The 102,302-nt window shown below is 39.2% G+C and overlaps 6 protein-coding genes across 7 annotated transcripts; all 6 read left to right on the forward strand.

Moving 5' to 3' along the window:
- Positions 1-271: 271 nt before the first annotated feature.
- On the forward strand, positions 272-7,115 carry LOC130135073 (vesicle-associated membrane protein 722-like). Of its 2 annotated transcripts, XM_056303328.1 has the most exons (3): positions 274-458; positions 544-624; positions 6,905-7,115. In XM_056303328.1, the coding sequence occupies exons 1-3, from the start codon at positions 441-443 to the stop codon at positions 7,064-7,066; spliced, it is 261 nt and encodes an 86-aa protein (XP_056159303.1). In that variant the 5' UTR covers positions 274-440; the 3' UTR covers positions 7,067-7,115. The 2 variants fall into 2 exon arrangements, with proteins under 2 accessions (XP_056159302.1, XP_056159303.1); XM_056303327.1 differs by having other exon boundaries at positions 272-624.
- Positions 7,116-13,589: 6,474 nt separating this feature from the next.
- LOC115668223 (beta-amyrin synthase 1-like) lies at positions 13,590-22,198 on the forward strand. The gene is made up of 17 exons (XM_056303483.1): positions 13,590-13,888; positions 14,332-14,517; positions 14,908-14,997; positions 15,112-15,309; positions 15,555-15,639; positions 15,915-16,081; positions 16,162-16,329; positions 16,393-16,506; positions 16,658-16,777; positions 16,863-16,985; positions 17,070-17,168; positions 17,311-17,367; positions 17,473-17,663; positions 17,754-17,931; positions 18,306-18,386; positions 18,462-18,545; positions 21,827-22,198. Exons 1-17 carry the CDS (start codon positions 13,688-13,690, stop codon positions 21,950-21,952), a joined length of 2,268 nt encoding a protein of 755 aa, XP_056159458.1. The 5' UTR covers positions 13,590-13,687; the 3' UTR covers positions 21,953-22,198.
- Positions 22,199-31,850: 9,652 nt separating this feature from the next.
- Positions 31,851-36,273, forward strand: LOC115661765 (cytochrome P450 CYP72A219-like). The gene is made up of 5 exons (XM_056303319.1): positions 31,851-32,150; positions 32,612-32,829; positions 33,014-33,249; positions 35,076-35,454; positions 35,824-36,273. The coding sequence occupies exons 1-5, from the start codon at positions 31,868-31,870 to the stop codon at positions 36,271-36,273; spliced, it is 1,566 nt and encodes a 521-aa protein (XP_056159294.1). The 5' UTR covers positions 31,851-31,867.
- Positions 36,274-48,050: 11,777 nt separating this feature from the next.
- On the forward strand, positions 48,051-56,719 carry LOC130135109 (beta-amyrin synthase 1-like). Its single transcript, XM_056303481.1, has 17 exons — positions 48,051-48,525; positions 48,970-49,155; positions 49,546-49,635; positions 49,749-49,946; positions 50,192-50,276; positions 50,552-50,718; positions 50,799-50,987; positions 51,051-51,164; positions 51,316-51,435; positions 51,521-51,643; positions 51,728-51,826; positions 51,969-52,025; positions 52,131-52,321; positions 52,412-52,589; positions 52,964-53,044; positions 53,120-53,203; positions 56,502-56,719. Exons 1-17 carry the CDS (start codon positions 48,325-48,327, stop codon positions 56,625-56,627), a joined length of 2,289 nt encoding a protein of 762 aa, XP_056159456.1. The 5' UTR covers positions 48,051-48,324; the 3' UTR covers positions 56,628-56,719.
- A 16,979-nt stretch (positions 56,720-73,698) lies between these two features.
- Positions 73,699-81,660, forward strand: LOC115666212 (beta-amyrin synthase 1-like). Its single transcript, XM_056303482.1, has 17 exons — positions 73,699-74,122; positions 74,567-74,752; positions 75,143-75,232; positions 75,346-75,543; positions 75,789-75,873; positions 76,149-76,315; positions 76,396-76,584; positions 76,648-76,761; positions 76,913-77,032; positions 77,118-77,240; positions 77,325-77,423; positions 77,566-77,622; positions 77,728-77,918; positions 78,009-78,186; positions 78,562-78,642; positions 80,904-80,987; positions 81,340-81,660. The coding sequence occupies exons 1-17, from the start codon at positions 73,922-73,924 to the stop codon at positions 81,451-81,453; spliced, it is 2,277 nt and encodes a 758-aa protein (XP_056159457.1). The 5' UTR covers positions 73,699-73,921; the 3' UTR covers positions 81,454-81,660.
- Positions 81,661-91,386: 9,726 nt separating this feature from the next.
- Positions 91,387-95,863, forward strand: LOC115668470 (cytochrome P450 CYP72A219-like). The gene is made up of 5 exons (XM_056303512.1): positions 91,387-91,686; positions 92,148-92,365; positions 92,550-92,785; positions 94,594-94,972; positions 95,342-95,863. The coding sequence occupies exons 1-5, from the start codon at positions 91,404-91,406 to the stop codon at positions 95,789-95,791; spliced, it is 1,566 nt and encodes a 521-aa protein (XP_056159487.1). The 5' UTR covers positions 91,387-91,403; the 3' UTR covers positions 95,792-95,863.
- The last annotated feature ends 6,439 nt before the right edge of the window (positions 95,864-102,302 follow it).

The following is a 102,302-nucleotide window of genomic DNA, read 5'->3' on the forward strand; positions in this document are numbered from 1 at the left end:
GTGTGTTGATTGCTTTTTATTTTTTTGTTTGTAAAATGATTTCAATTGGAATAAATCTGGTGAAAAGGGGTACTAACTGCTTCTTTGGTAATTGATCTTAATTAAAAATTTCTTTTGGTAACTTTCTTTTCCCAAGAAATTAGATGGGAGTCAGTATACCTGACATGTTCTTTATTATTGCATGGTGGACTGGTGGAGTAAAAGCTGGGACCGCGGTGGTGCATACCTTGAACAGGTGAGTTGGGTAAACATCGCCTTCTCTTCATAAATTCATATTTATGAATACAACTTATTTGTTCTCCACCACAGAATATGCTGAGCTGAGCTTTGACATAGGCCCAAACTGAAGCAGCATTGTGCAGTATTGCGGGGATCATCCGGAGGAGATCTGCAGACTTGCTAAAGCGAAAGCTCAGGTATCAGAAGTGAAAAGGGTTACGATGGAAGAAATGGAAAAGGTGAGCATGTGTTATGCTCTATCACTAAGTTGGAACTATGAGAAATTGGCGTGTAACATTGGACTTATGTCGCTCTGTCATGGAGGTTCTGGATCGTGGCGAGGAATTCGAGCCTCTAGTTGACAAGAAGGAGAATCTTCCTTCTCCGGTCAGCAATCTGTTACATGTGAGTTCCATCCTGGAGCAATGTTATCTTATCTTATTGAAGAATCCGATTGTTGTGTGTAAGAAGCAGGATCTGGTGTTCAGAAGCTGAATGATTGGTGCATCACGACTGATGATTTAGAGGCAAATCATTAGATTGCAAAACACAATTACATTACAGTTGTATTTTTCTTACATCAGTTTGTTTAGTCATGTTCTCCAGAACCGATCGACCTACTAGTCCAGCCAACTTATTCGGGTCATCCAACAATTATTTAATCGGTAGCCTAGAAGTTTTGCTTATATGTGACCATCAATTCTTCCCCATTCGCTCAATTGAGCAGATTTGGTAACGAAAAACGGACAGTCTGTACGCTTCTTCTAGGTCTTATGCAGATGTTTCATTTTCTGATCACTTCAGCCCAGTTGCTCTATCGAGTGCAATTGTCCAGTGATCTAGTTTAGAGTTTTTAGACCACTAAATAGTTCAGAGGGAAGCTGTTTGACATGAACAACGTTGGGGATCGCCAATTCACTACCATCTGTTCCTATTCCTCTTCTCATTCCTTTTGCCATATTGTTTCTCGCAAGTCAGCGGATTACATGATGCTGTCTCTGCCGATCTGCTTTTGATTCTTTGTTGCTAGGTTTTGCATCAAATTATTCCTTTAAAGCACAAAATAACATTAGGGATATAGACTTTCCTAAGAAAGGTTATTTGAACTTTTTAAAGATTTAAATGTCATTCTACGTTTTAAAATGAGAGTTCCAGCTAAAAACTACTCATCTAATGGTTATAAGTCTACTGCTTTCAATAGTCCGCTTTCCTCTACCCAATCTTCTCATATCAAATGTATGGAAGGATGTGTTAACACAATGATATTTCGAGGAAGAAAATCACGTTCCTCACTTTTCTGTATTTCTTCTTATCAAGTTTACAATGACCTAGAAGCGTATATATATACAAAGAAAAGAAAGAATCTAAAAAAATATATCCTCTAAACTAGCTAACTATAATCCTTGATTCTAGCTAATTACAATCATAAATATATTTTACAGCTCATTCTCACACTCCCCCTCAAGTTGGTGCATAGATGTCGTGAATGCCCAACTTGTCAAGTGAGCTGTAGAAGATCCTGCTTGATACAGCCTTCGTCAGAATATCTGCCAACTGATCTTCAGATCGTACAAATGAAAATCGAATCACTTTGGCGTCCAAGTTTTGCTTGATAAAATGACGGTCCACTTCAACATGTTTGGTACGGTCATGTTGAACTGGATTATGAGAGATATCAATTGCTGCTTTGTTATCACTGAACAACTTCATCTCGGCTTTAGGAGCAAACCCAATCTCTGACATTAACTTCTTAAGCCATAGGAGCTCACACACCCCTTTGGCCATCCCTCTAAATTCAGCCTCTGCACTTGATAATGCTACTACTTTCTGTTTCTTGCTTCTCCAAGTAACTAAGTTTCCTCCCACAAAAGTGAAGTATCCTGAAGTTGATCTTCGGTCATGAACACTCCCGGCCCAGTCCGCGTCAGTAAATCCTTCGATTTCAAGATGACCCCTTTTTAAGAACCTCAAACCGCGTCCTGGAGAAGACTTCAAGTAGCGAAGTATACGCAACACTGCATTCATATGATCTTCACTTGGGGCATGCATAAACTGGCTAACAATACTCACCGCATATGCAATATTAGGACGAGTATGCGACAGATAAATTAGTTTGCCAACTAACCTTTGATATCTTTCTTTATTTGTTGGCACTTGATCTGGATACTCCCCAAGTCTATGGTTCTGAACAATTGGTGTGTCTGCAGGTTTGCAGTCCAACATTCCCACCTCTGCCAATAAATCTAGCACATACTTTCTTTGTGAGAGAAATATTCCCCCTGTCGACCTCGCTACTTCAATCCCTAGGAAGTATTTCAACCCCCCAAGATTTTTCATCTCAAACTCCTCAGAAAGTTTCTCTTGAAGCTTAGATATTTCTATCAAATCATCTCCAGTGATAATCATATCATCAACATAGATAATCAACATTGTAACCTTCCCTTGATGTCGTTTTAGAAACAATGTGTGATCTGAGTCACTTTGGAAATATCCATACCTCTTCATCGCCAAAGTGAACCGGCCAAACCATGCTCGTGGAGACTGCTTCAGACCATACAATGATCTCTCTAACTTACACACCGCCTCAGGCTATGAGGATGAAGAATAACCTGGCAGAACATCCATATAAATCTCTTCTTCGAGATTACCGTGAAGAAATGCATTCTTGACATCATACTGGTGTAGTGGCCAGTCTAAATTAGCAGCAAGAGACAACAAGACCCGAACAGTATTAAGTTTAGCAACCGGAGAAAATGTCTCTTGATAGTCAATTCCGTAAGCTTGCGTATACCCCTTTGCTACTAGTCTTGCCTTGTACCTCTCAATCGATCCATCTGCTTTGTACTTCACAGAAAAGACCCACTTACATCCCACAGTCTTCTTTCCCTTGGGTAAATCTACTAGCTTCCAGGTCTCATTTTTTTTCAATGCAGCCATCTCCTCCTCCATTGCTTGAACCCACTTGGGATCTTTCAGAGCATCCTGTACCCCTTCTGGAATACGAACTGCGGACACGTTCGATATAAATGCCTTTACTGGGCCTGACAACCTTTTGGTTGACACATAATTTGCAATAGGATATGTACATCTCTTCTCTTCAGCATCCGGCGAATATCTATTTGGAGGCTTACCTCGATTGTGTCTAGCAGGTAATTTATATCCCACAGAAGTATTAAGCTCATCAAAGATACAAGAAGGAGTAGGAGAGGTTACCTCAGGAATATTCTCAGGAGTTGAGTCGGGTACTGGAGAAGATGGAAGCTGTTCTTCATGATTTTGCTCCTGTAGAAGTTGGCCACCCTCAGATGATACCTCTTCTACTTCCTCAGACGATACCACCGCCTCAGACGATGTCTTCTCCACACCCCCAGACGATGCCTCTTCCGTCCCCTCAGACGATGCTTTCTCCACCCCTCCAGTATAATACACTACCATGCTCTTCCGCCCCTTCATACGATACTTTCTCCACCCCTCCAGATAATATACTACCAGGAAACTCCCACCAATTCGCCCTTTCTATCTCGTATCTCCCCCGAAAGGAAGAATGGGAACTCGGATAAAAAGATTCAGCTTCCACAAACGAGACATCCATAGTCACATAGGTTCGCGGGTAGAAGGGTCATAGCAACGATATCTCTTCCGGTGTGTACCATACCCCAAGAACAGAGACATCGTAGTGCACAAGGATCAAGTTTCGTTCACGATTCTTTGGGATATGAACAAATGCAACACACCCAAACACCCGAGGAGGGATGGTCGGGATCGAAGGTAAAGGCACATATGTGGACAAAGTCTCGTAGTGGTGTTTGAAAGTTTAACACTTTAGACGGCATCCGATTGAGGAGATGGACAGCTGTAGTCACACTATTGTCCCAAAATCTCTGAGGCACATGACTTTCAATCAACAGAGCTCGAGTTGTCTCAAGGATATGTCTATTCTTTCTCTCGCCACACCATTCGCCGAGGTGTTTGAGAGCAAGATGACTCATGAATCATGCCATGTTGTTGAAAATACTCCTTAAGGTATTCATTCATGTACTCCCCACCATTATCACTTCTTAGAACTTTGATCTCATCCACTAAATTAGGTCTCAGAACATAGTATGAAAATTTCTAAATATCTTGGCTACCTCATTCTTACTTTTCATCAAGAAAAGCCATGTCATTCTAGTACAGTCGTCAACAAATATCACAAACCACCTACAACCCGAAACAACAGTAATAGGAGATGGACCCCAAACATCTGAATGTATCAAAGAGAAAGGAGCTTCACTTTTATTCAAACTTATAGGAAAAGGAACTCTATGACTCTTAGCCAATATACAAGTCTGACATTGCAAATTTAAATCCTTCAAATTCAAAAACAATTCAGAAATAATCGCTTCAAATAACCAAATGACGGATGTCCCAACCGTCGATGCCAAAGCCAAATCTGTTTTTCTCTCACGATGGATGTACTTGCTAGCATGATTTGCACTCCGGAATCGAAGTCATCCATATAATACAGCCCCCTCTCTTAGTACCACGCCCAATTATCTCCTTCGTGAGAATATCCGAAACAAACAAAAGTGGGGATACATTATAACAAAGCACAATTCAAATCTTGAGAACTTGTCCTACCGAAATCAATTTGGTCGATACTGAAGGGACAAGCAAGGTGTTAGGAAGAGAAAAAGCAGGAGAAATCGCAACAACTCCAGCCCCAGTCACCGGATAGGTGTATCCATTAGCATTTGAGATACTGTCACGTCTTGGTTTTGAAGTATGAACAAAGTCATCAGGAGTAAATGTCATGTGATCAGTAGCTCCCGAATCAATAACCCAGTGATTGCAATCAATCTGATTAGAACTAACCAAAGCACTTCCATGGTTACCTCCTGACATCAAATTCTGAGGATCAACGTGAGGTATCAGTGACAGTTGAGGCTCAGCAGTTGCTAAAGAAGCTTTCCCTTTTCCTTCTGTTTGCTTCCGAGCTTTCAACTCTTTCCATCAATCTGGATACCCATGAAGCTTAAAGCACGTCTCCCTGGTATGCTTAGAATTACCACAATTCGAGCAACCTCCCCCCGGAGAAATTTTCTGGCGTAGTGCCGAGCTAGGCTTTCCCCCTTCCTGCGTAACTCCTGGCTTCGCTATTTGCAACAGCTGTTCTTGATTTGTTTTGACATTCGTCCTATTCCCCCGAGATACCATGGCTGCTGAATCATGGACCGTGTCGCTGTTGGTCAGCATTACAGTTTGTCTCATGTCTTCTCGACGGACACGCGCGTAGGCTTCTTCAACAGTAGGAAACGGCTGCATCTGCAAAACATCTGCTCTAACCTTGTTAAGACGGTCGTCCAACCCATCAAGAAATATGTATACCCGATCTTCCTGTATAGCCATATTGTATCTTTCAATATCTTCAGGATACCGCATTGGGTTCGGACGGCGAAAGTCGATTTCTCTCCACAAGCCTTGAAGGTTGTTGTAGTACGCCTCAATTGGTCCTCCTCCTTGTCGCATCCGAGCAACACGCCTCTTCAAGTCATAAACCTGAGAGGCATCCGTTCCGTCAAAGAAAGTCGTTGCAATTGCATCCCAGACAGATTTCCTTGTTGGGAAGCGAATGAAATTGCCAATCAACGCCGAATCCATGGAGTTGATAAGCCATCCTTTCACAGTCGAGTCTTCTGTTTTCCACCTCCGAAAGCCAGGATCTGTAGGCAGTGGCTGAGGAAGGTCTCCATTGATATATCCCAGTTTGTCTTTACCAGTGATGTACATCTCGACAACCTGAGACCATAATCCATAGTTGGCCCCATCCAGTTTAATTGCAATTTGAGATGAAGCCGAATCATTCTGCGGTGTTGGTGATGGAGGAGGAGGGTGCGTCTGGTTCTGAGTGAGAATCTGAGTTAATCTGGCAGTCAGATTCTCCAAAAAAGCTTCCGTGGTCGAATTCCCCCCTTGGTTCTGATGGGGAATCACCGCTCCGGTAGGGTTCTGATCCTCCATGGATCCAAAAACAATCGTGACAAAGATGAAGAAGATCGAGGAGGATGCACGCCGAACAGCGCAATAGAGAAAGCGAGCGAAAAAGAAAAAAAAATTTTGGGGGCGCTGCCCCCGAACCCCCAGCCCGCTCACCGGCGAGCGGGACCACCGTAATCGAGGATTCACGTACAGTACTCACAAAGAGCAAACCCCTTGGCTCTGATACCATGTTAACACAATGATATTTCGAGGAAGAAAACCACGTTCCTCGCTTTTCTGTATTTCTTCTTATCAAGTTTACAATGACCTAGAAGCGTATATATATACAAAGAAAAGAAAGAATCTAAAAAAATATATCCTCTAAACTAGCTAACTATAATCCTTGATTCTAGCTAATTACAATCATAAATATATTTTACAGCTCATTCTCACAGCATGAGCGGAAATTCATGATCAATGTTATTTAAATCTTGAAATTCAATAGGAAAATTGCATGACCTACATAGCTTTATTCGTTTCCATCTTAGTTTAAAAGGTTGATAAGCAACGGAAGGATGTGTCGTAGGGAAAGCATTTTTTGTGAAGTGCTTGAAAGCTCAGATGCGCATGGAATAGATGTATTTGGAGCAAAAACAAAGATTACTGTCCTTTGGTCAATAGAATTAAGGATTTCGGTGTCCGACTGACGTGAATTTTCTACTTGCAGGCTCAAGATTTTAGGCAGCAGGGGAACCAAATGAGAAGGAAGTTATGGCTGCGCAACATGCCAGTAAATCTGATAGTTGTCGGCACGGTTGTAGTTCTCGGCACGGTTGTCGCTCTGATTCTGATCATAGTTTTAAGTATTTGTGGTGGCTTCAAGTGTTAATGGAGTGACACTGCTCTGATATTCTTTAAATCCTCCGTAAGTTTGAAGTTTTCTTTCTATACAATTTAATATCAAATTGTAGGAATAGGGTGCCCAGTCAATGCTTAGCTGGGTATCCGGACGGCCAGGTGTGGGGCCATTACTTGGCCAGGTACCTGACCTTGTTCACCTAGGTCTTCGGGGCTGAGACGATCTATGAAATCTTGCAAAAGAATACTAAAATATAACAAATATAATATTAAATAATCAATAACGTATTTGAGTGGGTCTTGTAATCATCAAAAATTAATTAGGGTCAACAATCATTAAAAACAAGTAGTTAATTCACATCAAAAGGTTAAACATACATTCACGCGAGGATATTTTGAAAAATTATGAGCTAACATCTTCTGCAAAAACCTCAAGATTCCATGACTACATTACATGGTGTGATTTCATCAGAAGTAGATGACGATTTTGTTCATGCTCTAATGGGAATTTGATAAATTAAACCGTATATTTCCCTTCTCGTATTATACTAACAGAGCTCAAAATATCTATGAGATTGGTAAATTGTAGAAGAAATCTGTCTAAATGGATATAAATGTCAAGTCAAATGTACATTATTTAACATAATCTCAAACTCAAGGCGATTGTAGGGAGACCGACTGGACTTTGGAAATTAGGCTGCGACTATGTCTTGGATAATCAGCTTTAGTAAAGATGTTAGCAGTTTGATTTGCGCTTGAGATAGGAGCAAAAGGGCAGTGCTATGTCTGAGATATTGTCTAATGAACGGGTAATGTTTCTTAGTGTACTTTATTTGTGATGGGTTATATCCTAAACAGAATCAGAACAATCACACAGATAATAGAAAAATTGACACACGAGTTTACTCAGGTTCAGTCCAGAATATGGTTACGTCCTGCAAAGGGATTCCACTATGATATTTAGGTTTACAACTTCAACAACTCGTTACAATGATCTCTCATATGAGTACAATATATAGGACTTAAAATGAGCCCAAAGCCCAAACCTATCCGAATCCCTTTGATCCCACAACAAACAGGTCAGCTTAACCCCCGACATTCCGTGCGTAGGGGTCACATGTCGTCGGTTCATACTTCGATTTTCCTAAGCTCACGTAGGCGTGCCTGATATGAGAAACAATGGTCCTCGAAGTATTCGCCAACTCCAACAATTTGTCCATGGAAGACATCATTATGGGCGATCTCTTTAGCACTCTTATTATTGATGATACAAAGTGGCGTCTGCCAATGGTTGACACCATCCCGGGTATTCGACTTGGCATTTGGTTTGGGAGGCATCAAAGCGATCTGTTCATTAATAGAAAGAAGATTGGAAGTACTTGGCTTGAGTAAGATAGTATCCATCGCAGAAAGAAGGAAGACACCTCAAGCCCTAGAAAATAACTCAGCTGGCCCAGATGTTTCATCTCAAATGTTGAGTCAATTGCCGGTTAAAACCCCAATTTGCTGGAATGGTCGTCTCTGGTGATGATCATGCTATCAACATAGAGTAGCAACAAGATGATGCCTCAATCAAGCTTCTGTATGAACAAAGCTGTAGCGCGAGGGCCAAAAAGGAAACCAAACTGTTCAAGAATAGCACTGAATTTAGTCAACCAAGCACATGATGCCTGTTTCAAAGTCATATGAGGCTCGTCAAAGACGACAAATCTTGCCTGGAGGACAATCATATGCCAAAGGGGGTTGCATATAATCTTCTTCTTGCATTGGAAAAAAACATTTTCTCTGTCTAGAGTACGGACATATGTCCAATGGCGAACTCCTATGTGAAACCTTTCGCTATTAAGCAAGCCTTATACTACTCAATAGATTTATCAGAGTGAGTCTCAACTTAATAAACCCATTTGCAATCTACGGTAATCTTTCCGAGCGGAAAATCAGCAAGCCCCACTTGTGAGTCTTTGCCTACACAGTTCCTCAAACATAGCTTTCAGCTGATGAGCTCACGACAAGCCTCACGGCAGGATTGACGTCTATCAGACTGTCGTGCAGGAGGTTCAACATGGGAGGTAGTTGTGACAAGGTGATGTTTGCTGCCTCTCTCTCTCTCTCTCTCTCTCTCGAAACACCCCCAACACGGTCACACGAGAAGAGAGACACACGGAGCCCCCAACATAGTCACAGAGAGAGAGAGAGACACAAGGAGCCTCCAAGAGTCGATGGATTATTAAGCAATGAAATTTATTACCAAAATATTTATTCATGACATGATTTAAAACCACAATATTATACACCTTCTCTACCATTAGAAATCTGAGAATGTACGGAAGCATGGTTTTGATATCAATGATAGTATTTGATTTAATCTGCAAATGTATATAGTACATATTTCGTAGAGGATGGGCAATGGAACAATGTAGGATAACTTCAAGGGATGTAGGCAAGGTTTCATGGGATAAGGATAGTTTGATTAGTTGTTAGAATTGGTGTTACAGTAGTTGGAGGAGATGTTGGTGAAGGAGCTACATGGTATGGAGTTTATTTTCACGCTCCTCACTCTTAATTACATGAATGAGTGCAAGCTCTATTTGTAAAGCAATTCCACCGACATATAGTTTAAAGTTCCTATTTGATCAGATATTGTGCTCTTGTTTGCTTCGTTTCGTGCACAAAACGGTTTGATTAGTTTGTTGAGAATAAAGGAAAAGTCATGTAAATATATGATGCACTAGAAAAGTGGATCCTCATTAATGATACGGTTCCATTTTGGAATTCTTCACTAATAGTCAACATGGTGAAAAATGACAATACAAATGCTATAATTTTCGTACGGCGCTCACTTGAAGGCCATAACGCTTTCTTTGACTACTTGACTGCAACAGCTTTTAAAAAACGTTCACTTGAGTACTAGAACTTTCGATTGATCACTTAAGTGTTATAACTTTTTAAAAATGGTCACCCAAAGCCAAAATTTTGATGTGACATAGCACTTGTGATTAACATTTTGGAAAAATTATGGCACTTAAGTGATCGATTGTAAAGTTATATGGTACTGAAGTGAACGATGTACATAGGTTATAGCATTCACATGATTGAAAAAAAAGTCAGGCACTCAAGTGAGCGCCGTACAAAAATAATGATATTTGTTGTGTTCTTATCCACGCTAGCATTCTCTTCATGGATTGATCTAGTTAACGGGGTTTTGCTCTTTTTATGCCTTCCAAGAGAGTTGTTTCCACATGAAATATCTCTTGCCACCTTCAACCAAAAGACTAAATGATCTTGCCACCTTCAACCAAAAGACTAAATGATCCATCTGATTTTGATTCGAAACAAGAATTATTATTTCTTTAAGGAGTCACTTATATTAAAAAGAGAAAGAGAGTACTTGACTGAATACATTGGTTTTACGAGGGGGCTCGTCTATTGGTCAAACTTACCGCGCAAATAACTTTCAAATCCCATAATAGATTATCAATTGCCTTTAAATTTCACAAGAGGGCCCGTTTAGTTATTAGTAAGTTACCAATGAATAACAATTTTACCACTTTCAAATTCTGCAGTAATTTTAATTGTTTTTAAGATTCAAAAGTAGGCCTATTTATTCGTCAGGCGTTTGGCAACCATTTTGTTCTCGAAAACTGATTCTGCTCAGAAATGATTCTTTTTTATTCCGTGCTTGGGAACAATTTCTAAACATTTGAAGGCGTTTAGTAACTGCCCAAAATTTCTTTTTATTAATAATATTTTGAATTTTTTAATATATATATTTTTTCCTTCCCCTTCCCCTTCCTTGGCCATGGCCAGGTCGTCGGCGCTGGTGGTCGGCCATAGGCCAGGGCCGGCGAGGACGGCGGCGAGGGTTACCCACGCTAGATCCGGCGAGGGCCGCGATGCCCTCGCCGACGGCTGGCAACTGGCCACAGGTCAAGAAGAAGAAGAAGAAGAAGAAGAAGAAGAAGAAGAAGAAGAAGAAAACCATGAAGAAGAAAAAGAAAAAAAAATTATTTTCCATTTCTGATTCTTGTTCCCAGAATCAAGAAGCGACTTTTTTTTGCTTCTTGATTCTATTCCAAAACTGATTCTGGGAACAAATTTTTGCAAATTTGTGCTCGAGAACAAAAAATTTACCAAACGGATTTTGATTCCAAAACTGATTCTGGGAACAAAAGAATAGAAATAGTTACTATTTGGCCGGTTGCCAAACGTGCCCTAAGTTGCCAACGAAATAATCATTTAGAGCCATTGAGTTTGGGAGTATATTGTAAACCATTTTGAAATTTTACAAATAGGCTTGGTTAATCGTTTATAGGTTAGTAGAGAAGAAATAAATTTACCTAGGCTTGCCAAACAGACTAGCATCATGCTTTGACCTGCCTGGAGCTTGACAATTTCTTTTAGGGTGGAGGTTAGGCTACAAAGGGATCGGGCTGGCCTGAGCACGGCATGGCACGGCATGGCTTGGCCTATCACATAAACGGGTCGAGCCATCCCCCGGCTCACCTAGCCCCTTTGGTAAGGGAGAGCATGGTTCCCAAGTAGAATTGGGAGCTGGACCGAACTTGCCATGTGAATCGATTCGGTTCCAAGTTTCGAAGGGAATAACTTTGGTTCTCGGTTCCATATTTTTTGAACCTGCACTATGTGGTACAGTTCCCAGTTCTCACTTGGGAACTGAACCTAACCAAACAAAGAACTAAGGTAACCCTCAAATAGAGCATGACATATACAACATAACATGAGGCTTGAGTGAACGAAAAGAAAATTCCCTCCTCCCGGAGCAACTGCTTGCCTTTCATCATGGTTTTTGGCTCCTCTGAGAGCATGACATTTAGGTTTTATGTTATGTGTTATGGCCTTGCTCAGGGCCTTTGCGGCCCTACCGGCTGAGGGCAAGGCCTTTGTGGCTGCCGCACATAAAAAAAAAACAAAGAAAAAAAGGAAAAAAATTTAATAAATAAAAATTCAAAAAATAATGAAAAATCAATTTTTTTTAAAATAATACAAAAAATCCACGTATGATGATTTGTCGGAAGTGGCACTCAAATGATCGATTTTCCTCCGATGTGGCACTTAAGTAAACAAAAAAAAAAGTTATGGCATTCAAGTGAACTCTGTACGAAAGTTATGACACTTCTGCTGTTTTTACCCCCATAGAGGAGTAAGCAAATGCTGCTCCCAACTACTACGAGAATTGCTTTTGCTTTCCTTATCATAAACTTCCTTAGCGATGGTAACAGTATCTAGTCCCTCCAAACTTTTGCCTAATCTCTTAAATTTAATGTTTAGGGATGGTAATACTATCTAGTCCCCCCGAACTTCTGCCTATTCTCCTAAATTTCATGTTTAGGGATGGTCATACTATCTAGTTCCCCCCAAACTTCTGCCTAATTTCTTAAATTTCTATGTTAAGATGTGCCCGTTCCTTTTATGTTCCTACTATCTATGATTACTTTTACATGTCAATAAAATCCTTTTATTTGCTTTTTGTGATTAATGACAAATAGGAAATATCTATTTTTTTAACATAACCATTTCTAATCTACACAAGTAAAAGACTCACAATCTCTGATAAAATTCAGCTTTAATATACTAATGTTTTAATTAGTATGCCTTTTAAAAAGATCAAATTTCATATAATAAATCTAAAATACTCTTCTTGTAAATTATTTTTAATTTAACTCATCGTTATTTTTATCGTAATAAAAAACAAAATATATCTCATTATTTCACGTTTTATGGAACAAATTGTGAATATGCATCGCGAAATCAGAGATTAACCCTAACGGCGCCAACTTGCTTGGAGCGCCAACTTGCTTGCTGGCCCAATCAATGGCTTGGTTATGAATTGTCCTGGCCTAAAATTAGAGAAGCCCTAATCTATTTTAGAGATTTCTTCACACACCCAAGCAGGCAACGGAAACTTCCAAAAAAGAGAAATCAAAGAGTGTTAGTGATTTCATTGATCTCTAAAGTTTGCTTGATTGCGCATTTTGATTTTTGAGATGTCGTCCCCGTATTGATTTTTGGAGTTTGACAAGTGAGCAATTTAAGTGGTAGGTAACTTGAAATAATGGTTTTACTACTTTCAAGTTCAAGTAGAATATTAGCTGCTTCTTCACCTGTGAAGGATCAATTGCTTTTAAATTGACCAAAACCAGTTAGGAAAGAAGAAATAATCTTTACTAGGGCTTGCCGAACAGGCTACACCGAGCATGACCCCGAGGGTCGTGCCCAAGCACGGATTGCATCATCGCTATTACCACCTTTTTCTATTGCGAGAAGCAAGCTGTAATCACTCATTGAGAATGAATATTTTGTTGAAAAATATTGGTCTAGGGTCGTGTCCAGAATTCTGCTCCCCAAGAGTCCTCCCACCTCAGATTACTTATGGGGGTGTATAAATACCACCAAACTCTCGAAATTACAACACACATTCTACATTCCAACTCCTCCCACCTCTCACATCTTCCTAGACCTAACGCGAAAGAGGTACGTCCAGACTCCATAAAAATGTCTTGCCACCATTGTTAAGTAAATAATCTGTTAGAGAGGATATATATTACTGCGTTGTGCTTTCTTTTTTCCCCTCCAAATAGAAAAATAATACGCGTACGTAAAATAACCTAACTGTGATCGAAGGAAGGGAGAGATGTGGAGGCTAAAGATTGCACAAGGCGGGAATAGTCCGTATATATACAGCACCAACGAATACGTTGGGAGGCAGATATGGGAGTTCGATCCGGACGCGGGAACTCCCGAGGAGCGTGCCGAGGTGGAGCAAGCTCGCCTTCATTTCCACAACAGCCGCTTCAAGGTCAAGCCTAGTGGAGACCTACTATGGCGAATGCAGGTAAAAGATCGATGACACCCACCCAATCACCCAAGTGTTACTTCAATCTCGATTAATACCCACATAGCAAAAATTCTCAGGAATCGACCCATAGTTTCTTGCACGCTGTCCGTTCTTTTTAATAGGGTCAAAACGGATCGAGAAGCGGGTCCGGACCTCCCTCCGATTTGGCCTAGGACACGGACTGTGCTACTAGATTCATTTCTGGAAACTCATAATGATGAGTTTCATAGGGAGGAGTCCCTTTAAACGGATTGAGAATGCTTTTTTGTTTATTTAATAAAAAACTAAGATATATTGTATCGTTTTATTCACAAACTAATAAAAATGATTCGAATGAAGGACTAGACTTTATTCATTAGTGACGCATCATGCCACCCGTTGTGCAGAGAAAAAGAATCTATCGCCAGACCTGCTAAAAGTTTTTCATTGTGCAATTGCAGTTTCTAAGAGAGAAGAACTTCAAACAAACCATTCCTCGCGTAAAGATAGTGGACGAAGAAGAGATAACACATGAGAAGGCATCGGCCACTTTGAGGAGAAGCGTCTATTTCTTTTCAGCCTTGCAAGCCAGTGATGGCCATTGGCCTGCAGAAAATTCTGGCGTTCTCTTCTTTCACCCTCCTTTGGTTAGCTTTCTTTAGTCTTCTCGGTTATTGTTTGCATTGGTTAGTGTAATTCTTTGTTCGAACATGTGGTTTTATCGTTTCCCCCATGTGAAATATAATTATTATTTCTTGAGATGTTATTATCAACTTTGTCGATCGAATTGAGTCAAACCGATATATTCTACTTACTCGATGCAGAGAGCCTAAGTGTTGCAAGAAAGATATTTTGACTACTTCTTACATGATAGGACACTGAATGCAAGCCAAAATAGTATTAGTCAGACAATAACCATACTTTGGTCATGATCATTTTGTTATTCTTTTTTAGAGTAAGGACTGATCATCACCTGATAGTCGTTCTAATCGTATGCAATTCGTGCCCTTGACTTGTTCAGTAAAAACAAAATGCAGGTGATATGTTTGTTTATTACTGGGCACCTCAACATTGTCTTCTCTACAGAACATCGAAAAGAGATCCTTCGATATGTGTATAATCATCAGGTACTTGATTTTTGTCTCTTTTTGCGTAATCCTAACGTAGATTTTGAGAATGGAAAAAGGAAAAAAAATTGTACTTCATCTTCACATTGTTGGTTATTAAATGTTGTATTGCAGAATGAAGATGGCGGGTGGGGCTTACATGTAGAGAGCCACAGCACCATGCTCACTACAGTACTTAACTATATATGCATGCGTATACTTGGAGAAGGTCCTGATGGTGGCGAGAACAATGCTTGTGCCAGAGGGAGAAAGTGGATTCTTGATCGTGGCGGCGCCATAAACATATCCTTCTTGGGAAAGATTTGGCTTTCAGTAAGAAATTTTTTGCTTCTAATGGAAATGAATTATCCTTTAATTACTTACCAAAAAAAAAAATAATCCTTTAATTGATAAATCGCCTTACTAGATGATATTATTATATTACAAGCAGGCACCAAACTGAACCATTGAAAAAAACTCGGAGCCTATATGCTCCCTACAAATTTAAAACAAGTTTAAACAGTATGTTTTCCCACATGCCAAGTGCGACTAACACATTACGTTTTCCTTTGTGGTAGGTACTTGGTATTTATGACTGGTCTGGGACCAAACCTGTGCCTCCTGAGTTACTGATACTTCCCTCATTTCTTCCCATGCATCCAGGTTTGCCAAGACATTTCCCTGTACCATACCAGATCGATTGCTTGAGCTTCCACGCTTATTAATGTATATTCAAATTCGTGAACATATAGAAGAGAAGTTATCGTTTCAATTTTTTCTGGCAAGATGTGCCCTTGTCTCATTGAAGATCTATGCTTTATGAATTCGCTAGGAAGTTTAGATTTTTTTCATCGGAATTTTGTTCATTATATATGGTTGTGTAGATTAGATTTTTTTCTGTGTCTTAGAGTGCTGGTGATTTCCTCTCCAATATGCAGCTAAGTTGTGGTGCTATTTTCGGACCCTTTACATGGCCACATCATATTTGTATGGAAGAAGATTTGTAGCACCAATTACACCTCTCATTCGACAATTGAGAGAGGAACTTCTAACTCAACCCTATGGCAGCATCTCTTGGAAGAAAGCTCGACATCTATGTGCCGAGGCAAGAGCTAGCTTGCACCAAACTATTAATTCACGTGTTAGTAAGATTCTAATATATTTTCTTAATTTATGTTCATATAGGAGGATCTCTACTATTCACATCCTTCAGTGATAGATTTGCTGTGGGAGCCTTTTCTAAATCGTTGGCCACTAAACAAGTTGAGAGAAAAGGCTCTTAAAACGGCAATGAAGCATAATCATTACGAAGATGAGAACAGCCGATACATCACTTTGGGATGTGGGGAAAAGGTAATAAGAACATAGATTTTACATGACCATATCTTTACAAAACTTAATGGCTCTAATTAACAGGTATTAAGTATGCTTGCCTGTTGGGTGGAGGATCCAAATGGTGAATACTTCAAGAAGCATCTCGCTAGGGTTCAAGATTATATATGGGTTGCTGAAGATGGAATGAAGATGCAGGTTGGTTAAATGATTCATTACAATTAAGGGATTTAATGGCATTTTTGGTAGTCAGAACCAGCATCTACCAAATCTATAATGTCTAAAACCCACTGATTATTGGCAAAAAGAAAAAAAGGACTTGAGTTTGATGGTCGCACTCCATATGCAGAGTTTTGGTAGTCAACTATGGGATACAAGCTTGGGAATCCAAGCTTTGCTTGCTAGTAATCTAGCCAACGAAATAGGACTAGTACTCATGAAAGGCCACGACTTCATTAAGAGATCACAGGTTAAATCTTTATCTCAGCTTGCGGGAATCTCCTAGCATTTCCTTTCGTTGCACCAATAGATGTATTTATTGGTTGGCATTGAAGGTCAAGGATGATCCTTCTGGTGACTTCCACAGCATGTATCGTCATATTTCTAAAGGATCGTGGACTTTTTCCGAGCAAGATCATGGTTGGCAATTGTCTGATTGCACCGCAGAAGGTTTGATGGTAAGATTCTTTTGAAGATTGTGAATAGTCTGCAGATCTAACATTGTTCTAGTGCTTAATTTGATCTCCTTTCTGCTTATGCAGTGTTGCTTGCTTTTTTCACAAATGCCACAAGAAATCGTAGGTGAGAAGGTGGAGCCAGAGAGACTATATGACGCGGTCAACATTATACTTTCTCTACAGGTAAGTGCTAACGCTAGGAATCAACTATGCTCGTGTTCCAAAAACCTTAAGATACATAGGCAATACGCACAATATCTTACTTCAAGTCTTAATATGTTTCCACTATTATATCATTACTAATGGATGCATAACTGTTTTGTAGAGTAAAAATGGTGGATTGTCAGCATGGGAGCCTGCAATTTCTGCAAAATGGTTGGAAGTACGTACTTCGACAAATAAGAAGCAGCTTATGATATAAATAAATTGTGGCTCTTATTTCTATTTACACTACTGGAAATTTGAATATTACTTGTGGATGGTGTAGCTCCTCAATCCATTTGAATTTCTCGAGGACATTATCATTGAGCACGAATACGTGGAATGCACTTCATCAGCTATCAAGTCTTTAGTTTTGTTCAAGGAATTTTACCCGGGGCACCGGACAGAAGAGATCCAAGATTGCATAACTAACGCAGTCCGATACCTCGAAAGCGTACAAATGACAGATGGATCATGGTATATGTGTCCATATTCCCTTGTGGTTGATCATCAGTGTAGATAATTCAAAAGCAAGCAGACAAGATGACTCGAGAACTGCATGTGCAGGTATGGAGAGTGGGGAGTTTGTTTTATATATTCCACATGGTTTGCACTCGTGGCACTCGAAGCCGCCGGCAAAAGCTACGAGGATTGTGCCGCCATTCGCAAAGGCGTAGCTTTTCTCCTTCAAATACAATTACCGGATGGTGGCTGGGGGGAGAGCTACCTTTCTTGCCCAAGAAAGGTGATTACTTTTGTAGCACCTGGAAATTGTTTGATCGACTTTAATAACTCCACCGGGAAAACAAGAACCGAAGATGTTTAATAGATCCAAAAGCTCGAAAATACTTGAAGGCTCTTTTATATGGCTTGATTCATCTAAAGGAAAAAAATATGAATAAGACTTATTTGGAATTGCCCGATGAAATGTAAACTAAACGAATATGGTAAATTGGTAAATCCACAAGTATTAGACCTAATAGACTAACATTGCTCTGATAGTAAATTTCTTGTAATAGCAAGAACTTGTGATCTTATTCCTAACACGAATCTGTAAAAGAAATATCAAGCATGATTATATGGTAATATTTTTTACCACTCGTTCTTTGATCGAGGCAGATATACACACCACTTGAAGGAAATAGATCAAACTTGGTTCAAACTGCATGGGCTATGATGGGTCTCGTTCATGCTGGCCAGGTCTGTGCATTCTCTTACAATTTATATATTAATAATTTGTACAACTTTCTTGATCTAAAAAATTCTTCTTATCAGGCAAAAAGGGATCCAATTCCCCTACATCGAGCAGCAAAGCTGATAATTAATTCCCAGATGGAAAATGGCGATTTTCCTCAACAGGTGATATCTCCTCATGATTATATCTCAGTACAAAAGTAACTCAAAGTTTTCAACTGTCACGCCCCGAACCCCATCAAGCTCGCGACATCCCTCTCTCAGGTCGTATTAGTGCGACGTCCCAGGAAACGTCGCCGACCTCTCGATTCCATCAGAGTTCGATCATGGCGGAAACCAATGAAATAAACCCGGACAATAAAATTGGAGAACACCAGGAAGAAATAAATCGCCAAACCACCAAACATAAAACTATACCTGGATATATAAATATACAACATCCAATTCTTTACAACCAAACACTTCCAACTCCCATCAGATTCACATCAACTGATAGTACACACCCGAACGGATTTCCTGATTACACCACCAACTATTCACATCAAGCACTCCCTAATTTAATATCAAACTTATAATACACGCACACCAACTGGCTTCTACGGATCGCGTCCTCGACCTCAAAAGGGATTAGCAGCCAAGGTATATTCTACTCCTGAATGCTCGGTGTGCATCGGGATCCCAAAACGCTGCGGCGGTAGCGGCGGAAGGTTCAAGGCTCGGGCGGGTGCTCTGAAATGGTTTGGTTGAAACAACCATGAGACACTTCTCAATAAGTCACAACCTAAACCCTACCTAAGCTACCACGTATTCCAGACAAGTTCAAACACACAAAGGAGCAACACGAACAAACACTATCCACGCAATCACACTTACCTGGACCCTTGGCATACTCATCCTGCCCGTTAGTTCATAATCACAACATTCAAAACTCGCACGCATTTCAAGCTTCGCGCATCCCAAACCACACACATTTCCATGCCAAAAACACACATCGATCACGCACTATCACATCAATTTCATTTACTTTCCTCGTCGTACCCCACCAGCTCAATCACTTCCTCGGCCCGCGTAAACACGCCTCAGGCCCACACGATCGCGCCCCGAGCATCACACGCCTCGGTCCGATCCCACTTTCTCTTACCATACCACACACCCCGTTCTCAATCACATTCCTCGGCCCGCGTAAATACGCCTTAGGCCCACACGATCGCGCCCTGAGCATCAATCGCCTCGGTCCGATCCCATTCACACGTTCTTTCCTCAGCCTGCACCAAATGCGACAGGCCTACGTGATCGAAACCCTAGCTTATAATGCCTCGGTCCAATCCCGGTCTCACCCGAGCTGATCGTGTCTCGGACCGATTTCATTCTCACTTTCTTTCCTCAGCCTGCGCCAAATGCGACAGGCCTACGTGATCGAAACCCGAGCTTGTAATGCCTCGGTCCGATCCCACAATCATATCACAACTCTCGTCAACACGCCTCCGGGCCTTTTAGTGATCACACGCACATCGCACGCCATAATTTTCACACGTGTGCATACTCAGACATTAAATACGCGCACTCAGAGGCGCTCAAATCAATCAAATCAATTCAGCCACATCACAACATACAACCAACACGCATTTTGCCCTTTTTATGACACCAAAACTACGATATCTCACTCCCAGCCCTTCACAGCACTTTCACGAAATTCCGAGCCGGATCTAATGGCACCAACCACACACCAAACAGCACATCACAGCACTTAAAACAGCAATTTCCAGCCCTCGATCGGCCTCTAAAAATCCACCAAAATCTTCCGATTTCAATCCTAAGGCCCGCCAATCGAATCAACCCCTAAACTACACCAAATCACGTCCAAACGGGTCCGATAATACCCGATATACTAGGCGGGGTTTAGATTGCAACTTACCGGACTCTAGACTAACTCGGCTAGAGCGAAAAGCGGCGGCGATCGGCAGGGACGGCGGCGAGCGGCGGTGCGACTCGGCGGCGTGGATGGCGTGCGGCGGCGGCGGCGGCGGCGGCTTCCCTTGGCCGTGACCCACGGCCACACGAGAGAGAGAGGGAGAGGGAGAAGGACGGCGTGAGGGTGGGAGTACGGCGCGGTGGCGGAACGGCGGCGATCGGACGGGCGGTGACCGGTGGACGGTGGCGCGGCAAGGTTTGGCCAAGGAAGAGAGAGAGCTCTCGGTGGGGGGGGGGGTTGCCGTGAGGTGAGAGAGAGAATTTTGGTCTTTTAAAAAGTCCAAATTTGACCACTTTGGCAAATTACCATCTTGCCCTTCTCTAATCTTTTTAATCAACGGCCGAGATTCGATCTTATCTTGAAATCGACGGCCGAGATCGAATCTTTTCCAAAAATATCCAAGTGCAATTTGGGAATTTCATAAAATTTCAAGGGCAAAATTGTCCAACTCAAAAATTAGTGCAAAATGACCAAAATGCCCTTCCCCTCTAATACTTGCCCTTTATTAACCTCCAAGGGTAAAATGGTCACTTTCCATCCTTCGCCGAAATTTAATTTTTCTGAAGGATCCGGGAAAATCCAAGACTGAACATGCTAATAACAACGTCGTCCAAATGTCCTGTCGTGACTTCCTAAATTTTCCATGCCCAAATTGGTCTCTAATTTAATAACTGAATTTTAAATAACGTAACTTGAGCGTGTCTCGGACTAACGGGCGGCTTTTGGGGAAATTCGCATATTCGATCCGTGACTGATACTAAATCAAGTCACGTGCAAGTTCGTTCGACGACCTCGGTTGTCAATTTAATCGCGAGGATCGATCGGTAGTTCCGACGGGCGCAATCGTTCGGTATAGGTTCTGGATCATTCGTCAACTCACCTCGTGGTCAAACGGAATCACCCGTGATCCACTCGTATGACAATGACGAACCGGCCCATAACTATCCTAAGATCGGCCTACATTGGCTCAAAATGTCACATCGACGATTCTATGGTCGAAAGTCAGTTCACGACCGAATTTCTTTAGTCGCACGAATTTAAATCCCTAATTAGCCCTTCCCTAATGGTTAGTATCCCAGGAATGGCCAGTTCGAGCGAGACCTAGCTACAAGTACGTTCATAAAACCACTCATTTCATAAATCCCAAATGGGTAAATTTCAGGATGTCACATCAACTGACATTTTAAAAATAGTCAGTGATTGTTTTCAAGTGACATTTTCAACTTTCTTGATCTAAAATAGAGTGATTGCTTTTATACATAATTAGTACCACAAACATTTTTTAAAATAGTGAAGATAAGTTTAATGAAACATGTAGAAGATAGGGACAATCTATTGGAGTTTTGAAAGTGAATTAATTTAGTCACACCACAAACTGTCAGTTGGGTTAACTTCGTTACTTCTATATTTTTTTTGGTTGGATACTTCTATATTTATTTACACATCGCTGACGGTGAATAACTTTGCACGACAGGAAATTACCGGAGCTTTCAAGAAGAATTGCATGTTGCACTATCCAAATTATAGGAATATTTTTCTCATATGGGCACTTGCCGAATATTGCAACTTGGTACTTTTGAATCCTCGAAGAACTAAATAAATCTTGTCTTAAACTGTGTCCATCTCATTACAATTGAAGGACACATAAATGTTGATTTCTTGTGCAACCTTGCTTTAAGAATAGACGTGTAACCATGGATACCATATTTCACTTTGTAGTAAGTAAGTGACACTCCAAATCTCACATTAATGGCTGGGAGATGTGGCCCACAAGAGTTCCCACCTTGAATACTCATTTTGACACTTTAGCCGCAATGAGTGTTTCGGGCTCTTGTGCATGTATTGGAGAGAGAGAGAGAGAGAGAGAGAGAGAGAGAGAGGAATTAAATTGTCTGATGCAATGGACATTAGCTTAAGGGCTTCACGCTGTAGAATGCAAAAGCGTGGCTGTCATACCAATTGTTGAGAACAGATTGGTGGTGCTAATACCACTTGCTGAGAAAGATTGCAGACTCAACTGAAGAAAACACGTTTTTTTTTTTATTAGAGGCACTCTACAATATTGATATGGAGAACCTCTTGCACACTAAAACATGGATGCCCGGCACACTCTATAATGGGAGCACTTCTCGACTATTTATAACCTTCAGAAAGAGAATGCTTCACTCCCCCTAGATCACTCTAGAATTTGATGGCTCACCATCCTTAGTTCACTCTAGTTATTTATGTTTCACTCCCATTAGTTCATTCTAGATATTAGTGGTTCATCCCCCTAAAAGCATCTAGAATTTATTAAAGAAGAGAGGAGGTGAATCACTTTCTTCAGTACTCTTCCTCACCGACTACTCTTCTCTCAATGTGGATCTATGCCAAGTTGCCTTTCGGAACTCCTCGGCTACCTTATAAGCTTCATCCTTTAACGTCTAGTATTTCTTCTTGGGTTTGCCCACGTCCAGTGCTAGCTACTAAACTACAAGATAAAGGCCAGTTCGACCTGCGCTTTAGTCTCTTTTTCCTCCATCTGATGACTCAATTCAGCCTTCTTATACTGTAAATCTTCTGCAATTCATGTGGGAAAGCCTTTCCTTCGTAGTTAGTTATGCGGGCAAAGTCCCACATCGGGCAACTTTAGGAGATATTCTGGTGCATATAATCCGTTGGGTTCCCTCTCCTGGCCAGCTAGCTTTTTGGAGATGAGTTCTTCCACCCGTTGTAATCCATCAACATGGTATTAGAGCCAAATTGTTGTGCGCCCGCCTTCTAGCCCTTTATCCGTAGGATTAGCACTTTCCCGTGAATGGGGAGGTTTCCTTTAAAGTTAAATGATAATATCAAATCCATATCATGCAATGACTCTTTTTGTCGGCAAAATAGATCTCAATGAGTCTAGCCCTATTATATCAAAATCCGATGAAAATGTAGATGCAAAGATAGAATGCGTCAGATTTTGGAAAAGACTAAGGTTGCGCGTGACAACGATTCTGTGCTTAAAAATTGATTCTTTTTGATTTCGTGCTCGGGAATAATTTCTAAGAATTTGAAGGCATTTGATAACTATAAAAAATTTCTATTCTTGGAATAAAAAAAAGAATATAAATGCGTTTGATAACTATACAAAATTTCTTTTTATTAATAATATTTTGAATTTTTTAATATTTTTTCTTTCTTTCTTTCCCTTCCCTTCCTTGGCCAACGCCGGTGGCCGGCCACAGGCTAGGGCCAGCGAGGGCATCGTGACCCTCGCCGCCGCCCTCGCCGCCAGCCTCGCTGGATCTCGCCCAGCCAAGGCGAGGCCGATCTCGCCATCGTGGCCCATCTCCCTTGCTTGGGTCGTGACGGCGAGATCGGCCTCGCATGGCTGGGTGAGGCCTCGCCATCGCGGCCGTAAGCCGCCCTCGCCCAGGCAGCGAGGGGGACCCTTGTCGGCCACCAGCGAGGGCAGCAACGCCCTCGCCGGCCTTGGCCTGTGGCCGGCGGTGGCGAGCCAGAAGAAGAAGAAGAACAAACCAAAAAGGAAGAATAACAAATCAAGAAGGAAGAAGAAAACCAAGAAGAATCAGAAATGGAAAAATTGTTCCCAAAATCAAGAAGTTACTTTTTTTTTGCTTCTTGATTCTGTTTCAAAACTGATTCTGAGAACAATTTTTTGCAAATTGTGCCCAGGAACAAAAAATTTAACAAACAGATTTCTGTTCCCAAACTGATTCTGGAAATAAATGAACATAAATTTTCATTATTTGGCAACTTGCCAAACAGGCCCTAAATCAATTGAACACCAGGATGGGCCTCAAGTCCTTGAAAAGATTCACTTAGATGGCCTTAGGGTTTCCAAGGTCAGGCAACTTGAACACCTGGATGGCCCTCATGTCTTCGAAATAGTACTGATAAACAAGTACCCGAATGGCACTCAAGGCTGGGAAAACCTTAACAAACATCTGCATGGCCCTTAGATATTTGAAATGTCTCCGGATGGCCCTCAGGGCTTGGAAAATATTAACAAATATCTAGATGGCCCTCAGATATTCGGAACGTCTTAAAAGGAGAACACCCGGATGGCCCTCTAGGTTCATTAAGATCTTTGACAACGGGCTCCCGGGTGACCCTCAGGGCTATGCAAATTCTTGGGAAAAGAAGCACTAGGATGGCCCTTGAGGCTTTGAAAAGTTAGGTACCCTGATGACCCCCGGGTGCCCGAAATATCTTGGATTGGGGGTCCTCATTTGAGGATAAAGCACCTACCTGGATGGCCCTCAGGTCTCTAAAAGTGAAGCACTCGGAGCTTCGAAATAGGTAGAAGTCGTTTGAAAAGATTCCGGTTTACCGAAGTGTTTATCGGTCAGAAGGAGGGGGCTTTGATCTTCAAAGGGGCGCTTCCTATCAAGCATAGATAGAGCAAACCTACGTATGTTCAAGGGATAAACAATCACAGTCTATCCTAGAACAAGCACACATCTCTAGAAAAAAACTCATTTTCATTCATTAAACTCATCAGTTGGGGGTTTATGCATGATAATTCTACAATGTCGGCATCACCAAATTTCCACAGAAAAGATTCATCATCAAGAAGATCTTCATTCACGATGTGGATCTACTCAAAATGTTAAATGAGAGACTTTCAGTCTCAAAGGACTTTTCACTCACTCTCATTTAGAAGGTTGTTTTGTCTCATCCATTAATGTGGAAAAGAAAAGTAATCACTTGATCTCACCATTATCGTCAAGTCGACAAAGGTCTGAATTTTCTCGTAAGTGACGACCTCTCCAAATTGAGGGGTTTTTTTATTAGGACCGTAATTGGTCAGCAGTTTAGCAAAAGGGATAATTCAATTTGTATGGTTTAGAAAGAAACATTCTTTATTCTTTATCTCCGTCGGGGTTATAAGTTAAGAACCCTGCAAATGGGATAAAAACAATCTTGCCCACACTTCTTCGGTTAAAGCTTTCAACCTTTGAAATTTTTACGTTAATTTAAGTGCTCTAATATGAAGAGATTTCATAAGGGACATACTATAGGGTCGGTTAATGGGTCGAGAAACAAAAGGATTCATTAGGCTCAAGGAAGATTTTCAATGAAGGAGGTTTTGAAGCTGGCGATCGTATCAGCATCAATACCAATCTTCTTCTTTCACTGGGGATTGTATTCTTGTGTAGATGCTTCATCGGCTACGAGAGTCCAACACTAATCCTTCTAAAACTTGTGAAATCACCGCTCCTTACTGGGGATGATTTTCCGCATGCTTGATACAAACACTTTGACTTTCTATTCCCATCAATAGTTAGGCCTCATATCAACATTTTTTTTTCACTCTTCTTTTTTTCTCTCTCTCTTTTCATTTTTTTCCTCTCTTTTTTTCTTTTTTCTTTTTCTTTGATTTGTTTTTTCGTTTTTTTTTTAATTTTCTTGCAGCACGTTCTTTTGCGGAAAACTCTCAAACTCATCAAACCTTCATGTCTCTTGAACAGTTCAACATTTTGGACTCTCGGGTTCTCCATCTTCAACAAATGCTCTGGATCATGTTGTTTTATCGTGGTGACTCATGTGCCTTGCCTTTGTGTGTGGGATGATCACCAACTGGCTTTATAATTGAATTTGCATGCCCAAACGAGTTATGCAATGGATAGAAGTGTGTAAAATAGAGAAAGAAATGCTTTTCATTATCTCGGGAAACTTAAATTCTCTTTTGAGTCCAACTGTAATAAAGACAATCGAAGATTGATTCAAGTGAGAGTAAGAAAATTTTATCCATTTCCCACTATGTAAAGTCACCCTACCTCCATTCTGCCCCGTGTGGAGTATGCCTTGATAGGGTTAAGTTGAAAGAAATTCTTCTAATATTTAGGCTCAAAGGGGTTAAACAATGGTTTACCTGCATTATTTAGGATAGAGAAACGAAATGGCCCCTAGTCATCATGTGCCCCCTTGTCATTGGCAAATTTAATTTTTTTTTATTGCCGAATATAGTCTTGGTCATATTCATCATATGGCTCATACTTTTCCACGAAAGGCACGTAATCTGTAGAGTCTTCATGTGGTCCTCTATCTCTGTCCTTAAGTAATTGCTCATACTTAGACACTCTCGTTGTCAATTGGAATTAATTGTCAACATTTTGGCCTTCGAATTTTTCTCTAAGATTGAATTTTAATCCACTGAAAGCCAAATTTGTGAATTCTTTCTCCAGGAGTGAAGTAAGGTATCTATTCCTAGCCCTCTTGAATTGAGCAACAAACTGATCGATTGATTCATTATCGTATTGATAAATTATAGCCAAATTAGCAATCGATATAGCATGTATTAGTCTATAAAATTGAGAATCGAATTGTCTTTCCATCTCAGCCCAAGTATGGATTGAATTAGGAGATAAATTCGTATACCAAGTAAAGGTAGTTTTTGATAAAGACAAAAGGAACAATCTAAGTCTAAGGAATTCATTTGTTCTTGCCTCTCCACATTGGGCAATAATTGACCAATGTGTTCAATAGTCGATTGGTCATCTTCGCTAGTGAAAACAACGAAGTTAGGAATTTCGAATTTTCTTGCATAAGGTATAGTGTCAACCCAAGATGTGGCTTCCTATATACTAGCTTGACCATTCCTTTATCGACACCTAAATGTTGTAATAGAAGTTCCGCCACTTGATCAGGATTCGCAAGTTGACACATTTTCTGCCTCCTAGGTTTAGGGTAGATAGGTCGATAGACTTTAGATTCCCGCCAGGGTAGATTGGATTTTCAGGCCTTTGTAAAATCCTCACGTACCTGAAGCCTTTTGTTTTTCTTCTCCACACGAGCGTAGCGGCGCGACCCCGACTTCGCCACACCTTCCTCCGCTTGGGTCTCCTCCGACAGCCCACTTTCGACCAAATTGAGTTATGGGTTTTGGAGACCATGCTGGCACGACCACATAGGTCTAAGAATCGGCGAAAACGGCAAAGAAATTGGCTGGAATCGAACAAAATTCCGTCGGTTGCATGAACCCTAACCGGCAACTTCCGCCGCGCAATTAGCCTCTGGCGATCACCCAAATGCCAAATTGTCTTAGGACTTTTGTTGCCCATGGCGGTGCGACTGTACTGGTTCGAAGCTGGGAGGCGGGTCACCGAAATTTGGCCAAAATTGGCAATTTCCCTCTTGGCCCCAAATTGGCTGATTTTCAATTCAATCAAAATCTCACAAAATTCATCAAGAGAGAGATTTAACCATGCTCTGATACCAAATGTTAGAAAAACTAAAGGAGTGAATATCCATTTTGCATGGATGAACAAAACTCATGCATAATAATGATCAAATATGGAAACGTGTAGATTCTTTACTAACCTCCGACCATTCATGAAGTTCGATTGATAACCTGAATCGTCGAGCGTTGAACGGTCAATGAATGGAAATCTCTAGCCAATTGCCCTCTTAACGTCGATGGTGTGTTTTCTGATAACGAAAGGATTTGGCTTAGAAGACCATTTTATGTCCATTCACACCCCTTCACATAACGTCTTCCATCAAGACGTTATCGTGACTTTTGGACGGTCACCACATATCTCGAACGTGGACAATGAACGTTAATGAAATTAACTGAATGTGAGAATAATAAACTAAACATGAGATCACATTATTGATATTATAACACCATGATCTAGAGATTTGGGGTGATGATGCCAATGAGTTCAATCCAGAGAGATTCTCTAGGAAGTCTCAAAACTTTGCTTTGCTTGAAACCAAAGTTGCTTTGACCTTGATTTTGCATAATTTCTCAATGCAGCTATGTCCTCCTTATAAGCATGGCCCTATTCCTTTGATCACTCTTAATCCCCAATATGGAGTCCCCTTGATTTTGACTAGAATCGGATCGAATACTCAGTTCGTATTTGATCAGATTCCATGCTCTTGTTTTCTTTGTTGCGTACATTAAACGAAATGTTTTGTTTGTTGAGAATAAAGGAGAAGTCATGCAAACATACGATGCCTTCTTGACTAAAAGTTCTCACTTAATAATACTGTTTCATTTTGGAATTCTTCACTACTCGAGAGCATGCTCTTCTTGGATGGAACTATTTACTAGGTTTTACGTACTCTTTTGGTGTCTTCTAAAAGAGTTGTTCCCACATGAAATATCGCTTGCCACCTTTGACCAAAAAATGAAGGGTTAATATCATGAAAAACCCTAAACTGATACATCTGTAATAAATTTATTCCAAACTAATTTTTTGACCATCAAAAACCTCAAACTGGTAGACCTGTGATAATTTTACCCAAAACTATTTTTTGACCACAAAAAACCCTACATTGGTACACCCGTGACAATTTTACTCCAAACTAATTTTTGACCACAAAAACCTCAAACTAGTAGACACGTGATAATTTTACCCAAAACTATTTTTTGACCACAAAAACCCTACATTGGTACACTTGTGACAATTTTACTCCAAACTAATTTTTTGACCACAAAAAACCTCAAACTGGTACACCTGTGATAAATTTACCCTCCGTTAGTTTTCGTTAAATTTTACTATCAAATTGGTAAGTTCAATGACATGTGATAGTTGACAGGTGTACCAGTTTGGGGTTTTACCCCTCTGTTTATCACAAGTTTATCAATTTGTGATTTTTCATGATATTAATTCAATTTAATGGACACTAACGGAGAATAAATTTGTCACAAATGTACCAGTTTGGGGTTTTTAGTGGTCAAAAAATTAGTTTGTGATAAAATTATCACAGGTGTACCGGTTTAGGGTTTTTGATGGCCAACAAATTAATTTGGGGTAAAATTATCATAAGTATACCAGTTTGGGGTTTTTGGTAGTCAAAAAAATAGTTCAGGATAAATTTATCACAGGTGTACCGGTTTGAGATTTTTTGTGATCAAAAAAATAATTTGGGGTAAATTTATCACATGTGTATTAGTTTAGAGTTTTTCATGGTATTAACCCAAAAATGAACTATACATCTAATCCTGATTTGAAACCCATACTCCTGAAGTCAGTTATGTTAAAAAGCAAGAGAACACTGCACGCGAGTACTTGTACTTGACTGAGTACAAAAGCAACAAAACCACAAGGAAGAGCACATCCCAAAAACCGCATCTTAGTTGGGAGAAAGTACCAAAAAAAAAATTCTCAAACCTATTATACTAGAACAAATTTAGTTTTACGTGGCACGACCGTCCGTCCTACATGACCGTCCTATGTGGTACGACCGATGCTGACGTAGATAATTTTTAATATTTTTTTTTAAATTGAAAATTTAATTTTTTATTTTATTTTTTGGCCAAAATGAAAGTAAAAAAATAAAGAAAAAAATGTAAAAAATAATAAAGAAAAGAAAAGAAAAGAAAAGAAAAGAAAAGGAAAGAACAAATAAATTATAAAAATTCAAAAATTTATTAAAATATCATTAAAAAATGTCCAAGTTAGTATCGGTCGCCCCACATAGGACAGCCGGCATCCATATCAGCGTTTTTCAGCCAAAATTTGATGGATGGACTCAATTGGCATAGATGTAAAAGGGTTTATGACTAAATTGATCTAATTGAAAATTTTAAGACTGAGTTGGTACCAATGCAATAGGTTAATAACTTTTTTGGTACTTTCCCCTCTTAATTTTGAATATCGAAATAGAACATTTTTTATATGGGAAATTATCAGGATCACAACCAACCTAACACATCTGTTGAGAAAAAAAAAAGATGGTGGTAGTTTAAAGACGAAAAATTTATATAAATGAAAATAAAAATAAAGCTATCTAAAGTTCAAAAGTTATCTATTATTTAATAATTTCAGTGAAGACCTATCTCTATGGAATCTCACTTTGAGCACTAAACTCGCCGATTTGAAGAGATAATAACCTTATTATACCAAGAAACACTAATTCACTAAGTTAATTAAACAATCGACAGACTAAACTTCCAACCATAATTGTCTATTTCTTTCCGAATTCGAATAAGATTAATATAAAGAAAATTTCTCAAAACATCACTCTTTTTTCTCGGAGATTCCACCGACCCGAAACTGTTTTACTGATCCAATGAGATGAAATACAAAAAAGCAGTTAAAGAAGAAATTTATGTTAATGCAGTGGTATTGTCAAAGATCACTATTTTTCCATTAACATGCACGATGCTAAATGATTAGTTACTCGATTGGATTATTTATTGTTTAGTCTATTGCAATGGTTTTTCTAACAATATAGACCCTGCGGACCCATAGAGGGGCAAGCAAGTGCTGCTCCCACTACTACAAGAATCGCTTTTGCTTTCTTTATCATAATATGACCAAAGGCAAATTATTTAAACTTCGTAGGGATGGTCATACTATCCGGTCCCTCCAAACTTCTCGCCTAATTTCTTAAATTTCATGTTTTGGGACTTCTGCCAAATCTCTTCAATTTCATGTTTAGGGATGGTAATACTACCTAGTCCCCCAAACTTCTGCCTAATCTCCTAAATTTCATGTTTAGGGATGGTCATACTATCTAGAACCCCCCCCACCCCCCAACTTCTGCCTAATTTCTTAAATTTCTATGTTAAGATGTGCCTGTTCCTTTTATGTTCCTACTATCTATGATTACTTTTACATGTCAATAAAATCCTTTTATTCGCTTTTTGTGATTAATGACAAATAGGAAATATCTATTTTTTAACATAACCATTTCTAATCTACACAAGTAAAAGACTCATAATCTCTGATAAAATTCAGCTTTAATATACTAATGTTTTAATTAGTATGCCTTTTAAAAAGATCAAATTTCATATAATAAATCTAAAATACTCTTCTTGTAAATTATTTTTAATTTAACTCATTGTTATTTTTAACGTAATAAAAAACAAAATAGTTCTCATTATTTCACATTTTATGGAACAAGTTGTGAATATGCATCGCGAAATCAGAGATTAACCCTAACAGCGCCAACTTGCTTGCTGGCCAATCAATGGCTTGATTGTGACTTGTCCTGGCCTAAAATTAGATAAGCCCTAATCTATTTTAGAGATTTCTTCAGACACCCAAGCAGGCAACGGAAACTTCCAAAAAAGAGAAATCAAAGAGTGTCAGTGATTTCATTGATCTCTAAAGTTTGCTTGATTGCGCATTTTGATTTTTGAGATGTTGTCCCCGTATTGATTTTTGAGGTTTGACAAGTGAGCAATTTAAGTGGTAGGTAACTTGAAATAATGGTTTTACTACTTTCAAGTTCAAGTAGAATATTAGCTACTTCTTCACTTGTGAAGGATCAATTGCTTTTAAATTGACCAAAACCAGTTACGAAAGAAGAAATAATCTTTACTAGGGCTTGCCGAATAGGCTACGCCGAGCATGACCCCGAGGGTCGTGCCCAAGCACGGATTGCATCATCGCTATTACCACCTTTTTGTATTGCGAGAAGCAAGCTGTAATCACTCATTGAGAATGAATATTTTGTTGAAAAATATTGGTCTAGGGTCGTGTCCAGAATTCTGCTCCCCAAGAGTCCTATTTAAATCCTCTCATAGAAAGAAAACAACCGTGTCATATGTTTAACGTAGAATATGGAAATGTCCTTGACTTATTCAATTGTTCTCTCCCTTGTTCTGATCACCTTCTTCACTTGCGCATGGAAATTACTGAGTTTGTTTTGGCTGAAGCCGAAGAAGCTAGAAAAATGTCTTAGACAACAAGGTCTAAATGGAACTGCTTACGGGCTTTTGTTTCAAGATCTGAGAGACATCATCAGAATGACCAAGCAAGCTCAATCTCAACCCATTACTCCTTTCTCCGATGACATCGTGCCTCGCGTTCTCCCTTTCTATCATCACTCCATCAAGAAATACGGTACGCATCCTATCAAAGTTGAGATGCAGTGGAATTTTTCTAGCCAATGGTATAATATTGTTGACTCGACAAACTCGATTTCCTAGTACAAAACAATGTACGATTTCAACTCACTAAAGGTTGTAATTTCCAGCAAAAAACCTGCTAAAGAAAATATATTTCTGGTCTCTTTTCAGCAATTTAATCGAGATATCATCATGAAAGCAAGTTCACTAAATCCTGCTATAGGGCAGATTTTCCAACATTAAGCGTGTTGCTTTTACGGGCAAAGTCACATGACAAATTAATGGCAGCTATGTAGTCAGCGACGGTTCATGCAAATCGATCTGCTAGATGGGTTTTGAGTCGGGTGCTTTCGATGCATCTAGTTTAAGCACCTGACACACAAATGGGTGAAATATGGAATTCGGTAGCCATTTGACGTCTTAATAAATGATTTCTCTAGATATTGGTTATTGCAGGGAAGCTTTGCTTTACATGGTTAGGGCCAGTGCCTGTGCTGAACATCATGGACTCAGACATGTTGAAGGAAATATTTTCACGGGTCAATGATTTTGAAAAGCCACATCCCAAGGCCATTGCAGATATCTTGACATCGGGGCTCCTGAATATTGAGGGGGAGAAATGGGCCAAACATAGAAAGATCATCAACCCGGCTTTTCATTATGAAAGGTTGAAGGTATTACTGCTTGGGGCTAATAATTTCCTGAACAGATGCAACTTCTAATGGAACTTAAAATGATTTATAATCCCATGACATTTCATGGTAACAGAACCTGAAATTCGTGGTCCATGGACATATAACATATAGAAACTACATACATTCAATGCATTTACCATTTTGATTTGTTGAAAAATTACAGCATGTAGTGACAGCATCATGTTCAAGTGGGGAGGAGATGATTAGGATATGGGAGAAGGAAAGTTTGGCTGGTGAAGTGGACGTGTGGCCTCACCTGCAGCATTTGACGGGTGATGTACTCTGTAGAGCTGCTTTTGGTAGTACCTACGACCAAGTCAGGGGCATCGTCCTCCTTCAACAAGAACAATTTGGGCTCGCAAACAAAATTCAGCAGACCGCATTTATCCCTGCGTGGAAGTAAGTTCAGATTTAGCCTATATTTATTTTGCGAAAAATGAATAATTTGAAAAATATTTTTCAAAAAAGGATCGCTTGTATCGCTTGAAATTAACTAATAAATAATATTTCATTATCGATAACAGTTTAGGGTTAATACCATGAAAAACCCTGAACTGGTACACTTGTGACAGATTTACCCCAAACTATTTTTTTGACCATAAAAAACCCCAAACTGGTACATCTGTGACAATTTTACCCTGAACTATTTTTTTGACCACCAAAAACCCCAAACTGGTACACCTGTGACAATTTTACCCCGAACTATTTTTTTGACCACCAAAAACCCCAAACTGGTACACCTGTGACAATTTTACCCCGAACTAATTTTTTAATATTATTTTTTTTATTTTTCGAATTTTTTTAGTTTTTCTTTTCTTTTTCCTTTCCTTTTCTTTTTTTCTTTCCTTCATCTTCATTGGACCAACAATGGATTGTTATATTGTAATTGATACCACAATAACGTGACACGTAACATAAATGCTACATTTTGACCCAAAAAAAAAAAAACATAAACGCTAAATGAAAGACTTTCTTTTATATGCATGCATTTTCATGCCAACCACTTTTTTCTACATTTAAATGTCTTGCGAAAAAAGCATTATATTGTTGTCGTGTCTTTCTTATTTTTGGGTGCAAGTGGATAGCCAAACTGATGGGGTCCAACGTAGGCTTGTTACCTAAGCTTGGAGTATAGCTAATCAACAATTTATATACATCTTGCTTGCCAATTTAATTTAACAGATTAATTTACAAAATTAGTATATTTTATATATAAGATGAGAGATATTATATGTGCATGGCGATTCATAAATCAATATGATCACTTGAAATATATAATAAATAAAACGTGAGACATTTAAATGTAGAAAAAAGTGGTTGTCATGAAAATTCATGCATATAAAAGAAAGTCTTTCATTTAGCGTTTATATTTTTTTTTTGGGTCAAAATGTAGCATTTATGTTTCGTGTCACGTTATTGTTGTATCAATTACAATATAACAATCCATTGTTGGTCCAATAAAGATGAAGGAAAAAAAAAAGAAAAGGAAAGGAAAAAGAAAAGAAAAGAAAAACTAAAAAAATTCGAAAAATAAAAAAAATAATATTAAAAAATTAGTTCGGGGTAAAATTGTCACAGGTGTACCAGTTTGGGATTTTTGGTGGTCAAAAAAATAGTTCGGGGTAAAATTGTCACAGGTGTACCAGTTTGGGGTTTTTGGTGGTCAAAAAAATAGTTCGGGGTAAAATTGTCACAGATGTACCAGTTTGGGGTTTTTTATGGTCAAAAAAATAGTTTGGGGTAAATCTGTCACAAGTGTACCAGTTTAGGGTTTTTCGTGGTATTAACCCAACAGTTTATGGATGAAAATATTTTTCATTTATTTATTTTTTTAAAGTTATTCAGACGATCATTTTTTGGAAAATATTTTTCAAATAATTCGTTTTTCACGAAACAAACGCACCCATATTAATAATTTATTTTGAGATCTTTTAGTTGTTGTAAAAGTATAAATACAAGAGTAACAAACCTCAGTTCGACTTACTCAATCCCTATCCATGGAATCTATGGGGATCACTACAATTTTGACCTATCAAAACAATGTATGGTAAGGCAAATCTTCTATCAAATTCTTATCTCGATTTCTGTCTTCGAACTTCTGAACTTAATACAATGGATGAAAATGATTGAGTGTATTTATCTAGCAAGACCTACAAACTGTAGAAACCATATTAACGTATAAAGCTTTCATCTTGAAGTTGACTTGGATAAAAAAAAAAATGCAGCCTCTTGCCGACCAAACTGCACAAGAGGATGAAAGAAATCGACCGTAAAGTAAAAGGATTGTTGGAAGACGTAGTGACCAAAAGAGAGAAGGCAATGAAGGAAGGAGAAGTAGATGACGATGATCTCTTGGGACTGTTGCTAAAATCAAACATGAAAGAAATTCAAGAATCAGGGCATCAAAAGGGTATGAGCATAGAGGATGTGATTCAAGAGTGCAAAGCGTTCAACATAGCGGCTCAGGCGGCCTCTATTTTGCTTACTTGGACTCTGATTTTGTTGAGCAAGTACCAAAGCTGGCAAGACAGAGCAAGAGAGGAAATTCTGCGAGTTTTCGGCAACAAAAAACCTGATTTTGATGGGTTGAGCCGACTGAAAATTGTAAGGATTCTCGTTGTATTGTAGTACGCTGTATATCTTGATTTCACAACATATATTCCTGAATTTCAAAACTCACGTCTAATAAATAGATTTCTCCAAAAAAAAAATGGACAAACAAAACATTTAAAAGCGAAAAATGCAGGAAATTGTAACTACCTGACCTGAAATCTAGTTATTGTTCTTACCTCTACTAGTGACAGAGGTGAGACCTATGGATCGTACCTTTGCATTCGAAGTAACAATATTGATCACATGAATGATATTCAGTTAGATGAATTAGGTCCACTAGGCAAGGTTTAGATAGTTTTGTTGCTTTCTCAATGTCTTTTTGGACAAAAACAGGCTGACAACAAATTGGTTTATATGCAGGTAAGCATGATACTGAACGAGGTGCTTCGGCTATATCCGCCTGCATTTATGACAGCGAGAACAGTTCACAAGACAACCAAGTTGGGAGATATACAAATACCTCCAGGAGTTCTGCTTTTTTTGCCCATTATCCTGATCCACCAAGATTCAGAGATTTGGGGGGATGATGCCAAAGAGTTCAATCCGGAGAGATTTTCCGAGGGAGTCTCAAAAGCAACCAAGAACAAGCTCTGTTTTTTCCCTTTCAGTTGGGGTCCTAGAACTTGCATTGGCCAAAACTTTGCTTTCCTCGAAGTCAAAGTTGCTCTGACCTTGATTTTGCAGAACTTCTCAGTGCAGCTATCTCCTTCTTACAAGCACGCCCCTATTCCTGTGCTCACTCTTCATCCCCAACATGGAGTCCCCTTGATATTGACTAGAATCGGATCGAACCCCTCAATTCGTATTTGATCAGATATTGTGCTCTTGTTTGCCTCGTTGTGGGCATATTGTTCTGTTTCTTGAGAATAAAGGAAAAGTCAAGTAGACAGATGATGCCTTCTTGACTAGAAAAGTGGTTCCTATGATAGGGTTTCATTTTGGAATTCTTCACAACTCGCGAGCATGCTCTTCTTGGATTGACCTAGTTAACTCACTACAAAAAAACATGATTTTTGCGACGAAAAATTTGGAAAAATCCGTCGCAAATCGAATTTGCGACGAATTTAGCGACGGAAAAAATTCCGTCGCTAATAGGTCGTCGCAAAATTTTGCAACGGAAAATTTCAATTTTCGTCGCAAATTTGCGACGAACAAAAATTCGTCGCAAATTTGCAATGGACAAAAATTCGTTGCAAAATTCGTCGCAAATAATTCGTCGCAAAATAGCCACGAACACTATCCGTCGCAAATAATTCGTCGCAAATTTCGTTGCAAATTTCGTCGCGAAATTCGTCGCGAATTTCGTCGCGAAATTCGTCGCAAAATTCGTCGCAAATTTCGTCGCAAATAATTCGTCGCAAATAATTCGTTGCAAATTTCGACGCCGCCGCCCCTTCAGCCCCTTCGGGCTCTGCGCCCCTTAGGGCTCCGGAGGCCATGGGCGAGGAGGAGTCGCGGGAGGAAGCGCGAGCGCGAGAGGTTTGGGGGTGTGGGGGAGAGGGAAGAAGCAAAAGCGAGAAGGAGAAGGAGAAGACGGAGAGAGAGGGAGAACAGTGAGCGAGAGAGAGAGAAATTGGGGGTAAGGGCGGGGCTTTGGGGCGCACTTTTTTTAATTAAATTTGCGACGAACTTCATATTTCGTCGCAAATTTTAGCGACGAACCTTTTCAGTTCGTCGCTAATTTGCGACGAACCTTATGTTCGTCGCAAATTTTTGCGACGGATTATTTTTTTCCGTCGCAAAAATTTGCGACTGATTTTGTTTCCATCGCAAAGTTTTGCGACGGATTTTGTTTCCGTCGCAAATTTGCGACGGATTATTTTTCCGTCGCAAAGTTTTGCGAAGGATTTTGTTTCCGTCGCAAATTTTTGCGACGGATTTTTTTTTCCGTCGCAAATTTGCGACGGACTTATTTTTCCGTCTCAAATTTGAGACGGACTTATTTTTCCGTCATAAATTTGCGACTGATTTTGGGACAGATTCCAAAAATAAATAGCATTTTCCAAATCTTGCGACGGATTTATTTTCCGTCGCTAATTTGCGACGGAAGTGATCTTCGCGGCACATGGCGCCCATTTTTTCAAATCCGTCGCTAATTTGCAACGGAATTACCGACGGAAATGTTTATACCGACCAATTTTTCGAATCCGTCGCTAATTCCATCGGAACTTTGAGTAGATATGCTTCTTACAATGACACATTACTCATATTTGACGAATTAGTAAATGTCATGATCTAATTCATCTAAGGGTGGCAAGTCTGGTGATGTTTTTTTTTTTTCATTAGAGCAGCGGAGGAATGTCAAACAACTACGGGAGGTTGTTGCGAAATGGGCCGATGTGACTAGCATTACGAGCACTGTGGAGAAACATGACTGATGTGGATGTCGTTGTTACAAACAGACTCGATTGACGATTTCTCAAATAACAATACGGCTCTGATACCAAGTCAAGAATGTGATAAAAAAAATTAAGAGCAATATATATATATATATATATATATATATATATATATATATATATATATATATATCATTGTCAAATGAAGAGTACACGAACCTATTTATCGGTTTTATAGGATGACTATCTAAAAGGGAAAATATTAATTACAATCAATTAAACGAAATATAGGGAATCTTCTAAATATTTCTCTAATGGAATGCATGCCCTCTATTCACTCATCATTCGGATGTAACCCTTTAGAAATAATTCATCTAATTGGTTAGATCAAATTGGTTAGGTCTAGATAAGAATATCTCTTTTATATGATCTCCTATAGATATCCCCATATAGATACATTGACTTTACATTTCATGCATCCACCCAATTCCGATCTATTTGAAAATTGTTATAATTTATTTATCCATATATTTACGCATACATAAGAGCTACGTGCGGAGGAAACCGCCATATTCAACTAAATAGATATCTGCGTTATCTATATCTAAGTCTTGAAAAAAAGAAGAAGATAAGATTTGCACCTATCGAATCTAAAAAAGCTTATTTGGGACGAGAACATTTTAAGAGATTATCTAATATCTTGAGTTTATAATAGATGTTCTTATCTAATTTGAATTTGTAATATCTAATCTCTCTTAGAATTGGACGTGTAGCAAATCGTCCAATCTCTTTTGAATTTGAACTTGTAACAATCATCCAATTCGTCTATATTTTCGTCGCAAAATGGTAAATTTTGTTGCACAAATTAGCGACGGAAAATAAATCCGTCACAAAATTTGTCGCAAATTTGCGACGGAAAATTAGTCGTCACTAATTTGCGACGGAATTAGCGACGAAAATTTTCCGTCGCAAATTTGCGACGAATTTTGCGACGGATTTATTTTCCGTCGCAAATTAGTGACGGAATTTGCGACGGAATTTTTCCGTCGCTAATTTGTGACCAATTTTGCGACGGATTTATTTTCCGTCGCAAATTTGCGACGGAATTTTTCCGTCACTAATTTGTGACGAATTTTGCGACGGAAAATTTTCGTCGCTAATTTGCGACGGAATTAGAAATCCGTCGCAAAGTTTGTCGCAAATTAGCGACGAAAAATTTTCGTCGCAAATTTCCGTCGCAAAATTCATATTTTTTTGTAGTGATGGGCGAGAACCGCTAAGCCCTTGCCGGCCACAGTGAGGGCGGGTGAGGGTCGCGATGCCCTCGCTAGATTTGGCAAGTTGAGGGTGTCATTGCCCTCCCTCGGGCCCTCACTGAGCCCTTGCTCGCGGCCCTCGCCTAGGGGCCGGTGACTCCACTGGCCATGCGAAGAAATAAATAAAAGAAAAGAAAAAAAATCAATAAAAAATATGGACAAATTTTAAAAAATTTTAAAAAATTGTCTACGTTAGCGATTACGGGCTAAAATTAGCCGGAAGGATTACGTTGGAAAATCGTCAAAATGTTTAATTGGAAAATTGTTAAATTTCAAGACTAAATTGGCACAATTGAAATGTTTAGGATTGAATTGACCGCTATACAATATGTTTAAGATTTTTTGGACAATTTTCCCTCTTGAGATATGCCATCATCTTGAAATTATGAAAAATAAGAAATATAGGAAAAATCTAAAAAACCCCTAGACAGCGTGATGCGTGCTTGACCCAAGCCGCCATGGACAAATCCGGATCTAGATACTCGCAAAGAGACTTATGACAATAGGCTCGTTAGTCTTATTTTGCCTTTCTTATTGGCCTTCATTCTTTAATGTAGTTTGCAGTAATAATAGCCATCTTAACTTGTTCCACTTTCTGAGCAATTCTCATTTGTTAATGAATTGGGCAATTCCTTCCCAATTTATGGGACATGGCTGAAAACGCCTTGGTAAAATAATGCAATTTGACAATTAATCGGTTAATTACTTTCCAGAATGAATACAAAAGTAAAGGATATTAGCGTGTGTTGATTGCTTTTTATTTTTTTGTTTGTAAAATGATTTCAATTGGAATAAATCTGGTGAAAAGGGGTACTAACTGCTTCTTTGGTAATTGATCTTAATTAAAAAAAAATTTTGGTAACTTTCTTTTCCCAAGAAATTAGATGGGAGTCAGTATACCTGACATGTTCTTTATTATTGCATGGTGGACTGGTGGAGTAAAAGCTGGGACCGCGGTGGTGCATACCTTGAACAGGTGAGTTGGGTAAACATCGCCTTCTCTTCATAAATTCATATTTATGAATACAACTTATTTGTTCTCCACCACAGAATATGCTGAGCTGAGCTTTGACATAGGCCCAAACTGAAGCAGCATTGTGCAGTATTGCGGGGATCATCCGGAAGAGATCTGCAGACTTGCTAAAGCGAAAGCTCAGGTATCAGAAGTGGAAAGGGTTACGATGGAAGAAATGGAAAAGGAGAGCATGTGTTATGCTCTATCACTAAGTTGGAACTATGAGAAATTGGCGTGTAACATTGGACTTATGTCGCTCTGTCATGGAGGTTCTGGATCGTGGCGAGGAATTCGAGCCTCTAGTTGACAAGAAGGAGAATCTTCCTTCTCCGGTCAGCAATCTGTTACATGTGAGTTCCATCCTGGAGCAATGTTATCTTATCTTATTGAAGAATCCGATTGTTGTGTGTAAGAAGCAGGATCTGGTGTTCAGAAACTGAATGATTGGTGCATCACGACTGATGATTTAGAGGCAAATCATTAGATTGCAAAACACAATTACATTACAGTTGTATTTTTCTTACAGCAGTTTGTTTAGTCATGTTCTCCAGAACCGATCGACCTACTAGTCCAGCCAACTTATTCGGGTCATCCAACAATTATTTAATCGGTAGCCTAGAAGTTTTGCTTATATGTGACCATCAATTCTTCCCCATTCGCTCAATTGAGCAGATTTGGTAACGAAAAACGGACAGTCTGTACGCTTCTTCTAGGTCTTATGCAGATGTTTCATTTTCTGATCACTTCAGCCCAGTTGCTCTATCGAGTGCAATTGTCCAGTGATCTAGTTTAGAGTTTTTAGACCACTAAATAGTTCAGAGGGAAGCTTTTTGACATGAACAACGTTGGGGATTGCCAATTCACTACCATCTGTTCCTATTCCTCTTCTCATTCCTTTTGCCATATTGTTTCTCGCAATTCAGCGGATTACATGCTGCGGTCTCTGCCGATCTGCTTTTGATTCTTTGTTGCTAGGTTTTGCATCAAATTATTCCTTTAAAGCACAAAATAACATTAGGGATATAGACTTTCCTAAGAAAGGTTATTTGAACTTTTTAAAGATTTAAATGTCATTCTACGTTTTAAAATGAGAGTTCCAGCTAAAAACTACTCATCTAATGGTTGTCAGTCTCTACTGCTTTCAATAGTCCGCTTTCCTCTACCCAATCTTCTCATATCAAATGTATGGAAGGATGAGCGGAAATTCATGATCAAGAACTGCATGACCTACATAGCTTTATTCGTTTCCATCTTAGTTTAAAAGGTTGATAAGCAACGGAAGGATGTGTCGTAGGGAAAGCATTTTTTGTGAAGTGCTTGAAAGCTCAGATGCGCATGGAATAGATGTATTTGGAGCAAAAACAAAGATTACCGTCTTTTGGCCAATAGAATTAAGGATTTCGGTGTCCGACTGACGTGAATTTTCTACTTGCAGCCTCAAGATTTTAGGCAGCAGGGGAACCAAATGAGAAGGAAGTTATGGCTGCGCAACATGCCAGTAAATCTGATAGTTGTCGGCACGGTTGTAGTTCTCGGCACGGTTGTCGCTCTGATTCTGATCATAGTTTTAAGTATTTGTGGTGGCTTCAAGTGTTAATGGAGTGACGCTGCTCTGATATTCTTTAAATCCTCCATAAGTTTCAAGTTTTCTTTCTATACAATTTACTATCAAATTGTAGGAATAGGGTGTCCAGTCAATGCTTAGCCGGGTATCCGGACGGCCAGGTGTGGGGCCATTACTTGGCCAGGTACCTGACCTTGTTCACCTAGGTCTTCGGGGCTGAGACGATCTTGAAATCTTGCAAAAGAATACTCAAATATAACAAATATAATATTAAATAATCAATAACGTATTTGAGTGGGTCTTGTAATCATCAAAAATTAATTAGGGTCAACAATCATTAAAATCAAGTAGTTAATTCACATCAAAGGTTTAAACATACATTCACACGAGGATACTTTGAAAAATTATGAGCTAACATCTTCTGCAAAAACCTCAAGACTCCATGACTACATTACACGGTGTGATTTCATTAGAAGTAGATGATGATTTTGTTCATGCTCTAATGGGAATTTGATAAATTAAACCGTATATTTCCCTTCTCGTATTATACTAACAGAGCTCAAAATATCTATGAGATTGGTAAATTGTAGAAGAAATCTGTCTAAATGGATATATATGTCAAGTCAAATGTACATTATTTAACATAATCTCAAACTCAAGGCGATTGCAGGGAGACCGACTGGACTTTGGAAATTAGGCTGCGACTATGTCTTGGATAATCAGCTTTAGTAAAGATGTTAGCAGTTTGATTTGCGCTTGAGATAGGAGCAAAAGGGCAGTGCTATGTCTGAGATATTGTCTAATGAAGGGGTAATGTTTCTTAGTGTACTTTATTTGTGATGGGTTATATCCTAAACAGAATCAGAACAATCACACAGATAATAGAAAAATTGACACACGAGTTTATCCAGGTTCACTCCAGAATAGGGTTACGTCCTGCAAAGGGATTCCATTATGATATTTAGGTTTACAACTTCAACAACTCGTTACAATGATCTCTCATATGAATACAATATATAGGATTTAAAATGGGCCCAAAGCCCAAACCTATCCGAATCCCTTTGATCCCACAACAAACAGGTCAGCTTAACTCCCGACATTCCGTGCGTATGGGTCACATGTCGTCGGTTCATACTTTGATTTTCCTAAGCTCACGTAGGCGTGCCTGATATGAGAAACAATGGTCCTCGAAGTATTCGCCAACTCCAACAATTTGTCCATGGAATATATCATTATGGGCGATCTCTTTAGCACTCTTATTATTGATGATACAAAGTGGCGTCTGCCAATGGTTGACACCATCCCGGGTATTCGACTTGGCATTTGGTTTGGGAGGCATCAAAGCGATCTGTTCATTAATAGAAAGAAGATTGGAAGTACTTGGCTTGAGTAAGATAGTATCCATCGCAGAAAGAAGGAAGACACCTCAAGCCCTAGAAAATAACTCAGCTGGCCCAGATGTTTCATCTCAAATGTTGAGTCAATTGCCGGTTAAAACCCCAATTTGCTGGAATGGTCGTCTCTGGTGATGATCATTCTATCAACATAGAGTAGCAACAAGATGATGCCTCAATCAAGCTTCTGTATGAACAAAGCTGTAGCGCGAGGGCTAAAAAGGAAACCAAACTGTTCAAGAATAGCACTGAATTTAGTCAACCAAGCACATGATGCCTGTTTCAAAGTCATATGAGGCTCGTCAAAGACGACAAATCTTGCCTGGAGGACAATCATATGCCAAAGGGGGTTGCATATAATCTTCTTCTTGCATTGGAAAAAAACATTTTCTCTGTCTAGAGTACGGACAGATGTCCAATGGCGAACTCCTATGTGAAACCTTTCGCTATTAAGCAAGCCTTATACTACTCAATAGATTTATCAGAGTGAGTCTCAACTTAATAAACCCATTTGCAATCTACGGTAATCTTTCCGAGCGGAAAATCAGCAAGCCACTTGTGAGTCTTTGCCTACACAGTTCCTCAAACATAGCTTTCAGCTGATGAGCTCACGACAAGCCTCACGGCAGGATTGACGTCTATCAGACTGTCGTGCAGGAGGTTCAACATGGGAGGTAGTTGTGACAAGGTGATGTTTGCTGCCTCTCTCTCTCTCTCTCTCTCTCTCTCTCTCTCTCTCTCTCTCTCAACACCCCCAACACGGTCACACGAGAAGAGAGACACACGGAGCCCCCAACATAGTCACAGAGAGAGAGACACACAAGGAGCCCCCAAGAGTCGATGGATTATTAAGCAATGAAATTTATTGCCAAAATATTTATTCATGACATGATTTAAAACCAAAATATTATACACCTTCTCTACCATTAGAAATTTGAGAATGTACGGAAGCATGGTTTTGATATCGATGATAGTATTTGATTTAATCTGCAAATGTATATAGTACATATTTCATAGAGGATGGACAATGGAACAATGTAGGATAACTTCAAGGGATGTAGGCAAGGTTTCATGGGATAAGGATAGTTTGATTAGTTGTTAGAATTGGTGTTACGGTAGTTGGAGGAGATGTTGGTGAAGGAGCTACATGATATGGAGTTTATTTTCACGCTCCTCACTCTTAATTACATGAATGAGTGCAAGCTCTATTTGTAAAGCAATTCCACCGAAATATAGTTTAAAGTTCCTATTTGATCAGATTTTGTGCTCTTGTTTGCTTCGTTTCGTGCACAAAACGGTTTGATTAGTTTGTTGAGAATAAAGGAAAAGTCATGTAAATATATGATGCACTAGAAAAGTGGATCCTCATTAATGATACGGTTCCATTTTGGAATTCTTCACTAATAGTCAACATGGCGAAAAATGACAATACAAATGCTATAATTTTCGTATGGCGCTCACTTGAAGGCCATAATGCTTTCTTTGACTACTTGAGTGCAACAGCTTTTAAAAAACGTTCACTTGAGTACTAGAACTTTCGATTGATTAATTAAGTGTTATAACTTTTTAAAAATGGTCACCCAATGCCAAAATTTTGATGTGACATAGCACTTGTGATTAACATTTTGGAAAAATTATGGCACTTAAGTGATCGATTGTAAAGTTATATGGCACTCAAGTGAACGATGTACATAGGTTATAGCATTCATATGATTGAAAAAAAAGTCAGGCACTCAAGTGAGCGCCGTACAAAAATAATGATATTTGTTGTGTTCTTATCCACGCTAGCATTCTCTTCATGGATTGATCTAGTTAACGGGGTTTTGCTCTTTTTATGCCTTCCAAGAGAGTTGTTTCCACATGAAATATCTCTTGCCACCTTCAACCAAAAGACTAAATGATCCATCTGATTTTGATTCGAAACAAGAATTATTATTTCTTTGAGGAGTCACTTATATTAAAAAGAGAAAGAGAGTACTTGACTGAATACATTGGTTTTACGAGGGGGCTCGTCTATTGGTCAAACTTACCGCGCAAATAACTTTCAAATCCCATAATAGATTATCAATTGCCTTTAAATTTCACAAGAGGGCCCGTTTAGTTATTAGTAAGTTACCAATGAATAACAATTTTACCACTTTCAAATTCTGCAGTAATTTTAATTGCTTTTAAGATTCAAAAGTAGGCCTATTTATTCGTCAGTAAGGGTGCGTTTGGTAACCATTTTGTTCTCGAAAACTGATTCTGCTCAGAAATGATTCTTTTTTATTCCGTGCTTGGGAACAATTTCTAAGCATTTGAAGGCATTTAGTAACTGCCCAAAATTTCTTTTTATTAATAATATTTTGAATTTTGTAATATATATATTTTTTCCTTCCCCTTCCCCTTCCTTGGCCATGGCCAGGTCGCCGGCGCTGGTGACCGGCCATAGGCCAGGGCCAGCGAGGACGGCGGCGAGGGTTACCCACGCCAGATCCGGCGAGGGCCGCGATGCCCTCGCCGGTGGCTGGCAACTGGCCACAGGTCAAGAAGAAGAAGAAGAAGAAGAAGAAGAAGAAAACCATGAAGAAGAAAAAGAAAAAAAAATTATTTTCCATTTCTGATTCTTGTTCCCAGAATCAAGAAGCGACTTTTTTTTGCTTCTTGATTCTATTCCAAAACTGATTCTGGGAACAAATTTTTGCAAATTTGTGCTCGAGAACAAAAAATTTACCAAACGAATTTCTGTTCCAAAACTGATTCTGGGAACAAAAGAATAGAAATAGTTACTATTTGGCCGGTTGCCAAACGCGCCCTAAGTTGCCAACGAAATAATCATTTAGAGCCATTGAGTTTGGGAGTATATTGTAAACCATTTTGAAATTTTACAAATGGGCTTGGTTAATCGTTTATAGGTTAGTAGAGAAGAAATAAATTTACCTAGGCTTGCCAAACAGACTAGCATCATGCTTTGACCTGCCTGGAGCTTGAAAATTTCTTTTAGGGTGGAGGTTAGGCTACAAAGGGATCGGGCTGGCCTGAGCACGGCATGGCACGGCATGGCTTGGCCTATCACATAAACGGGTCGAGCCATCCCCCGGCTCACCTAGCCCCTTTGGTAAGGGAGAGCATGGTTCCCAAGTAGAATTGGGAGCTGGACCGAACTTGCCATGTGAATCGATTCGGTTCCAAGTTCTGAAGGGAATAAGTTTGGTTCTCGGTTCCATATTTTTGGAACCTGCACTATGTGGTACAGTTCCCAGTTCTCACTTGGGAACTGAACCTAACCAAACAAAGAACTAAGGTAACCCTCAAATAGAGCATGACATATACAACATAACATGAGGCTTGAGTGAACGAAAAGAAAATTCCCTCCTCCCGGAGCGACTGCTTGGCTTTCATCATGGTTTTTGGCTCCTCTGAGAGCATGACATTTAGGTTTTATGTTATGTGTTATGGCTTTGCTCAGGGCCTTTGCGGCCCCACCGGCTGAGGGCAAGGCCTTTGTGGCCACCGCACATAAAAAAAAAACAAAGAAAAAAAGGAAAAAAATTTAATAAATAAAAATTCAAAAAATAATGAAAAATCAAAATTTTTTTAAAATAATACAAAAAATCCACGTATGATGATTTGTCGGAAGTGTCACTCAAATGATTGATTTTCCTCCGATGTGGCACTTAAGTAAACAAAAAAAAAAGTTATGGCATTCAAGTGAACTCTGTACGAAAGTTATGACACTTCTGCTGTTTTTACCCCCATAGAGGAGTAAGCAAATGCTGCTCTCAACTACTACGAGAATTGCTTTTGCTTTCCTTATCATAAACTTCCTTAGCGATGGTAACAGTATCTAGTCCCTCCAAACTTTTGCCTAATCTCTTAAATTTCATGTTTAGGGATGGTAATACTATCTAGTCCCCCCGAACTTCTGCCTATTCTCCTAAATTTCATGTTTAGGGATGGTCATACTATCTAGTTCCCCCCAAACTTCTGCCTAATTTCTTAAATTTCTATGTTAAGATGTGCCCGTTCCTTTTATGTTCCTACTATCTATGATCACTTTTACATGTCAATAAAATCCTTTTATTCGCTTTTTGTGATTAATGACAAATATGAAATATCTATTTTTTAACATAACCATTTCTAATCTACACAAGTAAAAGACTCACAATCTCTGATAAAATTCAGCTTTAATATACTAATGTTTTAATTAGTATGCCTTTTAAAAAGATCAAATTTCATATAATAAATCTAAAATACTCTTCTTGTAAATTATTTTTAATTTAACTCATCGTTATTTTTATCGTAATAAAAAACAAAATATATCTCATTATTTCACGTTTTATGGAACAAATTGTGAATATGCATCGCGAAATCAGAGATTAACCTAACGGCGCCAACTTGCTTGGAGCGCCAACTTGCTTGCTGGCCCAATCAATGGCTTGGTTATGAATTGTCCTGGCCTAAAATTAGAGAAGCCCTAATCTATTTTAGGGATTTCTTCACACACCCAAGCAGGCAACGGAAACTTCCAAAAAAGAGAAATCAAAGAGTGTTAGTGATTTCATTGATCTCTAAAGTTTGCTTGATTGCGCATTTTGATTTTTGAGATGTCGTCCCCGTATTGATTTTTGAGGTTTGACAAGTGAGCAATTTAAGTGGTAGGTAACTTGAAATAATGGTTTTACTACTTTCAAGTTCAAGTAGAATATTAGCTGCTTCTTCACCTGTGAAGGATCAATTGCTTTTAAATTGACCAAAACCAGTTAGGAAAGAAGAAATAATCTTTACTAGGGCTTGCCGAACAGGCTACACCGAGCATGACCCCGAGGGTCGTGCCCAAGCACGGATTGCATCATCGCTATTACCACCGTTTTCTATTGCGAGAAGCAAGCTGTAATCACTCATTGAGAATGAATATTTTGTTGAAAAATATTGGTCTAGGGTCGTGTCCAGAATTCTGCTCCCCAAGAGTCCTCCCACCTCAGATTACTTATGGGGGTGTATAAATACCACCAAACTCTCGAAATTACAACACACATTCTACGTTCCAACTCCTCCCACCTCTCACATCTTCCTAGACCTAACGCGAAAGAGGTACGTCCAGACTCCATAAAAATGTCTTGCCACCATTGTTAAGTAAATAATCTGTTAGAGAGGATATATATTACTGTGTTGTGCTTTCTTTTTTCCCCTCCAAATAGAAAAATAATACGCGTACGTAAAATAACCTAACTGTGATTGAAGGAAGGGAGAGATGTGGAGGCTAAAGATTGCACAAGGAGGGAATAGTCCGTATATATACAGCACCAACGAATACGTTGGGAGGCAGATATGGGAGTTCGATCCGGACGCGGGAACTCCCGAGGAGCGTGCCGAGGTGGAGCAAGCTCGCCTTCATTTCCACAACAGCCGCTTCAAGGTCAAGCCTAGTGGAGACCTACTATGGCGAATGCAGGTAAAAGATCGATGACACCCACCCAATCACCCAAGTGTTACTTCAATCTCGATTAATACCCACATAGCAAAAATTCTCAGGAATCGACCCATAGTTTCTTGCACGCTGTCCGTTCTTTTTAATAGGGTCAAAACGGATCGAGAAGCGGGTCCGGACCTCCCTCCGATTTGGCCTAGGACACGGACTGTGCTACTAGATTCATTTCTGGAAACTCATAATGATGAGTTTCATAGGGAGGAGTCCCTTTAAACGGATTGAGAATGCTTTTTTGTTTATTTAATAAAAAAACTAAGATATATTGTATCGTTTTATTCACAAACTAATAAAAATGATTCGAATGAAGGACTAGACTTTATTCATTAGTGACGCATCATGCCACCCGTTGTGCAGAGAAAAAGAATCTATCGCCAGACCTGCTAAAAGTTTTTCATTGTGCAATTGCAGTTTCTAAGAGAGAAGAACTTCAAACAAACCATTCCTCGCGTAAAGATAGTGGACGAAGAAGAGATAACACATGAGAAGGCATCGGCCACTTTGAGGAGAAGCGTCTATTTCTTTTCAGCCTTGCAAGCCAGTGATGGCCATTGGCCTGCAGAAAATTCTGGCGTTCTCTTCTTTCACCCTCCTTTGGTTAGCTTTCTTTAGTCTTCTCGGTTATTGTTTGCATTGGTTAGTGTAATTCTTTGTTCGAACATGTGGTTTTATCGTTACCCCCATGTGAAATATAATTATTATTTCTTGAGATGTTATTATCAACTTTGTCGATCGAATTGAGTCAAACCGATATATTCTACTTACTCGATGCAGAGAGCCTAAGTGTTGCAAGAAAGATATTTTGACTACTTCTTACATGATAGGACACTGAATGCAAGCCAAAATAGTATTAGTCAGACAATAACCATACTTTGGTCATGATCATTTTGTTATTCTTTTTTAGAGTAAGGACTGATCATCACCTGATAGTCGTTCTAATCGTATGCAATTCGTGCCCTTGACTTGTTCAGTAAAAACAAAATGCAGGTGATATGTTTGTTTATTACTGGGCACCTCAACATTGTCTTCTCTACAGAACATCGAAAAGAGATCCTTCGATATGTGTATAATCATCAGGTACTTGATTTTTGTCTCTTTTTGCGTAATCCTAACGTAGATTTTGAGAATGGAAAAAGGAAAAAAATTGTACTTCATCTTCACATTGTTGGTTATTAAATGTTGTATTGCAGAATGAAGATGGCGGGTGGGGCTTACATGTAGAGAGCCACAGCACCATGCTCACTACAGTACTTAACTATATATGCATGCGTATACTTGGAGAAGGTCCTGATGGTGGCGAGAACAATGCTTGTGCCAGAGGGAGAAAGTGGATTCTTGATCGTGGCGGCGCCATAAACATATCCTTCTTGGGAAAGATTTGGCTTTCAGTAAGAAATTTTTTGCTTCTAGTGGAAATGAATTATCCTTTAATTACTTACCAAAAAAAAAAATAATCCTTTAATTGATAAATCGCCTTACTAGATGATATTATTATATTACAAGCAGGCACCAAACTGAACCATTGAAAAAAACTCGGAGCCTATATGCTCCCTACAAATTTAAAACAAGTTTAAACAGTATGTTTTCCCACATGCCAAGTGCGACTAACACATTACGTTTTCCTTTATGGTAGGTACTTGGTATTTATGACTGGTCTGGGACCAAACCTGTGCCTCCTGAGTTACTGATACTTCCCTCATTTCTTCCCATGCATCCAGGTTTGCCAAGACATTTCGCTGTACCATACCAGATCGATTGCTTGAGCTTCCACGCTTATTAATGTATATTCAAATTCGTGAACATATAGAAGAGAAGTTATTGTTTCAATTTTTTCTGGCAAGATGTGCCCTTGTCTCATTGAAGATCTATGCTTTATGAATTCGCTAGGAAGTTTAGATTTTTTTCATCGGAATTTTGTTCATTATATATGGTTGTGTAGATTAGATTTTTTTCTGTGTCTTAGAGTGCTGGTGATTTCCTCTCCAATATGCAGCTAAGTTGTGGTGCTATTTTCGGACCCTTTACATGGCCACATCATATTTGTATGGAAGAAGATTTGTAGCACCAATTACACCTCTCATTCGACAATTGAGAGAGGAACTTCTAACTCAACCCTATGGCAGCATCTCTTGGAAGAAAGCTCGACATCTATGTGCCGAGGCAAGAGCTAGCTTGCACCAAACTATTAATTCACGTGTTAGTAAGATTCTAATATATTTTCTTAATTTATGTTCATATAGGAGGATCTCTACTATTCACATCCTTCAGTGATAGATTTGCTGTGGGATGGTTTTTACATACTAACAGAGCCTTTTCTAAACCGTTGGCCACTAAACAAGTTGAGAGAAAAGGCTCTTAAAACGGCAATGAAGCATAACCATTACGAAGATGAGAACAGCCGATACATCACTTTGGGATGTGGGGAAAAGGTAATAAGAACATAGATTTTACATGACCATATCTTTACAAAACTTAATGGCTCTAATTAACAGGTATTAAGTATGCTTGCCTGTTGGGTGGAGGATCCAAATGGTGAATACTTCAAGAAGCATCTCGCTAGGGTTCAAGATTATATATGGGTTGCTGAAGATGGAATGAAGATGCAGGTTGGTTAAATGATTCATTACAATTAAGGGATTTAATGGCATTTTTGGTAGTCAGAACCAGCATCTACCAAATCTATAATGTCTAAAACCCACTGATTATTGGCAAAAAGAAAAAAAGGACTTGAGTTTGATGGTCGCACTCCATATGCAGAGTTTTGGTAGTCAACTATGGGATACAAGCTTGGGAATCCAAGCTTTGCTTGCTAGTAATCTAGCCAACGAAATAGGACTAGTACTCATGAAAGGCCACGACTTCATTAAGAGATCACAGGTTAAATCTTTATCTCAGCTTGCGGGAATCTCCTAGCATTTCCTTTCGTTGCACCAATAGATGTATTTATTGGTTGGCATTGAAGGTCAAGGATGATCCTTCTGGTGACTTCCACAGCATGTATCGTCATATTTCTAAAGGATCGTGGACTTTTTCCGAGCAAGATCATGGTTGGCAATTGTCTGATTGCACCGCAGAAGGTTTGATGGTAAGATTCTTTTGAAGATTGTGAATAGTCTGCAGATCTAACATTGTTCTAGTGCTTAATTTGATCTCCTTTCTGCTTATGCAGTGTTGCTTGCTTTTTTCACAAATGCCACAAGAAATCGTAGGTGAGAAGGTGGAGCCAGAGAGACTATATGACGCGGTCAACATTATACTTTCTCTACAGGTAAGTGCTAACGCTAGGAATCAACTATGCTCGTGTTCCAAAAACCTTAAGATACATAGGCAATACGCACAATATCTTACTTCAAGTCTTAATATGTTTCCACTATTATATCATTACTAATGGATGCATCACTGTTTTGTAGAGTAAAAATGGTGGATTGTCAGCATGGGAGCCTGCAATTTCTGCAAAATGGTTGGAAGTACGTACTTCGACAAATAAGAAGCAGCTTATGATATAAATAAATTGTGGCTCTTATTTCTATTTACACTACTGGAAATTTGAATATTACTTGTGGATGGTGTAGCTCCTCAATCCATTTGAATTTCTCGAGGACATTATCATTGAGCACGAATACGTGGAATGCACTTCATCAGCTATCAAGTCTTTAGTTTTGTTCAAGGAATTGTACCCGGGGCACCGGACAGAAGAGATCCAAGATTGCATAACTAACGCAGTCCGATACCTCGAAAGCGTACAAATGACAGATGGATCATGGTATATGTGTCCATATTCCCTTGTGGTTGATCATCAGTGTAGATAATTCAAAAGCAAGCAGACAAGATGACTCGAGAACTGCATGTGCAGGTATGGAGAGTGGGGAGTTTGTTTTATATATTCCACATGGTTTGCACTCGTGGCACTCGAAGCCGCCGGCAAAAGCTACGAGGATTGTGCCGCTATTCGCAAAGGCGTAGCTTTTCTCCTTCAAATACAATTACCGGATGGTGGCTGGGGGGAGAGCTACCTTTCTTGCCCAAGAAAGGTGATTACTTTTGTAGCACCTGGAAATTGTTTGATCGACTTTAATAACTCCACCGGGAAAACAAGAACCGAAGATGTTTAATAGATCCAAAAGCTCGAAAATACTTGAAGGCTCTTTTATATGGCTTGATTCATCTAAAGGAAAAAAATATGAATAAGACTTATTTGGAATTGCCCGATGAAATGTAAACTAAACGAATATGGTAAATTGGTAAATCCACAAGTATTAGACCTAATAGACTAACATTGCTCTGATAGTAAATTTCTTGTAATTGCAAGAACTTGTGATCTTATTCCTAACACGAATCTGTAAAAGAAATATCAAGCATGATTATATGGTAATATTTTTTACCACTCGTTCTTTGATCGAGGCAGATATACACACCACTTGAAGGAAATAGATCAAACTTGGTTCAAACTGCATGGGCTATGATGGGTCTCGTTCATGCTGGCCAGGTCTGTGCATTCTCTTACAATTTATATATTAATAATTTGTACAACTTTCTTGATCTAAAAAATTCTTCTTATCAGGCAAAAAGGGATCCAATTCCCCTACATCGAGCAGCAAAGCTGATAATTAATTCCCAGATGGAAAATGGCGATTTTCCTCAACAGGTGATATCTCCTCATGATTATATCTCAACACAAAAGTAACTCAAAGTTTTCAACTGTCACGCCCCGAACCCCATCAAGCTCGCGACATCCCTCTCTCAGGTCGTATTAGTGCGACGTCCCAGGAAACGTCGCCGACCTCTCGATTCCATCATAGTTCGATCATGGCGGAAACCAATGAAATAAACCCGAACAATAAAATTGGAGAACACCATGAAGAAATAAATCGCCAAACCACCAAACATAAAATTATACCTGGATATATAAATATACAACATCCAATTCTTTACAACCAAACACTTCCAACACCCATCAGATTCACATCAACTGATAGTACACACCCGAACGGATTTCCTGATTACACCACCAACTATTCACATCAAGCACTTCCTAATTTAATATCAAACTTATAATACACGCACACCAACTGGCTTGTACGGATCGTGTCCTCGACCTCAAAAGGGATCAGCAGCCAAGGTATATTCTACTCCTGAATGCTCGGTGTGCATCGGGATCCCAAAACGCTGCGGCGGTAGCGGCGGAAGGTTCAAGGCTCGGGCGGGTGCTCTGAAATGGTTTGGTTGAAACAACCATGAGACACTTCTCAATAAGTCACAACCTAAATCCTACCTAGGCTACCACGTATTCCAGACAAGTTCAAACACACAAAGGAGCAACACGAACAAACACTATCCACGCAATCACACTTACCTGGACCCTTGGCATACTCATCCTGCCCGTTAGTTCATAATCACAACATTCAAAACTCGCACGCATTTCAAGCTTCGCGCATCCCAAACCACACACATTTCCATGCCAAAAACACACATCGATCACGCACTATCACATCAATTTCATTTACTTTCCTCGTCGTACCCCACCAGCTCAATCACTTCCTCGGCCCGCGTAAACACGCCTCAGGCCCACACGATCGCGCCCCGAGCATCACACGCCTCGGTCCGATCCCACTTTCTCTTACCATACCACACACCCCGTTCTCAATCACATTCCTTGGCCCGCGTAAATACGCCTCAGGCCCACACGATCGCGCCCCGAGCATCAATCGCCTCGGTCCGATCCCATTCACACGTTCTTTCCTCAGCCTGCACCAAATGCGACAGGCCTACGTGATCGAAACCCTAGCTTATAATGCCTCGGTCCGATCCCGGTCTCACCCGAGCTGATCGTGTCTCGGACCGATTTCATTCTCACTTTCTTTCCTTAGCCCGCGCCAAATGCGACAGGCCTACGTGATCGAAACCCGAGCTTATAATGCCTCGGTCCGATCCCACAATCATATCACAACTCTCGTCAACACGCCTCCGGGCCTTTTAGTGATCACACGCACATCGCACGCCATAATTTTCACACGTGTGCATACTCAGACATTAAATACGCGCACTCAGAGGCGCCCAAATCAATCAAATCAATTCAGCCACATCACAACATACAACCAACACGCATTTTGCCCTTTTTCGACACCAAAACTACGATATCTCACTCCCAGCCCTTCACAGCACTTTCACGAAATTCCGAGCCGGATCTAATGGCACCAACCACACACCAAACAGCACATCACAGCACTTAAAACAGCAATTTCCAGCCCTCGATCGGCCTCTAAAAATCCGCCAAAATCTTCCAATTTCAATCCTAAGGCCCGCCAATCGAATCAACCCCTAAACTACACCAAATCATGTCCAAACGGGTCCGATAATACCCGATATACTAGGCGGGGTTTAGATTGCAACTTACCGGACTCTAGACTAACTCGGCTAGAGCGAAAAGCGGCGGCGATCGGCGGGGACGGCTGCGAGCGGCGGGGCAGCTCGGCGGCGTGGACGGCGTGCGGCGGCGGCGGCGGCTTCCCTTGGCCGTGACCCACGGCCACACGAGAGAGAGAGGGAGAGGGAGAAGGACGGCGTGAGGGGGGGGTACGGCGCGGTGGCGGAACGGCGGCGATCGGACGGGCGGTGACCGGCAGACGGCGGCACGGCAAGGTTTGGCCAAGGAAGAGAGAGAGCTCTCGGTGGGGGGGGGTTGCCGTGAGGTGAGAGAGAGGAAATGAGGAGAGAGAGAGAATTTTGGTCTTTTAAAAAGTCCAAATTTGACCACTTTGGCAAATTACCATCTTGCCCTTCTCTAATTTTTTTAATCAACGGCCGAGATTCGATCTTATCTTGAAATCGACGGCCGAGATCGAATCTTTTCCAAAAATATCCGAGGGCAATTTGGGAATTTCATAAAATTTCAAGGGCAAAATTGTCCAACTCAAAAATTAGTGCAAAATGACCAAAATGCCCTTCCCCTCTAATACTTGCCCTTTATTAACCTCCAAGGGTAAAATGGTCACTTTTCATCCTTCGCCGAAATTTAATTTTTCTGAAGGATCCGGGAAAATCCAAGACTGAACATGCTAATAACAACGTCGTCCAAATGTCCTGTCATGACTTCCTAAATTTTCCATGCCCAAATTGGTCTCTAATTTAATAACTGAATTTTAAATAACGTAACTTGAGCGTGTCTCGGACTAACGGACGGCTTTTGGGGAAATTCGCATATTCGATCCGTGACTGATACTAAATCAAGTCACGTGCAAGTTCGTTCGAATCGTGACGACCTCGGTTGTCAATATAATCGCGAGGATCGATCGCTAGTTCCGACGGGCACGATCGTTCGGTATAGGTTCTGGATCATTCGTCAACTCACCTCGTGGTCAAACAGAATCACCCATGATCCACTCGTATGACAATGACGAACCGGCCCATAACTATCCTAAGATCGGCCTACATTGGCTCAAAATGTCACCTCGACGATTCTATGGTCGAAAGTCTGTTCACGACCGAATTTCTTTAGTCGCACGAATTTAAATCCCTAATTAGCCCTTCCCTAACGGTTAGTATCCCAGGAATGGCCAGTTCGAGCGAGACCTAGCTACAAGTACGTTCATAAAACCACTCATTTCATAAATCCCAAATGGGCAAATTTCAGGATGTCACATCAACTGACATTTTAAAAATAGTCAGTGATTGTTTTCAACTGACATTTTCAACTTTCTTGATCTAAAATAGAGTGATTGCTTTTATACATAATTAGTACCACAAACATTTTTTTAAAATAGTGAAGATAAGTTTAATGAAACATGTAGAAGATAGGGACAATCTATTGGAGTTTTGAAAATGAATTAATTTAGTCACACCACAAACTGTCAGTTGGGTTAACTTCGTTACTTCTATATTTTTTTTGGTTGGATACTTCTATATTTATTTACACATTGCTGACGGTGAATAACTTTGCACGACAGGAAATTACCGGAGCTTTCAAGAAGAATTGCATGTTGCACTATCCAAATTATAGGAATATTTTTCTCATATGGGCACTTGCCGAATATTGCAACTTGGTACTTTTGAATCCTCGAAGAACTAAATAAATCTTGTCTTAAACTGTGTCCATCTCATTACAATTGAAGGACACATAAATGTTGAATTCTTGTGCAACTTTGCTTTAAGAATAGACGTGTAACCGTGGATACCATATTTCACTTTGTAGTAAGTAAGTGACGCTCCGAATCTCACATTAATGGCTGGGAGATGTGGCCCACAAGAGTTCCCACCTTGAATACTCATTTTGACACTTCAGCCGCAATGAGTGTTTCCGGCTCTTGTACATGTATTGGAGAGAGAGAGAGAGAGAGAGAGAGAGAGAGAGAGAGAGAGAGAGAGAGAGGAATTAAATTGTCTGATGCAATGGACATTAGCTTAAGGGCTTCACGCTGTAGAATGCAAAAGCGTGGCTGTCATACCAATTGTTGAGAACAGATTAGTGGTCACTTGCTGAGAAAGATTGCAGACTCAACTGAAGAAAACACGCTTTTTTTTTTTTATTAGAGGCACTCTACAATATTGATATTGATAACCTCTTGCACACTAAAACATGGATGCCCGGCACACTCTATAATGGGAGCACTTCTCGACTATTTATAGCCTTCAGAAGAGAATGCTTCACTCCCCCTAGATCACTCTAGAATTTGATGGCTCACCATCCTTAGTTCATTCTAGTTATTTATGTTTCACTCCCATTAGTTCATTCTAGATATTAGTGGTTCATCCCCCTAAAAGCATCTAGAATTTATTAAAGAAGAGAGGAGGTGAATCACTTTCTTCAGTACTCTTCCTCACCGACTACTCTTCTCTCAATGCGGATCTATGCCAAGTTGCCTTTCGCAACTCCTCGGCTACCTTATAAGTTTCGTCCTTTAACGTTGAAGCAGAAAGAAGCGATAACTTGGAAAACCTTTCACGATTCGACTGGAATTCAATTCAATTCAATTCAATTAGATAATATCCTGAATACAAAGCTGGACATCCTTTTATAATGATAGGACTCCTAAAGATATCCGAATTAATGAAGATAACATCAAAGCAAATCAAATCTAATCAAATCAAATCTTATCTAATATAATCAAATCTAATCTGATCTAATAAAATCAAACGAAATATTGATAATTCAAAATTGCCTAAAGTAAAAAAAACTGCCTAATCAGAAAAACTGCCGAGATTTCCGGCGATTGCGGCGATCACATTCTTCAAGATAATCACAGGCTAACTGTTCTACATCAAACGTCTAGTATTTCTTCTTGGGTTTGCCCACGTCCAGTGCTAGCTATTAGAGGTGTCAAAATGGGTCTTAAACCCATATATGACCCATTTAAAAATAGATGGGTCATATATGGGTCACTTTAATTTTAAAGAGTCAACCTTAAATGGGTTTTAAATTTTAAAGCTTAAAGATAAATGGGTCTAAATGAGTTGAGTTTGGAACTCATGTCCAACCCACCTACTAGACCCATCCACACACTTTCTCCCTCCTTACAAAAATGTTTAAAAAAATCGAAATTTAATTTTTTTTTTCTCTTTTTCTTTTGTTTTTTCTTTTTTCTTTTCTCTTCTTTCTTTTTCTTTTTTTTTTTATTTCGGCCGGTGGTCAGCCACGGCGACCGGCCACCGGGTCGAGACCTTGCCGGAGGCCGGCGAAGCTTGAGCTCGCCCGATCCCGGCGACCTCGAGGCTCGCCCGATCCCGGCGACCTCGAGGCTCGCCCGATCTCGGCGAGGCTCCAGCCTCGCCGATCTAGCGAGAGTCGAGCTCGCCGGCCTCGGGCGAGCTCGACCTCGCCGGATCTGGCGAGGCCTCGGTCTCGCCAGATCGACGAGAACGAGCTTCGCCGGCCTCCGGCGAGCTCGTCCTCGCCTGTGGTCGGTCGCCGGCCACGGCGGCCGGCGATCAGCCAAAAATAAAGGAAAAAAATAAAAATAAAAATAAATTAAAAATTCGATTTAAAAAATAAAAAAATATTATATATTTTTTTATTTTCTTGGATAATGACTTTATGGAAAATATTTTCTAGAAATGTCGCATTTTTCGTAAAACAAACAGAACCTCAATTTAAAAAAAAATTATAAAAATTTTTCACTAGCTTTGTATTGCATAAAATGTTTTAGCAGTATAATTTTTAAAAAAAAATCATAAGAAACAAGTATTCCTAGATTAGGTTAAATATAAAAGTGTTTTAGCAATATGGGTCGGGTCGGGTATGGGTCGGGATATTTACACTATGAATAAATGGGTCATAAACGGGTTAATGGGTCAATTTGGGCCGGACCATTTATGACCCGACCCAAACCCGACCCGACCCACCTGTTTAACAGGTCTACTAGCTACTAAACTACAAGATAAAGGTCAGTTCGACCTGCGCTTTAGTCTCTTTTTCCTCCATCTGATGACTCAATTCAGCCTTCTTATACTGTAAATCTTCTGCAATTCATGTGGGCAAGCCTTTCCTTCGCAGTATGTTATGTGGGCAAAGTCCTACATTGGGCAACTAATGAGATATTCTGGTGCATATGGTCCGTTGGGTTCCCTCTTCTGGCAAGTTAGTTATATGGGATGAGTTCTTCCACCCATTGTAATCTATAAATATGTTATTAGAGCCACTACTTGGGCGCCCATCTTCTAGCACTTCTTAGGGTTAGCACTTACCCGTGAATGGGGAGGTTTCCTTTGAAGTTAAATGATATCAAATTCGGATCATGCAATGCAATGGCTCTTTTTGTCGGCATAATAGATATCAATGAGTCTAGCCCTATTATATCAAAATCCGATGAAAATGTAGATGCAAACATAGAATGCGTACGTGTCGTCTCTTACCTAGAGATTCGGGAAAGCATATTTGGACAGGAAATAGTTTCTTCGGAGCCATCAGATTTTGGAAAAGACTAAGGATGCCCATGGCAACGAGCAACGATTCTGTGCTCAGAAATGATTCTTTTTGATTCCGTGCCCGGAAACAATTTTTAAGAATTTGAAGGCATTTAGTAACTGTAAAAAATTTCTATTCTTGAAATAGAAAAAGAACAGAAATGCGTTTGGTAACTACACAAAATTTCTTTTTATTAATAATATTTTGAATTTTTTAATATTTCTTTCTTTCCCTTCCCTTCCTTGGCCATGGCCGGTCGCCAGCGCCGGCGGCCGGCAACAGGCCAGGGCTGGCGAGGGCATCGTGACCCTCGCCACTGCCCTCGCCGCCAGCGTCGCTCGTTGCGACGGCGAGGTCGGTCTTGCCAGATCTAGGCGAGGTCGAGCCTCGCTGGACCTTGCCCAGCCAAGGCGAGGCCGACCACGCCATCGCGGCCCATCTCCCTCGCTTGGGTCGTGATGGCGAGGTCGGCCTCGCCATGGCTGGGTGAGGCCTTGCCGTCACGGTCGCGAGCCGCCCTCACCCAAGCGGTGAGGGGGATCCTTGCCGGCCACCAGCGAGGGCCGCGACGCCCTCGGCGGCCCTGGCCTGTGGTCGGCTGGCGGTAGGCCAGGAAGAAGAAGAAGAACAAACCAAGAAGGAAGAAGAACAAATCAAGAAGGAAGAAGAAAACTAAGAAGAATCAGAAATGGAAAAATTGTTCCCTTTTGCTTCTTGATTCTGTTCCAAAACTGATTCTAGGAATAATTTTTTGCAAATTTATGCTCGGGAACAAAAAATTTAACAAACGGATTTCCGTTCCCAAACTGATTATGGGAACAAAAAATTTTACTGTTTGGCAACTTGCCAAACGGGCCCTAAATCACTCGAACATCTGGATGGGCCTCAGGTCCTTGAAAAGAATCACTTAGATGGCCTTAGGGTTTCCAAGGTCAGGCAACTTGAACACCTGGATGGCCCTCAAGTCTTCGAAATAGTACTGATAAACAAGTACTCGAATTGCACTCAAGGCTGGGAAAACCTTAACAAACATCTGGATGGCCCTTAGTTATTTGAAATGTCTTAAGAAATAAGCATCCGGATGGCCCTCAGGGCTTGGAAAATATTAACAAATATCTAGATGGCCCTCAGATATTCGGAACGTCTTAAAAGGAGAACACCCTGATGGCCCTCTAGGTTCATTAAGATCTTTGACAACGAGCTCCTGGGTGACCCTCAGGGCTATGCAAATTCTTGGGAAAAGAAGCACTAGGATGGGCCTTGAGGCTTTGAAAAGTTAGGTGCCCTGATGAACTCCGGGTGCCCGAAATATCTTGGATTGGGGGTCCTCATTTGAGGATAAAGCACCTACCTGGATGGCCCTCAGGTCTCTAAAAGTGAAGCACTCGGAGCTTCGAAATAGGTAGAAGTCGTTTGAAAAGATTCCGGTTTACCGAAGTGTTTATCGGTCAGAAGGAGGGGCTTTGATCTTCAAAGGGGCGCTTCCTATCAAGCATAGATAGAGCAAACCTACGTATCTTCAAGGGATAAACAATCACAGTCTATCCTAGAACAAGCACACATCTCTAGAAAAAAACTCATTTTCATTCATTAAACTCATCAGTTGGGGGTTTATGCATGATAATTCTACAATGTCAGCATCACCAAATTTCCACAGAAAAGATTCATCATCAAGAAGATCTTCATTCACGATGTGGATCTACTCATAATGTTAAATGAGGATCTACTCAAAATGTTAAATGAGAGACTTTCAGTCTCAAAGGACTTTTCACTCACTTTCATTTAGAAGGTTGTTTTGTCTCATCCATTAATGTGGAAAGGAAAAGTAATCACTTGATCTCACCATTATCGTCAAGTCGACAAAGGTCTGAGTTTTCTCGTAAGTGACGACTTCTCCAAATTGAGGGGTTTTTTTTTATTAGGACCGTAATTGGTCAGCGGTTTAGCAAAAGGGATAATTCAATTTGTATGGTTTAGAAAGAAACATTCTTTATTCTTTATCTCCCTCCGGGTTATAAGTTAAGAACCCTGCAAATGGGATGAAAACAATCTTGCCCACACTTCTTCAGTTAAAGGTTTCAACTTTTGAAATTTTTACGTTAATTTAAGTGCTCTAATATGAAGAGATTGTATAAGGGACATAATATAGGGTCGGTTAATGGGTCGAGAAACGAAAGGATTCATTAGGCTCAAGGAAAATTTTCAATGAAGGAGGTTTTGAAGCTGTTGATCGTATCAGCATCAATACCGATCTTCTTTCACTGGGGATTGTATTCTTGTGTAGATGCTTCATCGGCTACGAGAGTCCAACACTAATCCTTCTAAAACTTGTGAAATCACCGCTCCTTACTGGGGATGATTTTCCGCATGCTTGATACAAACACTTTGACTTTCTATTCCCATCAATAGTTAGGCCTCATATCAACATTTTTTTTTCACTCTTCTTTTTTTTCTCTCTCTCTTTTCAATTTTTTCCTCTCTTTTTTTCGTTTTTCTTTTTCTTTGATTAGTTTTTTCGTTTTTTTTTTAATTTTCTTGCAGCACGTTCTTTTGCCGAAAACTCTCAAACTCATCAAACCTTCATGTCTCTTGAACAGTTCAACATTTTGGACTCTCGGGTTCTCCATCTTCAACAAATGCTCCGGATCATGCTGTTTTATCGTGGTGACTCATGTGCCTTGCCCTAGTGTGTGGGATGATCACCAACTGGCTTTATAATTGAATTTGCATGCCCAAATGGGTTATGCAACGGATAGAAGTGTGTAAAATAGAGAAAGAAATGCTTTTCATTATCTCATGACACTTAAATTCTCTTTTGAGTCCACCTGTAATAAAGACAATCGAAGATTGATTCAAGTGAGAGTAAGAAAATTTTATCCATTTCCACTATGTAAAGTCACCCTACCTCCATTCTGCCCCATGTGGAGTATGTCTTGATAGGGTTAAGTTGAAAGAAGTTCTTCTAATATTCAGGCTCAAAGGGGTTAAACAATGGTTTACCTGCATTATTTAGGATAGAGAAACGAAATGGCCCCTAGTCATCACGTGCCCCCTTGTCATTGGCAAATTTGATTTTTTTTTATTGTCGAATATAGTCTTGGTCATATTCATCATATGGCTCATACTTTTCCACGAAAGGCACGTAATCTGTAGAGTCTTCATGTGGTCCTCTATCTCTGTCCTTAAGTAATTGCTCATACTTAGACACTCTCGTTGTCAATTGGAATAAATTGTCAACATTTTGGCCTTCGAATTTTTCTCTAAGATTGAATTTTAATCCACTGAAAGCCAAATTTGTGAATTCTTTCTCCAGGAGTGAAGTAAGGTATCTATTCCTAGTCCTCTTGAATCGAGCAACAAACTGATCGATTGATTCATTATCGTATTGATAAATTCTAGCCAAATCAGCAATCGATATAGCATGTATTAGTCTATAAAATTGAGAATCGAATTGTCTTTCCATCTCAGCCCAAGTATGGATTGAATTAGGAGATAAATTCGTATACCAAGTAAAGGTAGTTTTTGATAAAGACAAAAGGAACAATCTAAGTCTAAGGAATTCATTTGTTCTTGCCTCTCCACATTGGTCAATTATTGACCATTGTGTTCAATAGTCGATTGGTCATCTTCGCTAGTGAAAACAACGAAGTTAGGAATTTCGAATTTGCTTGGGTAAGGTATAGTGTCAACCCAAGATGTGGCTTCCTATATACTAGCTTGACCATTCCTTTATCGACACCTAAATGTTGTAATAGAAGTTCAGCCACTTGATCAGGATTCGCAAGTTGACACATTTTCTGCCTCCTAGGTTCAGGGTAGATAGGTCGATAGACTTTAGATTCCCGCTAGGGTAGATTGGATTTTTAGGCCTTTGTAAAATCCTCACGTGCTTGAAGCCTTTTGTTTTTCTTCTCCACACGAGCGCAGCGGCGCAACCCCGACTTCGCCGCGCCTTCCTCCGCTTGGGTCTCCTCCGACAGCCCACTTTCGACCAAATTGAGTTGTGGGTTTTGGAGACCATGCTGCCACGACCACATAGGTCTAAGAATCGGCGAAAACGGCAAAGAAATTGGCTGGAATCGAACAAAATTCCGTCGGATGCATGAACCCTAACCGGCAACTTCCGCTACGCAATTAGCCTCCGGCGATCACCCAAATGCCAAATTGACTTAGGACTTTTGTTGCCCATGGCGGTGCGACCGTACTGGTTCGAAGCCGGGAGGTGGGTCGCCGAAATTTGGCCAAAATCGCCAATTTCCCTCTTTGGCCCAAATTGGCTGATTTTCAATTCAATCAAAATCTCACAAAATTCATCAAGAGAGAGATTTAACCATGCTCTGATACCAAATGTTAGAAAAACTAAAGGACTGAATATCCCGATTTTGCATGGATGAACAAAACTCATGCACAATCATGATCAAATACGGAAACGTGTAGATTCTTTACTAACCTCCGACCATTCATGAAGTTCGATTGATAGCCTGAATCGTTGAGCGTTGAATGGTCGATGAATGGAAATCCCTAGCCAATTGCCCTCTTAACGTCAATAGTGTGTTTTCTGATAACGAGAGGATTTGGCTTTGAAGACCATTTTATATCCATTCGTACCCCTTCACATAACGTCTTCCATCAAGACGTTATCGTGACTTTTGGGCAGTCACCACATATCTCGAACGTGGACAATGAACGTTAATGAAATTAACTGAATGTGACAATAATAAACTAAACGTGAGATCACATTATTGATATTATAACACCATGATCTAGAGATTTGAGGTGATGATGCCAATGAGTTCAATCCAGAGAGATTCTCCAGGAAGTCTCAAAACTTTGCTTTGCTTGAAACCAAAGTTGCTTTGACCTTGATTTTGCAGAATTTCTCAGTGCAGCTATGTCCTCCTTATAAGCATGGCCCTATTCCTTTGATCACCCTTAATCCCCAATATGGAGTCCCCTTGACTTTGACTAGAATCGGATCGAATTACTCAGTTCGTATTTGATCAGATTCCGTGCTCTTGTTTTCTTTGTTGCGTACATAAAACGGAATGTTTTGTTTGTTGAGAATAAAGGAGAAGTCATGCAAACATACGATGCCTTCTTGACTAAAAGTTCTCACTTAATAATACTGTTTCATTTTGGAATTCTTCACTACTCGACAGCATGCTCTTCTTGGATGGAACTATTAACTAGGTTTTACGTACTCTTTTGGTGTCTTCTAAAAGAGTTGTTCCCACATGAAATATCGCTTGCCACCTTTGGCCAAAAAATGAAGGATTAATATCATGAAAAACTCTAAACTGATACACCTGTGATAAATTTATTCAAAACTAATTTTTTGACCATCAAAAATCCCAAACTGGTATAACTGTGATAATTTTACCCCGAACTATTTTTTTGACCACAAAAAACCCTACATTGGTACACATGTGACAATTTTACCCCGAACTAATTTTTGATCACAAAAAACCTCAAACGGGTACACTTGAGACAAATTTACCCTCCGTTAATTTTTGTTAAATTTTACTGTCAAATTGGTAAGTTTAATGACATGTGATAGTTGACAGGTATACCAGTTTGGGGTTTTACCCCTCTGTTTGTCACAAGTTTATCAATTTGTGATTTTTTGTGATATTAATTCAATTTAATGGACACTAACGGAGAGTAAATTTGTCACAAATGTACCAGTTTAGGGTTTTTAGTGGTCAAAAAATTAGTTCGTGGTAAAATTATCACAGGTGTACCAGTTTGGGGTTTTTGATGGCCAAAAAATTAGTTTGGGGTAAAATTATTACAAGTGTACCAGTTTGGGGGTTTTTGGTGGTCAAAAAAATAGTTCAGGATAAATTTGTCACATGTGTACCAGTTTGAGGTTTTTTGTGGTCAAAAAAATAATTCGGAATAAATTTATCACAGGTGTAATAGTTTGGAGTTTTTCGTGGTATTAACCTAAAAATGAACTATACATCCGATCCTGATTTGAAACCCGTACTCCTTCTGAAGTCAGTTACGTTAAAAAGCGAGAGAACACTGCACGCAAGTACTTGTACTTGATTGAATACAAAAGCAACAAAACCACAAGGAAGAGCACATCCCAAAAACCACATCTTAGTTGGGAGAAAGTACCAAATTTTTTTTTAAAACCTATTACACTAGTACAAATTTAGTTTTACGTGGCACAACCGTCCGTCCTACGTGACCGTCCTATGTGGTACGACCGATGCTGACGTGGATAATTTTTAATATTTTTTAAAAAAATTGAAAATTTAAATTTTTTTATTTTTTGGCCAAAATGAAAGTAAAAAAATAAAAAAATGTAAAAAATAGTAAAGAAAAGAAAAGAACGAATAAATTATAAAAATTCAAAAAATTATTAAAATATCATTAAAAAATGTCCAAGTTAGTGTCAATCGCCCCACATAGGACAGCCGGCATCCATATCAGCGTTTTTCAACCAAAATTTGAAGGATGGACTCAATTGACATATATATAAAAGGGTTTATGACTAAATTGATCTAATTGAAAAGTTTAAGACTGAATTGGTACCAATGCAATAGGTTAATAACTTTTTTAGTACTTTCCCCTCTTAATTTTGAATATCGAAATAGAACATTTTTTATATGGGAAATTATTAGGATCACAACCAACCTAACACATCTGTTGAGAAAAAGAAAAGATGGTGGTAGTTTTAAGACGAAAAATTTATATAAATGAAAATAAAAATAAAGCTATCTAAAGTTCAAAAGTTATCTATTATATAATAATTTCAATGAAGACCTATCTCTATGGAATCTCACTTTGAGCACTAAACTCGCCGAGTTGAAGAGATAATAACCTTATTATACCAAGAAACACTAATTCACTAAGTTAATTAAACAATCGACAGACTAAACTTCCAACCATAATTGTCTATATCTTTCCGAATTCGAATAAGATTAATATAAAGAAAATTTCTCAAAACATCACTCTTTTTTCTCGGAGATTGCACCGACCCGAAACTGTTTTACTGATCCAATGAGATGAAATACGAAAAAGCGGTTAAAGAAGAAATTTATGTTAATGCAGTGGTATCGTCAAAGACCACTATTTTTCCATTAACATGCACGATGCTAAATGATTAGTTACTCGATTGGATTATTTATTGTTTAGTCTATTGCAATGGTTTTTCTAACAATATAGACCCTGCGGACCCATAGAGGGGCAAGCAAGTGCTGCTCCCACTACTACGAGAATCGCTTTTGCTTTCTTTATCATAATATGACCAAAGGCAAATTATTTAAACTTCTTTAGGGATGGTCATACTATCTGGTCCCTCCAAACTTCTGCCTAATTTCTTAAATTTCATGTTTTGGGACTTCTGCCTAATCTCTTAAATTTCATGTTTAAGGATGGTAATACTAATGGTTGTAAGTCTCTACTGCTTTCAATAGTCCGCTTTCCTCTACCCAATCTTCTCATATCAAATGTATGGAAGGATGAGCGGAAATTCATGATCAATGTTATTCAAATCTTGAAATTCAGTAGGAGAACTGCATGACCTACATAGCTTTATTCGTTTCCATCTTAGTTTAAAAGGTTGATAAGCAACGGAAGGATGTGTCGTAGGGAAAGCATTTTTTGTGAAGTGCTTGAAAGCTCAGATGCGCATGGAATAGATGTATTTGGAGCAAAAACAAAGATTACTGTCTTTTGGCCAATAGAATTAAGGATTTCGGTGTCCGACTGACGTGAATTTTCTACTTGCAGCCTCAAGATTTTAGGCAGCAGGGGAACCAAATGAGAAGGAAGTTATGGCTGCGCAACATGCCAGTAAATCTGATAGTTGTCGGCACGGTTGTAGTTCTCGGCACGGTTGTCGCTCTGATTCTGATCATAGTTTTAAGTATTTGTGGTGGCTTCAAGTGTTAATGGAGTGACGCTGCTCTGATATTCTTTAAATCCTCCATAAGTTTCAAGTTTTCTTTCTATACAATTTACTATCAAATTGTAGGAATAGGGTGTCCAGTCAATGCTTAGCCGGGTATCCGGACGGCCAGGTGTGGGGCCATTACTTGGCCAGGTACCTGACCTTGTTCACCTAGGTCTTCGGGGCTGAGACGATCTTGAAATCTTGCAAAGGAATACTCAAATATAACAAATATAATATTAAATAATCAATAACGTATTTGAGTGGGTCTTGTAATCATCAAAAATTAATCAGGGTCAACAATCATTAAAATCAAGTAGTTAATTCACATCAAAGGTTTAAACATACATTCACACGAGGATACTTTGAAAAATTATGAGCTAACATCTTCTGCAAAAACCTCAAGACTCCATGACTACATTACACGGTGTGATTTCATTAGAAGTAGATGATGATTTTGTTCATGCTCTAATGGGAATTTGATAAATTAAACCGTATATTTCCCTTCTCGTATTATACTAACAGAGCTCAAAATATCTATGAGATTGGTAAATTGTAGAAGAAATCTGTCTAAATGGATATATATATGTCAAGTCAAATGTACATTATTTAACATAATCTCAAACTCAAGGCGATTGTAGGGAGACCGACTGGACTTTGGAAATTAGGCTGCGACTATGTCTTGGATAATCAGCTTTAGTAAAGATGTTAGCAGTTTGATTTGCGCTTGAGATAGGAGCAAAAGGGCAGTGCTATGTCTGAGATATTGTCTAATGAAGGGGTAATGTTTCTTAGTGTACTTTATTTGTGATGGGTTATATCCTAAACAGAATCAGAACAATCACACATATAATAGAAAAATTGACACACGAGTTTACCCAGGTTCACTCCAGAATAGTGTTACGTCCTGCAAAGGGATTCCACTATGATATTTAGGTTTACAACTTCAACAACTCGTTACAATGATCTCTCATACGAGTACAATATATATGACTTAAAATGGGCCCAAAGCCCAAGCCTATTCGAATCCCTTTGATCCCACAACAAACAGGTCAGCTTAACCCCCGACATTCCGTGCGTAGGGGTCACATGTCGTCGGTTCATACTTCGGTTTTCCTAAGCTCACGTAGGCGTGCCTGATATGAGAAACAATGGTCCTCGAAGTATTCGCCAACTCCAACAATTTGTCCATGGAAGACATCATTATGGGCGATCTCTTTAGCACTCTTATTATTGATGATACAAAGTGGCATCTGCCAATGGTTGACACCATCCCGGGTATTCGACTTGGCATTTGGTTTGGGAGGCATCAAAGCGATCTGTTCATTAATAGAAAGAAGATTGGAAGTACTTGGCTTGAGTAAGATAGTATCCATCGCAGAAAGAAGGAAGACACCTCAAGCCCTAGAAAATAACTCAGCTGGCCCAGATGTTTCATCTCAAATGTTGAGTCAATTGCCGGTTAAAACCCCAATTTGCTGGAATGGTCGTCTCTGGTGATGATCATGCTATCAACATAGAGTAGCAACAAGATGATGCCTCAATCAAGCTTCTGTATGAACAAAGCTGTAGCGCGAGGGCTAAAAAGGAAACCAAACTGTTCAAGAATAGCACTGAATTTAGTCAACCAAGCACATGATGCCTGTTTCAAAGTCATATGAGGCTCGTCAAAGACGACAAATCTTGCCTGGAGGACAATCATATGCCAAAGGGGGTTGCATATAATCTTCTTCTTGCATTGGAAAAAAACATTTTCTCTGTCTAGAGTACGGACATATGTCCAATGGCGAACTCCTATGTGAAACCTTTCGCTATTAAGCAAGCCTTATACTACTCAATAGATTTATCAGAGTGAGTCTCAACTTAATAAACCCATTTGCAATCTACGGTAATCTTTCCGAGCGGAAAATCAGCAAGCCCCACTTGTGAGTCTTTGCCTACACAGTTCCTCAAACATAGCTTTCAGCTGATGAGCTCACGACAAGCCTCACGGCAGGATTGACGTCTATCAGAGTGTCGTGCAGGAGGTTCAACATGGGAGGTAGTTGTGACAAGGTGATGTTTGCTGCCTCTCTCTCTCTCTCTCTCTCTCTCTCTCTCTCTCGAAACACCCCCAACACGGTCACACGAGAAGAGAGACACACGGAGCCCCCAACATAGTCACAGAGAGAGAGAGACACAAGGAGCCTCCAAGAGTCGATGGATTATTAAGCAATGAAATTTATTACCAAAATATTTATTCATGACATGATTTAAAACCAAAATATTATACACCTTCTCTACCATTAGAAAGAAGCATGGTTTTGATATCGATGATAGTATTTGATTTAATCTGCAAATGTATATAGTACATATTTCGTAGAGGATGGACAATGGAACAATGTAGGATAACTTCAAGGGATGTAGGCAAGGTTTCATGGGATAAGGATAGTTTGATTAGTTGTTAGAATTGGTGTTACAGTAGTTGGAGGAGATGTTGGTGAAGGAGCTACATGATATGGAGTTTATTTTCACGCTCCTCACACTTAATTACATGAATGAGTGCAAGCTCTATTTGTAAAGCAATTCCACCGACATATAGTTTAAAGTTCCTATTTGATCAGATTTTGTGCTCTTGTTTGCTTCGTTTCGTGCACAAAACGGTTTGATTAGTTTTTGTTGAGAATAAAGGAAAAGTCATGTAAATATATGATGCACTAGAAAAGTGGATCCTCATTAATGATACGGTTCCATTTTGGAATTCTTCACTAATAGTCAACATGGTGAAAAATGACAATACAAATGCTATAATTTTCGTATGGCGCTCACTTGAAGGCCATAAGCTTTCTTTGACTACTTGAGTGCAACAGCTTTTAAAAAACGTTCACTTGAGTACTAGAACTTTCGATTGATCACTTAAGTGTTATAACTTTTTAAAAATGGTCATCCAATGCCAAAATTTTGATGTGACATAGCACTTGTGATTAACATTTTGGAAAAATTATGGCACTTAAGTGATCGATTGTAAAGTTATATGGCACTCAAGTGAACGATGTACATAGGTTATAGCATTCATATGATTGAAAAAAAAGTCAGGCACTCAAGTGAGCGCCGTACAAAAATAATGATATTTGTTGTGTTCTTATCCACGCTAGCATTCTCTTCATGGATTGATCTAGTTAACGGGGTTTTGCTCTTTTTATGCCTTCCAAGAGAGTTGTTTCCACATGAAATATCTCTTGCCACCTTCAACCAAAAGACTAAATGATCCATCTGATTTTGATTCGAAACAAGAATTATTATTTCTTTAAGGAGTCACTTATATTAAAAAGAGAAAGAGAGTACTTGACTGAATACATTGGTTTTATGAGGGGACTCGTCTATTGGTCAAACTTACCGCGCAAATAACTTTCAAATCCCATAATAGATTATCAATTGCCTTTAAATTTCACAAGAGGGCCCGTTTAGTTATTAGTAAGTTACCAATGAATAACAATTTTACCACTTTCAAATTCTGCAGTAATTTTAATTGCTTTTAAGATTCAAAAGTAGGCCTATTTATTCGTCAGTAAGGGTGCGTTTGGCAACCATTTTGTTCTCGGAAACTGATTCTGCTCAGAAATGATTCTTTTTTATTCCGTGCTTGGGAACAATTTCTAAGCATTTGAAGGCGTTTAGTAACTGCCCAAAATTTCTTTTTATTAATAATATTTTGAATTTTTTAATATATATATTTTTTCCTTCCCCTTCCCCTTCCTTGGCCATGGCTAGGTCGCCGGCGCTGGTGACCGGCCATAGGCCAGGGCCGGCGAGGACGGCGGCGAGGGTTACCCACGCCAGATCCGACGAGGGCCGCGATGCCCTCACCGACGGCTGGCAACTGGCCACAGGTCAAGAAGAAGAAGAAGAAGAAGAAGAAGAAGAAAAAGAAAAAAAAATTATTTTCCATTTCTGATTCTTGTTCCCAGAATCAAGAAGCGACTTTTTTTTGCTTCTTGATTCTATTCTAAAACTGATTCTGGGAACAAATTTTTGCAAATTTGTGCTCGAGAACAAAAAATTTACCAAACGGATTTCTGTTCCAAAACTGATTCTGGGAACAAAAGAATAGAAATAGTTACTATTTGGCCGGTTGCCAAACGTGCCCTAAGTTGCCAACGAAATAATCATTTAGAGCCATTGAGTTTGGGAGTATATTGTAAACCATTTTGAAATTTTACAAATGGGCTTGGTTAATCGTTTATAGGTTAGTAGAGAAGAAATAAATTTACCTAGGCTTGCCAAACAGACTAGCATCATGCTTTGACCTGCCTGGAGCTTGACAATTTCTTTTAGGGTGGAGGTTAGGCTACAAAGGGATCGGGCTGGCCTGAGCACGGCATGGCACGGCATGGCTTGGCCTATCACATAAACGGGTCGAGCCATCCCCCGGCTCACCTAGCCCCTTTGGTAAGGGAGAGCATGGTTCCCAAGTAGAATTGGGAGCTGGACCGAACTTGCCATGTGAATCGATTCGGTTCCAAGTTCCGAAGGGAATAAGTTTGGTTCTCGATTCCATATTTTTTGAACCTGCACTATGTGGTACAGTTCCCAGTTCTCACTTGGGAATTGAACCTAACCAAACAAAGAACTAAGGTAACCCTCAAATAGAGCATGACATATACAACATTACATGAGGCTTGAGTGAACGAAAAGAAAATTCCCTCCTCCCGGAGCGACTGCTTGCCTTTCATCATGGTTTTTGGCTCCTCTGAAAGCATGACATTTAGGTTTTATGTTATGTGTTATGGCCTTGCTCAGGGCCTTTGCGGCCCTACTGGCTGAGGGCAAGGCCTTTGTGGCCGCCGCACATAAAAAAAAACAAAGAAAAAAAGGAAAAAAATTTAATAAATAAAAATTCAAAAAATAATGAAAAATCAATTTTTTTTAAAATAATACAAAAAATCCACGTATGATGATTTGTTGGAAGTGGCACTCAAATGATCGATTTTCCTCCGATGTGGCACTTAAGTAAACAAAAAAAAAAGTTATGGCATTGAAGTGAACTCTGTACGAAAGTTATGACACTTCTGCTGTTTTTACCCCCATAGAGGAGTAAGCAAATGCTGCTCCCAACTACTACGAGAATTGCTTTTGCTTTCCTTATCATAAACTTCCTTAGCGATGGTAACAGTATCTAGTCCCTCCAAACTTTTGCCTAATCTCTTAAATTTCATGTTTAGGGATGGTAATACTATCTAGTCCCCCCGAACTTCTGCCTATTCTCCTAAATTTCATGTTTAGGTATGGTCATACTATCTAGTTCCCCCCAAACTTCTACCTAATTTCTTAAATTTCTATGTTAAGATGTGCCCGTTCCTTTTATGTTCCTACTATCTATGATTACTTTTACATGTCAATAAAATCCTTTTATTCGCTTTTTGTGATTAATGACAAATAGGAAATATCTATTTTTTAACATAACCATTTCTAATCTACTCAAGTAAAAGACTCACAATCTCTGATAAAATTCAGCTTTAATATACTAATGTTTTAATTAGTATGCCTTTTAAAAAGATCAAATTTCATATAATAAATCTAAAATACTCTTCTTGTAAATTATTTTTAATTTAACTCATCGTTATTTTTATCGTAATAAAAAACAAAATATATCTCATTATTTCACGTTTTATGGAACAAATTGTGAATATGCATCGCGAAATCAGAGATTAACCCTAACGGTGCCAACTTGCTTGGAGCGCCAACTTGCTTGCTGGCCCAATCAATGGCTTGGTTATGAATTGTCCTGGCCTAAAAATAGAGAAGCCCTAATCTATTTTAGGGATTTCTTCACACACCCAAGCAGGCAACGGAAACTTCCAAAAAAGAGAAATCAAAGAGTGTTAGTGATTTCATTGATCTCTAAAGTTTGCTTGATTGCGCATTTTGATTTTTGAGATGTCGTCCCCGTATTGATTTTTGAAGTTTGACAAGTGAGCAATTTAAGTGGTAGGTAACTTGAAATAATGGTTTTACTCCTTTCAAGTTCAAGTAGAATATTAGCTGCTTCTTCACCTGTGAAGAATCAATTGCTTTTAAATTGACCAAAACCAGTTAGGAAAGAAGAAATAATCTTTACTAGGGCTTGCCGAACAGGCTACACCGAGCATGACCCCGAGGGTCGTGCCCAAGCACGGATTGCATCATCGCTATTACCACCGTTTTCTATTGCGAGAAGCAAGCTGTAATCACTCATTGAGAATGAATATTTTGTTGAAAAATATTGGTCTAGGGTCGTGTCCAGAATTCTGCTCCCCAAGAGTCCTCCCACCTCAGATTACTTATGGGGGTGTATAAATACCACCAAACTCTCGAAATTACAACACACATTCTACGTTCCAACTCCTCCCACCTCTCACATCTTCCTAGACCTAACGCGAAAGAGGTACGTCCAGACTCCATAAAAATGTCTTGCCACCATTGTTAAGTAAATAATCTGTTAGAGAGGATATATATTACTGTGTTGTGCTTTCTTTTTTCCCCTCCAAATAGAAAAATAATACGCGTACGTAAAATAACCTAACTGTGATCGAAGGAAGGGAGAGATGTGGAGGCTAAAGATTGCACAAGGAGGGAATAGTCCGTATCTATACAGCACCAACGAATACGTTGGGAGGCAGATATGGGAGTTCGATCCGGACGCGGGAACTCCCGAGGAGCGTGCCGAGGTGGAGCAAGCTCGCCTTCATTTCCACAACAGCCGCTTCAAGGTCAAGCCTAGTGGAGACCTACTATGGCGAATGCAGGTAAAAGATCGATGACACCCACCCAATCACCCAAGTGTTACTTCAATCTCGATTAATACCCACATAGCAAAAATTCTCAGGAATCGACCCATAGTTTCTTGCACGCTGTCCGTTCTTTTTAATAGGGTCAAAACGGATCGAGAAGCGGGTCCGGACCTCCTTCCGATTTGGCCTAGGACACGGACTGTGCTACTAGATTCATTTCTGGAAACTCATAATGATTAGTTTCATAGGGAGGAGTCCCTTTAAACGGATTGAGAATGCTTTTTTGTTTATTTAATAAAAAAACTAAGATATATTGTATCGTTTTATTCACAAACTAATAAAAATGATTCGAATGAAGGACTAGACTTTATTCATTAGTGACGCATCATGCCACCCGTTGTGCAGAGAAAAAGAATCTATCGCCAGACCTGCTAAAAGTTTTTCATTGTGCAATTGCAGTTTCTAAGAGAGAAGAACTTCAAACAAACCATTCCTCGCGTAAAGATAGTGGACGAAGAAGAGATAACACATGAGAAGGCATCGGCCACTTTGAGGAGAAGCGTCTATTTCTTTTCAGCCTTGCAAGCCAGTGATGGCCATTGGCCTGCAGAAAATTCTGGCGTTCTCTTCTTTCACCCTCCTTTGGTTAGCTTTCTTTAGTCTTCTCGGTTATTGTTTGCATTGGTTAGTGTAATTCTTTGTTCGAACATGTGGTTTTATCGTTACCCCCATGTGAAATATAATTATTATTTCTTGAGATGTTATTATCAACTTTGTCGATCGAATTGAGTCAAACCGATATATTCTACTTACTCGATGCAGAGAGCCTAAGTGTTGCAAGAAAGATATTTTGACTACTTCTTACATGATAGGACACTGAATGCAAGCCAAAATAGTATTAGTCAGACAATAACCATACTTTGGTCATGATCATTTTGTTATTCTTTTTTAGAGTAAGGACTGATCATCACCTGATAGTCGTTCTAATCGTATGCAATTCGTGCCCTTGACTTGTTCAGTAAAAACAAAATGCAGGTGATATGTTTGTTTATTACTGGGCACCTCAACATTGTCTTCTCTACAGAACATCGAAAAGAGATCCTTCGATATGTGTATAATCATCAGGTACTTGATTTTTGTCTCTTTTTGCGTAATCCTAACGTAGATTTTGAGAATGGAAAAAGGAAAAAAATTGTACTTCATCTTCACATTGTTGGTTATTAAATGTTGTATTGCAGAATGAAGATGGCGGGTGGGGCTTACATGTAGAGAGCCACAGCACCATGCTCACTACAGTACTTAACTATATATGCATGCGTATACTTGGAGAAGGTCCTGATGGTGGCGAGAACAATGCTTGTGCCAGAGGGAGAAAGTGGATTCTTGATCGTGGCGGCGCCATAAACATATCCTTCTTGGGAAAGATTTGGCTTTCAGTAAGAAATTTTTTGCTTCTAGTGGAAATGAATTATCCTTTAATTACTTACCAAAAAAAAAATTAATCCTTTAATTGATAAATCGCCTTACTAGATGATATTATTATATTACAAGCAGGCACCAAACTGAACCATTGAAAAAAACTCGGAGCCTATATGCTCCCTACAAATTTAAAACAAGTTTAAACAATGTGTTTTCCCACATGCCAAGTGCGACTAACACATTACGTTTTCCTTTATGGTAGGTACTTGGTATTTATGACTGGTCTGGGACCAAACCTGTGCCTCCTGAATTACTGATACTTCCCTCATTTCTTCCCATGTATCCAGGTTTGCCAAGACATTTCCCTGTACCATACCAGATCGATTGCTTGAGCTTCCACGCTTATTAATGTATATTCAAATTCGTGAACATATAGAAGAGAAGTTATGGTTTCAATTTTTTCTGGCAAGATGTGCCCTTGTCTCATTGAAGATCTATGCTTTATGAATTCGCTAGGAAGTTTAGATTTTTTTCATCGGAATTTTGTTCATTATATATGGTTGTGTAGATTAGATTTTTTTCTGTGTCTTAGAGTGCTGGTGATTTCCTCTCCAATATGCAGCTAAGTTGTGGTGCTATTTTCGGACCCTTTACATGGCCACATCATATTTGTATGGAAGAAGATTTGTAGCACCAATTACACCTCTCATTCGACAATTGAGAGAGGAACTTCTAACTCAACCCTATGGCAACATCTCTTGGAAGAAAGCTCGACATCTATGTGCCGAGGCAAGAGCTAGCTTGCACCAAACTATTAATTCACGTGTTAGTAAGATTCTAATATATTTTCTTAATTTATGTTCATATAGGAGGATCTCTACTATTCACATCCTTCAGTGATAGATTTGCTGTGGGATGGTTTTTACATACTAACAGAACCTTTTCTAAACCGTTGGCCTCTAAACAAGTTGAGAGAAAAGGCTCTTAAAACGGCAATGAAGCATAATCATTACGAAGATGAGAACAGCCGATACATCACTTTGGGATGTGGGGAAAAGGTAATAAGAACATAGATTTTACATGACCATATCTTTACAAAACTTAATGGCTCTAATTAACAGGTATTAAGTATGCTTGCCTGTTGGGTGGAGGATCCAAATGGTGAATACTTCAAGAAGCATCTCGCTAGGGTTCAAGATTATATATGGGTTGCTGAAGATGGAATGAAGATGCAGGTTGGTTAAATGATTCATTACAATTAAGGGATTTAATGGCATTTTTGGTAGTCAGAACCAGCATCTACCAAATCTATAATGTCTAAAACCCACTGATTATTGGCAAAAAGAAAAAAAGGACTTGAGTTTGATGGTCGCACTCCATATGCAGAGTTTTGGTAGTCAACTATGGGATACAAGCTTGGGAATCCAAGCTTTGCTTGCTAGTAATCTAGCCAACGAAATAGGACTAGTACTCATGAAAGGCCACGACTTCATTAAGAGATCACAGGTTAAATCTTTATCTCAGCTTGCGGGAATCTCCTAGCATTTCCTTTCGTTGCACCAATATATGTGTTTATTGGTTGGCATTGAAGGTCAAGGATGATCCTTCTGGTGACTTCCACAGCATGTATCGTCATATTTCTAAAGGATCGTGGACTTTTTCCGAGCAAGATCATGGTTGGCAATTGTCTGATTGCACCGCAGAAGGTTTGATGGTAAGATTCTTTTGAAGATTGTGAATAGTCTGCAGATCTAACATTGTTCTAGTGCTTAATTTGATCTCCTTTCTGCTTATGCAGTGTTGCTTGCTTTTTTCACAAATGCCACAAGAAATCGTAGGTGAGAAGGTGGAGCCAGAGAGACTATATGACGCGGTCAACATTATACTTTCTCTACAGGTAAGTGCTAAAGCTAGGAATCAACTATGCTCGTGTTCCAAAAACCTTAAGATACATAGGCAATACGCACAATATCTTACTTCAAGTCTTAATATGTTTCCACTATTATATCATTACTAATGGATGCATCACTGTTTTGTAGAGTAAAAATGGTGGATTGTCAGCATGGGAGCCTGCAATTTCTGCAAAATGGTTGGAAGTACGTACTTCGACAAATAAGAAGCAGCTTATGATATAAATAAATTGTGGCTCTTATTTCTATTTACACTACTGGAAATTTGAATATTACTTGTGGATGGTGTAGCTCCTCAATCCATTTGAATTTCTCGAGGACATTATCATTGAGCACGAATACGTGGAATGCACTTCATCAGCTATCAAGTCTTTAGTTTTGTTCAAGGAATTGTACCCGGGGCACCGGACAGAAGAGATCCAAGATTGCATAACTAACGCAGTCCGATACCTCGAAAGCGTACAAATGACAGATGGATCATGGTATATGTGTCCATATTCCCTTGTGGTTGATCATCAGTGTAGATAATTCAAAAGCAAGCAGACAAGATGACTCGAGAACTGCATGTGCAGGTATGGAGAGTGGGGAGTTTGTTTTATATATTCCACATGGTTTGCACTCATGGCACTCGAAGCCGCCGGCAAAAGCTACGAGGATTGTGCCGCTATTCGCAGAGGCGTAGCTTTCCTCCTTCAAATACAATCACCGGATGGTGGCTGGGGGGAGAGCTACCTTTCTTGCCCAAGAAAGGTGATTACTTTTGTAGCACCTGGAAATTGTTTGATCGACTTTAATAACTCCACCGGGAAAACAAGAACCGAAGATGTTTAATAGATCCAAAAGCTCGAAAATACTTGAAGGCTCTTTTATATGGCTCGATTCATCTAAAGGAAAAAAAATATGAATAAGACTTATTTGGAATTGCCCGATGAAATGTAAACTAAACGAATATGGTAAATTGGTAAATCCACAGGTATTAGACCTAATAGACTAACATTGCTCTGACAGTAAATTTCTTGTAATAGCAAGAACTTGTGATTTTATTCCTAACACGAATCTGTAAAAGAAATATCAAGCATGATTATATGGTAATATTTTTTACCACTCGTTCTTTGATCGAGGCAGATATACACACCACTTGAAGGAAATAGATCAAACTTGGTTCAAACTGCATGGGCTATGATGGGTCTCGTTCATGCTGGCCAGGTCTCACTACAAAAAAACTGATTTTTTCCGACGAAATTTCCAACAAAAAATTCTGGAAAATTCGTTGGAAAACGAATTTCCAACGAATTTTCCAACGAAAAAAAATTCGTTGGTAATAGGTCGTTGGAAAATTTTCCGACGAAAAATTTTAATTTTCGTTGGAAATTTGCGACGAAAATATTTTCGTTGGAAATTTCGTTGGAAAATTCGTGACTAAATTCGTTGGAAACGAATTTTTTTTTCCGACGAATTTTTTTCGTTGGAAATTACAAATTTTTTTTTGATCGAAAAATCGTGGAAAGTTTTTTTCCATCAAATTTTTTTTTTTGGTCAAAAAATTTCAATTTCAAAAATTTTTTTTTTGGCCGAAAAATGGCCCTCGCTGCCGGCGAGGGCCAGCCTCGTCGCCGGCGAGGGCCGAGCTCGCCTAGATCCGGGCGAGCTCGAGCTCGCCGCCGGCGAGGGCCGAGCTCCCCGTGATCCGGGCGAGCTCGAGCTCGCCGCCGGCGAGGGCCGAGCTCACCCGGATCTCGGGCGAGCTCGAGCTCGCCGGCCATGGCGAGCTCGGCCCTCGCCATGGCCGGCGAGGCCGCGGACCGGCGACGGCGGCGGTTCCAAGCAGCTCACGCGGCCGAGAAAGGAAGAGAGAGATCGAGTCGGTTGGACGGTGGCGGTGAGGCGGGATGGGTGGCGGCCTCGCCGGCCATGGCGCGGCCGAGCTCGCCATGGCCGGCGAGCTCGAGCTCGCCCGGATCCGGGTGAGCTCGGCCTCGGCGCGGCGAGCTCGAGCTCGCCCGGATCCGGGCGAGCTCGGCCCTCGCCGGCGACGAGGCGTCGGGGCGTCGGGGCGGCCCATGGTGGCGTCGGGAGCGCCGACCGCCGCGGGGCCTGGGCCCCGGGATGGCCGCAGCGACGCCTTCGGGACGGAGCCGACGCTGCGGATGACCTGGATGCCGATCTTGGTGTCCATGGCACCGGAGCCGAGTCGGAGGAGGAGGGGGGGTGGCGGGGGAGGCAGCGGGGAGAAGGTGGAAGGCGAAGGAGAGACCGAGAGAGAGAGAGAGGAGGAAACAGGGAGCGAGTCAAGCGTCGAATGGACCTCAGCCGAGTTGAGGGAGAGAGGGACTCGGAGAAGGGAGGCTTGGGGGGGAAGGAGATGAAGGAGACGGCCATGGCGGAGCAGAGGAGCGAGCGAGAGAGACACTAAAATAATTGCCCAGAAAATTAAAATTCGTTGGAAAATTCGTTGAAAATTTCCAACGAAAAAAAATTCGTTGGAAATTTCCAACGAAAAAAAATTCGTTGGAAATTTCCAACGAATTTTCCAACGAAAATTGTATAAACTGAAATAATTGCTCGGAAAATTGAAATTCGTTGGAAAATTCGTTGGAAATTTCCAACGAATTTCCAACGAATTTTAAAAATGCCGAACGGTACCGGTTTTTTGTAATTCGTTGGAAAATTCGTTGGAAATTTCCAACAAATTTTTTTCGTTGGAAATTTCCAACGAATTTTCCAACGAAAATTGTATACAATGAAATAATTGCCCAAAAATTGAAATTGTTGGAAAATTCGTTGGAAATTTCCAACGAATTTTCCAACAATTTTAAAAATGCCGAACGGTATCGGTTTTTTGTAATTGTCGGAAAATTCGTTGGAAATTTCCAACGAATTTTTTTCGTTGAAATTTCCAACGAATTTTCCAACGAAAATTGTATACAATGAAATAATTGCCCGAAAATTGAAATTCGTTGGAAAATTCGTTGGAAATTTCCAACGAATTTTCCAACGAAAATTGCACAAACTGAAATAATTGCCCGGAAAATTGAAATTCGTTGGAAAATTCGTTGGAATTTTCCAACAAATTTTCCAACGAATATAAAAAATGCCGAACAGTACCGGGTTTTTTGTAATTCGTTGGAAAATTCGTTGGAAATTTCCAACGGAAAAAAATTCGTTGGAAATTTACAACGAATTTTCCAACGAATTTTGTTTCGTTGGAAATTTCCAACTAATTTTCCAATGAAAATTTTTTCGTTGGAAATTTCCAACGAATTTTGCGACGAAATATAGTTCGTTGGAAATTTCCAACGAATTTTACTTTTCGTTGGAAAATTTGTCGCAAATTTGCAACGAAAATTTTTTCGTCGCAAATTTTCGTGGCAAAAATCCAGTTTTTTTGTAGTGTCTGTGTATTCTCTTACAATTTATATATTAATAATTTGTACAACTTTCTTGATCTAAAAAATTCTTCTTATCAGGCAAAAAGGGATCCAATTCCCCTACATCGAGCAGCAAAGCTGATAATTAATTCCCAGATGGAAAATGGCGATTTTCCTCAACAGGTGATATCTCCTCATGATTGTATCTCAATACAAAAGTAACTCGAAGTTTTCAACTGACATTTTAAAAATAGTTAGTGATTGTTTTCAACTGACATTTTCAACTTTCTTGATCTGAAATAGAGTGATTGCTTTTATACATAATTAGTACCACAAACATTTTTTAAAATAGTGAAGATTAGTTTAATGAAACATGTAGAAGATAGGGACAATCTATTGGAGTTTTGAAAGTGAATTAATTTAGTCACACCACAAACTGTCAGTTGGGTTAACTTCGTTACTTCTATATTTTTTTTGGCTGGATACTTCTATATTTATTTACACATTGCTGACGGTAAATAACTTTGCACTACAGGAAATTACCGGATGTTTCAAGAAGAATTGCATGTTGCACTATCCAAATTATAGGAATATTTTTCTCATATGGGCACTTGCCGAATATTGCAACTTGGTGCTTTTGAATCCTTGAAGAACTAAATAAATCTTGTCTTAAACTGTGTCCATCTCATTACAATTGAAGGACACATAAATGTTGATTTCTTGTGCAACCTTGCTTTAAGAATAGACGTGTAACCATGGATACCATATTTCACTTTGTAGTAAGTAAGTGACACTCCAAATCTCACATTAATGGCTGGGAGATGTGGCCCACAAGAGTTCCCACCTTGAATACTCATTTTGACACTTTAGCCGCAATGAGTGTTTCGGGCTCTTGTGCATGTATTGAGAGAGAGAGAGAGAGAGAGAGAGGAATTAAATTGTCTGATGCAATGGACATTAGCTTAAGGGCTTCACGCTGTAGAATGCAAAAGCGTGGCTGTCATACCAATTGTTGAGAACAGATTGGTGGTGCTAATACCACTTGCTGAGAAAGATTGCAGACTCAACTGAAGAAAACACGTTTTTTTTTTTTATTAGAGGCACTCTACAATATTGATATGGAGAACCTCTTGCACACTAAAACATGGATGCCCGGCACACTCTATAATGGGAGCACTTCTCGACTATTTATAACCTTCAGAAAGAGAATGCTTCACTCCCCCTAGATCACTCTAGAATTTGATGGCTCACCATCCTTAGTTCATTCTAGTTATTTATGTTTCACTCCCATTAGTTCATTCTAGATATTAGTGGTTCATCCCCCTAAAAGCATCTAGAATTTATTAAAGAAGAGAGGAGGTGAATCACTTTCTTCAGTACTCTTCCTCACCGACTACTCTTCTCTCAATGTGGATCTATGCCAAGTTGCCTTTCGGAACTCCTCGGCTACCTTATAAGCTTCATCCTTTAACGTCTAGTATTTCTTCTTGGGTTTGCCCACGTCTAGTGCTAGCTACTAAACTACAAGATAAAGGCCAGTTCGACCTGCGCTTTAGTCTCTTTTTCCTCCATCTGATGACTCAATTCAGCCTTCTTATACTGTAAATCTTCTGCAATTCATGTGGGAAAGCCTTTCCTTCGTAGTTAGTTATGCGGGCAAAGTCCCACATAGGGCAACTTTAGGAGATATTCTGGTGCATATAATCCGTTGGGTTCCCTCTCCTGGCCAGCTAGCTTTTTGGAGATGAGTTCTTCCACCCGTTGTAATCCATCAACATGGTATTAGAGCCAAATTGTTGTGCGCCCGCCTTCTAGCCCTTTATCCGTAGGATTAGCACTTTCCCGTGAATGGGGAGGTTTCCTTTAAAGTTAAATGATAATATCAAATCCATATCATGCAATGACTCTTTTTGTCGGCAAAATAGATCTCAATGAGTCTAGCCCTATTATATCAAAATCCGATGAAAATGTAGATGCAAAGATAGAATGCGTCAGATTTTGGAAAAGATTAAGGTTGCGCGTGACAACGATTCTGTGCTTAAAAATTGATTCTTTTTGATTTCGTGCTCGAGAATAATTTCTAAGAATTTAAAGGCATTTGATAACTATAAAAAATTTCTATTCTTGGAATAAAAAAAAGAATATAAATGCGTTTGATAACTATACAAAATTTCTTTTTATTAATAATATTTTGAATTTTTTAATATTTTTTCTTTCTTTCTTTCCCTTCCCTTCCTTGGCCAACGCCGGTGGCCGGCCACAGGCTAGGGCCAGCGAGGGCATCGTGACCCTCGCCGCCGCCCTCGCCGCCAGCCTCGCTGGATCTCGCCCAGCCAAGGCGAGGCCGATCTCGCCATCGTGGCCCATCTCCCTTGCTTGGGTCGTGACGGCGAGATCGGCCTCGCATGGCTGGGTGAGGCCTCGCCATCGCGGCCGCAAGCCGCCCTCGCCCAAGCGGCGAGGGGGACCCTTGTCGGCCACCAGCGAGGGCAGCAACGCCCTCGCCGGCCTTGGCCTGTGGCCGGCTGGTGGCAGGCCAGGAAGAAGAAGAAGAACAAACCAAAAAGGAAGAATAACAAATCAAGAAGGAAGAAGAAAACCAAGAAGAATCAGAAATGGAAAAATTGTTCCCAAAATCAAGAAGTTACTTTTTTTTTGCTTCTTGATTCTGTTTCAAAACTGATTCTGAGAACAATTTTTTGCAAATTGTGCCCAGGAACAAAAAATTTAACAAACAGATTTCTGTTCCCAAACTGATTCTGGAAATAAATGAACATAAATTTTCATTATTTGGCAACTTGCCAAACAGGCCCTAAATCAATTGAACACCAGGATGGGCCTCAAGTCCTTGAAAAGATTCACTTAGATGGCCTTAGGGTTTCCAAGGTCAGGCAACTTGAACACCTGGATGGCCCTCATGTCTTCGAAATAGTACTGATAAACAAGTACCCGAATGGCACTCAAGGCTGGGAAAACCTTAACAAACATCTGCATGGCCCTTAGATATTTGAAATGTCTCCGGATGGCCCTCAGGGCTTGGAAAATATTAACAAATATCTAGATGGCCCTCAGATATTCGGAACGTCTTGAAAGGAGAACACCCGGATGGCCCTCTAGGTTCATTAAGATCTTTGACAACGGGCTCCCGGGTGACCCTCAGGGCTATGCAAATTCTTGGGAAAAGAAGCACTAGGATGGCCCTTGAGGCTTTGAAAAGTTAGGTACCCTGATGACCCCCGGGTGCCCGAAATATCTTGGATTGGGGGTCCTCATTTGAGGATAAAGCACCTACCTGGATGGCCCTCAGGTCTCTAAAAGTGAAGCACTCGGAGCTTCGAAATAGGTAGAAGTCGTTTGAAAAGATTCCGGTTTACCGAAGTGTTTATCGGTCAGAAGGAGGGGGCTTTGATCTTCAAAGGGGCGCTTCCTATCAAGCATAGATAGAGCAAACCTACGTATGTTCAAGGGATAAACAATCATAGTCTATCCTAGAACAAGCACACATCTCTAGAAAAAAACTCATTTTCATTCATTAAACTCATCAGTTGGGGGTTTATGCATGATAATTCTACAATGTCGGCATCACCAAATTTCCACAGAAAAGATTCATCATCAAGAAGATCTTCATTCACGATGTGGATCTACTCAAAATGTTAAATGAGGATCTACTCAAAATGCTAAATGAGAGACTTTCAGTCTCAAAGGACTTTTCACTCACTCTCATTTAGAAGGTTGTTTTGTCTCATCCATTAATGTGGAAAAGAAAAGTAATCACTTGATCTCACCATTATCGTCAAGTCGACAAAGGTCTGAATTTTCTCGTAAGTGACGACCTCTCCAAATTGAGGGTTTTTTTTATTAGGACCGTAATTGGTCAGCAGTTTAGCAAAAGGGATAATTCAATTTGTATGGTTTAGAAAGAAACATTCTTTATTCTTTATCTCCGTCGGGGTTATAAGTTAAGAACCCTGCAAATGGGATAAAAACAATCTTGCCCACACTTCTTCGGTTAAAGCTTTCAACCTTTGAAATTTTTACGTTAATTTAAGTGCTCTAATATGAAGAGATTTCATAAGGGACATACTATAGGGTCGGTTAATGGGTCGAGAAACAAAAGGATTCATTAGGCTCAAGGAAGATTTTCAATGAAGGAGGTTTTGAAGCTGGCGATCGTATCAGCATCAATACCAATCTTCTTCTTTCACTGGGGATTGTACTCTTGTGTAGATGCTTCATCGGCTACGAGAGTCCAACACTAATCCTTCTAAAACTTGTGAAATCACCGCTCCTTACTGGGGATGATTTTCCGCATGCTTGATACAAACACTTTGACTTTCTATTCCCATCAATAGTTAGGCCTCATATCAACATTTTTTTTTCACTCTTCTTTTTTTCTCTCTCTCTTTTCATTTTTTTCCTCTCTTTTTTTCTTTTTTCTTTTTCTTTGATTTGTTTTTTCGTTTTTTTTTTAATTTTCTTGCAGCACGTTCTTTTGCGGAAAACTCTCAAACTCATCAAACCTTCATGTCTCTTGAACAGTTCAACATTTTGGACTCTCGGGTTCTCCATCTTCAACAAATGCTCTGGATCATGTTGTTTTATCGTGGTGACTCATGTGCCTTGCCTTTGTGTGTGGGATGATCACCAACTGGCTTTATAATTGAATTTGCATGCCCAAACGAGTTATGCAATGGATAGAAGTGTGTAAAATAGAGAAAGAAATGCTTTTCATTATCTCGGGAAACTTAAATTCTCTTTTGAGTCCAACTGTAATAAAGACAATCGAAGATTGATTCAAGTGAGAGTAAGAAAATTTTATCCATTTCCCACTATGTAAAGTCACCCTACCTCCATTCTGCCCCGTGTGGAGTATGTCTTGATAGGGTTAAGTTGAAAGAAATTCTTCTAATATTTAGGCTCAAAGGGGTTAAACAATGGTTTACCTGCATTATTTAGGATAGAGAAACGAAATGGCCCCTAGTCATCATGTGCCCCCTTGTCATTGGCAAATTTAATTTTTTTTTATTGCCGAATATAGTCTTGGTCATATTCATCATATGGCTCATACTTTTCCACGAAAGGCACGTAATCTGTAGAGTCTTCATGTGGTCCTCTATCTCTGTCCTTAAGTAATTGCTCATACTTAGACACTCTCGTTGTCAATTGGAATTAATTGTCAACATTTTGGCCTTCGAATTTTTCTCTAAGATTGAATTTTAATCCATTGAAAGCCAAATTTGTGAATTCTTTCTCCAGGAGTGAAGTAAGGTATCTATTCCTAGCCCTCTTGAATTGAGCAACAAACTGATCGATTGATTCATTATCGTATTGATAAATTATAGCCAAATTAGCAATCGATATAGCATGTATTAGTCTATAAAATTGAGAATCGAATTGTCTTTCCATCTCAGCCCAAGTATGGATTGAATTAGGAGATAAATTCGTATACCAAGTAAAGGTAGTTTTTGATAAAGACAAAAGGAACAATCTAAGTCTAAGAAATTCATTTGTTCTTGCCTCTCCACATTGGGCAATAATTGACCAATGTGTTCAATAGTCGATTGGTCATCTTCGCTAGTGAAAACAACGAAGTTAGGAATTTCGAATTTTCTTGCATAAGGTATAGTGTCAACCCAAGATGTGGCTTCCTATATACTAGCTTGACCATTCCTTTATCGACACCTAAATGTTGTAATAGAAGTTCAGCCACTTGATCAGGATTCGCAAGTTGACACATTTTCTGCCTCCTAGGTTCAGGGTAGATAGGTCGATAGACTTTAGATTCCCGCCAGGGTAGATTGGATTTTCAGGCCTTTGTAAAATCCTCACGTACCTGAAGCCTTTTGTTTTTTCTTCTCCACACGAGCGTAGCGGCGTGACCCCGACTTCGCCACACCTTCCTCCGCTTGGGTCTCCTCCGACAGCCCACTTTCGACCAAATTGAGTTATGGGTTTTGGAGACCATGCTGGCACGACCACATAGGTCTAAGAATCGGCGAAAACGGCAAAGAAATTGGCTGGAATCGAACAAAATTCCGTCGGTTGCATGAACCCTAACCGGCAACTTCCGCCGCGCAATTAGCCTCTGGCGATCACCCAAATGCCAAATTGTCTTAGGACTTTTGTTGCCCATGGCGGTGCGACTGTACTGGTTCGAAGCTGGGAGGCGGGTCACCGAAATTTGGCCAAAATTGGCAATTTCCCTCTTGGCCCCAAATTGGCTGATTTTCAATTCAATCAAAATCTCACAAAATTCATCAAGAGAGAGATTTAACCATGCTCTGATACCAAATGTTAGAAAAACTAAAGGAGTGAATATCCATTTTGCATGGATGAACAAAACTCATGCATAATAATGATCAAATATGGAAACGTGTAGATTCTTTACTAACCTCCGACCATTCATGAAGTTCGATTGATAACCTGAATCGTCGAGCGTTGAACGGTCAATGAATGGAAATCTCTAGCCAATTGCCCTCTTAACGTCGATGGTGTGTTTTCTGATAACGAAAGGATTTGGCTTAGAAGACCATTTTATGTCCATTCACACCCCTTCACATAACGTCTTCCATCAAGACGTTATCGTGACTTTTGGACGGTCACCACATATCTCGAACGTGGACAATGAACGTTAATGAAATTAACTGAATGTGAGAATAATAAACTAAACATGAGATCACATTATTGATATTATAACACCATGATCTAGAGATTTGGGGTGATGATGCCAATGAGTTCAATCCAGAGAGATTCTCCAGGAAGTCTCAAAACTTTGCTTTGCTTGAAACCAAAGTTGCTTTGACCTTGATTTTGCATAATTTCTCATTGCAGCTATGTCCTCCTTATAAGCATGGCCCTATTCCTTTGATCACTCTTAATCCCCAATATGGAGTCCCCTTGATTTTGACTAGAATCGGATCGAATACTCAGTTCGTATTTGATCAGATTCCATGCTCTTGTTTTCTTTGTTGCGTACATTAAACGAAATGTTTTGTTTGTTGAGAATAAAGGAGAAGTCATGCAAACATACGATGCCTTCTTGACTAAAAGTTCTCACTTAATAATACTGTTTCATTTTGGAATTCTTCACTACTCGAGAGCATGCTCTTCTTGGATGGAACTATTTACTAGGTTTTACGTACTCTTTTGGTGTCTTCTAAAAGAGTTGTTCCCACATGAAATATCGCTTGCCACCTTTGGCCAAAAAATGAAGGGTTAATATCATGAAAAACCCTAAACTGATACATCTGTAATAAATTTATTCCAAACTAATTTTTTGACCATCAAAAACCTCAAACTGGTAGACCTGTGATAATTTTACCCAAAACTATTTTTTGACCACAAAAAACCCTACATTGGTACACCTGTGACAATTTTACTCCAAACTAATTTTTTGACCACAAAAAACCTCAAACTGGTAGACCTGTGATAATTTTACCCAAAACTATTTTTTGACCACAAAAAACCCTACATTGGTACACTTGTGACAATTTTACTCCAAACTAATTTTTTGATCACAAAAAACCTCAAACTGGTACACCTGTGATAAATTTACCCTCCGTTAGTTTTCGTTAAATTTTACTATCAAATTGGTAAGTTCAATGACATGTGATAGTTGACAGGTGTACCAGTTTGGGGTTTTACCCCTCTGTTTATCACAAGTTTATCAATTTGTGATTTTTCATGATATTAATTCAATTTAATGGACACTAACGGAGAATAAATTTGTCACAAATGTACCAGTTTGGGGTTTTTAGTGGTCAAAAAATTAGTTTGTGATAAAATTATCACAGGTGTACCGGTTTAGGGTTTTTGATGGCCAACAAATTAATTTGGGGTAAAATTATCATAAGTGTACCAGTTTGGGGTTTTTGGTAGTCAAAAAAATAGTTCAGGATAAATTTATCACAGGTGTACCGGTTTGAGATTTTTTGTGATCAAAAAAATAATTTGGGGTAAATTTATCACATGTGTATTAGTTTAGAGTTTTTCATGGTATTAACCCAAAAATGAACTATACATCTAATCCTGATTTGAAACCCATACTCCTGAAGTCAGTTATGTTAAAAAGCAAGAGAACACTGCACGCGAGTACTTGTACTTGACTGAGTACAAAAGCAACAAAACCACAAGGAAGAGCACATCCCAAAAACCGCATCTTAGTTGGGAGAAAGTACCAAAAAAAAAAATTCTCAAACCTATTATACTAGAACAAATTTAGTTTTACGTGGCACGACCGTCCGTCCTACATGACCGTCCTATGTGGTATGACCGATGCTGACGTAGATAATTTTTAATATTTTTTTTTAAATTGAAAATTTAATTTTTTATTTTATTTTTTGGCCAAAATGAAAGTAAAAAAATAAAGAAAAAAATGTAAAAAATAATAAAGAAAAGAAAAGAAAAGAAAAGAAAAGGAAAGAACAAATAAATTATAAAAATTCAAAAATTTATTAAAATATCATTAAAAAATGTCCAAGTTAGTATCGGTCGCCCCACATAGGACAGCCGGCATCCATATCAGCGTTTTTCAGCCAAAATTTGATGGATGGACTCAATTGGCATAGATGTAAAAGGGTTTATGACTAAATTGATCTAATTAAAAATTTTAAGACTGAGTTGGTACCAATGCAATAGGTTAATAACTTTTTTGGTACTTTCCCCTCTTAATTTTGAATATCGAAATAGAACATTTTTTATATGGGAAATTATCAGGATCACAACCAACCTAACACATCTGTTGAGAAAAAAAAAAGATGGTGGTAGTTTAAAGACGAAAAATTTATATAAATGAAAATAAAAATAAAGCTATCTAAAGTTCAAAAGTTATCTATTATTTAATAATTTCAATGAAGACCTATCTCTATGGAATCTCACTTTGAGCACTAAACTCGCCGAGTTGAAGAGATAATAACCTTATTATACCAAGAAACACTAATTCACTAAGTTAATTAAACAATCGACAGACTAAACTTCCAACCATAATTGTCTATTTCTTTCCGAATTCGAATAAGATTAATATAAAGAAAATTTCTCAAAACATCACTCTTTTTTCTCGGAGATTCCACCGACCCGAAACTGTTTTACTGATCCAATGAGATGAAATACAAAAAAGCAGTTAAAGAAGAAATTTATGTTAATGCAGTGGTATTGTCAAAGATCACTATTTTTCCATTAACATGCACGATGCTAAATGATTAGTTACTCGATTGGATTATTTATTGTTTAGTCTATTGCAATGGTTTTTCTAACAATATAGACCCTGCGGACCCATAGAGGGGCAAGCAAGTGCTGCTCCCACTACTACAAGAATCGCTTTTGCTTTCTTTATCATAATATGACCAAAGGCAAATTATTTAAACTTCTGTAGGGATGGTCATACTATCTGGTCCCTCCAAACTTCTGCCTAATTTCTTAAATTTCATGTTTTGGGACTTTTGCCAAATCTCTTCAATTTCATGTTTAGGGATGGTAATACTACCTAGTCCCCCAAACTTCTGCCTAATCTCCTAAATTTCATGTTTAGGGATGGTCATACTATCTAGACCCCCCCCCCCCCCCCCCCACCCCAACTTCTGCCTAATTTCTTAAATTTCTATGTTAAGATGTGCCTGTTCCTTTTATGTTCCTACTATCTATGATTACTTTTACATGTCAATAAAATCCTTTTATTCGCTTTTTGTGATTAATGACAAATAGGAAATATCTATTTTTTAACATAACCATTTCTAATCTACACAAGTAAAAGACTCATAATCTCGATAAAATTCAGCTTTAATATACTAATGTTTTAATTAGTATGCCTTTTAAAAAGATCAAATTTCATATAATAAATCTAAAATACTCTTCTTGTAAATTATTTTTAATTTAACTCATTGTTATTTTTAACGTAATAAAAAACAAAATAGTTCTCATTATTTCACATTTTATGGAACAAGTTGTGAATATGCATCGCGAAATCAGAGATTAACCCTAACAGCGCCAACTTGCTTGCTGGCCAATCAATGGCTTGATTGTGAATTGTCCTGGCCTAAAATTAGATAAGCCCTAATCTATTTTAGAGATTTCTTCAGACACCCAAGCAGGCAACGGAAACTTCCAAAAAAGAGAAATCAAAGAGTGTCAGTGATTTCATTGATCTCTAAAGTTTGCTTGATTGCGCATTTTGATTTTTGAGATGTTGTCCCCGTATTGATTTTTGAGGTTTGACAAGTGAGCAATTTAAGTGGTAGGTAACTTGAAATAATGGTTTTACTACTTTCAAGTTCAAGTAGAATATTAGCTACTTCTTCACTTGTGAAGGATCAATTGCTTTTAAATTGACCAAAACCAGTTACGAAAGAAGAAATAATCTTTACTAGGGCTTGCCGAATAGGCTACGCCGAGCATGACCCCGAGGGTCGTGCCCAAGCACGGATTGCATCATCGCTATTACCACCTTTTTGTATTGCGAGAAGCAAGCTGTAATCACTCATTGAGAATGAATATTTTGTTGAAAAATATTGGTCTAGGGTCGTGTCCAGAATTCTGCTCCCCAAGAGTCCTATTTAAATCCTCTCATAGAAAGAAAACAACCGTGTCATATGTTTAACGTAGAATATGGAAATGTCCTTGACTTATTCAATTGTTCTCTCCCTTGTTCTGATCACCTTCTTCACTTGCGCATGGAAATTACTGAGTTTGTTTTGGCTGAAGCCGAAGAAGCTAGAAAAATGTCTTAGACAACAAGGTCTAAATGGAACTGCTTACGGGCTTTTGTTTCAAGATCTGAGAGACATCATCAGAATGACCAAGCAAGCTCAATCTCAACCCATTACTCCTTTCTCCGATGACATCGTGCCTCGCGTTCTCCCTTTCTATCATCACTCCATCAAGAAATACGGTACGCATCCTATCAAAGTTGAGATGCAGTGGAATTTTTCTAGCCAATGGTATAATATTGTTGACTCGACAAACTCGATTTCCTAGTACAAAACAATGTACGATTTCAACTCACTAAAGGTTGTAATTTCCAGCAAAAAACCTGCTAAAGAAAATATATTTCTGGTCTCTTTTCAGCAATTTAATCGAGATATCATCATGAAAGCAAGTTCACTAAATCCTGCTATAGGGCAGATTTTCCAACATTAAGCGTGTTGCTTTTAGGGGCAAAGTCACATGACAAATTAATGGCAGCTATGTAGTCAGCGACGGTTCATGCAAATCGATCTGCTAGATGGGTTTTGAGTCGGGTGCTTTCGATGCATCTAGTTTAAGCACCTGACACACAAATGGGTGAAATATGGAATTCGGTAGCCATTTGACGTCTTAATAAATGATTTCTCTAGATATTGGTTATTGCAGGGAAGCTTTGCTTTACATGGTTAGGGCCAGTGCCTGTGCTGAACATCATGGACTCAGACATGTTGAAGGAAATATTTTCACGGGTCAATGATTTTGAAAAGCCACATCCCAAGGCCATTGCAGATATCTTGACATCGGGGCTCCTGAATATTGAGGGGGAGAAATGGGCCAAACATAGAAAGATCATCAACCCGGCTTTTCATTATGAAAGGTTGAAGGTATTACTGCTTGGGGCTAATAATTTCCTGAACAGATGCAACTTCTAATGGAACTTAAAATGATTTATAATCCCATGACATTTCATGGTAACAGAACCTGAAATTCGTGGTCCATGGACATATAACATATAGAAACTACATACATTCAATGCATTTACCATTTTGATTTGTTGAAAAATTACAGCATGTAGTGACAGCATCATGTTCAAGTGGGGAGGAGATGATTAGGATATGGGAGAAGGAAAGTTTGGCTGGTGAAGTGGACGTGTGGCCTCACCTGCAGCATTTGACGGGTGATGTACTCTGTAGAGCTGCTTTTGGTAGTACCTACGACCAAGTCAGGGGCATCGTCCTCCTTCAACAAGAACAATTTGGGCTCGCAAACAAAATTCAGCAGACCGCATTTATCCCTGCGTGGAAGTAAGTTCAGATTTAGCCTATATTTATTTTGCGAAAAATGAATAATTTGAAAAATATTTTTCAAAAAAGGATCGCTTGTATCGCTTGAAATTAACTAATAAATAATATTTCATTATCGATAACAGTTTAGGGTTAATACCACGAAAAACCCTGAACTGGTACACTTGTGACAGATTTACCCCAAACTATTTTTTTGACCATAAAAAACCCCAAACTGGTACATCTGTGACAATTTTACCCCGAACTATTTTTTTGACCACTAAAAACCCCAAACTGGTACACCTGTGACAATTTTACCCCGAACTATTTTTTGACCACCAAAAACCCCAAACTGGTACACCTGTGACAATTTTACCCCGAACTAATTTTTTAATATTATTTTTTTTATTTTTCGAATTTTTTTAGTTTTTCTTTTCTTTTTCCTTTCCTTTTCTTTTTTTCTTTCCTTCATCTTCATTGGACCAACAATGGATTGTTATATTGTAATTGATACCACAATAACGTGACACGTAACATAAATGCTACATTTTGACCCAAAAAAAAAAAACATAAACGCTAAATGAAAGACTTTCTTTTATATGCATGCATTTTCACGCCAACCACTTTTTTCTACATTTAAATGTCTTGCGAAAAAAGCATTATATTGTTGTCGTGTCTTTCTTATTTTTGGGTGCAAGTGGATAGCCAAACTGATGGGGTCCAACGTAGGCTTGTTACCTAAGCTTGGAGTATAGCTAATCAACAATTTATATACATCTTGCTTGCCAATTTAATTTAACAGATTAATTTACAAAATTAGTATATTTTATATATAAGATGAGAGATATTATATGTGCATGGCGATTCATAAATCAATATGATCACTTGAAATATATAATAAATAAAACGTGAGACATTTAAATGTAGAAAAAAGTGGTTGTCATGAAAATTCATGCATATAAAAGAAAGTCTTTCATTTAGCGTTTATGTTTTTTTTTTGGGTCAAAATGTAGCATTTATGTTACGTGTCACGTTATTGTTGTATCAATTACAATATAACAATCCATTGTTGGTCCAATAAAGATGAAGGAAAAAAAAAAGAAAAGAAAAGAAAAACTAAAAAAATTCGAAAAATAAAAAAAATAATATTAAAAAATTAGTTCGGGGTAAAATTGTCACAGGTGTACCAGTTTGGGATTTTTGGTGGTCAAAAAAATAGTTCGGGGTAAAATTATCACAGGTGTACCAGTTTGGGGTTTTTGGTGGTCAAAAAAATAGTTCGGGGTAAAATTGTCACAGATGTACCAGTTTGGGGTTTTTTATGGTCAAAAAAATAGTTTGGGGTAAATCTGTCACAAGTGTACCAGTTTAGGGTTTTTCGTGGTATTAACCCAACAGTTTATGGATGAAAATATTTTTCATTTATTTATTTTTTTAAAGTTATTCAGACGATCATTTTTTGGAAAATATTTTTCAAATAATTCGTTTTTCACGAAACAAACGCACCCATATTAATAATTTATTTTGAGATCTTTTAGTTGTTGTAAAAGTATAAATACAAGAGTAACAAACCTCAGTTCGACTTACTCAATCCCTATCCATGGAATCTATGGGGATCACTACAATTTTGACCTATCAAAACAATGTATGGTAAGGCAAATCTTCTATCAAATTCTTATCTCGATTTCTGTCTTCGAACTTCTGAACTTAATACAATGGATGAAAATGATTGAGTGTATTTATCTAGCAAGACCTACAAACTGTAGAAACCATATTAACGTATAAAGCTTTCATCTTGAAGTTGACTTGGATACAAAAAAAAAATGCAGCCTCTTGCCGACCAAACTGCACAAGAGGATGAAAGAAATCGACCGTAAAGTAAAAGGATTGTTGGAAGACGTAGTGACCAAAAGAGAGAAGGCAATGAAGGAAGGAGAAGTAGATGACGATGATCTCTTGGGACTGTTGCTAAAATCAAACATGAAAGAAATTCAAGAATCAGGGCATCAAAAGGGTATGAGCATAGAGGATGTGATTCAAGAGTGCAAAGCGTTCAACATAGCGGCTCAGGCGGCCTCTATTTTGCTTACTTGGACTCTGATTTTGTTGAGCAAGTACCAAAGCTGGCAAGACAGAGCAAGAGAGGAAATTCTGCGAGTTTTCGGCAACAAAAAACCTGATTTTGATGGGTTGAGCCGACTGAAAATTGTAAGGATTCTCGTTGTATTGTAGTACGCTGTATATCTTGATTTCACAACATATATTCCTGAATTTCAAAACTCACGTCTAATAAATAGATTTCTCCAAAAAAAAAATGGACAAACAAAACATTTAAAAGTGAAAAATGCAGGAAATTGTAACTACCTGACCTGAAATCTAGTTATTGTTCTTACCTCTACTAGTGACAGAGGTGAGACCTATGGATCGTACCTTTGCATTCGAAGTAACAATATTGATCACATGAATGATATTCAGTTAGATGAATTAGGTCCACTATGCAAGGTTTAGATAGTTTTGTTGCTTTCTCAATGTCTTTTTGGACAAAAACAGGCTGACAACAAATTGGTTTATATGCAGGTAAGCATGATACTGAACGAGGTGCTTCGGCTATATCCGCCTGCATTTATGACAGCGAGAACAGTTCACAAGACAACCAAGTTGGGAGATATACAAATACCTCCAGAAGTTCTGCTTTTTTTGCCCATTATCCTGATCCACCAAGATTCAGAGATTTGGGGGGATGATGCCAAAGAGTTCAATCCGGAGAGATTTTCCGAGGGAGTCTCAAAAGCAACCAAGAACAAGCTCTGTTTTTTCCCTTTCAGTTGGGGTCCTAGAACTTGCATTGGCCAAAACTTTGCTTTCCTCGAAGTCAAAGTTGCTCTGACCTTGATTTTGCAGAACTTCTCAGTGCAGCTATCTCCTTCTTACAAGCACGCCCCTATTCCTGTGCTCACTCTTCATCCCCAACATGGAGTCCCCTTGATATTGACTAGAATCGGATCGAACCCCTCAATTCGTATTTGATAAGATATTGTGCTCTTGTTTGCTTCGTCACGGGCATATTGTTCTGTTTCTTGAGAATAAAGGAAAAGTCAAGTAGACAGCTGATGCCTTCTTGACTAGAAAAGTGGTTCCTATGATAGGGTGTCATTTTGGAATTCTTCACAACCCGCGAGCATGCTCTTCTTGGATTGACCTAGTTAACTGGAATTTATGTACTCTTTTGGCGCATTCGAAACGAGTAGTTGCCACATGAAATATCCCTTGCCACCTTTAGCCAAACAGTAAATGATACACTTGATTCTGACCATAACACAAATTGTTAACTCTTTGTGAAGTCACTTATATTAATAAGAGAAAGAGAACACTGCATGCAAGTACTTTACTTGATTGAATGCAAAACAACAGAAACACTAGGAAGACACATCCCGATATTTTTTTCCCTCTCACGAATTCATTATTCTCTGTAAGAGCTATCCCTGCTCATGCAATCTTACAAGTACAAATTTCAGGAATACGATTTGCTAGTTACTGTAGCCCAGATATCTGATGGCCAAAAATGACAAAAAGAAGAAGGAGCACGAACTTGTACTCTCGAGACAAAGATGATCCCAGTTATCAAATTATCCCAAAAGAGCACAAAAAACATCCACAGAAGAAAAAAAGTACAAGACTTATGTGGCACCACGTGTGGCTAATGACATTGACGTGTACAACGGACGCATTAGTGGAGCCAAATCGATTCCGTACGCTTTTAAACAAAGACGACTTGTTTGAGTAGGATTTTGTTTCATTCTTTTCAGGTAACGGAGAGAGAAAGAGTTTAGTCTCAAATCAAATTCACAGATTGGACGACTACGATTTTGCCACGAGATGAGTTCGCAAATTAGGGTTTTATTAAACAAGGATTTTCAAGCTAATCGTGAAGTTTGGTTGGTGTTTCAAGTTTTTAGATCTAAAGTTTCAAATGATCAGTATGGAAGAAAATCAAGCAAATAATTCATTATAGTCGAAGCAAAACGGGTGTAACCTAATGAAATTTACTATCCATATATTATGAATTATGAAAAATTTAACTATAATTTGAAATATTTTTCTTTATCGCATAACTATTATTCCTAGTTCATTTACTATATAAAAATATATAATACAATAAGATGTTTGTGATCAAATTGAGACTTTAAAAGTATATTTTAACTTTTTTACTTTCATTTACCAAATTTTGAACTTTTATTTATAGAAGAAAGGCTCCTCTCATTAAAGTAAAAGCATTAAATGTGCTGAGAATCTAATTTACTACTTGCAAATTTTTTTAAACTTTTATTTGGATAAAGAAAGGCTCCTCTCCTACAATTAAATGCATCAAATGTCCAAAAAGTATATTTAATATAATTTATTATATTAGTTAGATACAACTTGCTTTGCGTGCTTTTCATGGGTGTATCCTAAATACTGAATTTTAAAAAATCATTCAGTTAGTTAAAGTAACATATAGAGATGATGTTATATTTGTTTATGTGAAAAATAATACTGATCGCAACTAAAGTCAATAATACATCAGAAGAATTAAATTTGAAAACCAACTAGAGAGTATCCAAATTGAATAATCTTAATGTGTTCTTCCCATAATATATTTGTTGACACCCAAAAATAATCTGAGTCATAATGGATCGATGAGAGTCCATGGTGCATTGTCGACAGAACAGCTGTAGTCTACTTTTACAAATCGGCAACTGAGAAGGGTAGCTGTCATTGATGGAAGAAAATTGGTGAAGGCTAGAAATCGACATATGAGGAAGAGAGATTGGCCGATTACGAGATTGATGGAAATGCAGAAGGAGAGACGGAGTTGAATCATAATTGCTTAAAGATACGAACATGCGGTTATAAGTAAATGGAGTTGAGGCTTGAAATCTCAGGAGTAGTTAAGATTTAGAATTTGAATAATAACCGCTCTCGATAGTTACACCTTGTACAAGGCTATAAAAGGCCAAGGAAGACTAATTGTAAAGGATCTAAGATCAATGACACTTATAAAATCTTTTTGCAATTTACTTTATCAATTCTTTATTCGTATTCGCTATTCTTCGTTACCTGTAATTCTTTAGTTCATAGAATAGCTATACCGATTGTTTCCTATCCAAATCGTCATAGAACCCTGTTCATTTCTAAAAATCAAAGATCTAACCTTTAGTGAAAGATCTTTCATCGACGACCATTTTCGACAAAATATCTCTTTGGCACACTTGGTGGGATCATTGTGGTTCGATTTTAGGAAGTGAAAATGTCAAAAACAATGAATCAAGAACCCCGAAATGCCGCTGGTGAGAATAATCAATCCCCATGGCACATCAATGAGAGGTTACTCGATCGGAATCGTCATATGCTAATGTAGTGGGAGACGATAACCAAGGTGGGAATATATGAAAATTTATTTTGGAATCTATTTACGATCTATAAAAGCATTTTGCATTTTTAGAAATATGAGAAAAAAGTTATTGAAGAATTACAATTTCAGTTTCAATATCCAAAAAATAAAATATATGAGTACAAGACAAAATATCTGTGAATTTTACGTACATACCAACCATTATTCTAACTACAAAAATAGAAAATTATTGTATGACTTACACACACGAAAAAAAATTAACGTACGGTTTCCTTTGATTCAATTGACAAAAAAAATTCAAATTATCCCATAAACTAATAAACCTCATCTACCAATTCGATTTGGCTTGTGATTATCAATTCGCCTCTATGCATATACCGTCATAGGACATACTAATATCTCTAAAGAGTATGTCAATAATACTCATTTTAATTCAAATAACCATTCTAATTTTTCCTAGCTTTTAATTTTATTTTCTCCCCTCCCTCTCTGTTTGCTACCGAACGTTGAGGACAAGCAAAGGCGAAAGCAAAAAGGGGAGATAGTGGGCATCAAAAGGCGGACTAGATAAAAGCGGGAATGTTTGTTTTTTCTTTTCCGCCACCAAGAAATCGAAATTCAAACTGTGGCCATATAGCACGAGTCACTTGGTAGCATATTTGTTCCATTATTTTATTGGCTTGAAGAGGCTTTGAGACAATTGTCGCAAGGATTACAACCGTATTTGCAGTCTTTCCGATCCAAACACTCGCCAAAGTGTGCAAGTATGGTTTGGCGCCGACACTCATCCTGAAAATTTCCAAATTAGAGAGTCAACACATGTTTATCACTAGACTTTGCTCCATTCAGGTACATGGAAGATGAGTTTAGCCCAAAGGTTCCATTATGAATTACATATGTTGCCAACAGACCCATCTAATGATCTAGCACCCAAACTGGTTAATGCCAGACTAAAACTAACAACAATCAGTAGAACAAAGTGGAAAGTCATCAATTAAATTCTAACAGGGTTTGTATATATAGTTCGGTTCAAAGTAAAAGTTTGTAGTTATTTCTTGTCTGCCTCGATATTTTCCGTTCGGAATCGCCACAGAACCCGTTTCCTCTCGTTAAAAGCCGAAGAACGACTTTCGGTTAAAGATATTTCGTCATGGGAGCAATTTTGACGAAACACAATAATTAATGCTAAATATATCGATAATTTCTTCATAAAATTGATATATTAATTGATATAACAGGCTTTTAATGGTTTTGAGTATAGCTCACCTGCATCATTACTTATAAGTGAGGGCCATCAATTCTCGAGCCAATCCTTTTGCACGATACAACATGCAATTAAATAGGTTCCCATTTAGCATAGATGGGTTAATGTCATAAACGTCAAGACACAAGAAAAACTGTGTCTTATGTGGTTGAAGTCGCTTAAGCAGTTTAGACATGAATCGACACATTTAAACTCGTTTACGACACGATAAAAATCGTGGCATACGTGGATTGACCCGCTTATCCCCATTTAAACACTAAGCGTCATGTTTAAATTACGCGTTTTATGTGTTTCGCGAATACAAGTTAATGTTGTTATATTTACAATGTGATCCCACATTTAGGGATATAGTTTTTGAAATTAAAACTTATCCATTGGGTTTGACCCACGTTTTCTCTTTTAAGTGACGGTTATCCACATACGGTTTTTCCATGCTTCGTACCCCTTCGGTGACAACCGCCCTCTTCAGTAACCGCCTTGATGGAAGCGGTTTATAAAGATGAACGTTCATTCTATAAGAGCGGGACACAAGGTCTAACGCAAGCCCTCTCATTCGGCAATACACCATCGCATGCGAGGATTGGGTAAGTTAGAGAGTGCTCCTCAGTAATCGCTCTCAAATTAACGTCGAACTATCGTGGAATTCCGACGAACATAAAGTTGAACAATGGCTGGAGGTCAGTTTATCTTCGATCCTGTTTTCCGCATGTGATTCTAATTGTGCCTAAAATTTGTTCCTCTATGCATGATTAAAATCCTTCAGTTTTAATCTTTCATTTGGTATCAGAGCATGTTTAGTGCCTCTGCCTTGTTTTTGTTGAATTTTGGGTGCATTTTTCGGGGCTTTTGAGATGAATAGTAATTCGGCATTTTGGGGCTAAGAGGGAAATCGCCGATTCCGGCCAAATTCCGGCGACCCACCGCTCGACTTCGGACCGGCACGGTCGCACCGCCATGGAGAAGAATAGCCCTAAGTTAATCTGGCATATCGGTAATCGCCGGAGGCTGTTTGAGCGGCGGAAGTTGCGGGTTAGGATTTGTGCGTTTAGACGGAATTTTGCTTGATTCGAGTCAATTTCTTGGTTGTTTTCGCCGATTTTCGGATCCATGTGGTCACGCCGATGAGGTCTCCGAAACCCATAAATTATTTTGGTGTGACATGGGCTACCGGAGGAGACCCATTCGGTCCCAGGCGCGGCGGAACGGCGAAGATCGTCAAAAATTGGATCTGGTCGAGCGGAGGAAGAAGGCGCGTGGCCCCACGCGTGCACAATCGCTGGCGCGTGGTCGCCACGCGTGCGCAACCGGCAGACTCGTGCGTCCCACGCGCGTGTTGTAGGCGCGTGCGCCGCACGCGCCCGCGCGCGTGGCGCGCACGCGCCCGCTGTAAAGAAGGTGCGTGGCGCGCACGCGCACGCACGCATGGAGCGAGGGCATGCCGCGCACGCACCCTGGAACCGGCGCCCTCTTCGGTTTTTACGCTTCTGCCCCCGCTTTTTACCCGTTATTACGATTATGCCCCTTGCCGAATTAAGTTTATTGTTTTGTCCCTCATGCATTTTATGAGTATTTTTATGCATGAAATTAAATGTCCAGTGATCCATATATTTTAATTAATTGGGGAGTAGCAACAGCATCTTTAATTAATTAAATTATATATTAAGAGCATTCGGATCACATTTGAAAATGGACATTGATTGTAATTAATCTTATTAATATGATGAATTTAATCCCACAGGAATTTTCATTATATTAATTTGATTAATTAGGTTGAAATATCATATTATTTTTCTTAATTTACCCACAGGGATTAAGGAAATGAATATAATATGATAGTTTCTTCATGAAGAATTTATGAATCTATTTAAATTAAAAACTTAGCCCACAGGCAGTTTTTATGTTATGTGATTCATATTTTGTGACATGTCTTACATTGGTAGAACATGATATATGTTGATTTTGCCTCAAATTTTGTGACATAAGCATGATTATTTGATATGCGGTTTGCAACCCGTGAATTTCTCTGAATTTAAGAGTGATGTTCCCATACTGAATGGTGAAAACTATAAAGTTTGGAAGGAGTCAATTCTTCTTCAATTGGGGTGCATGGACATTGACTATGCTATAAGGAAAGACGAACCACCTGCTCCTACCGACACGAGCACGCAGTTGAGATAGCCCTTTATGAACAAGGTGGGAGCGGTCCAACCGCCTTAGTGTGATGTTCATAAGGACTAAAGTATCTCCTAGTATCCGTGGTTCGATCGGCCGACATAGCAATGCTAAGGCTTTATTGGAGGCCATTGATGCGCGGTTGAGACTTCGAGAAAGGCGCATGCCATGACCCCCGATAATGAAGTTTTCATCTCTAAAGCTCACAAGTGTTAGAGGTGTGCGTGAGCACATCATGAAGATGAGGGACATTGCAGCTCGGCTGAAAAACCTTGAGGTTGAGATATCTGAATCATTTCTTGTGTACTACATTCTGAACACTCTCCCACAACAGTATGCCCCTTTCAAGATCTCCTACAACACACATAAGAATAAATGGTCAATTAATGAACTTATGACCATGTGTGTTCAAGAGGAAGAGAGGCTGATTATGGAATTGGGAGAAAGTGCTCATTTGGCAACACAAGAAAGGAATAAGGGTCACGGCAAGCGAGAAGGGGAAAGGTAAAATACCTCCCCAAGCTGACATTAAGAAGGAATCCAAATGTTTCTTACGTAGAAAGAAGGGGCATATGAAGAAGGATTGCGTCGATTTAAGGCCCGGCTCGAGAAGAAAGGTAATCCAACCTCTTATGTTTGTTATGAATCTAATATGGCTGATGTGAGTCACAACACTTGGTGGATTGATTCTGGTTCTACAATCCATATTT

Source organism: Syzygium oleosum, unplaced genomic scaffold (genome assembly GCF_021117445.2).
Source record: "Syzygium oleosum isolate NSW1041296 unplaced genomic scaffold, Sole_v2.1 Sole_v2.27, whole genome shotgun sequence".
Lineage (NCBI taxonomy): Eukaryota > Viridiplantae > Streptophyta > Magnoliopsida > Myrtales > Myrtaceae > Syzygium > Syzygium oleosum.

Excerpts from the sequence above, each read along its gene's own strand:
- LOC130135073 (XM_056303327.1), top strand. The coding sequence starts at position 496 with ATGAGAAATTGGCGTGTAACATTGGACTTATGTCGCTCTGTCATGGAG. Across the intron at positions 625-6,904 it reads CGGTCAGCAATCTGTTACAT|GCTCAAGATTTTAGGCAGCA; the intron begins GTGAGTTCCATC and ends TTCTACTTGCAG.
- LOC115668223 (XM_056303483.1), top strand. The coding sequence starts at position 13,688 with ATGTGGAGGCTAAAGATTGCACAAGGCGGGAATAGTCCGTATATATAC. Across the intron at positions 17,169-17,310 it reads ACATTATACTTTCTCTACAG|AGTAAAAATGGTGGATTGTC; the intron begins GTAAGTGCTAAC and ends ACTGTTTTGTAG. Across the intron at positions 17,664-17,753 it reads CAAATGACAGATGGATCATG|GTATGGAGAGTGGGGAGTTT; the intron begins GTATATGTGTCC and ends CTGCATGTGCAG.
- LOC115661765 (XM_056303319.1), top strand. The coding sequence starts at position 31,868 with ATGGAAATGTCCTTGACTTATTCAATTGTTCTCTCCCTTGTTCTGATC. Across the intron at positions 32,151-32,611 it reads TCACTCCATCAAGAAATACG|GGAAGCTTTGCTTTACATGG; the intron begins GTACGCATCCTA and ends TGGTTATTGCAG. Across the intron at positions 35,455-35,823 it reads GGTTGAGCCGACTGAAAATT|GTAAGCATGATACTGAACGA; the intron begins GTAAGGATTCTC and ends GTTTATATGCAG.
- LOC130135109 (XM_056303481.1), top strand. The coding sequence starts at position 48,325 with ATGTGGAGGCTAAAGATTGCACAAGGAGGGAATAGTCCGTATATATAC. Across the intron at positions 51,165-51,315 it reads AAGATGGAATGAAGATGCAG|AGTTTTGGTAGTCAACTATG; the intron begins GTTGGTTAAATG and ends CTCCATATGCAG. Across the intron at positions 52,026-52,130 it reads TTTCTGCAAAATGGTTGGAA|CTCCTCAATCCATTTGAATT; the intron begins GTACGTACTTCG and ends TGGATGGTGTAG.
- LOC115666212 (XM_056303482.1), top strand. The coding sequence starts at position 73,922 with ATGTGGAGGCTAAAGATTGCACAAGGAGGGAATAGTCCGTATCTATAC. Across the intron at positions 74,753-75,142 it reads TCTTCTTTCACCCTCCTTTG|GTGATATGTTTGTTTATTAC; the intron begins GTTAGCTTTCTT and ends AACAAAATGCAG. Across the intron at positions 80,988-81,339 it reads ATGGCGATTTTCCTCAACAG|GAAATTACCGGATGTTTCAA; the intron begins GTGATATCTCCT and ends TTTGCACTACAG.
- LOC115668470 (XM_056303512.1), top strand. The coding sequence starts at position 91,404 with ATGGAAATGTCCTTGACTTATTCAATTGTTCTCTCCCTTGTTCTGATC. Across the intron at positions 92,786-94,593 it reads GCATTTATCCCTGCGTGGAA|CCTCTTGCCGACCAAACTGC; the intron begins GTAAGTTCAGAT and ends AAAAAAATGCAG. Across the intron at positions 94,973-95,341 it reads GGTTGAGCCGACTGAAAATT|GTAAGCATGATACTGAACGA; the intron begins GTAAGGATTCTC and ends GTTTATATGCAG.